At 37.4% G+C, this 144,179-nt stretch overlaps 1 long non-coding RNA gene across 1 annotated transcript; it reads right to left on the minus strand.

The window, feature by feature from the left end:
- Window positions 1-27,826: 27,826 nt before the first annotated feature.
- On the minus strand, window positions 27,827-99,164 carry LOC115909822. The gene is made up of 7 exons (XR_004061177.1): window positions 98,777-99,164; window positions 80,179-80,311; window positions 52,773-52,976; window positions 50,331-50,515; window positions 34,788-34,885; window positions 31,555-31,714; window positions 27,827-31,462 (listed from the first exon to the last, which is right to left on the minus strand). It is a non-coding gene; the product is annotated as an uncharacterized LOC115909822 (long non-coding RNA).
- Window positions 99,165-144,179: the final 45,015 nt, after the last annotated feature.

Genomic DNA, 144,179 nt, shown 5'->3' on the forward strand with positions numbered 1-144,179 from the left:
AAGTGTACCCTTGCCAAATGAAATGAGGTCATCTGAAAGAGAGAGGTTAAACCAGATTACCTTCCAGAAAAGAAACAGTCATCCAGGGAACATGAGTCAACATGAAATTTGGAAAATTAAAGTTTGTAATATTTATAAACAGAAGCTCAAGTGCCTCTCCTGCAGTAGTTTGAGGCAATGAGAGAAATTATTTCAGTGCAACAGCAGAAGGGCTATGGGGCTCTTCCCCCTTCCATCTTCAAAAGTGCAGCAGACACTGGTCAGTGGGAAAATGAAGGCTGGCACTAGGCTGAGAGCAGTTATTAACTCCAGATTTCAGCCAAAGCATTGCAGGTGGTCAGCACAGATACTTGTCCGCAATTGTAAATAAGCCTGGATTTGAAGCAATAGAGGGGAAAAAAGGTCCACTGGCCCACTAGCAGATTCAGTAGCCAATGGCCCAGGCTCTGAAAGCGCTTTAAAAGACGATGACATTTTTACCAAATGGTATGTCATCATTCACTAGCCCCTCAATAAGCATGAGGAAGCCACAAACCCCCTGCCCCCCGCCCCCACAAATTTCCAAAAGATATTTGGAAAAAAGAGACAGCAGTAAAGAGGGAATAACATTTGGCTTGACCCAAACTGCATATTTTAGCATTAGTACAGTAACTAAGACAGAAGCAGTTTTCAGAAATATTGTTTGCAAATGTCCAATCTTGAGGCTGTTTTGTACATTCAAACCATGTCTCACTCTCAACTACACTCATAATAGTAGACTGTAATAGCTGCACTTTTGCTGGTAATGGGAAAATTCCAGTTATTTTGGTAATGTTGTTTTCAGTTCATCATGGTTACAATCCCTATTTTCTTGCCAAAGACTGTATGAATGATGGGGAAAGTTGACACTTTTGCATTTACTATCATTGTGGTTGCTCTTTCTTGGCAATATAGGAACTTGCTGTAATAAAAGTAGCTAAATTGTATTGGATGTGTTTGTTCAGTACAGTTTAGTGGACTCCTGGCTCCTTGGAGAGGATCTGGAAAGCTGCACCTGGGCTGAACAAGTATATATTACCTCTCCTTGCTGATACTCTATGTTTTTCATGTATTAAAAAGTATGTTATGAAGAAAATGGTTTTATATTTTTCCGTCCCTAGTCACTGTTAGAAGTTACACAAAAAGGATCTCACCTGACCAGACCATGCAAATAGGTGCCTGACCACAGCCACATTGCTGGAATCAATGCTCAGGACTGAGAGAGAATGGCACTGCCAGCTCAGTGATGCTGCACCTGGGGACAGGGACAAGATTATAATTTTCAAAGACCCTCCAGTTAACCAGTGGCTGATTATAGTTAGTACTCATCCTCAGTGGTCTCATTTCCTCCTCCATACACATGTTAGGACTTGGCTGAGACAAGACAATTTTTAACACCATTTATCCTCTGAAGTTTGCTTTCTCATCCATTAAAAAAAATTAAAAATCCAGAGGTGCATTCCTCTTAATGAGATTCTTGTCTGGAAACAGCATCAGATTTTGGCCCTGCTATTTAATTACGGTGGTTCATCTTTGATTTATATTTAAAGTAAAAAATGCTGTAAAGTCTAAACACACTGATTCATGTTATTAACATCATATTATGCAGCAAATGGAAAGAAGTAGAAGATCCTCTGAAGGCAGACCTGTTGCCTGGACCTCCATTTGTGTGTTTACCATCAATAGCTCTTATGCCCTGAACGCCTGGTTGAGTCATCACTCTTGCAATATTAAGTAACAACTAAAATTTAAAAAGCAAGCCCTTAAATACTAAATCTATCATAGGCAGTAACTTTTCCCATGCCCAGTATATTTTGCAGAGTTTACATAACTTGTTGTCAGCCACTGATTATAAGCAACAGGCCTAATTAATTCCTATGATTTTTTGCTAAATGGTACCTGGGTCATCACAAAAACCCCCAAAAAACATACAATAAATGGTCTGGATCCTCAGTGAGCTCTATTGCTGCTTATCATTTCCAAAGACAGCCAGGCAGGCTTAAGCAGGCAATCCTTTCTTGAGGAAAGGATTGTAGGTGGAAAACACCATCTGCAACGTGTTCAGACCAAGCTGTTCTGTGCCCAGAGAGCCCACTGGGACCACTGACCACTGCAGCCTCCAAGCCAAATTATCTCGCTCTTCCACTTCGCACTGCACAGGCTGGGTGAGCAGGGATCTCTGCAGCACAGATCAGGCTGTGACAGAGCCAATGGCTGCTCCTGCCTCTTACTTATTCTGGTGAAGATAAAGGCATTTAGCTCTGGGCTGGGTCCCCATCCTCACAGGAAGATCTGCCAACTCCCCATGTGAGGAACCACCCATTGGTCCTAAAAATAGAATGCGTGTATGTGGGAAATAAACTGGCCAGTGAACTTGTATTGGGATATCCATGAAAGGTGATATGAAGAAACATAAATATCAAAATACCATAAAATGCATCAGCTTACAAACAATTAAAAATATTTTTAAGGACCTTCAAAAGACTTCAGTGCAAACAAGTGAAGAGTCACCAGTGTCTCACTAAACAACGTGTGGAGGATCTGACATAGATTTCTAGATGCTATTTTATCATAGCATATAAAGTTTGAATATACTGTTCCACTTAACTAGAATAACAGTCTTGTAGAGCCAATAATCTTCCCTGCTGATGGACAGCATAAGACATAACAGGATTACATTAATTCTTTCAAGAGTTACCCTATCTACTCAGTCCTCACTCCAATTTCTCCACTGGAAATAATTGCAAATATTCTAGTGCCAATATAGGTGCCATAAAATTGTCAAAAGAAAAAAAATTGTGCTGAAGTTCATTTTTAAAAAGATATTTTAGAGTTCTGTGAAGTCATTCCTTTAGTACTTCACTTCTTTATTTCTTGCCAAAACTTCTAAAATATTTTGCAACAAAATATGAGAAGAATCCCTCAGATTCTAATATTTAAGATTATTTTCATACATTTCTAAGAAGGTTGTTGACTGATTAAGTATGAAAAAATAAGAAACTTTTATTTCAGTTTTAGGATCAATCTTTTTCATTTCAGTGGCTGCTGCTGTTCTTTCTACTTTAAATATACTCCTGGGTGAACTTCTGGACCAGTGGTTACTGGATACTGTTTTCAAAATGACTGAAGTACACTAAATCTCATTGACTTTCAGTTTTGCCCAACATGGCATGCCCTCTGAGCAGTAAGTGACAGATGTGTCTGTTGTCCACAGTAGGACTTAAAAGGCATCAGTGCTTTTTTGACAGGATTCATTTTCCCACCTAAAATGTTCTGTCAGACAGAAGTTGGCTGAATTGCTATAAAAATTCCTTCTTCTTGGATCATAACCATTAAAAGAGAGCTTTTAGAAAGGCATCTGGAGGGCTTCTGGTTTGCTCTCCCATGTTCAATAAAGCTGATGCATCTTGCTTGATGATGGATTCAGGAAGAATCCAAAGGTTTGAACTCCTTCCTGTGAAAAAGAGAATTAACTTACTGTCAATTGTACTGTATTTTGGACATACAAGTCCACTTTGCTTTTAGGGTTTTTCGCATGAAACTATTAAAATTTATTCTGAAATAATGGCTGATTCTAGAAAAATTCCCATACCTATTGCTCACATAGCAGAGGCTTTGTCCTTTTCCATCAACAAAGAGCAAAAGGAACATGAGAAGTGATTTTTAAGATTTTCTTCAGATGAAAAATGATTGGCACCATTGTACAGGCACAGCAAAAGGAAGCAGCCAGGTGTGGTAGCTCCCCAAAATGTCCCAGGCAGAGGGCTGCAGCTGGGCTGCTCCCCTTTCTGATGCTGACAGCAGAGTAAAGTGTACTTCATCAAGATTCCTGGTGCTTCCTGGTACGAGCAGTAATTTGGCCATCATTGCCAGCTTTATGTTCATATTGAGATCTCCTATAGGGGTGGAAATCTGCTCAGGAAGTATCTGGCCAGTATAGTGCTCCTTAGCACATAGTAATCAATCCTAAAGAGTGAAGTTAATGAGTTTTTGTTGAAAACATAAATTTGTGCAACCATGTACTTTTACATTGCAAGTAGCCTGCCTCTGTTGCAACCCTCTAATCTTGTGCACTAGCCTCTGTATGTAAAAGAGCCAGATCTCCAAGGAAAACAGTCCACCCTGTGCAAAGATTTTAACAGCTGAGGCACAAAAGAAAATAATGGTACCTGGCAACTGCTTTCTCTATAAATGCCTTCTTTGAAGTTGGATCTGCTAGTAAAGCTCCCTTTTAAGTTTGATGAGCAAATGCTGATTGCACCATGGAGACAGTTTCTACAAGTAACCACAAAGTAGTGAGAAAGTAGACAAAAGTCTGTAATATTCAGGGAACGCCTCCCTCTGCTAATCAGAGAAAGCTGAAAGATCAAATGCTTTCTCAGTGGGCAGCTGTTACTGGGTTTGCTTTTTAGTTCAGTTCAATAAATTGACTTGCTCACTTGTTACTAAAGCAGATTATTGTTAATGGGCTTCTTGGTCAACAGCACCTCTTGATAACATTTTAATTAAAATGAATATGTGTCTCATTTACTTTTTGGGGTCTAATATGTGACACTTCAGAACACTGACATTGTCAGATGTCATTTTCTTCAATTAATTGGTGTGTAATTATTCTCGAATGGCTGGAAAGCATACAACTTTTTACTCTTGCCACATTTACCACTTTGATACTCAGTCCACCAGTAGTGCCCATTAAAAAAGTAATGCCTTCCTTCTGAAAGGAGACACCAAGTTGAATTTGCAGATCAGATTTCTGTTGCTTACAGTCATTCTTAACTCAGCATCAACACCTTTCCAGCTGGCTCTGCCAGGTAATCCTGTGTGGCCCTGGCTAAAGTAGGTGAAGGGATAATACCAGGAACCAAAAAACCCATCTCTGCTCCTGGCTTACCCCTGGAGGAGACTCATGGCACAGGCAGAGGTACTTCTGGCCAAGGTTATGCTGGCAGCTCGAAAATACTATTACCACGCTGTGCAGGATCAACATGAACTTGTGAGAAAGAAAATAAATTAAAATATAGTGCAAAGCAAATGCAGCCAGACTCACTAATCTTTTCTATCCTACGAGGTTTAACAGGAGCACTGCCTAACTGGAGCTCCTGCCAGGGCCATCTCTGTGAGGCACTTGTACACAAATCTAAATATACTTAACTCACCTGCTGCATCTAGGTACAGGAGTGATATCCTTCTTCTTCTGCATTTAGGACACAAAAGCACGGGAACTGGTTCAAACATACACAAAAAGGCTCTCAGAACAAAAGCAGCAAAAGGACATGGGACTCCCATGTTTCTGGCTACCACATGAACCCCTGCACCAAGTCTCCCCAGCATTAATGGTAGCTAATCAGAATTATAGGTTTAGATCTTGTACCATGTGTCCTTCTGGCAAATATAGATCTAATTCCAATCAATGATAGATTTCCTCCTCTGTTTTCATCTTCAGAAAGGGCACTATTTTTTCTCTTTTCTACCAGTTCCACTATGCTAAGAAATAATGATTAAAAAACATAGACATCATCCTGCTTCTTTAGCTCTGGCATCCTTATCATTATAAATGTTTTCCTACACTGTTACCATTACACGAGTTCTATGATGAACTATTTGTTCATCAGGGAGCTAACTTGTAAGCTGTAAAGATCAGAGCTTTATTTCAAAGGGAGGGAAAACATTATAGCATTTCATCTTATGCGCATTTGTCGTGGTTGGTTTACTCCAGACAGACACGAAGCACCACACAGTCACTCCCTTCCTCCCCACCCCCTCCATAGGATAGGGAAAAGAATCCATTTAATGGGTTTAATAGGTAAAGGAAAAGCTGTGCATGCAGGCAAAGCAAAACAAGGAATTCATTCACCGCGTCTCATGGACAGGCCTGTGTTCTCAGCCATCTTCAGGACAGCAGGGCTCTATCAAGCACAAGGATTACTTGAGAACACTCATCAAATATCGTCATTCCAAGCATCCCCCTTCTTGTCTCTTCTTTCCCCAGCTGTGTATGCTGAGCATGACTCCATATGGTACAGGATGTCTCTTTGGTCAGTGGGGTCAGCTGTCCTAGCTGGGTCCTTTCCAGCCTCTTGTACACCCCCAGCCCCCTCACTGGCAGGCTGGTGTGAGAAGCAGGAAAGGCTTTGACACTGTGTGAGCACTACTCAGAAGTAATCATAGAATGGTTTTGGCTGGAAAAGACTTTTAAGATCATCAAGTCCAACCAGATGATGCAATGCAACACTGGAGGCAAGGCACCAAAAACTTTTGGCCATATACTACAGCTGTGACCAGCCACAACCAGTAACTATCTCCCAAAATTTCGCATTCAGCTAAGCCTTGTCACCATACAGACAAACCTTTAAAGTCAGCTGCACTTGCCTGTCCAGGTCTCCAACTGCTTTGGAGACGTGAATGTGGCTAGGTAAGTCCACTACCCAACAGTAAAAACATCTACTAACACTGTTTTCAGCACAAATACAAAATGTCCTCTCATACTACTATTACTACTAAGAAGAAAATTAACTCTATTCCAGCCAAAACCAGGGCTGAATTTACAATATAGAATAGAATCATAGAATAGAAACATAAAATCACTGAGATCACATAGCTCTGAGATCGAGTCCAATTGTTAATCCAGCCGTGCTGTGTTCAACCCTAAATGATTTCTCTAAGTGCCACATACACATATTTTTTAACACTTCCAGGGATGGTGCCGTTCCCTGGAGGGCCTGTTCCAATGCCTCACCAGCCCCTTCAGGGAAGAAATATTTCCTAATATCCAATCTAAACCTCCCCTGGCACAATCTGGGGCCATTTCCTCTTGTCCTGTCATTTTTTATTGGGGAGAAAAGACCAACCCTCACCTGGCTGCAGCCTTTCTACAGGTACTTGTAGAGAGCAACTGAGCGTTATTTGTTCCAAGTCAAATAACCCCAGCTCCCTCAGCCTCTCCTCATCAGAGTTGGGTTCCAGACCCTTTACCAGCTTCCTTGCCCTTCTCTAGACTTGCTCCAGCACCTCAATATCCTTCTGGTAGTGAGGTGCCCAGAAGTGGACACGGGAATAGGGGTAGGGCTGTACCAGTACCAAGTACAGGAGGACAATCCTTGCCCTGGTCCTGCTGGCCACCCTATTGCTGATCCAGGCCAGGATTCCATTGGCCTTCTCAGCCACCTGGACACAGCTGGCTTGTATTCAGCTGCTGTTGACCAGCACTTCATGAAAGACATTACAGGACCTTACTCACAGCTATGGGTGCAACAAAGGGGTACAGCAGGATTTAGACATTTTGGGTATTTCCAGAAAGAGCTGTGGACTCCCTTTTTCACCACATTTTATCCAATGATCAGAGAAGTTAATCTGCTTCCAGTGCCCATAAACTCTCTTCTGCTGCAACCTTCTTTTTGTGCAGGTGGTTTTTTTTTCTGTGGTGGACACCCATCCATTTGGAAATATCCAAGCCACAAAACAGCTGTTAGACAGTAGCAAGTTTTGGTTACTCAGAACTAAGGCTGGATTCAACCCAACAGTGACTGAGAAGTGAGAGATTTGGTATCATGTTATCAATTTTCTGAGCCATCTGGTTCAAATTTGTGCAACACTGAAGGGTTAAGTTTTAAAACCAGATTATTTATTACCACAAATAATCTAGCAGCATTTATGAAGTATAAGACTAGAATGAACCTCCAAAAGGATAATCCTATCAACTTCAGCATACTACATGTTTAAAATATACCTACCATTCACAGTGAAGCAAAGATATCTATATATCATTAAATCTAATGGAACAGAAAAATGATGCCCTTATAGAAATATCTCACCAAAGTGTTTGATCTATGTCAAAGTAACACGTGTTAATCAAGACAAAGACAGCAACACAAGATAAAGAATTTAGTTCGAACAACTGTACAAATCTCCATCAGAGTACTTCACTTTTCACACACAAGGTAGAAAACATCTTCTCATGTACTACACTATCTGTATGCAGTGCCATGAACCGTGGCAGGGTGTGACTGTCTTCAAAGCTTGAAGAAAGTAATTTAATAGCTTGCTTCTATCAAACCCACTGCTCTAACTTCTGAGTGTCCCAAGAATTCCAGTTTAGACAGACCAATTCCTGATAGGATATACTTTTCAGCCTTCCTTCCTCCACTCCTCCTTATGCCCATTTTCCAGGTGGGAACATGAAGCTCAGGCACCTACCAAGACCTGCTGAAAATCATATGAAAAGTCTCTAGCACAAGACTAAGCTGACAGGCTTTCCTCCAGCTTCAGGTTTGCATCCTTGCTGGATAGCTGCATGACTTTTTATTCTCCTCCTCCAATGTACATGTTACTTTTATGACATATACTTCCTAAGGTGTTTGGAAGTGTGGACGTCAGCCTGAGTGAACAGTCCTTGCAGCCATTTGGAAGCTTTATTAAAGTTAGTACACATCTAGGAAAAGGAGGGCTATGATCCCTTCTACTGAAATAGTACTTCAATATTATTTAAGATTTTATTTGAACTTTTAGTAAAATATTAATTCCTATCCTGGTCCTAATATAAAATTCTTTATTATGTACTGATACCAATTTTCAGAATCTTGCACTTTTAAAGTAGGCCAAATGTCAGGTTTAAATATCCTGAAAATGTATTTCTAGAAGATAATAATCAGTCAAATGCAAAACTGAGTTTGAAAGGTAACGTGTCTATATGGATCGTTGCAATTTTGAAGACTAAATCATGTCTAATTAACTAGGCTGAGATAGTAGCTTTTTTTTCCCATCTCGAATTTAATTTAATTGTTAAAAAACAAAATCTATATATTAACCAGCTCTCCACCTGAAATGTGGGGGAGTGCTGCTTGCAGAAATTTCTAAAACCAGACCTAAGGTATCAGGCTGTGCAGTTCCTTGCAGCTAGGAAATATGTCAAATGCTGCTCTCTGTGTATCACATCCCTGACATTGGCTTTTAAAGAAGGATTCAGCCTGAAAACCCCTTTGAAGGGGAGCAGAAACTTTGAAGGCATCATCAGAGCAAAATCATGTTACACTCTTCACATCAGTCTGTGCACTTGGCAGATGCCACACACCAATAATTTAAATTTTCATTTTCACTTTTCATTTTCAGGCATTGTGATAATTCCGGGGCATTTCCTCCATCATATTTGTAACCTATTCATTATACCATTTTACTGCATAATGAAGACAAATGCCAACACTTTAGCAACAGATTTGGGTAATGACAAGATGTACAATAACACAGAGTAATGTGACCAGGCCTTCAAGTTCTAATTGAATATTTTTCTGATCCTGCTTTCATTAATCTTCCCTCCTGTTTCATTTTTCTAGCCATTTTACTGCTGCCTGCCCCTTTTCCCCTTTTCCCTCTCAAACCACTCTCTGAAAGCTTTTTTGCGATATAGATTCTGCCTCCATTGTGGGTTCAGGTTTTCTCCTTTTCTCCTCAAAGTACACGGCTCACTTGCTGATGAACCATCGAGCCTCTGATGGAGGCAGCAGCGTGCATCCCAGGCACGGTGCTTAATTGGTATGCTGGCCCATGCAAAGCTATCTGATTGCATTCAGTAACTGGCAGGGACAGAAAGCATTTCCAAGGGAAATAATATCTAGCTGTGAATGTGGAATATGTGTGTAAGAACTGAACAGTAAACACCAGCCTTAATTTTAATATCTCACATTATGCAAAACTAAAAAAAGATGAGTGCTCCGATATTCAAGCAGACCCCTGCGGGATAGGAATGTTATCACAAGAATATTATAGAAACCAATGCAAAATATCCAGCTGCTGTGAGAATTTAAGGGGCATCGAGTGATTTTGAATCACCATTTTCCTTCCACAAATGGAAGTATTTACCTATTAACAGCAGCAAAACTATATTATTTTGCTGGGCAGTACGACCGCAAGCAACATTGCCTTTCAGTTTAAGCTCTGATATGTTAGCACTTAATGTCCCAAACAGCCCTTAAAAGCTCCAAGGTAAAAATGTAAAACCATAATCCAGTCCTAAATGGTCATTTAAAAAATGATCATCCCAAAGCTCAAGAGTGCCTTTATCTGTTTATGAGGCATTCCAGTTAAAATAGTTACACTAGGAATGCAGGGAGGATGATACCTATTTAATTTTATGGTGTTTTTCTCTCTCTCCAATGATAAAAGGTGGCTGGGACTGCAGCAAAAGCCAAATCCTGTTTGCTTTATTCACACAACTAGTCACACTGACTGCAGCAGGGCTGTGGAAGAGATTTGCCCTCACCTCTTACTGTCTAAATTCTCTTTCTTTGTAAGCCACTTCCTGTTTGTGTCCTACTCTCTAGTGAAACTGTTACTCATGCACTTCCAAAAGGAATGTGGGACAGATAAAACCTAAGAATGAAAGCAGAAAAAAGAAACATCAATTCAGATCAAAAATAAAATCTTGACAAAACAAACTGTCTTGCTGACACAATTTTTTGGGAGTTGGTCAAGGAAGATTTGCACAGAACTGCTCAGACAATACCTGTATTGTTTATCCCTTAGGACTTACATTACCTTTCCCAGAAATGAGAGGGCAGGAAAGAATTTGTGATATTCAGAGAAAATTTTTGTGCAATTTATAGATCATAAAGATCTACAAATGTTCTCAAGCTGATTCTATTTCTTTTTTTTTTTTTTTTGTTTGTTTGTTTGTTTGTTTTCCTAAAGTAATGTGTGACATAAAGAGAATTCAGTGCTGATCTTCCTGGGCAGTCATTTAGGCCAGGGTGATAAGTAAACAATCTGGCAGCACCACACAGCTCTGTGTTTGAATCTTGCCCTCTGAGGAGCCCAATGAGCTCATGCTGATGGCTTTTCACACCTCAAAGCTAGCTCTCAGCAGCCTGGGTCAGTTCCTGGGTCAGACACATCCAGAAGCACCTCAGCAACATGGTGCTGAGAGACAGTGGCTGCCCTGGTGTTGCTAGAACTGCTTGCTGCTGTCCAGAAGGACCTTTGCCACTTTGGTTGTGTGTCCCCACTTCCTCAGCCTGATTCCAGCTCTGCTTGCCAACTTTCTCCAGGGCTGCTCCTGAAAATAAAATAAAAAAAAGTCTGTTCTCTGATGATGTCCCCTCTGGGTGAGGAGGAAGAACTGGAATTTTGTGGCCAACTTTCCAGGCTCCCCTTGAACTCTCTGCTCTTGAGGGATAGGGAGAGGGTTGCTCCGTAAACTTTTTTTTGTTCTTCAGGTGGCAGAAGAAACCTCAGCAACTTGGGCAGACTAGCTCCTTGTAGAGGTCCAGCCCTGTGAGAGGAGGGGATCTTAGTATCACTGTTCTCTGGGGTATGCCTCAGGAAGGAGGAAGAAATTTCTCTGCAAGAGCCCAGACATTCATCCTGAGAGACTGAAAAGCATGGCATGTACTGGGTCCTTTCTGCAAGCCTGGAAGAAGCACTGAGAGGCCTTGGGAAACTAGCATACCTACTGAACAGAAAAACTTGCTCTGCTTAAAATCAGCAATTTTAATAATGCAAACACACCCCAATGAAAAAACTCTTGGGAAAACACCATTGTTATTTCCAGAGTATAAATGCAATATTTTAAACACCATCCATTACTTTTTGTTCCAGAAAAAGATGTGGATCATATATTTATTTGAGACCAAGACCAAATCATCCTCAGTCCTTGCAGATGCCTTCCTTCTTGTAAAATAATAGCAGGGAAAGGTGAGAACTTAAAAAAATATTTTAGCACTGGAGATAATAGCAACAAATCTCCACAATGGCATAAACCTTCAATTCCCTCTATTTAGGATTCAGGTTTTTTCAATTAATGGGCATTAGGGACAAAGATTTGATAAACTGGTCTGTGCAGGTTGTGCTCTATTCTGGGTGTGTGTCCTACCCTGCAGCAACTGGAGATGTCAAGTCTAGCTGTCAAGGCAAAAAGAAGAGAGATAAATGGTCACCCTGCCTCACAGCTGTAATTACTGCAAACTAAGCACAAACACCGTATTTAGAGCCCTAACATTTGAATAGGTTACAATGCACCTCCAAATGAAAGTTTTCGTAATTAAAGAAAAAAGGGATAGAATTTCTTTGCCTACTTGTATAACACTTTTCTAAAAGACAGAATTTGAGAGAGATTGGATTCACCTCAGCAAGGCATGCTGCACAGTGAATTGTCTGATGCTTCCTTGGAATATTTTGCCAATTTGGTCACCAGTAGTAAAGTGGGTGAACTTTTGGATTTCAATGCATGAGACTCCTCATGCGTCAGGATGAGACAATTCTGTGGCTCGGATGATTACTTCTGAAGGCAAAAGGCCAAAGTTTTCTCCTTGAACTTTACATATGAATTGATCAGCTCAATGCCTTTACATAGTTTTAGGTACCTCCCAGCTTTGCCTAGCCACATCAAGGGAATACAGTGGTAAAAAGCCATTTTCTTTCTGCTTGCAGAACACATTAGCATTTGAGAGGGAAAAATGGTAAAAGACTATAAAAATACTCAGAGAATGCATTAATCCCAGATATTTTGTCCATAGTTCCTTGCAGAGCTATCAGAGTGTCTAGGTTATTGACCTATAATCCATTAATAGGATTTTTAAGAGTTCTGTTATGGTTACTCTTCAGGAGATGAGTGAACAGATGGATTGGATGGTCACCCCCTTGCTGTAACCTTTGCCTAAGAAAGCTGATTAATTCAGTCGTTCTAGTTGATAAGGCATCAACTGTGGCTTTGTCTACAGATAATTAACTAAGATCCAAGCCAGAGAAGTCAGAGGAGGTGAACAGCAATGTGAACTCTCTAGGCTAAATCCAAGAGATTGAGGTCTAGAAGCAGGGGTGAGGTAAATGATGCTGTAAAGTATATGTCAGTAAGCACGACTGTGCCAGCCCAAGCTTTTGTGAGCAGAGGCAAGACAGAACCCAGCAGATGAGCAGGTGGTGAGTGATGTCAGGCACCAGGAGCGCATGCTGGAGCTTTCACAGTGTACCACACCTGCAGCCCAGCACCTCATTCACTGCTTATTACACTTACCTGCCCAAAACCTTTAAGCCACCTGAAGACAGTCCGCCTGCGTTAGGCAGCACTGGAGGTGACAGAGAGCAACCCCCCTGCCCTGCACAGGGGCACTTCCAGAGCAGGCAGAGAGGCAGAGGGAACAGTGCTCTAGCTGCAGATGCCCTGCAAACCCGTGGCAACATGCTTCTCTCCCTTCCTGTTTACTTTTGTTTGGCTCTTTGGAGCATTTCCACAGGCCTGTGCTGGACCAGAGGCTAGCAGGTCTCTGCCTTGCCTCATTAGACATGAGCAGTAGGGGTTGCAGCCATCTACCACACTTAAGACATTCAAAAGCACCCAGACACATAATTGACTCCAGCTCCTTTCAACCCCAAAGCAAGCTAGCTACAGTCAACAATGACGAATAAAGAAAGAATTCAGGCCTGGTAAATAACCTGAAGTAGAGCAGCTGCAATGGGAAGGGAAGCAGCCAAGTGAATTAAGCCTCCCATATTCCTTGCTTAGCCTTTCTTTTCTCTCTCTGACCTGCAGCTGAATACAGCCTTTTACTACTGCTCCTCATGGCTTGCAGCTGCAGCACTCCAAGGCTGTCAGGAGCCCTGTAACACTCCTCTGGGCAGGAGTAGGGAATTTGGATTACCAAGGCAGGTACACCACAGTGCTGCCCCTTTCACTTGTGCCTCTAAAGGCACATCTGCCTTCCTTGGCATCTTCCCAGCTCACCCCTGAGACCACTCCAGCACACACCACTGATTTCATGTTTGCAAAGCAGGTGTCCTAATAAAGTACCTTAGGAGTCAGCCTCAGCCATCAATTTGCAGCAAGGGGGTTGACATAGATATAGGTTAGCTGGTCCACTGCCTCACTTTGCAGTGGGGAGCAGAAGGAACACACAATCCAGACCTTGTTGGGAAAGTGGTCGACAAACTGTTTTTCACATCCTCAGTTCAGAATTAACACTTTCAAATGTTGCATCTTGTGAGCAGCTGTGTAGAGGTTTTAATTCTATTTCTGAATGGAAAAAAATTAAATTCACTGAGCCAGAGTCCCCCTTTTTTTTTTTTTTTTTCCCAAGAACACAAGCTGAAATACTAACACTAAAATAGGAGGTTGTGCAAAAGCTTAGGGAGATTTTCACACTTGGACACCAAATTCTGATTTACTAACTGCTGATCCAGCTGTGGAATAGTACCATAGCTTCCCAAACTTCTGCTTTGGGATTGCAAAATTTTGCACTGTGCTACTCCCAGAAATATCTGAGTGTTGCTAAGACAATCCAGCTCTAACTGTATCTCATGCTCATGCCTCATCAGAGGGCACAAATAGGCAGCCCTCTTCTTACAGGCTAATTACCAAATTGAAAGCTCCTCTGGGGTGCTGTCATGTTGAGGCTGGCTCACTGGAAACAATGAATTTTGGTTCAGTTTCTGTCCCAGGATCTATCTAATATATTTTATCCTCTTCTTATTTAAGGTTAACTACATATGCAGCCCATAGGAGAGAACAGAAACCAAAATGAGATTTGCTGTGAGCCATAGTCAAACTGACACATTGCTCCCATAAGAAGCTATGATTTACCCTCTTTATTAGCTTGCTTTTTAGATCATTTTCTTAGAATCTGTAAGACTTAACTTTAGTGCCATGCAGGCAGAGAAGAACCTGAGCTCAGGTTTATCTTGTCCTAGCAGGTTTATCTTGTCCTAGATGAGCACTTTGAGCACCTAAATAATGTATTAAAAGGTGACAGTGACACTGGTACACACAATGCATAATGCTTTACAGTAAGGTACAGATAGGAATGAAATCCTGTCTTAGCCAAATTTTAAAATTCTATACATCTATATACAAACTTACACTCAGGATTGTATATATACCAAATTTCAATAGATAGAATTGGAAGGAACATGCACAGTTAAGCATTTTAACCAGCACATGAACATTTATGAATGTTTCATGCATTTTTGTCTAGCACGGGTGCTTTTGCTCTCTTTACTCAAATGAGCAGTGCCACCAGAGAGGCTATTCATGTGAGCACAACAGCATGATTTAGCTCTGTCTGATTTTTAAAACTCATAGTAATCAGGATACAAAAATCAGGGGCTGACTTATATATTTATTAGCACAATTACGTCTGCAACCCCTCCTAGACTGAACACAAATTTGGTAGTAATTTTCAAATCATTAGCACACTCTTTTAGTAACATCTTATCTCAGCTATTAGACAGGCTTTACTTAAATTGAAGTCATTAGCAAACACTCCATTACTGTATTGTTTTGCAGTATGCATTTAGTATATTGGATTATTTTGTAAAGTAAATATCCTCTTAATATGAAACAAATCAACATATATCTATAAAACATAATTATAAGACTACTTAATTCTGCAATGTATAAAAAGTATTTTCAACTTTTATATGAAGTAGCTTCTAAATAATAGAATTCATGGTACATGATTAATTACAGCAATCATCTATCTGTGCTAAAATATGACAGTTTAATCTTCTAAATCACATCGGGAATGAAACAATTCTGAATCCAAGATATCCCTTTATAGGTTCTAAGTACGGCTCATAAATTACTGTGTCTTTTAAATCTCATCTATATTTCTGCAGCAGAGAGGCAGGACAATACTATGTTCAAGTCTGCAGTCTTCTTTAAGTAAAATTCTTGTTCATTAAAATAGTTTAGAGGTGTCTTCCTAACAGTGCCATATAGCTAACTTCCTCTGGAAGAACTTCAAATTCAGTGTTTGATAGGACAGATAATTTTTACCTTTGGGGTTTTTTGAGAAAGAATCCCTTGGGTAGCAGCTTTGCTGCATGCCACAGGTGAAATCTCCGAGAAACCCCTGTGAGATAAACCTCAGGTTTTTAGTTCCTTCCTTTTTCTGGTAGCGTTGAAAGCTTATATAAGAATCAAGAGTCTCTTGCCTCATAAAAGGCATGAACTGTGACTTTCTCTGTGGTTCACAGCTCCTTAGAGCTGCCCTGATCCAAACTGGGGGAGCCCACACTGTGGCTGAGGTAGATCTGCAGATAAGTTTGGGGCCCCCCTGTTCCTGTGCTCAGGACACTGTGCCAGAACCTGCTCTCTAAATTACCTGCAGGCCACTTTGGTCATCAGTGGGAATCAGGGAAGCTTGTAGAGAAGACTGTTGCTCAGTGAGCACAAGACAATTTGAGACTTTCATTTGGAAAGAATATTAGCTCAAACCTACCCCACTGGCATGTAGGTCAAGCTTTAACAAAACATTGCTGAACAATGTCCAGATTAGTTTAATCCAATGGCACAAGGCAGAGCAGCATCATAATGTAGCTGAGGTGCATAGAACCAACCACAGCTCAATGGGAATAGAGACCTGGGGTTTCTCAGTAACTCACAGGCAAAAGAGGAGAAGAGACAAGAAGCTGTATCATTGTGTGTGCAACTCTTGGGCTTTTCTGTTCTACAAGGCAGGTGGGAAGGGAGCAAGTTCAGGTGGTATATCTGGGTGTCTATGCTGCCATTTTAATTTGTAAATCTTTGCCAATGTTAACTGCTCCTGAGAAAAAGACTGGTTTAAAGGCAAGGCTGGGAAAGGTCAGGCTATGGCAAATCTACTTTCCTTTTATTAGCCTTTTCCTTGGACTTGTCTGCAATAATCACCAAAACAGCCACACTATCCCATGGTGGTGGGAGCAGAGGGAAAGGTCTCAGTAAAAAAAACGAGTGAAGTTCCAATACAAATAGCACAAAGAGTAAAAATTATGGACAAGTTCTAGCAACATTTACAGAAGGTGTTTAACCAAGTGAGCCACCGGCTTTTTTCTCCACCTGTACTATAAATATATAACACCAGAGTGAAAAAAAAATCTTCACTGCACAAGTATTTGGTTATAAAAGTGATCCAAAAATATGTTGTTGCATCAGAAGCTCTTATCAGGATGATGCAAAGGAAGTGCTCAGTAAAACCGTGGTTTATATCTCCTGGAGGCCTAAGAGCACTACTGTGCCTCATGCAATGAGACAAGCAATGACTTTGCAGCTGCCTTTCAGAAGAACATCTTTCTACCATCACACTGACCCTTTTCCAAAATATTTTAATGCACATGTCAGGCTCAGCAAGACATTTGACTGAAAGTTGTGATTTGATGTAAATTTTCACAATATAAATAAAATAAAGTTTCCTTTCAGCTTTCTAAGCTGAAATGGTGCTTAGATGCCATACATGTATTTCCAGTTCTCTTCTCCAAGGTCAGAAGAATTAATAGCTTAGTGGGTAAATTGGCCAACAAGCAAATCCTCTCCTGAGTTTTCAGTAAAAGAATTCCTCTTCTGTTTATCAGACTGCCTGAAGGTAATTTGCCAAACATGAGAGAAAAAGGGGATTTTTATTTTGTTCAAAAATGCTCTTTAAAGAAATCTGATTTTTCTTCCTGAGAGGCTTTCAATGAGAATTACATATTCAAAAACAACACTCACTTTAGAGTTTTCATTTGGCTGTGTACTTTTTACTTCTTTCAGCAATCTCCTCCAAGTTGTCCCTGATTTGAAAGCAAATGCAGAGGAAAAGGAGACTGTGAAATGTAAGAGAGACAAAGTGAAGCCTTGAGATGAAAAACAGCTGCAAAAAGCTTTTATTTTCTGGTTTTTTTTTCAATCCAACTGCATTGTTATTGCCTAAGAACTTCATGAGAAAATAGCATAGTTCACTAATGCAATACACTATAACGTTAGGCGCCCAAACACGTAATCCAACATTGCTGCATATATGGATGTCCTCTGAGAAGGTGTTGGTTATAATGCTTTCCAAGCTACTTTTAAGATTTGTTTTCTCTGTAGTCCTATATATCAGCTCTTCAATTAGTTTCACTTTTTGTGTTATCTGCTTTGACATAAGTTCATGACAATCTTTATTTATTCCTCATTTCAATATATCCATTATATCTATATCCATTTGTCCCTGTTGAGGGCACCTTCACAAACTCTCAACAGCAGCAGGGGAGGGCAACTAGTGGACCACAGGGAAACATAATCTAGAAGAAGGTCATCCTCTGGACAACCTCTGCTTCCTGCTCCCATGTTGACAGCTCCCAGCATGTTCCCACAAGCAAGACCTTGTACTGAAATACAGTAAAAATTCCATTTTACTTTTTTCCTCTGTTTTAGGAATAGGGTCAATTCAGGAATTGATTCAGGAATTCAAACTCTGTGAATTAATACCAATACATTTCTGCCTATTTTTAGCAGCTCTAGGCAATGGATTTGGGAAATCTCTGCAAGCAAGATCTGGAAACCTGTCACAACTTCCATCCCTTTGGGTATTTTCTGATTTTTCATTGCTGTTCTCAGCTGTCATCACTTTGAGTGATCAATATTGTTCTGCAGGTTATGATGTCTGAACATTTATGCATGGCTAGATAGGCTTCCTTTATATAATGCCCTAAAGATAAACTACCAGCTATCAGAACTTTTCCTAGCTTAATCAGATACACATCTCTTTAGTGTATTAGATACAATAACAGCATGATAAATATCCACTATTTATATGGATATTTATATATGGATAAACTATATGACGGATTTAATCATTAATGAGCCATCATGAAAAAACATACTAAGGTTTTTTAATAACATCAGTACATTCTCAGTTTAGCACATTTTGAATACCAATGAATGGTGATCTATAGATTTACTAAATAAATGGCATACTCTATATTGCTCATGCTGCTACTTCATGGGACATCATTTTTCTTGCTGCACTTTTTGAAATATCTTCTAATATATCTGTAATCCCCTCATTTTTGGTACAGTATGCTAAATATTACTTATTACTGTGTAAAAATTCACAATTAGACATTTTAGAAATAATACAATGTATATTGCTTTTAAGAACTGCATATTTTTTTATCTGGAGAATCTGGTATTTCCACTAAAGTGAAACCTGGGACCAGACAATCCTGTATTATGACCAGGGAAAAAGCATGTTTTCTCAAGTGGGTTGGATGCCTCTGGGCATTGATGTCTTTGGCATTATAGGTCTAAGCATAGTGAATGCAAAGTAAAATTCCTCTCTAATGGAAAGAGGAGTCTTCCTCAAATGCACCTATTGTCCTATCAATTTTAAGGTCAGGACACATTTCAGAATAATCGAAACCATTTAAACAACAAGTTGTTACCTATAACTTTGTCTAAAAAGAGATCACTGGGATTTGCAGATATGACAGGACTGAGGTGGCAAAATTACCAGTAGGTTTTCTGCTGTGCATAACTGCAGTTTCAATACCTATTTCTAATAAATCATTCAATTTTCCCTCCCTCCACCTACATTCAAATGTACACAGTTCAGGTGGGTGGAATATGACGTGGCAGAACCTACTACTGCTGACAAATGACTCCCCTGGAGAATTGTCTGAAGCACAGGTTGCACAGATGATCAATAGCAACCATTCAGTGTTTTGGGGTTGTTTAGTTTCCCATTTACATGAAGTAGAATCACTGAGAACCTGAATTTGCACAGGCTTCAGGACTCATCCCTGCTCAGTAATAACTCTCCAGGAAGCCTGCAGCAATGCCTCTGTCACATCTGTGACAGCCAAGCCTGGGCAGCTCCCCTCCCTGCTGCACAGAAAAGATCCGGGAGTTCCGATATCCTGGGGTGACAAGGGGCGCCCAGCTGCCTGGCATGAAGCTGGTACTCAAACCACCACATCAAAACGAGGATTACAACAGCTCCAGCACACACGGACTGTCCAGGGATGACAAATCTTCCAGCTGTTCCACCTCTTACCAGCCATTAGGAATGAGTAAAGTTTTCCCAAAGTTCTACCTTAGAGCAATCAGAGATTTTTCAAACCGAAACCAAAACCAAAACAAACCCAAGAAAACAAACAAAGAAATCATGAAAAACAAACCACCAAAACACAACCCCTAAAGAAACCAAAAAGTAAAAAAAACCACCAAACCTTTTCATTTACAGGTTTTTGTCTGACAGCAATAGTTCCAATGACACAGGGGTTGATGTTTCCACACCTGAGGATTAGATGCATTATATTACTTTCAGAGAACAAGTGCTTGCAAGGCTTTTGTGTTCTGTATTTGCAAAAGACATCTTTGAGGTATCAGTGGAAAAGATGCTATCACAGACTGAAGCAGAGGTACATATATTAGCATTATTGACTAGCAACACTGAGTGATCTATTTTATTTAATACCAAATTTATCTCCCTGGTGTCTGCAACTGTAAGAGCTGTAAGATTAGCAATTTACAGGAATCGTCATGGGGAAGGACAGGATGAAATGATGTGGTGGGTTTTCATAAAAAAATCAAATTCAAATTCAAAATCAACCAATCCAAAAAAACCAACACAAACCCACTTCACAATGTAGGGCGGTTTTTGTTTTTGTTGAGTTTTTTATCTTTAATTGCCAATGTTGCATATTGGCTGAAGGTTTGAACCATTCTGTAGGTGCTATTCCAAAAAAGCAATGTCCCTGGAGAATTAATAGCATATGATCACTAGAATAACTCTTCATAAGTCCTTTGAGTCTCTGTAATTAACATGTTAAACTGCTCTTAGAGGGAATAAAGTATCATTATACACAGAATAAATCATTTCAAATTACTGAATTATTTGTCTGTACAATTACCCAGATAATTATCTAAACTTTATTAATAAAAGGTTTCATTAGCTACCACTTACTCTGGATAGAACTAACCCATTGAGCTTTTACTCTCTAATACATGAACAATGCAAAATACAACATAAATGTTATGGACATTTTTAAAAAACAGAACTAAATTATATGCTGAGCTAATCTCATTTTGAGACCATATTTTTGTTATATAGGGTGCTTTCCTGAGCTGAGCTAACTAGAGGCAGATACTGCAACATAAAGCATAAGAAAGGAGCTGAATATTTGCAAAAGCATAATCAGCCAAGGTGAATCTTAGGCTTAAGATACAGGGCTGAAATGGAGGAAAAGTGATCTGTGACATACTGAAGCAGAATTTCACGCACCAGCTTGCCTACATTTAAAGGCAAAACCTTCCTTCAGCAAATTTAGAGCTTATCTAAGCTATTTGCGTGGTGGTAGATAGTTTGAGTCTAATACAGGGGTAAGATAACAAAGCAAGAACTAAAACTGACAACAAGGTGGCATCACTGAAAAGACTAAGACCAGTGCTTAAGCAAGGTCTTCCTTAGTAGCATGGCTGATCATGCACATGCCACTGCTCTGAGGGCAATGAAGTCTGAAGGTCTTGCTCTTTCTAGAGCTGAGGCATGCCAGATGCAGATATGTGACCCAAAGGGGATGACTTTATCCCTGGAGCCACGGCTTAAACAGTCTTACACTAAATAAAACTGTGGTATGATCTCATTATTGGTAAGATGTAACACCTTTGGGAATTTTGCTTTCTTTCATTTTAAATCAAGTCAGTAATGACTTTGTCACTGTTATAACCTGCTGCACATGCAGGATTCATGCATGCACTTGGTATCCTGCTGTGGCCCCAGGTTCAACTCCATAATCCAGCCGCCACATCAGCTGAACTCCAGTATCTGCTACCAGCCCTCAGCAAATGCAAATTGAAATGACTGAGGTACAAAGTCATATTTCCTTTAATTTGCAGCAGACTAAAAGCATGCACATGGACAGCTATAATGCTATAAACACCCGTTCTGCAGCTACCTCAGGCATAATTCAAGCACATGTCTAAAACCTTAACCATTATGGTACATGAAGAGACATGTAATGTTTCATACACAGACTCCCTTGCCATTTATAAGTTGCACAATCACATTTTTCTTCCCACAAATCTCACTTTTGATCATATGGCTTTCCAGGAATCAGGCACAGAAATACCTTTGTTTTCTGGCTCTGGGAGCCTACCAATTCCTAAACTTCACATATTAACTGTTTCCTTCTGATACATCCCAACCTCAGCTGCACAACTGATAAATGTACTCTAGAGCTGTACTCTAAATCCTTTGACTTCAAAAAACACCCCATTCCAGATGTGATACTGGTGCTGCTCATACTTATCCAGCTGATGAGTTATTAGGATGCTTAAGGCTTTACCTGAAAGCTCTTGAACTCGTATCGGATATGTGGGTTGGGATATCTGGAGTGAAAATTCCTCACCCTTTCCAACTGAAGTTGTTCAACTTCAGGTGAAATCCTACCTGTCTTTGTAGCCATAAAGAAGGTTAGGTCCCAAGTGTCCTTTCCACTGGCTTTGGTACACAGTGTGGGACCTTCTGTTAACTCACCTTACTGTAAGTAACAGAAGACTTTACCAAAATGCATGTAAAAGATTGCTTCTTTCTTCTTTTGAGATTTGTATGTGCCTACACTTCCAAACAGAGACCAGGGCATCTTTTTTGTTCTTCGGTTTTGTGTATGTTGCTTCATAAGTCTTTATGTTGTTTCATAATTCTATCATACGAACATAGATAATATTGAGGAACTAATGCAGAAACACAGTTCATTAATAGTGTAGGAAAGGTTATAGTCACTTCAAACTATTCCAGCAATGTTGATACTTTTTTTCCTAAGTAGCTTGTGGTTCCAAGGTTTTGGTTTGAATATTTTTTGTAATCTGCTGAGGAAAACAACAGGCATAGTAAATTTCAGCCTGATCAAGGTATTGACAATTGAAAGCAACATATTATAACAAAGCACTGTGCAACTTTGACTTCAAAAATCACTGCTTCACATAAACAAAGGTATATATAGACTTTCACAGTGTCTTCCAACCTTAGATTTGAAACTGCCTTATAGTAGAAAAATATCAGAAACACTGGTTTTCCCTCAGCTAGAAAAATAGTCAAAGGCAGGACAGACTTGGCTACCATACAAATTCCAATTCAAGATATAACCTCAGAAAAAGATTGCTAATTACTGGGATCCTGCTCCCACTCTCGGGAAGGGAATCATGGCAGGTATGAGCATCCCCTCTGAAGCAGCTGTAATGACTGGAAACAAATGTGGGTTCTTAGACACATACAAGCAGAACTTCATACCTTGCAGACACATCTGTGTGTGCCTGGTGACTAACAGGAGACTAGCATTTCTGCTTCCCATGGTATGGGAAAAGGAAAGAATTCCACCTGAATTTTTATGAGTCTATAACTCCACTTTTCCATATTCAAAGGTATTTCTCTGTCTTGAAAAGCACAAGAGGTGATGATGGATTATAGAAAGTCGTGCTTAGCAAGAAGTTTTGTGAATAGCAAGCAGTGTGCAAAATCCTAACTGTTCATGAACTCATCACAGCTCAGAAAGCATGTCTGGCAGTCACAGAAGACCATGTAAATAATTGCTGTATGTTAGAAACTGCATTACTGATGCAGGCTCATGGAAGGAATTTTTTGGAACAGAAATTATACCATGGCAGTGGAATTCTTACAGCTATGTCCCCAGGATTGTGCAGCCCCAGTCTGCTGTCCACAGCTGTGAGGGAGGACACACAGACCCCTCTGAGGGCAACTATCAAAGCAATTTGACCTAACTGTATTTGCAGTATTGGAAAAGACAGGCTTAAAACCAGGAGTGCCTCACTCAGCATGCCCAAGGATTTCTGCCATTAAAATGCATGAGTAGAAGTCACTGAAGGTCTCACTTCACCTATGTGCTTGCTATCCAGCTCCACCAAACTGTGGTTGAGAATCAGCATGGTGACATCAGAAATGCTTATAAGCCTGTAGGTACCCTTACGAGCTGCTTTTCAGTGGAGAGAACTGTGCAGTTATGTTGAAAGTAAGATTATTTTGTCTAACTGTTGCTCATTACTGACATGAAGTGAAATTAGGCAGTGCATTTGCTCACTGCTACGAAGGTGACAATGTCAATTGGCCTCCAACCTATCTGGTTGTCTCTGAACTGTCCCCCAAAGCTGCTGCATGATGTTGTCTTCTTGCCCCTAGGTCAGCAGAGAGCTGAACATTGTCACAGCCTGAACAAAAACACCCACCACTTTGCCCAGCTTCCCACACTCCAGAAAATGCTGGTGGTGGAAGGGTTAAGAGACTCTCTGATAGCAGACAGGTCGTGTTGAATTCTTCATTGTGAGATATATAAAAGTGGTTTTCAAGATTACATATCTCCATAGGTTATACTGTCATTATAAGGAACTGCATTTACACAGTAGGGAATTTAAGTTGGAAATGTGACACTCCTAGCAAAAATGTGAACTGGAACAAAAATTACCCAGGGAAGAAGCACCTTAAACCTTTCATTTCAAAGAATCTGCACTAAGCCTGAAAAGAGCAAATAATGAGTGATGAAAGGCGTCTTTGTTATGCTGTGATTTCAAAGCTCTGCCAAAATGTCAAACAATCCATTTAATCAATCAGAAAATTAAAGAATGTGGTAGATTCCCAAGGTAGCTTGACGTTTTAGCTCTGCCAAGTAATTCAGCTACTGCACAAAGCTTATGTCACAATAGCAATTACTTAATAAGGCATTTTTGTCTAACTGTGTTGATGTAAAAACACAGTTTAGTTTTCAAATTATTTGCAGCTGTGTTCCTTGGATCAAGCATGCAATACCTTTGATGTTTACATTTGGTGCTTTAAGCACTGATTTAATTCAATTTTTATCACAATGTATCCTTCAAAAGTTTCCTATTATCTCAAAACAGAAAGAAATTTATTTCTTAAAATAGGCGTTCATGAGGTCACGTAAGAAAAAGGAGACACTGTCTGTTGTTTCACATACAAGACTCATTACACACTTCAGACACCACTGGCAGAACTCCTGTGATTTCAAATACATATTCTTTATGATGTTTACATTTCAGATTTGGTCATTTATGTCAGGACAAAGTTAAACAATCTTGGGAATCCTGGATTAATATAAATTAAATTTTGGGAATGTGAAACAGTCTACACTGAACATTTTCTATATTACAGGTAATTTGTTCTGTATTTCTCCCAAAGGAAAAATGTGACAGACTTGTTACAAATGTAGATTGTTTTTTCCTTCTGACAAGCCAAATAAAATTAAATATCCATTTTGTTAATGTGAAATTAAATGCAAAAGTTTTAAGGTAAAAAGTTCAATGAGCACTTAAATACATTGTTACTTTAGAAAACTTGAGTATACTAATATTGTCTGCCAAAATAATAATCCTCAATAAAAATGAAATAAAATTTCATTTTATTTATAAAAATAAAAAGACATTAAATGTAATGCCTTAGTTTTAAATCAAATTGTTTGCGATATGATGTTATTATCTACACTTTTGCACATTCCAGAAATTTCTTATGAGCTCTACCTTGTGTCAGTGGCAAGAAATACATCCCATATCTACCTGCAACTATATGGACAGTATCTGTTTTTCTTTTGTGTGTTTTAAAATCTGAAATACTGATATGAAAGAATCATAAACTCCACCAAATATATACCTACACTGCAGTTTTTAAAGAAAAAAAGCATTCAGCACAGCAAACAAAGCCTGACCTGCACTCCTGACAGCAGGTGGTGAGTGTCTTTGTGATCCTGGAGCCTATTAGTATGATCTCCTTCAGTGGCCGGATGAATAGGGACCTTCCTTTCAGAAGCCACAGTGAGTTTCACAAAAGCTTCTCTGCAGAGGAGGGCTGGAATGAATCCAGTCATGCAGCTTTCACTAACCCCCTGATCCTTTCTTTGGCTCCCCATCTCCACTGCCTACCCACCTCTCCCTGTCCCCCTACATTTCATTTCCTAGTCTGGCCTTATTGGCAATGGAAAAAGAGTACAATGAAGACAGCAAAAATATCCTGCATAAATGCACTGAAATGGATCATAAGTGGGGAGCTCCTCAGCATGACCAGACCTGCGCTCACAGAAAATTCTGCAGAAAATGCAAGAACTTTGGCCAGAGATGAAGCGCCAAATTTGTATCACCTCTGAGTACTGTCAGCCTCTAGATTTTATCAGAACAGGGCATCCCCACATACCTCCTCTAACAATTTTCAGATGCACAAGTGCTTCCAGGGCTGAAATATCAAGGAGACACCCTCCCCACCATATTTTCTTGCGGAAGTAGGAAAAATTACTAAGATAAACACTAAGAAACATAAGTGAAATAAAAAACCAAAACCTACTTGTCCCAAATAGGGATTGAACATTTTTTTTCTGTAATGATTCTTGAAATTTCCCTACTTGCTGATGTTCTAAAAGTAACCAAGTTAACTCATTCAAAACAACACATAGGATTGACCAAATCTATTGAAAACTCAGGTCAAGACAAAGTGTTTAATTTCAAAGTTGAAAAAAAATCTTCTCAAAACATTTAGCTGCTCAAGTAGCTAATTAGGAACAGGTGACTCTCAAGTTGTTTGCATTATCCAAGAAAGACTTAGGAAATCCTCCTTGGATCTGAGATTACCAAGATGCTGCTTCTACTGAGAGCTGGTATGTCCACTACCTCAAGACAGTATTTTGGAGGCATAAGTAGAACATTTTCTTGCTCTTGACTAAGGCTGTTAATTCGTTATAAACACACGTAATATGGACATTTACAATATATTAAACAAAGAGGTAACTTTAACATTTCATCTTTGTGACAAGACCTTGCTTTTTTTCTGACAACTGACTACGTTTTACACATATACACTTTTTACTCAATTTGACACTGACAAGAAAAATACTCTCTTTGCCATCATGGCAAGGTGTCACTTAAAACCTGATTGTCACAGTCTTACAATGCATAATTCAAAGTATATCTGAATATATCATATTTCAGGATATATAAGAAAGCATATTTCTTGCTCAGAAAAAAAAAAAAAAGAGATCTGCTCCACCCTGGAGGCAGAAGGAAAGGAAAATAATTAGGATATAAACACTAATTTTTTTCCAGAAAAGAATAGACTAAAGAAGGTTATCTGCAACATCTACAGATGAACTACTACTAGAAAGAAAATACAATCCCAAAGTAACACTCTGTCCTTCACTAACACCTTAAGGGGTGACCACTCCAAGTCATTGCTCATTAACTCCAGGGTTGAACTCTCATGGGCGCTTGCAGCTGCCTCTGAAGTAGTCAGCGGAGACATGTCATGAAGAGAGTTATTGGAGCACATTTGGGCCATCATAGTGCCCTGTTTCCAAGGATGAACTCACCTCTGGTGTTATTTCAGAGCGCTGTAACTTTTGACTCTTGAAATAATTTGGAAACAAAATACAGTACTGAAAATATGCTCTACAGGTGGGATTGTAGACTACTTTTCAAAGTATAGTTTGCAGTAAAGATGAATTAAATTTACCAAAAGAATAGTTTAATTGCAATTCATCATTAAATTGGTAGAAATGGAGGAAAAGAGTACAGGGGCCCATGTTTAAAGGACTTTGTCTCAGGTCTCTGAAAAGTTACAACCAAAGAAGGTATTGAAAAAACGAAGACCATTTTTAACTTAGCCAAATAAAAAGTTGAAAAATAAACATAGTTTATTCTCTTGGCTGTATACCCTGGATACTATTGGAAAGATTTCTGTTAACACATGAGGAGGAAAATAGTTTTACTTTTAATAGAAGTCTGAAGATAATGTGTTTTATAGGTTTTTACACTTTTCTTTCAAATGGCACCATTGAAGCAAACCTGTGTCTACCTTTTTTAAGCCCAAGCAAGACTGAAATAATTGCCACACAACATCTGGGAATTTAACCATGGTTAATTTCTCCACATGCTGTTTGATTTAAAGAAGAAATTAAAATTTATAATAAAATGGGAAATATACATTCTGCCTAATTATTGCTGGGGATTTTCACCAGAAGATGACCTTAGTTACAATAAAGTCAGCATTTTTAGCAGAGAGAGAAAAAAAAATCATACCTAAGAGAAATAATAAAGGAGTCAAAGTACCAATAAATCAATAATGTTTTATTAACATATGCTTCAGAGAAATATTACAACAGAAAAATTGGAAATAGTTGCATCAGAATAAATAACATTCCCCAAAATATTCTCAAAGGAAACTGGTATACAAAAGCAAAGGTGATAGAGCAGTAAGGCAATATGTGGAATAGCAGCACTGTAAGGAATTTGTCAGAATTTTTTTTTCTGAGCCCAACACTATCAGCCTTCATTCCAGTTCCAGAGAGGAAAAGAACAAAGCACTTTCAGAAAGACATGCAAGCAGAGAAAATAATTATTTTTAAATCCCTGGTTACATCTCAGATTTGCTCTTAAACATGGAAATAAAGAGTCTGGACCAGTTGCTGACAGGGTAGACCTTGCTTTGTTTCCTTCCTTATTTCCAAGCATTTAGAATTTCTTTGGCATTTCTTTGTATTCATTTTGGCATGTGTTTATTAGCTATATTAAATTCTTAGCTAAGTGTTTCATATACAGTGTTATCTTTGGCAGAAAATGAAAGATGTATGAACAATTTAAATACTGAACACCAATGTAAAGATGGATCATCTCGTTACAAACTGATTTCCTCTCATCAAACTACATGGGTGAAGCATGAAGAAACAAAACGCAAAAACATGGTAGTCAAAGTGATGACACACTAAACCATCTTCCAATCATTCTCCATAACTCTACAGCTACAGCATGCTATCCTGATGGCCCCATCTGAGTTGATGATTTTTCACAATGTATTTCATGGCTTCCATCCCTACATGAGACTTTATTACTATCACATAGGAATAAAAAGCCATAAAACACTAGAGTGAATTTATCTTGATCAGATGCAATACTTATTTTCTTCACATGATTTCATCACCATTCCAAAACTAACCAATGATTTCATGCTACATTACTGAACATTTTAAACTACATTTCAATGACAAGAAAGACACTGAAATGGTTACATCACAAATTAACAAAGCTTTAGCCTTTAAACACATTCCTACCTACGAGAATCAAGAAACAATCACAAGACACAACCATTTAATTCACTGATAAAAGACAGGACGCCACAGAAAAATATCACTTCCACATACATCTTTCAAGACATAAGGAAAGACAAGAGACACAAAAGAAACTGGTATAGATAAACGCTATGAAAGCACCACTACCAGCATCTTTTTCCTAATTTTCCTTAGTAACTTCCTGGCATGCACTATTAAAAAATCGCACTCCAACACTAAGACATCTTTAAGACATCTGAGCTTAATTGCAGAAGCAGAACAAGATTCCCTACTTATGACACTGAAACAGCCACTGTCACAGGGCTCCTGTCAAATATGACCCTGTCATCCCTAGGACTTTTACCTTCTAGGCTATGACAAATTTACTTTACAGCTTCAAAGTCCATATTTCTCCTGATGAAAGACCAAATGAGACATATTATAAAATATCCTTATTTTCTAACCCAGACTATAATACTGAGGTCCTGGTCTGAACACAGTTATTTATTAGTGTAATTACTATTCATCTTCTTATTACTACTAATTGGCCAAGTAGAAACACAAGTCTCTAGGGTCATTGAAAAGTCAATACAATAATTTAACTTCCATTTGAAAATAATTTTGCTTGTGCACTTGCAAGCAAACTAGGCTACATCAGAAATGTCTCAAGCTAAAATCTCTGCTTTATGAAAAATATTTTACATTTCCCCAGCCATGTAAACCCACTAGCATGGGACCAATATTAATTCTGATCTAGTGGTGACACTAGAACTCAAAATTAACTCGGGTTTGATTTATATACTGCTATCCTTTCTTGCCTACCAAATCCAACTTCTTGCATAATATAATGTTGATAGCATAGAAAAGAGTGAGAAATCATTAAATGAAAGGAAGTGCATAAATAAATTCAATTATCATGCATAAAACATGCAAATGACTTAAAGACTGCATATGAAACTCTAGTTTATATTCATTAATCTCAGGTTGCACTTTTGAGGGAGAAAGAGACACTAATCTGATCCAGATTAACGCACTCCCAAACCTTCCCATTTGTTTTTAGGCAAGGGTTAAAATAGATGTATTAAACACAGCTGCTCACCTCCCTCAACCCTGTTTCATATGTGGAAGAAAGTGAAAACTAAAAATTACATCACAGGCTTGTGAATCTGGGTTTCTCCTCAGGACAGCTACTTTTCCACTGTCCTTTTTTTTTTTTTTTTTAATGGAAGACAACTTTGTCTGCAAACTAGTCCAAAACCAAGCTAGTGGCTTGACACAGAGAGCAGGGTGGGAAGAGTTTGGGCTTGCCTAAATCATCCCCTTCTCTTCTCCCTTCCCTATCCTGAATAATGATGCAGATGGATAATTTTAAACTGCATGCAGTCACTCCCTAAAGGGCCTCCATCCAAGGCTGGCACATTGCTGCTTCATTGTGTAGAAAAAGGGGATTCACAAATGGGCTTTTGCAGCCTGGCTTTGCTCGCCCAGCCAATAGGAACACGATACATAATAGGGCCAAACACCTTTAACCTGCCACCTGCTCCAGGTTTCACTGCCCAGGGATTCTACTTGTCTCTGCCCAATCATCTGGCTATACAAATAGGAATCCCCCAGCCTCCCCTCACTTCTCCTGCTGGAGCTGGGTGCTGGTCCCTGTCATTTACCCTTGCCTAGGGAGCACCCAGGGACAAGCCCCTGAGGACGAGACCAGTACCTGCAACAGTGAACAGAGGGGAAGTGGAATTCCTGGGGCTGATCCTGCCCCAGGAAAAAGGTAAGCACATGGAAGAAATACGCCCAGAAAGAAAAAAAGAATGGAAGGTCCCATTCCCATCCACTGGGAGAGGAAGGTTAAACAAAGCAAACAAAAAAGGTCACCAAACTAATTTCGTACTGAAACCAATGAATTTAGATTAGAGGCCCAAAGGGGAAAGGTTAGGATGTTATCAGTGACATAATTTCTCTTCCCTTTTGTTAAAATGATTGGATATTAAACCCCTCCAACACAATGGGACACACTTTTTGCAGGCTGGAGGGAAGCATTTAAAATCTTACATTTCTTTGATTATTTTTTACATATTATCCTCCTGAACTACAGACATTACACCATGAAAGCACAAAAACACATACATGTAGACTCAAACATATATTCACACATATGGTTTCAGACACAGACCAACTTCTGCTGACAGCCTGATTCAAGAGAGCTTTTTATTAGAATTAATTTCTGCACATTTGCAGATGCTAAATTAGTTACAATAAATAACAACAATAAGGCTGAAATCTGTCAACATCTTGACAAATATTCAGAGAGCTATTTAGTATACACTTATAATATTCATTGCTCCTAAAAGAGAAAATGATCATACAGTAACCAAACCCTAGGTAAGAGCTAAAGATATTCACCTCATGAAGCCATTTCTCAACTAGCCCCTTGGCACTTGCTGGAATTATTCGCAGCACGAGCTCTACTTTTTCATTTTCTGCTGACTCCATGTGGGTAATTTCTCTCTTGTGATTAAAAGTGAGCTTGTCAATTCCTTCAAAGCATTTCCTTAGGTTGGAGGTAGAGTGGATCCTTTGTCTCAAAAAGGATTCTTAATAGATCATTGCAGAATCTAGGGAAAAAAACCTGAAAAATGATAAAAAATGAAGTTTAGAGGTATTTATATAAACATATTTTACACCAACACCAACAGCAGACAGATGAAATGGACTGTTTACCTTGAAAAGAATAGTCTTTTCTCCACCAGATAATCATTCAAGGCCTTCCTGAATGTCATCCAAAAGCGATTCTGCCTCCTTCAACTTATCCAGCATCTGGGGCTGTGAGATAACCCTTGTGGCATTGGTCTCCTTCACTGACTCCCTCGTTATTAGCCTCCTGGTGGGTGAGATAGAATACAGTGAATGTAATAACCATACTTCACACAACAGGCTCTCTCTCTCTTTTAAATTGAAAATCCCCTTATTACAAAACAAGGGGTGTTCTTTTTCTTCTACCTTTAAGTAGGACTGCCACATTCATTGCTTTTTACAAAAACGCAGCTGCTTTTTAAGCTACAGATAAATAGAATCTGCTAGGCAGTAATTCTGCTCAGTCTGAATGTATTATTTTCTAAGTCACTTTGGTGAGGCACTTTTTATTATGAACTGCAATGAACAGGGAAAGTCCTTTTCTAGACTAATTATGACTATGCTTTGTTCTATACTATTAACTTACAATGCCAGATTGGTCAGCTTTTTTTTTTCCTTCCTTCAATCAGTTCAACAAATTACCATGCTTTTTCTGGGAAATTAGAGAGTTAATTAATAAGACTTTATGTACTAATGATGAAAATATAAATAGCACTGAACAATAGTGTATCAGTAACAGTCACACAATCCCTTTGATATGCACAAGGCAAATGCCTATTTTAACACCACTGATGTGTGGACAGGAGTTACTTTAACACACACTTGACAGTATTTTCTTCTCAAAAAGATTTGTTAAACTAGATATTTTCTAACTGAGGAAAAAGCGAAGCTGAAACACCATTTTTCATATACCTTTCCCTAGCATACTATTATTGTACTCCCTATTTATGAAAATCAGAAAAGACAGAATAGAAAGGAAAGCTGTAAAGACATTAAACCAGGAAAACATCAGGACATCTGTTGTTTCCCACTAAAGACATAATGCCGTATGTTTGATTTGAAAGACACTTGTGGTTTGTTTGTTTTTAATTAACTACTTTAAGGAATGGATTAGTTTGCAGAGAAGATTTCAATATTCCCCAGTAATAATAAAAGCTAGAATATCGTTCTGAGTTGTTGAGGCCTTCAGCAATCCATAATGCCTGGCTTTGACCAGGTAAATAAAACATAAAGTAAAACATAGCTACATACCAAGTGGAAAACAACACCTTTAGCTTCATGGCTGTCCACACAGACACTCCAAGAAATGAAATGTAAGCATTTGGATACCACAACACAGATCCTTTTATATACTATATACACTGTGCTGAATGGAATTCAAATAAATAAATAAGAAAAATATTCTCTCCTTAAAATTAATTTTTAATACTTTTGAGCTGAAAACCATCAGTAAGGTAGAAAAACCTGTCAGCAGAAGTGCTGCTACCCAGTATTCAGGTTTGCAAATTAGAAAGAATTTTGGAAGTAAGAACTTTTTCATTGAAAGAAAATTCACATCGCCACCACCCTAATATCCCACTTGCCTTCAAAATTATCCCATTCCTATCTATTTCTGCCTGAAATATTAGGGGGGATATTTATTGTATGGTTTTCGAACACCTACTGAAAAAAAATATATATATAGATATAGCAACAGTGGCATTGCTTTGAGAAGCTAAAACTTGTTTCTTCCATGGGGCATTTCTCAGACTTCTGACACTTGGTAAACTATGGACCCTTTTGGGTTGCTTGTCTCCATATTTATAGACCAACCTGAATGCTGGAGAATCAAGAGAATCCTAATTCATGCAGACTGAAAAACAGTTGGTTCTACTAAAACAATAACTCTATATCAGCAGAGCTTCCAAGATGTGAAAGTTAATGAACACATCCCCACAAACATTTATTTAACTTTTTTTTAATATCAAACTGAGTGTTTGTGTACACTCTAATATGTCCCTCCATATTATCTCTGAAACAAGGACATGATCTAGCATATTGCAAATTTAGGTATGTTATCTTTTGCACTAATAAACTAATAAAAGAATTTTGAAATGCTTATTCCTGCTTGATTAAAAATATAACTGGATCTGTCGATTTAGCAACATTTCTTTTCAGGAAGTGACAGTAAGGACATTAAAAAAAATACCTGTGAATGTAAGAAGCCTTACCAATGTGGGGTACTGTTTTTCACAAATTAATTTCAGAATTAAAGATATTCTCAGTAATTTTGTTGAGAATGCCATTCTTTCAGGCATGAAAGGACTTCAGATTACTGATTATCCCACTTTCAACATGGCTAGTATCAATGGAGCACAATATATTTTGATTAAAAATGAACCTATTTCATTTTAGCTGAATCAATTAAACAGAGTGAAATAGTCAGATTCTAGCCTGTGCTCATCCTCTGCTGAGCACTCCCTGAGAGCTTTTCACAATAGCCAGGGTTATGGTACAAAGTGATTGGGTGACTTGACAGATATTACAGCCCTAGTAGGGGCCCATTTACATACAGGGGCAACATCTAGAAACTTCCAGTTTTGTACTTTACCCATCTGACCATGTTTCCCTTCACTTCAGAAGAGAGAATCAAAATGAAGACTAATTCAGGAAAAAAACAAAACAAAACAAAAGAAAACAAACCTCCTATCTTTACCAAACTATTTTGTAGCTACTCCTTTTCCTTGCAACTCTATTAAGATAGCTAACATGGAAGACATTTGCCTTCCAATGTATTACTTGCATGATTAAAAGCAAGTGTTTTACAGGTGCTTTTAGATATATATGCATGCATTTTGAATATTCTGCAGATCATTCATTAGCAGATCACATATATATCTAAACACTGACTCAATATTTCAAGGAAGAGACAGCAGTAAAACCCAGTTTTTTATAAATTTAAAAATAATTTAAGAAATATTTTGCTAAAAACATTCTTTACCTGTTAATAGTGGAGTACTTCATGGAGTACAATGAGAAACAGGACAGGAGGAAATGGTTGCTTGTCTTTGTCACTTGAATCCTAACTTACTGAGAGGCTGTGTCTCTATTGTTTCTGAGCTCATATCATAAAAACTAATTAGAAATCAATTTAAGACAATGAACTTTAAACTTTACTTTTCCCTCATTATTCTAAAGTGGCACAGCTAAGTTGGAAAAGTTTTAAATAATGGAAGTCAGTGAAGCCTAAATCACACACAATGGTGAAAGCTGAGACGCGAGATGGAGATGAAATCTAAAAGCTAATTAAATTCAACAAGAGCCTCTCAAAGGCAACATACCAGCTTAGCCTCCCATGCTAACATTTCGTTTTGAAGGGTGCACTAAATGGAGGGCCTTTCATGGCTGCAGTTTTCACAATGTGATCCACCAGCTAAACCTGAGTGGGGAGAGAAAAAAAAGATTAGATGCATGGATTACTGTACTGAATAGATGCCAAGGCCAAGATAAAAAGAATAGATAAGTTAGGGCTTCTGAGGAGCTAAATTTGAAGCCGACCGGCAAAACGGATTGAACTTTATTACCTCTAGTCACTGAGAAATTCCCTAGACAGTTGGATGTAATTTGAAAAGGTCAGAAAAAAAAAATTCCTTCTTCCTTCACAGTATTATTGCTTCATGCTTTAAGGGTGTACGATTGTGAGGTGCCAGCTCTAATCATTTTTATTGACTTGCTCTAGAGAGACAGACAGATGCACGGGGAGTCACGACAGACAGATAAGACATATCCTACCTTTGTTTCCAGTTTTAAAACATATCACACAGTATTAGGTATGTTTTAATGTCACTTATTTCATTTTATCCTTTGCCATATCTGAGAAGAATTTCCATGTTTCTCTAAGACAGCACAGAAAGGGGGAGGAAGGGAAACCCTTTGCATAACACTGGAAACTTGCTACAAATGTTCATATTTGATCTGAGCACTCATTGAATTCTATGTGAATCTGAAATACATAACCGGAATTCAGTAAGTGTAATAGGATTTTCTAGACATTTTTAGGTATGCTCAGTTGATTTTTTTTTTCACCTAAAGGGGAGCAGATCTTACTGAATAGATTATAGGAATGACCTTCAGCATACTGACAGTACAAGCTTTATTACCAGTGTGGATGTCTTGGGGAAAAAAATCCCCAATATACAAAAAGCTCATGAAGAAACAGAAAACAAACCCACCCCAATTAAAGTAATTCAATTCTTTGTCTTAGTATTCACAGATGCTTGTAATCAAATATAAACATTTGCTAACCTTGCACTTACAGTCAATTTTTTGTCATGCAATTAAAATCAAAAGAGACTTAAGAACACAAAAGAAGAATTATCCAACCCAACCCCTGGAAAATTTTAATTAACACAGATTTTCTTTTGCTCAGAAGATATTTTTTCCTTCCATTCATAATATAAGCATATGTATTCCACGTATCCTGACCCTGAATGCACAGCAGAGGCAATTAATGGCCATTAAAATACAGCTCTGTGAGTTTCTCTACTGTATTATTTAAGAAATATTTTGAGGGGTTTATGACCCCTCCTGCAAGCTGACTAAACTGTTTCCAGTTGGATAAGAAAGCCATTTCCATATGGTCATGTTCCCTCCCTTCAAGCCCTCTACATCAGAGGGTAACATGAAATTGCAGAAGAGTTGCATATATATATTCACTCCTCCACAACTTTATGCCTCTGAAAGGAAGACAGAAACACACTGTTTTTCCCATCAGAAGGAGTGACAGAGAAATTAAGTTCTGTTGTAGGTTCTGACATAAGCTCAAAGTCGGACTCATGTACTCTATCAATCTTTTTGCCAAAAAAACCCTTATTCATCATGAAAAAATATTTGTTCAAGACACAAACATTTAATGTCCAAACTCAATTTTCCAAAAATATTCCCCCATCAATATATTTTGATGCCATTTGCAACAAATTAGCATGATATAATTCCCTGTTTACAAGACACTCACTACCTTTTTTTGCTATTCCTTTTTTCCCGTCTCCTCAAGAGCAGCATACGTAACAGAAGATTCATTATACCACATATGGAAGACCTTAAAATGTTCCATATTACATCCCTCTCACTCTAAGACAAAAAACATGTGAGAAGCTGATCCTATTATCCCTTACACATAGGGGACAGCACCCTTCACCTTTTTATAATAATTTCTACGGTACTGTTTGCCTCCGATATGACTATTAGCCATGCTGATGGTAAAACTGCACAAAATTCAAAATATTGCTAAATTGCACTGTAACAATAGGTTTAATTAACCACCAAAACAGTTTGCTCAGAAAGGTGAGAAATGTTCAGTTACTTCTAATCAGGGTTTCATTTTAAACAATATTCTTACAGTTTTACAACAAATTTTTTGGTTAGGTGCAGGAATCATACTTCTTTCCTTTCCAGCCTTTAAGACTAAAGTGTTGTGATCCAAGTGGAACACCAGTTGGTGTAACAGCATCCCACCAGTAGGATGTCTTACTTTCTGTTTTTCTTTGTGTGACCACGAGACTGTGGCATTTATATATATTCAATTTGAAAATTAAGACCTTGCAATTCTGTGTCCTGACAATGAAAGAACTGTAGATGCCTTTGTCTTGTGAACACTAGATTACTGAAACCCATCCAGCATGTGATTTTAGCCAATTGAAAAAACATGAATCCACACAATATTTTTTTTTCTGTTGGAAGCACGTAACCATGAGGGCCAGAAGACAGGTATTCCCTATAAGGTCTTTCACTTGAATGAATCCTGTCCTTCATTTCTGATGCAAAACTCCTTCTTCCCAAACACCTGATAACAAAGGAAAATGCCATTTGTCTGTCCTGACCAACAACCAGAGTCCTCACAGGACTTGAGGGAGCGCTGCATTCTCATATTTGTTTTACCAAAATGAGATATCTACCATGTATTCTTCAGTTTTGTTCTGACCAGCTGACATGCCTAAGCTGTATCTCTCTTCTTAAGAGGAAAAAGTCCAATTAAACAAAAAACCCCAGAAAAACTAGAGCAACAAAAAGCTGGCTTCAGAGCATGCTCCAGACGCAATCCTAGGTTTAGATGAGCTCCAGCATCACTTCAACCTGCAGCAGACTGTGTTGCTCACATACATAGCTCATGCAAAAGAATTAGGTAACTATTTTACAGAAGAGGAAGAAATGTTTAAGAGATGGATATAATTACTAAGATTAACTCCAGAAAGTAGTGTTAGGTGCTGGCTACCAGTTTTGCTACTTCCAAATACTCCAACAGGTCTTCTTTCTGAACAGACTAGCTACTGGAAAAGGCTGATGAGCTTGTTTGTTTGTTTGTTTGTGTGCTTTTGGTTTTGCCTTTTTTGTCATGCTCAATATAAAAAGTTTCTCAATGAAGACGTAGGAAACATTTCAGCATCTTACATCATACTGGGCCAGTTAAACCTGTTTTGTATCCTTCAGAATAGGTCCCAAAGATTGATGGTCTTAAAGGTCTTTTCCAGCTTAATGACTCTATGATTCTTTGTCAGTTAATCACTTAGCAAACATTTGCTTTCTCTTAAAAGACACTCTATGATGTGTGTAATTTGAACCTGTAATTTTTTGCTATACAGAAGAAATAAAGCACTCTCAAAAAAGGCTGCAATACACTTACTAGATATAACATTTATATCTTGAATGGCAATTCATTCTTAAAATAAATCAGACCTTCTTCAAGACATAGGAAAAAAACCCACTTTTGGATTTACTATGCATAATAGTATATTTTGCCAAATTCTGTCATGTGAGCACTGATTCAGCTCCCAGCTCTAATATAATTAAACTTAATATGCAACAAATTGGGTCTGAGAACAATGAAATGCAATTAAAATACCATATGTACTGCAGCAGAGATAACATTTTATGTAGGTTTAGTGGGAAGAAAGAGAAAATCCCTTCTTGTCATTAAAGTTATAATGAAGGGACCTCAAAAAATATACATAGGTAAATGAGGAATTTATAACTGATTTTTCCTCTCAGCACTTCAGCTAGCAATTCACTGTTAGTTGATCATAATGAACATCTAAACATTTGATAAACAACAGTTGCTATCATTTGAATTCTCCTGTGTTTCTAAGAAGAAAAGTGATTATACATTTCCAATCAGCAGTTGTTTAAAAGGATTCTCTGATAAGTTCTTAATGATTTGGGCATTACACATTGAACTTTAAGCCCTTCACCATTTTTTCTGGAGAAAACCTAAATCAACTGTCAGAAAACATCTTTATTCAGCATATTGTTGAATCCTCTCCAAGTTGTACTCACTATAAATAAATATTTAATAAAACTGAATGCCAATTTTTGTACATTTTTTCCTTGGTATTAGAACTGGTTTTGGAACCCAGAACATATAGGTGAGTAAAGTGTTTGGCTGTCCTACAAAAGTATAATGGAGATGCAGCCAAGGCTCTTCTCATGCTGTTTTTCATATCATCAAGAAAACTAGAATTTATATAATGCAATACAGGTACCATAGGTTTCTTTTTCAAATTTTGTGTTCCTAATAGATGAATGTCTTTTTTTTTAGGCCTCAGATTTCACTATGAGTGAAGCTGACTCTCTGTGCTTTCTACTCCAAAACTTAAACTCTGAAATCATTTAAACCTAGTAGCTGTGGTAAGGAAAGCTCTTTTTAAGGGCAGACTTTCTTTAACATCTACCATTTACCATTGAATTTAGGTATTCAATCATTTCTTTAGAAGAGTTTTGGAGGACTCTTTTCGGCTTTCTGTCCTGACACAGCACTGATCCATCTCCAGCTACACAAAAGGTAGAAGGCACTTACTTTTTGCTGAATTTCCTTGTTTGTCAAGTGAAATTAACTTTTCAATTACATGATACATACATATAAATAGGTATACATCTATAAATGAATAATTTATTACAAATAAAGCTATTGGTGAATGGTCAGGACCATCAAGAAGTCATTTTACTTTGTACTATAGAAGCTAGAATGGATGCACCTGTTGCCCTGAAGAGTCTTCATTGAGTTAAGAAATACAATGTTTTCATTATTTTGTAGCTGTCCACTGCAGCCTTGTAACATTTCAGTATTTGATCAGTTACAGCATGTTTGTCTTTGACAAACAAGACCAAGAGTTAAAATGGTACCATTCATATTTATGCCTCCCTTCTGTGTCATGCTATTTATAAGAATGGGATTTTTTTTCCTTTACTTGTATCCAATTAGTACCTGGAGTCCCCAGCTCCTTCCAGCACAGACCACAACCCAACAAAATCTCTACTTTTTTTCCCTCAGAGGCCTTATAGCTGAAGTAGAAATGAAAGAAAAACATAGTGACTTGCCTAAAATCTTTCTTTTATCTCTCCTTCACACATGCGTGGACTTACAGAGTCTAAAGAGGATACCTTATAAAGAAATACACGGAACAAGTAAGGAATCAAAGTTCATACTATAATGAGGAAATGGGGAGAGAGTTAATATTGTGCATAACATTTTAGAGCACACTAGCATTGTTGAAGGCAGATTTAAACTGTATAGGTACAAAAGGAAAAGGACAATCAAAGCAAAAAGATTTAAAAGTTACACAATCTAACAAAAGAAAAAAAAAAGCTGGGTAAAATATTACCAAGATTTGATTTTACACATCTGAGAGCTCATGTGCTTGGAAAGAAGTGTTTTGTTGCACTGGGAATTTGTCCGAGTTTTCTTTCTTCTTTCCAAAAGTAAAATTTCCATTCTCATATCCAGAGAGAAAATGAACATAAAAATAGTCTCTGATTTAAATACAGTCTAATACTACTCTGGGGACTAATAAGCATACAGATAATTTTCGTCTAAGGGAAAAAGCACTTTTTAGGCTGTTTGGAAAAAGACACTGGCAATTGCTGGAATATGCTCCAAATGCCCCCAAAATGGTCAATCAAAGTGGAATTGTCAAGAAAATGGAGAGAGATGGTGAGAGTTTTGATAAATTTTCTGTGTGATCTTCATAGCCATTTTGATGGGCTATGCATTTGTACATGCATACACGAGTATGCCAAATACAGATAGAAACACGTTTGCTACATTATGCAACCACAACTTTCAGACAGCCCTTTTCACTGCTTTAAATGCAGTTAGGCATATTTTTATCTGGTCTTGCAATTTTCCTTCTGAGAACCTATAGGCTTGGAAAAGCCATTATACAAAAATCATGTCTCTTGCAGTAGATACTCACTCAACTTAAATGCTCTGTGTTAATGGCAACATAAAAATGCCACACACAGACTGGTTCATAACTGCTGTGCAAGCATCAGTCAGTGCATACATACACACTCAGGAAAAATCAAACTAAATTCAAATACTCATAATGTTTGTTCTACTTCTCAGTAGGCACAGCTGACAATTGAAACCTGAAATGGTTCAATAATAGACTTTCTAACATAAGAAAACTTACTAACTTGTGTTGAGGCTTTACTCATTTCATGCCAGTTCTGTCTGAAACAGGAAGTGGCCCAAAGTATGAACTTCTTAAGTTCACACAAGTGCACACTCACACAAACACATATACAATATCTGCCAGAAGAAAGGGTTGCATCCTTGTCATTGATGATGAGGAATGTAGATGGGGGAAACACAATAATAAATGAGGGACTGTTGAGGAGAGATAGCGAGAACAAAGCTATGTGAGGTTGAAAAGAAGACAACTCTAATGTCATTGACAAAGGAGCTAAAGAAGTTATCTAAGAAAGGAATTTTTTCACATAGATTGAGTCTTCCTTTCTGAGCATATTTCTGCACAGACATGGACAACAACACAAAAAGCAGACTATCTTTAATGTGGCAGAAAATGTGGTACTGACCTACTCTGCTTTTCCTTCTATCTTGTGTAGTTTTAGATGAAAGTAATTTTAGATTAAAAGTAGATTGTTTCTAATTAGTGTAGAGACTAACAATTTCGGCTGTGCTGAACAATAGAGAAAAATTTAGGAAATTTAATTTTAAAGTAGAATTAACAAAGACCAGTGATGTGAAAAAGAAATTTTTAGTGTTCAGCCTCGATTTGATGGAAGTCTGCAGATAAGATACAGTTATTACACTTGCCCTTTTGACATACATATGGTGGCTTTAAATATAGACATGAAGTAAATTAATGAATGAATAAATGAAGGTTGAAGCTGAATCTGAGAAGAGGCATAAGAACATCTAGCAGAGAAAAGCGCATGGAAAAGTTCACATACAAAGTGAGTGTGATTCTGTGATAGCACAGAAATAGTTGATCAAATAGGAGTTTGCCAGACTTTTTGAAATCCAAGACACTTAGAAAAAAATTCACCTGTAGTGACAGCACTCCCAGATGTCTAGAGTAGCCTAGTAAAATAACACACTTTGGTTTTGCCTTTCAAAGGTAAAAGAACTTTTTTTCAGGTGTATAGCATTACTCAGACACTATTAGAAAGACAGAGCAATTGCAGTACAATGAAGACCAAATTAAAACTCATGGTCAGCCTTAAGAGCTTTAAGTAGAAGAGAAATATGATCAACTAGAAAAATCAAAATTACCCAAATTGTGTACCAAGCACAAGGAGAAAGGGACAGACATGAAAGAAGATCAGGGAAAAAGATGGAGTGAGATACAGTGATAACACAGAAACAGAGTGAACGTAAAATAGAAACTGGACTATAAAAGAAAAGGAGTCTGGAGAAGGGGGGACAAAGAATCTGGAAGAGACTAAAGGACTTCACTTCTGGGAGGGTCTTGAAGGCATTCTTAAACAGGGATTCTTCCTACCAATGGATACTTTGAGATGCAACGTGAAAGAGAAAGGATATGTAATATGTGCTTCCCTTTTCCTAGGGGAATGTTAATTGCTTAATTTTGTACAATGAACTTGAAAAATAGCGAACATTTAATTGTGAAATAGATTTATACTAAAACTGACTTTAAAAAAGCTCATGTGAGTAACTGAGATGTAAGTTATTTTTTGTAAGTGCACTGTGAGGTGTTTTAGTAAACTTAGAACAAAACAACTACTTCAGAATGCATCAGATTTCAAAAATTACATGCTGGAAATTAGAATAGATATGAAAAATGTCAAAAATTATCCATAAAAGCAGAAGATACTTTTTGACTTGGCCTCTATAAAAGATTCCCCAAAGCAGCAAGAGCAATCTCCTTGTTTTGAGAAATATCTTAAAAAGTCAAAGAGGTAGCCCACAGAGCCAAAACTGACATATTAATTGCTTGGAAGACCAGAAACATTGCCCTGATTTTGGAACAAAAAAATCCCTAGAATCCACTGGAAATACCCAAACAAAGGGGATAAATATATATAGTCACTCAACTCATCCACAGAGGAGAGCACAGTGTCTCATCTTTCCTTCCAAATCAACCCTGTATGACAAGAATTCCAGTAATGTGGACTGCCAAATAAAAACCCAAAGGCATTTAAGGTGGAGATGAAGAGAAAATTTCTGCATTAGCAGCAGGTTGGTCTTTCTGTTGCAGGAAAAAAAAAATGCAAAATTCAACATGAATGGTTAAGCAAGTAGCAAGACAGACGATTTCAAATCAAATATATAAATAAATTGTGCTAGAAACCATTTCCATTCTTAGATGGGCTTGTCCCCAACCAGAGATGTAATGTCACTACACGATATGGGAATGTAAAACTGGTAAAGGTGATGCTGAGTGAGGAGAAGGAATCTTCTTTTCTATTATTCCTCCTTGGTTCATGTCTGCTGTTCAGGTTAAGTACATTTCATAAGAACCAAGCCTCCTGGATACTTCAGATCTTTTTATGAGGGTGCTTATATCCATGAATTTCATATGGGCTTTAAAATGTTTCAGTTCTAGTTGACCAAAAGAGATCTATTTTCCATAGGAATTTGACAACCGCTCACTTTTATTGATGCAGAATTTTTTGAAAAATAAAAGAAAAACGGGCAATTGGTCATGACACTATGTTCTTTTTCCTGCATGATTTTGTGTCCTTATTTAAGGGTTGACTGCAGAGCTCATAAGTATTTATTTATTGTTATTTGGTTAGTCTGTGCTTAAACCAGCTAATTTAGGGACTAAAGAAAGATAAAATCTTTAAAAATGTTATTGTATCTCTTCAGTAAATGATTTTATACAAATTCTGTAGAATGCATAGCAGTGTCAGGAGATAGCACACGCACCTTTACACTGTTGACTGGAAACAAGAACCAGTTGCAAGGCTAAATCAGCTTTTGCAGCTGTATCATACAGATGCCCTGAGAAACAGCCGACTGCTGCCACCAAGATTCTTGCCTGAACTTCTATTTTAAAGGCCAAAAGCAAATGCTGCACACTTCTTTCCCACTGATTTTGCTCTCAAACAATGGTTGAGTAAAGGTCAAAGTTTGGAGAGATTTTCTATATCAAGTGTTGTCTTTCTTTAAACATTTATGTGGAAGTTGCTGCTTTATTTTCTATGGGAAAAAAGGCCTTGGTAGATTCTTTTAAGCTATGGGTTAATCCATTCTTTCTTTCATCTACCAGTTTATTTGAAGATCATCAACTGCCCAAAAGATCTTGTCTATGAATCATTTATTCCAGAACTTTGCTAGTGAGAGCAATGTCTGGATGCAAATTTTCATGATTTTTTTCAAGCTCCATCTTAAAACTAAATTTTAAACTTTGGATTTGTGTGTCTCCCTCTTTCTGTTTCTGTGTTTCAGAAGTTGATGCTTCTCTCTCTTTTCCTCTTTCAACTACTCCTTGCATAAAGAAGTCAAGCTCTATTGAGGGTGGTGAAGTACTTGACATTAAATGGTCTAGTATAACATTTTATGACTCAGAGCTCCTGATAAATGTGATTTATTAGGGATAAAAGCTTTTTCCTAGGTCAGATGTCTGGACTGAAGAGACAGTTCATTATAGAGGATCACTCATATTTGGAGATGTAATAGGAATGAAGCAATTTTTTTTATCAGTGGTCCAAATCTGACTTGTACCACTACTGTTCTCCTCTTCAGCCAGAGTTAATTGTCAGCTGAACAATGAAGGTACCTGGAACTAATTTATTTAGGAATATGTTCCATCTGTAAAGCCTCTGCTAATGGAGTACAAGAGGCCATGACTAAAGGATTCAGGTATAAAGTTTAAGACCTTAGATAATTACTTGCAGAAAGTGTCATCAGCTCTACGTGTCAACTTACACAAAAACAGAACTATTGAACCTTTTAAAAAGGAGTACTGTGTCAACAAAACTAAACTAGCCAGGACAATTTCTATTCACCATAATGGTGGAATAACAGAGTCAAAAGAGTTCTCTCTCTCATTGCAACACACAGAAGAAAGTAGATTCCAACCAGCTGAGATCAAAAGATCTGACACTCTTTTATAACCATAACCATAGCTACCTACATTGAACCAGGACCACTACAAATATCTTGAGAACATTTGTGAAATAACTGTCCAAAAAGGAAAATTAGAACATTACACGTCCAATTATTATTTTGGTACAAATAGGTGCAGTACTTACAACCCCAGCTTTTCATTTTGTCAAGACGTTGTGCGTAAAGCTTCTGATGGAATTACTGAATTTCACATGGGAGCTGACCCCTGAATATTTAAGCTTTGAAGCAAAAGAATAAATGCATTGAAAACTGGACATATGCTGTGTGGCAGCTGATCTATATTAAGAGCACTTATGCTCTAGATATTATTCTGTACTACTTTAAGACTTATTTACAGGTTTGCATCCAACTGAACTATGAAGAGGGATTAAGTGCAATAATGGAATACCTTAATCTGTGCTGCTCTAAATAAAATTAGGAAAATAGATTGTATTTGTCAGATTAGTGCAATTAAAAGCCTTTCCACGGCAATCTGAAACATGTAGCCCAATTGTCCTGTCATATTAAAAAAATGGATTTTTTTTTTTATTCTTGCAAAAGGAGAAATCTCTGCTGTTGCAGAAGTTCTTTTAATGAGATCTGTTTAATCTTTCTGTTATTTGGTTTTATTTCATTTACTATCTAGCCTTATTACATTTGCAAAATAGCTTGTTTATCTTCATTCTGGGAAAGTAGGTGCCTATAATTTGTAAATATGTCAGTCAAAAATACACCAGTTAGATGTTCCTGGTTGGCACATTGTCAAGGCACACAATGAGGGAGGCTCCCTCCTCTCTCTCACACACACTCCTTTCTCTCTCACATACACACACTCAAAAATGTATCCAGTAGAGTAAAATATTCACATTAATACTGGAAGCGATGGAGAAGAACCCTGGTCGACATCCCATCTGTTCCCTTGAATTAAATTTAGAATTCATATGTAATATAGACATTTCTGTCTGAATATCATAAAGCCCTGACACATTCAGGGTTTCATTAAAAAGCTCTGAGATGTGACTTGAATAACAATCTGTCTTAGCTAATTAGTATTTTCAGTTTAGCATATTCACTTTCAAACGTATTGCTGTTTGCACATGGTAATTTAGGTAAACAGAGCCCATCCACAGCTGCATCAATTAACACTGCTAATCAAAACTGAATTCAGGTAATTAGGCACATTTATGCAAAAAATGTGTAATTTGTGGGGAAAGCTAGATTCTTCAGTAATATTTCAATAAGTAGGAGTCTCTTTTTGCAAATAAGGCAAGAATATAGTGATAAATCAGCTCTAACATACACTTGATACATAGTCAGTCACAAATATCTAAATTAAATCTCACTAATTGGTCTGTATTTTCAGAAATTTGACAATATTTTTTCACATAAACGCTTTCCTTAGTGTTTCTACACGAAAGAGTGGATTTGTTTCTGACAGAAGTTTTAGTGCTTTTAAAAGTTAATGTTTTCTCAAGCGGATTTTAACTGTTGAACATGATGGTCTGAGTCGTTCTCATTTTCAGACAGGAAAATTTTAATGAGAAAGCCCTCAACTCAATTAAAATTTTAATTTCTTCAAAGAAGGCCCATTTTGGTTTACTTGAAAGAAAAGCTAGAAATTTCTACCACCATCCATTTCAAGAATGTCAAGCGGTACGTACCTCAAAAATATCCTGCCTTGACCTACAAAGTTTCACATCTTTTCCTTCCCTTTCTCTCACTTAATCCAAAATTTGAAACCCTCCAAAAACTACAAAAAAAAAACCCAAACCCAAGCAGTGTAAGAAACGGCATATTCATAAGAGAATTTTAATTTCTATTGAAATGGAATGAAGAAATGTTCATTGAAACATTATACTCCAAGAGTTTTCATATGCAGTTTTCATAACTATTCAAGTTATTCAAATTCAATTCTCTGTTATGCACACTTTCAGAAAGCTACACAGGTCTGATGAACAAGGAATGCAATTATCAACTTGCAGCTAATTTTCCATGATGAAAAGAAATACCTAGGCAATTGCTGATTTTTAACAGAAGCCTAAAATTAATCTGCAGTTTTTGTATTTTCTCTCTGATTTGAGGCTCAGTCTGGGGGAAAATATGCAATACATTTTGTGCAGATTTGCAACATGGAATGTATAGCTTCTGCTAAATACATCATTGTGAAGAAAAAGAATTCTTTACAACTTTAAGGTCTAAGCCTAAGTAGCTACTGAAACTGCAGTGTTTTCCGATTATATGTAACACAGTGCATATCCCACTACTCAGAAACTTTTCTCTATATAGAAGATTGTAGTTTGTTCCATTATAAAAATATTTTTTAATGCTTCAGTTAAAATGGCTTTAAACCTGCAATTTTCATTTAGCTATTGGCTGAGAAACATATTGAAAGAATACTTAAATGAGATGGAAGAGGAAAAATGCAGCCTGTGGCAGGAGTAAAATTTTGAGGTGTTTTCAAGTAATCGTAATGACTACTGCTAATGTTAGAAATGCTGAACAAGATAATTTCTGAACAATTATCCTACCAACATAAAAATATATGTAGTTCCCTGTGCCATTCGCACTGGGAGCAGTAGTGGGGGCAAACAAGGTTTTAACTGCATTTTTTTGGTTTTTTTTTCAAGAGAGAAACATCACCTATATGAATCACATGCTAAGCACCTCACCGATCTCTCACGTGACTTGTTAACATTGACACACAGTGAAGATCATCAAAACAATCTTATGTGACCTTTGTCAATCTTATGTCTTTGAATGAACCTACTTGATGAATGCCTTTTCAAAAGAGCAAAGCAAAAGGCACAATGACTAACAGTGTTTATTTTAGGTGTTATGATCTGTAGGAAGTGAGGACAGTGACAACATCCTTGTTGAGGGAGGAGGTCCCTCCTCCACCAGCCACACTGTTAGCCCTTTTTTTTTTGCCTAAAGGAATCAGGTATAGTATTCCAACAAACTTCCCAGAAATACTTTACTACACTGGCCTCCCTCTTCAGCCTGACTGCCTCAGAAAGTGTAAGTAGACAGAGTTAGGAGAATCTCTTCACTAAACACATAAGTATTTAGCATACATTATTACCTCCTCATGAATTTCCCTGTTGCACCTCCCATTTGAAAATTTAATATCATGCTAGAGCATTATTATTTCATGCGATTTGGAGGGGGTTTTCCCACAGAGGTTTAAGAAATTTATGGCAGTATTAGCTGATAACAGACAAGGAAATAATGCCCATCTCAAAAGAGAAAATGCTATATATGAAAGTTGGCTGGTAAATAGATGTTTCTGACAGATGTAGCTCCATTTTTTTTTCTGTCTTGCATTGCTCTTCTGTAAAAATATGGAAAATAATTGAGGCATCTTTCTACTAAAAAAAAATTTAAAATATGATTTTACATTCCAATTACCATTAACTAAAATATGATGGATATGTATGACTACAAAGGATCTATAAATACTCTTTTCCTCAATTTAAAGAAAAGTTTCATCCTATTACTAGCACTCAAGAGCATTCCAGAATTATAAGCAAAACAATAAATATTTGAAGTTACTTATTTTTTTCACAGAGCATGCAACTCATTATTCATAACATAAAAACTGTTGAAATGCTTCATGTTCCAGGTATTCATATGGTTAATTCAAGAAGATGCAAAAATTTTTAATTTGAGAAAAGCAAAAGCAAGAGCCAAAAGCCAACAATTAGTACTCTACACTTTACATGAGGAAAAAAAGCTCAATAATTTGCAAATGTTGAAGGAAGTGCTAGTTCCATAATTAAAAATCAGCCAGAGATCCTTTTGGCAAATGGATCTCTTTGTTAAACATCCCACTAATCCAAGCCTGAAGGTATAATTCAGTACCCTGGAGGATCCCCTCTATACTTTTGCCAGCTGTTCCATTTAGGTCACTCCACCACAAGTTTAGCTTTTATCTATTCCTCACTTTCTTTGCTGGGTCCCAGAAGCAGCAACCCATCTCTCTGAAGGCTGTTTAAAGTGTAAATGAAAAGACGAGACAGAAGTGAGCTGCTACCTCAGGGTCCTTAATTTCTGAACTGCAATTCCTTGGACTTCCCTACCTTGACAGATGCAATATGAAATCTTCCTTGATAAAAAGTGAGGAGATAAACTGAATATGGAATGCAGATGGCACATTCATTATCATTTTAATGCTTTACAGCTGCATGAAAGAATAGGAAATTTTACTAGGCAGAAAGTCCACTCAAGACCAAACAGTTGTAGAAGCCCTTCTGCCCTTCAGCCCAATTCCCAGCACTACTGCTGTTGGCATGCAAGCAAAAGCCTTCAAAGAGCCATTTTATCTCTTCTCAGGTGGTCAGGGAGAGGTGGCTTCAAGCATAGGAAATAAAAAGAAAAAAAAAAAAGGAAAAAATCCTGCATAGTCTGATCCAGTACAGTGTATGCCAAAGACCATGAAGATTCCTGGGTGCAGACCTGACTCTCTTGCCTCTCTTTTCTGGACTGGCAGGTGAAGGAAGGAGACAGTAATCCTTGAAGGACTTATTCATGCAAGTTAAACCAACCCCAAATAACAAAACTACTTCTAGTTTACCATTATTTTGGTGCTTTTAACAAAAATATAATTTCCTAACAAAGCAACAAAAATATGTGAACTGGATCCATTTATAACGGCTGTAGTCAGTTAAATTTAAGTCCTCAGAGAGTCATTATAGTCCTCCAGAAGGACTTTTTGACAGTGTGCTGCTTTATAACAACACCCTGATCTCTTACCCTGCAGAAGTTAAGTGTAATTCATTATAAAACAAATCACTGCTCTGACATTAATTTTTTCTGCTAAACAAAAATAAAGAGTCAGGCCGATACTCTGGGAGGAATTCCTGAGTGTTTAACTTTTAATGAAAGATTTATAAAAAATTCAACAAGCATATTACTGAGGTCTTTCCAATTCAATATTAAGTAATAAAGTTTTCACACCCAGATACAAACCGTAATGTGAAGCAGTATAAGATCTATTGGAAATTAACTTTCTAGACTTTCTTAAATGCTGTTCAGTAGCATAGCCACAGCAACTCCGACAACCATCTGCAAGACTTTACACATACAAAGTAATCCCACAGGCTTTAGACAGCTACTAAGATCATGCCCTGATCCTACCCATCCAGTACGATGTACTGGCTACAGCCTAAGAAGCCACTTGTTCACCCTTGCAGGAAGGATGGGAATCACATCCCTGAAGCAGCGCAGCAATTCACACACCTGCACTCAGCCTGTGCTTGAGGAAGTGCTCTGTCAGTCAAAAGTACAGTTCTGCAAGCTTGTACATCTGACGTTTAAGGATCGGGGAGAAGGAAAAAGCAGCTCAAAGAACATGGATGCAACTTAATTTCTAATTCTGCCATGGCTCGCACAGGTGAGCAACCCATCTCCGGCACGCCGCCCCGCGAGGCTGGGCAGGGAGCTCACCTGTGTCACCCGGCCCGGGGTCTCCGCTCGCAGATCAAGCACATCCACAGTGACTTGCACCGCTTACCTCGCTGGCGGCTCCACGCTCTCCTGCCGGCATTCCTGCACGCGAAGGCTCCTTGCAGGCAGCTGCTCCCAAGCTCAGCATCCCCGTGGCACGGCTGCTCCGGCGGGAGCCAGCAGAGCAAAGGCAGGGCGCCACTGGCCAGTTCCACCACAGCCCGGCCGTGCGCTGTCTGCAATCACATCTCACTGAGTGCAAAACGAAAATTAAAACGTTTTTTTTCTCTTACACTTAGAACAGTATGCTATATCATTCGTGTTTGCATTTAAATTGGACAGAATAATTTACTACTGGCTTTTAATTTCAGAAGGGTTAATCACCTCAGCAAAGGTCAATCAAACTTTAATCTCCAATAAAATTGCCGCAGCTTCAGTCACCTGCAGGACATTTATTATATTCCTATTTCCATGCAAAAGGATGCATCACTAATCTTCTAATTCTTTACATTAGCACATTTGCCATTAACATTTTACTAAAATTATTAATTCCTCCAAAACTATTACAAGGGCTCATTTCTACACATCTCAGAAGATAATCCTGTTAAAAACCAGCCACATCTACTGTGACATTGCTTTAGTTGTCTGCTCTAATCCTCACAACCATTTGATACTCCAACTGAGTTCTAACAATGCACGAAGTCTCAATTACAGAAAATATTACAGGCTTTAGTTTAGAACAACAATATACTGTTTTAGTAACTTAATCTTCCCTATTGTCTGCAATCACAATACTAATCTATTTTGTCACTGTTCACAGCATTTTCTATTCAAAACAAAATATAGATTTTTAATTTTCCTTAGCAGCTCTTGAAAAGCAATAGATTTACAAGGATAACTTAAAATCCATTACCGAGGATAGGAATAATAGTGATGATAAGAATATATTTCTGGCCTGCAGAGAAGTATTTCCTCACAAACAAAAGACTCTTTTGGGGTATAACCCATTGAAAAAAATAAAGAAATAATAAAAAAGAGTAGCTTGTTCTTTAAATTTGAACTACCAGTTAAGAAAAATTTATCTGCTATTAAATTGACTGAGAACTGCAAAGTCTCTCTGAAAAATTCACATCAGCATTAGTTTTAAACTACCATTGCAATAATATCAGCTCAAAATGAGAAAATTGTTTAACTCAAAACAGAAAATTATCCAATATAAAAGAGCACATCCCCTCAAAAATGTTGGCTTTAGATAAACATCTGCTATGCTAGCTACAAAACAATACATTCCTTCAAAAGTCTACTGTAACAATTCCACCTGAATGCCCAGAACTAGTTTACCTGTAAAGACATAGAGAAAAGCAACAGAAAACTCAGGAAGAGCTTGTTACAGAACTGAAAAAAACCGCAAACAATTCATTTCCCAAATTTTAAAAGCTGGTACCAAAAGTCAGAATTTATTGGGCAGAAAAATACTAATACCACCAAAATAAATGGGTCTCCCTTATCCTCCTACCATGGTCATATTAGCTCCTGCAAGAAAGAAATCTTGTGTCTATTTAAAATGGATTTTTTAGCCATAATAACATTTTGACGTACCGTAATGTAAACAAACTGTTCTTTCCCATCCCAATATTTCCTTCTCTGTCTCTCTGTCTCTCTCTGTCTCTGTCTCTCTCCTCTTTTTGTTTTAATATATGGCACACAGACAGACACACGCCCCCGTCACTGTCAATATGCACACTCATTAGCAATATGTCAGGCTGGCATTTTCAACACACTCCAGAGCATAACTGAACTACCACACAGTGCACACACACACACGTTAAAATACAATTGCAGAGAAAAAGAGCTCAGTGGAATAATGTTTAACTTGGAAAGCTAGGTAAACATACAAAAGGAGTAAGTGAAATTCTCAGGCAGTATTTTACAAAGGGGCTGTGAATTCCCAGTTAACATCATCAATGCTCCTCTCTTTTCACACACACAAACAGACACAAACACACATACACAAAAGAGAGCATTTTAGCAAGACAGTCTAACGCTGAGTTACGGATGCAAGAACACAGGTTTCCCCTTGGTTTACTCTTCTAACTTTTTAATGCCTTTAAGTTACATTCTAACTTGAAGTAATGCATGAAAATAGATGCTGAAAAACATAAACCCAAGCTGCATGATGAGTTCCTAGAACATAGACTGTCAACAGCATTTCTCAGCTTCCAGCTGAGAAAATCAGCTACGAAACAACTGCATCCACATTTTTTGCAAAAAGCATCCAGCAAGACACCGAAGACCACTTAGAAAGGGTGAGTATCACTGAACTACAGTGTTGATTATTCACCTCTTGACGCATTGATAAAACATATTCTAGATTGCTATTACAACTGCTTTAAAATACGACAGAATAGCTTCACATGGGACCCTGAAATGAAAGGTATCCTCAAAGAACCATGCCTTTTATTTTTCAAAAGAATGAACAGTGGAGAAATGCACAGGGAAAGAAACATACCTTCAGTTATCCCAGCGAACGACTTTTCAGCACATCTACATAGTCCTGCGGCTCCACCAGTGCAAAAGTCAACACTGCTGTGCTTGTGATCTCTGTGACAATGGCATCATACTGCCGGCAATTTTTTCGATTAAACTTCTCAGACATGGTAGCAACTTTGTTAATTATGATATTAGCCAGCTGGCGGGTACAATCAATCATCCACTGTAAGAAAGCCAGACAAAGAGACATCTAATCATTGCAACCAGAGCAGATAAATTTTGTTCCTTTCTTATACGTGTCACAGATTCTATCCCTTCTGACCCTCTACACAGCCATCGACTGTCAAATTTAGATTCAGCAAGCTCCCAGCTTTTCTTTATCCCTGCCTTAGATCTGAAACTCCTGGTTATCAGGAAGACAAGCGTCACCAGCTGTCTCAGAACAGGAAGGCAATCAGGTGAATAGTACTTATTATCTCTCATTGCCTTCTTAGGAGCAACAAGATTGATTTTGGATCAGCAACGCATCAAGATCTCAGGCACAGCTACTACAGTGTCAAGTCTAGAATGCAGTGCATACATAAAGCTGACCTCAACCTTTATTAGTACTGCATACCGAAAGTGTGAGGGCTGCTCTTTTTTTAGTTTTGCTTTGTGTTGAGTTTGTTGGGGGTTTTTTTCACTTTTTTCCCCCTAAGAAAACTCTTACATTTTTTTTTCTCCAAAGCTGTGTTGGATATTCTCTTATTCCAGGCCTCCATCCCCCCACCTCAGCAAACCCAGGCATGCAGACCGCACCGTTACTCCGGGGACTCTGTTTCACAGTTGGATAGTCTTAATTGGGCCCACAGAAGCAGTTAGCTACCATTAAAGGCTTCTCTGTATACATCTTCCTCTCAACTAGTCTGATCGTACAGAAAACCCCACAAGTGAAGCCTATGCTTTGGGAAGGTTAAACACGCAAATATGTTATAAACCCAGAATAAAAAAGCACCCTAACAGAATCTGAGCTGTTGGTGAATTTCAGCGTTGGTCTAGAAACAGGAATATATTTGGGCTTTTCATTTAGAGCAGCATTAAACAATCATGCACTCTTACTGTAAGACCTTTTTTAACACACCAAATGCACTGCCAAGTAGTGGAAGATGGCTCTTATGAAGTAGAAACAAAACTTTTGTTACAATAGAACAAAAGCTCTCAGAATAATGCATTCTGGTACAAAAAGCCCCACCAACTAACTTCATACAATTTGAAATGCCGGCCGACAGTTCCATTTAACTAAATAGAGTATAATAATCAATGAATACAAATTTATAAGGACATGAAAAAATTTTCAGCATCAGTTTTGGATTCTTGATACATTGGCTGCCCTGGCACTTGGACCAAAGAATGCCTTTCCAAAACTATTTATTTTCAGAAAGGTGATCTTGTGTTTACTTCACCTTAAGTGAAAGCTAGTTTCCATTTAAAGTGGTATCCAGCAAGACCATCTCAGTCATGAAGATTTTGTGGACTTTACAGCATAAAATTACCTCTTTTTTCAATAAATTCACTAAAAACAACACATTTTTTCTTGAAAGTTTTCACATGCAGTTCAGCTGAAATTTTCATGCTTTCTTGACATGCAAACAGAAAATATCAACAGTTAGAAAATAGCAGCTAGTGGGAGCAACAATTACATCCTGACCTTGCTCCCTCGAAATTAAAGTGTTGCAGAACCTTCTATACCTTTCAGAAGTCAAATTTTTGTCCTATGTGACTTCCTCATTTGGAAAGCTGAGGCTGAATAGAGGAATAGCAATAGTGTTCATAATTCATTATTAAACACAGCTAATTGCTTTCTGATTATTTGTTTGAAAGGATGAAGACAAGAAAATAAAGTACATTCTCAAATGTGATGTCATTGTTTCATTCATTTTGGATGACTGAGGTATTCAGCCAGCTTCTCAGGCAGATATTGAAGGCTACACCAGTTCTGCTTTGCATTCTATATCCAAATTGTTAACAAATTGAGATCTAGCTCAAGTACTTCCGCAACACATGGTCACCAATCCAATGGCAGACACTGTTAGAAACTCCTGATTAATTCACTTAAAATATCTACCAATGAGAGGATTTTACTCAGAAGGAAGACCTTAATGAATTATTTGCTCTCATTTGTAGTGCTTTACTCAAACCAGATCTTGTTTTATTTAGGCAGCAGCTAAATATGAAGAAATAGTCTTGGTTATAACACAGAAGTTTAAGGCAAAAAGTAATAACTGAGCATAGCAAATGAATGAGGGACTTGAGAAGCACGCAAAAACAGAAGGTTGACATAACTACCGATTCATTTTTCTGGAAGGTTAACCAAAATCATCAGATACATAAGCCTAACCCTAGCAGTATCTCCTGTCAGCCACCAGCATAGACCTGACTAGGTTCCTAAGCTATCAAAACAGATCTGAGCTGGCAAAACTGGAAAACAAACAGGATGGTGTCTGACAGATACAGATTGACCTGACCAATTATTTTAAAGATGCAGGAATGAACGATCAAACTTGGGACCCCAGAAGAACATGCTTTTGTCTATTTTCAACAATTACATCTGGTTTTCCTCTTATTCACACTTTTTTTCCTTTTCATTACTTCAAAGTTCACTGGGGGAAAATATGGAATTAACTTCATGAACCCTCAGCTATAATAAACAAGGCAACTGGGCTTGTCACAATGCTCTCCTCTATCATCACTAGGATAGACAGCATGACAGGAATCTGCTGAGAATGAATTATTATACCTATTTACATACTTGAATGTAAACTGGTGGAACAACATACACTGGATGGATGTACTAGCTCTCTCTATTAGCTCTCATGGAGACTGCAAAACTGGTCTGATTCAGTTTTAACCCTGCTTGAAGGAGGAGGCTGAACCAGTTGACCTCTGGATGTGTCTTCCAAATTGAATTACTCTATTTATCTATGAACTGTCTAAAGCAAAAACAACATAAATAGTAAAAATCATGAGATTATACAAATTAAAGGAATTAGAGATGTAATTTTCACAGGAGGGCAGGGCACCTCCTCTGTGTACTTTGGCCCTCAATTTCTTAAGCTATTTGAAAAATCAGTGATATTTGGCTGGGGGGTTGTTTCCCCTATCCATTGAGACATAAATATTAGAATTACCAAATCCTCCATACAATAAGGATTTCAGAGAAAAGGAAACATATCAAGAGGAATACACAAATGAAGTGAACAGACCTCAATGGAAGCAACTAGAAAACATACTTGCTATAGGAGAAGTAAACTCAGGCTCTAGTAAAAGAAAAATTTCATCAGAATAGAGGGAGATAAAGGATAGGCCATGGTTAACTAAAAGTATATTCAGTTTAAAAAAAGAAAATGCAAGCCATGGCCATAACAATGGTGGTACAGGCTCAAAAGAGAGGTTTATTTTGATAAAGACAGGATTACTCCAGGATTTCCACAATATTTGCTACATTCTTTGCATTCTTACAGGGGGAGGCGGGGGGAACACCAAAACACCAAAAGAAACAAAAAAACTCCTCAAATCCCAAAGATCCAATGTAGAAAAAATATAGTAAAGAGTAGGAGCCATTATCTAAAGAAAAAAAAAACAAAATAAAACAACTTATTTGTAAGCTTAACTTAAAAAATGTCCATCTAATAATCCTTCCATTGTACTCTCATAAATCCTGTAAATCTTCCATTCAGTACCTCATTACAAAAAATTAAGTGAAATTAAGCAATAATATATGTAAATTATACATTTAAAATAATGAACAATGTAATGAAAGGAGTACTCTTCACATTGCAATCCACTGGGCTTTTAAATTAACTTTTAATGCTCAGCGGCTGCCAATTAATAAGGAGCCAACATGCTTGATTCTGCTAGAAAACACAAACTAGGAGAAGGAAAAGTGTAGCACAAGGGCACAAAGCCAGTGCGGGAGGGTACACTAACACCAGTGCAGAGCTCTAAGGGAACACACATAGCAAAGCCTGGGTCCAAGGACCAAAACCTGTCTGCAACGAAGCTCTTCCTGAAAACAGGAGCTTTTAAGGTTTTGGGACACACTGACCCTCTTACACACTGATTCCCCCCTCAATCCAAGAAAAAGCATATGCAAGTACAGACAGAGACCTTATGGTATGGTTTCTCATTTTGGCGTGTCATATGCACCTGAAATAGCTACAGATATTTTTTCTTTCTAATTTTATTTTAGGCAGCTGGCCTGCAGTTTAAACGGCACACATATTCCACTGAAAAGAATGAAATAATAAAGTCTCACAGTGCAGAACAATGTCTGCAAAGGTCACACGTAGCTTCTCAAGGGGGAAGCGCCATGAGGCAGATGTGAAGAGGCCACATGTTGTGTCAATCCTTAGCACAGAATGAGCAGAGGTGAAATATTAATGCACTGCAAGGAAAACAATCTTGCCTATATTCTAGGAACTGGTAAAGAAAGAAAAAGGAGGGAAAGACCATTCCTCCACCTGCAGTGTGACGAACAGGTCCAGCTTTATCCCACTTTAATATTGTCAGGACAGGTGAACTAAAGGACTTTTGTTCTGTCCTGCTATGGCCAGATGCCGACAAGACTGAAAGCTGCAAATGTTTTTTCTTTTGGTGAAACTCCGTTTCACCAATGCTCTGCTGTTTTGTTACCTGCACTAGTAGTCTGACATACCTTTTCTTAAACTGACCATTAAGAATATAGACACTACATATACACGCTCCAGCATCCTGCCTTTGACAACCTCCAGTAGCAGGTGTCCAGGAAAAAATGTAAGGGCAGTAATCGCAACGAGCGATTTTCATTCCTGATGTCCGCTCCCAGCTTCTACCCACTCATGGCACGGAAGCTAACTTATCACAAAGCCAGGACAGCTTAATGCAACACATTCGACAAGAATTTCAATTCTGTTACCTATATAACAGAACGACCCCAAAAAATCAGTAATTGACAATATACCTGTGAAACAGAAACGCTTGTGGGAATAAGAAAGACTGAGCTGAAATCAACAAAAAATTAGTCTGTCCTGAACTATTTGTTTGCCTATTTTTTAAAAAAGACAAGCTGTTCATTAACATTCAGACTAAAAATTCTGGATTTGAAATGGGGTTGTATCATTCTGTAAAGATGAGGCAATAAAAAAACTTGCATTGTCTTAATGGAATGACAGCATATAAAAGCCCTTTCCCAGAGAGCCTCTTGCTGGGTCAAGTGAGACATCTGAGCACCACAATTCCAGGAGCAAGTAATAGTTCTTCCCTAAAGGCAGTGTTTGCACTGTTTTACAGGAAACTCATTCCCAGCGTTGTGGTTAAAATGCCTTTTTCTACAGCCTAAAGGCATCTCCTATGCAAAAGTTCTCACCTGCAGTAAACTGGAACTGGGATGGCAGACACACACACATTGAACAAAATAACAACTGAATTAAACAAATTCTTGTTCTGGAGACAACAAACACAAAACACATTGGAGAAAACATATTGCCATGCTACAGCAACACAATCTCTTTAGATTATATGGTACTTATGTTTAATGTGTCATTTTATATTTTTCTCCAAAATAAAAAAATGCACTTACAGCTGAAGTAGTCTCATAAAATTATCCATTTTGTCTGAATAAAGTTGAAACATGTAAAACACCAATAATGTGGCAGAAACAAACTCTGGTGCATGACCTATTAGAAAGGTTGTAACTTCAATGATCCAATCAAAATGACATAATCCAAACACCCAACAGACAGGGAAAAAAAGGTTAAATCCAACAACATAAACCACTAAAATTATCTGATAAAACTTCATTAAAAATAGAGTATAGAGTTAATGTAGTTACATTTTGAGACTGGATTCTACAAAGACAGGTCTCAAATTGTGAAAGTGCCTGACACGGGCATCCAGGATATTAATAATTTTCTAGATTCACTTAATGAGCTTCTTTCAATACAAACAGTTAATTTCCTGACAGATAATACTCTACAACTGATTCCTTCCAGAGAGGTAAAAAGGCAACAGCTCCAAAGGCAAACTAAAAAAAACAAAAAGATAAGAAGGAGGCCAAGTCAGTTATCATTTTTTCCCCAAATTCTCAACTTCTTCCTTATATATCTTTAAACTGGTTTTGCCATCAATGTCAGTTATCTATTATTTTCAATATTAGAGGACAGAGAGCTCTTACAGAGTGTTACATCAAAAGTAGCTGAAAGAAGATGATCTAACAGCAAGAGAAGCATAGTTTAGGGTTGGAGGAGGGAGGCGGGGGGTTTAGTTTTCTTGTTTGGGGGAAAGATATTTATTATACCAGGCAAATATTATCAAATTTTTTGATTTGCAACAACAGCAGATGTCATTGTATTATATCAGATTCAGGTCTCTTTTTACTTCTTATTTGCAGAAATTATCACTAGTAACTGTCATCTACTTATGTCACAGTGAAATCAAGCCTAAAATAAATAATTTTGTGAGGCTATGGTTCCTTTTAAATAAAGCCTAACAAATTCAAAATTAAAAATGTTGTTGTTTCCCAAAACTTACTGGTTTGTGCTTTTTTTTCCTCACTTATAGACATGGTATTTGCACAAGGATGCTAAAAGATTCTCCTGTAATGTGACTGAATGGGTCATATGTCATTGACCAAAGAAGCAGCTCTGGAGGATCTGTCTCCATTTTTAAATGCAGATTTCCCCATCACGTAACAATCAACTGCCCCAGGTTTTACCACACTAAACAGGGAAGTGGAAGTTCTGCACAAGGAGCCTTCTCCAGAGAAAGAGCATTAAAATAAACCCACAAAAACTTTAGTGTTCAAATGCTGGCTATTCCCAAAGGGACAAAATATGTTCCATATATGCAGCAAAATGGGGAATGGCTCTGAATATGCCAGACATGTAAGATGCTAGACTGGAGTGAAATATATCAAACATCTTATGAGCAAAGACTCAGGAGTTTTGCTGCTGTAGATTTTTTTGCTCATTTGAAAATGCTCTCTCCACTCCAGCATTATTGATCATGAGAAAAATTAAATTTCTACTCTCACTTAAAGCTGAACACTGATTTAAATCTTTTTAAGAACAGAATTTAAACTCTATTGTACGAGTAGAGGAATCAATCATACCATTAAAAAAATGCTCTGTTGGTGGTGCTAGTTTCAACAGAAAAGTATAATGAAAATTGTTAATTTGCTGGGTTCATTTGAAAAAGAGTAATCCCTTGCTGGTTGTCATACTTAAATTTAAGATTGGGGGTGGAGGGGGGAGGGGGGTGTGAAGATAACCAAAATGTAACTGCAGCTCAGCATATGACTGAATTAGAACATGGAATTTTGAATGCCTTTAAACTTCCTGGAGTCGGATAAACCCACAACTAAGAAAAAGTGTAACTTCTTATCAGTTCTTAAGGAGCTGATTAAACTCAAGTTCTGCATTCTACAGCTCTGCCCACTACTGCTCAATGCCACTGTAGTTCAGGTGTCAATACCCAGTAGCAGGCTGTTCCAAATGTGTGTACTGTCCCAACCTATTTCTTTGGCATGTCCACTATTCATCACCACTATCACCATGTGCACTAATCTGTAAATTTGTAAAAATTACACTAATCCCTTTTAAGGATTCTGATCAAGGCTCTAAAATGTAAAGTACCAACCCTGAAAATGGCATGGCTCTTCAAGTCTTTGCCTGCGTTTTAAATGCCCATACCAGCTTAATTATCATAATGTTAAAGTTGTGCAATCAAGTTCCTTGACAATAAAAAGTCGTGCTGAAAGAACAAAATAAAATTGATGCATTCAAGTGGAAAAGGTAAAATAAACAAAATAAAGCATTAGCTAGAAGTTAGGAAGATCATGCATTAGGATGAAAGATGAAACAGATGCAATACACAGCAAAGATCAAAGAGCTCCATCAATTCATTCTGAGAGTCAAAATCCAGCTGAGCATGGGAGCCCTGTCCGCATAATAAGAAAGGTTGACTAAAACATAAGGATTAAACAGATGAGCTGTCTCCAGTGAATGTATGGCACAGGAAGCCCTGCTGAGCCACTTGTAAAGACACTTTGGAATTGTACACCTGCTACTCCATAGTGAAACCTACAGGAAGCCAGCATGCAAGGAGAAAGAAAACCACTAATGGACTAAACAGCTATCTTTAAGAGGGAAAAAAAAGAGTTGATACAAGAAAACAGCAGCTAACAGATTTCCTCTTTCCCCTCCATTTCATTTATTTACCAAATATTTCCACCACAAATGGCTATAAATAAATTGTTATCACCACCCTCTCGCTCCTTCAAAACAAAAGAAAAAAGCTTACCACTTAAACATCAGCACAACCATCCTTACAGAATCAACCTAGTATTCTCAATGATACTGTCTGTCACAATATTACTGGTTTGGAAGCTCTTTTTATACTCCAGCACTTGAGCTAACTGGCCAAATCTCTAATAACTTCAGCGCTGTGGGATTAATTTTAAGGGTCGCTAAAATTTGTATTATTTCTAATGCTGATGGCATTTGAAATAAGGTTATATTAAAATCTTAATTTTTCTCATCCACTTTATGGATAGGTATGGAGACATTTCAATCAAAATTTATAGCTTACTACTAGTTTCTCCTCTCTTATGATCGGTAACAAGAAATAAAACTAGAAAAAGTTAACAGGTAAGAAATTCTATTCAATTTAATTAATTCATTCATTAACTCATATTAAAGTAAAATCCCTATGACATGCATGTAGCTAAAAATCACAGCCTTCTCACAAAAAAAAGGGGAAAACATACGGCTAGCAGCTACTCCATGACTCAAAGAATCTGAACTGCAGGGGTTTCCAACACCTCTGATAGGATCAGTGCTATCCATTACACCTCCTCACAAAGAGTGGGTCAGGGATGCCCTCACATCATAAGATGGCAAAGCATAACTTAAAACAATCAGGAAGCAAAGCCCACAAGTTTCTTAAGGTTTTGTTTTCTGACAGATGTACAATTAATGTCCGCTGTGGGCTACAGGTGGTTCCATATTTATTTTTCAAATGAATGCTACTAGCCTGCTTGTCCCACAAATGTTATTTACAATCACATCTTTTATTCTTGTTTTAGCTGACAGGACAATCTCCTCAAGGATCTCTGCAGAGCTGATATATTTGATTTTCAGGTTATCTACTGCCTGCAGATACAAGCACTTTGATTGTTTACAATGCAGGAGTAATTGGTAACCGTTAAATAACTCCAGAGACTGATTTAAGAGTTCACCTACTGCACGAAAGTAGGGCTTCACCCCACAGTCCCTAATCTGGCTAAATACTTTAAGATTTCACTATAAAAACAGGATATTAAAAAATTAGCAAATGCAATGATAATTTAATCATCAATTACATACAAGCATTATATTCAGTTGTAATTATTTCAAATCAATTCATATTTCAAAGTAGAAATTAAAATAAGAAACAAGCATGTTCCCTCATTATACTTCCAAAATCAGTTAAAAATATTAATTTGTGTAGCTCAGGTTAAAGCAGAATTCTAGCGCTGCTTTCAGCATCTCAAGCCAAAGTGAGGACACTAAAACACATTCAACCAGTGTTCCTATGAGGAATGTTGTTTAATTGGTGATACATTACTTGTGCTTACATAGGTTCAAGTTGCTGACAATATTTAAAATAACCTTCAGAAGCATTTGCCTGGTCTTGCACAGTCAAATAGAATTACTTAGCTGTAAATAAATCTGACAAAAACTCACAGAGGACATTTTAACTATTTTCTGACACCATTTAATTGTCACTGAACTTTCCTGCCTCACAAAATGGCGTGGAAGCACAATACTGCTATGAACACACAGTTTGTTGGCAGAGCTCCTCTGAACTCAGCGTTTTGTACCAGGAAAGAGCAGTGAAATGCATCATTGCAGACAGTACACATTACCAGGCAGCACCATCATAGATGTAGCCTAAATCAGATGCTAAAGCACACTGTGGGAGGCCATCCAGTTAGCACTGCAGTGAGCTCACCATGGCCGCGTTTCACCGCAGAGCCCGCATCCACCATGCTTGGAGGAGCAGCAGGAGATAGGGGTGTCTCTTTCCTGTCATTCTCTGCCTCTCTGGCTTCTTTGGGGAGTGCAGCACCAAGGCTTCTCCCCTGCTTCCATGTGAAAGCAATGTGGGTGCCTAAGGGCTGATAGCAGCAGCTTCCCACAAGAGCAGCTCCACCTGTTTGTGGATGGAAGGAGACACCAGTGGCAGAGCATCCACACCTGTGCAGCACTACAGCCAACCTAAGGAGTCACAGGATCCTCTTCTCCTCCACATAACTCCAATGCAACCCCTCAATCTCATGCAGACAGAGCTTTCTTTCCAAGCAGAAAATTTAAGGAAAACTGAGATTGTTCCTAAATAATTAACAATGCCAATTGTCTGACTTCTTGGAGAACAAACATACATGCTAGCACACTGTAAATTAGTCAAGTGGAAGACCAACGTTTTACAATTTACAGCCAGCATCAAATGACACCTGGACTCCTGCAAATCCCAGGTGCACATCCTGCAAAAATCACATAAGATATACAGAGACTGAGCCAAGTGCTCTTCCAAGTAAGCTGGTGGATATACTATCACAAATTTTACCACCCATGGGCAAACCACAATACGTTCAGACCCAACCACAACCAGTCTCATAAAGACATTTCAAACACTTTTCTCCAAAGAGAGAACTGCCACTTAGAAAAAGTTCAACCTGTTTACCCAGCTGTTTTGGCCCTACAGCTGTCATTTAAAAGGTCATAAACATTCATTTTTATAATGAGGTAATGATTTTACCTTCTCCTGCTCAACAGTTTTCCCTAAAATATTGAAATCACTTTTGTGCTGAAAGTTTACCATGAAAAATTTTACAACAGTATATGAAGAGTACAGAAGGTCATGATAAGTCAAATACAGAAATTGTCTCTATTGTTAATTTAACCACTAGGCTCCTATGCAAATTCCACAGTGGGATGTATGTACTCATTTATTTGTTCTGCTTTTACATTTGAACACTACATCTGCAGCTCTGTTGCTCTGCATTTTTTTACACATATATGTATATAGAATTAATAGATGACAAACAATACATTATCTTGCTCTTTCAAGTAAAAAAAAATCTGGCAACAAAAATCCTTTATAAGCTTTATAGTTAATGTGGAACGGTAAGAAAAAATCCAAACATTTGGACATACCTGTAGGTATGCTAAATGAGGCAAAAGGTGTGTCCTCACACCTAATTCTGAAACATTTCTTCTTTGTGTCTCCCTCAGAAAGGGCTTATGTTTGGTTCAACACTAAATAAGAACTGTGATAATTTACAACTTTTTATGTGGAGGTACGAGCAAAATTTTCAAAGTTGTACTCACATGTCCACGTGTGAAAGAGGCGCAGAATTAATTAGTTTAGCATACTACTCTGGCTTACCTAGGTAAGCTTACTTTTCGGAATTTCATTTCCTAGACTAAAATTGTAGCTCTTCGTATTTCTCGATGGAGAAAATCACAGAATAAATTAATTGCAAAAGAAAGTGTCATTTCAGAGACTAAAGTAATTTGCAAAACATTTTTCCTTCTCAATTCTACCTTGCAGTTTGTTAAAAAGTCTTACATGCATTGTACTATAACCTTGGTTTAAAAAAAAAAGAATAAAAATTGATACCAGATTGTTGAATGTGAAGTGAATTTTAGTCACATCACACACAGAAAACTCTGCCTTATATGAAAGTATCTATTAACAGGTTTTGTCTTGTTTAAATATAAGATAGCACATAACAGCACAAGTAAACTGTATATGTTGTTATACCCTGCATGAATTCTGTTATTATACTTTGACACCATGTCATGAATAAACAACCTCTTAAATATGCAAGTCTCATCTTGATCCCTCACTGTCTCTTGGTCCAGCTTCTTTTAGAGTAGATAAGGTGTGAGAGAAGAGCAAAGGAGCTCGGCCTGCAGTTTATATCTCCAGTAAAGAATATAATGTGAGACGTAAATGAAATTAATAGTGAAAAAACCCAAAAAACCAAAAAAAACCCACCAAAATAAATATATTTCCTTTTAGGTTTTCAATGGATGCCCCTATAAAAAAGCCCAACAATATTTCCTCAGTCTTCTAGGTTCAGCTTCCACTGATCAAGATAACACAGCATGACCATACATACGTCATCATCCATAGCTACATGCATAGGAAAATCTATTACAGTTTTATAGAGTTCATAGTCTGAACCCTTCAAAATGGATTACTAGCATTTCTTCAAGTGATTTCAGGCAGCAAATGCTACAAACACATTTAAATCTGCCTGACTTCAGCAATGATCATGCATTTACTGTAGTTTTCATTATATCAAAAATACTTCAGCTTCATTAGCAACAGATGAATTAATTTTTTTTATTAATTCAAACGATCTTTTTTCCAATTTTTATAAGCCCCAAGCTTCTTTCAGCAATATTGGCTCCTTCTCTCTTCCATAAAATTGTAATCAATCTCTATTATTGTCATGAAAATGGTAGTTGTCACTTTGCTGAGAAAAAAACAATCAATACATCTTGCAGAGTAGAATAGGAGTTTAATGCAGTGAATTGATGTCTGTTAGAGAAATTTAGCTTGCCAGCAGTTTGGGACAAGCTAATAGAAAACCAGAAAATTCACTGAAGGTTGACAGATGAATACACAGACGTGCCACAAAAATTAATATTTGGGCACTTTGTATAGCCTGTCATTTCATATGCTGGAGGGAAAATAGATGTAGACAAGCATATCCCTCAGGAAATCCTTTTGGTTTTAAAAGGCTAAAGCCAAAAGCATGTAAAAGTGAATTCTTCACTATATTGTTTTTAGGTTTATGTAAGTTTCTGAAAAATAAGTATTCTGAAACAATCTTCCATTTAAATATTTTTCATCAGACACGATACTGAATATGAAACACTGCTGAGTGATTAAATAACACAAAGTTTGTGAGGCAATACTGAATTCATGATCCTTCTGGATAACACCGCATTGCAATACTGAATTCATGATCCTTCTGGATAACACCGCATTGCAAAACTAAATCAGAGCATTACTTCAAAAATTAGTACAGAAACTGAACAATAGGACCACTCACAAAATGTTCTGGATCATGAAGAGAAAAAAAAAAAAAGTAAAATTTTCATAACCAATACCTAGAAAGAAATGCAGTCATACATTTCATGACAAATACAATACCCTCAAAAGAGCTGATAGAATTATTTGAGCATTATTTTTTAAAAAGTTACATTTTAGGAACATAATCCTCCTTTCTGTCTATTGCCATCTGCAGAAGCTGTCAAAACACTCCACCTTCCAATTACATGCTTTCTGTCTTTCACTTGCTCCAACATAAGCCTATAATCTGTTTAATTCCCTTGTTTGGTTGGTTTAATAAACAATACTTTTAAGTAGCAGGGCTTGATAAACCCAGCATCCACAACAAGCAAGCCGCAGCTATCCCTCCCTCCAGGAGAGCATCAGCACCACTGACTGCAGAGACAACACGCTGGCCACAGCACAGGGCACCCAGCTTTGGAATTCTGGGGCACCACTTTCTGAATTCCATTCTTCCTGTGAAATCTGCTGATTCTACACTGGATGTAAATGGGACACAGTCTTCAGGGTCCTGCCTCTGTTTCCCAGAAAGCTGTAAAAGGATGAATTTTAAGACCTCAGGTACCCACCAGATCAAAGAGAAGCAAACGGGTCTCTAAAGCCTAAGGCAACCACCTGATTGTTTGTGGTAAAAAAGTTCATGCTGTCATTACAGAGACTTCAAGTAAGCCTGGCATATGAGCTCTGTTTCAGTAAGAGGAACAGCTTTTTATCATGTGCAAAAGAGCATTCTTGGGCAAAAGGATGAGATGCTAGAGATGCCAGTAATTTTACATGAAATCACCCATGTTTAAACGTAACAGAACAGAAGGGACAAAATTTAACAACTCCTTAACTGTAAAACTGAAATATGACCAGACAACAGAGGGCTACAATAAGGTGGATATTGAAGAAAATCTGCATCTTCTACTGCCTTCACCATTCTGTCATAGATTTAAAGATACCCATGTGAATTAGAGGTCACCCCTGCCACTCCTGCACTCCTTTCTGATGACAAGGTTGCTAACCCTCCTTTCTGATGACATCAGAAATTTGATAGAGGAAGTGAAAAAATGCTAATGTTACTGAGGTTCTCCAAAAATAGGGAACTTAATCTAATTTTGCCCTAATTTGTAAAAGAATTTGACCTTCAACCTGATGAAAGATCAGGTCAAGTTTCCACCACTGCAAAATTTAAGTTAAACGATAAAAGGAAAATAAGCTTCTACTGAGACTGTGCCAGTCACAATTTTGCAACCCTAATAGAAAGTAAACACTAACACTACTTGTAAGAAAGTTATGTATTCTTTAAAAAAAGGATGTCATACTCCATAGGAATTTCACAAAACTAATGTAGGAGGTCCCAAAAGCCAACTGTGTGGTCTTTATTTCACAACTGAGTTCCAGCTGCTATTGTACATTACAGGATCATGCAGCTGATGGTAATGACAAGAAATCAGTGTTGCATGGCACTGTCAACTTTTCATGACTGCAAACATTTGTGGTTCACCCTAGGAAAGGTAAAGGGTTATTACAGAAGATGACAGAGTATTAGCAGAGCTACTTCAAAATAGGAAATGTTCTGTTGTACACTGTCAAGTCTGATGCATCAGATTTGCATGTGTGGTGTGAAAATGAACACACATGTTATGCCCTGGGAGTTACATATGTATTTTTGTCAGAAGTGCAAAGCAGAGTTTGGTGTAAATGCAAGCTGTTAAAAAATTTATCAGAGCTGTAAGCATTTGCAAAGTCACTGGCTCCACATGAATGTATACACTGAATCTCTTTCAGTAAAATTTTGTGAAAATATAAACATAAATTCAGTATTAAGCATGGATATTTTTTGTAATCAGTATGGTGGATCGTGAGGGAAATATTCCCATTGAATTTTCCTTGGGCTTTCTAAGATAATTTGTACAAGACTGATGATGAATTTGAACACGTTTGAAAGCTCAATCCCACTGAGGAAAAGGGTAATAGGTATTTCCCAATTAAACCCTTTCAGATTAGTTTACTGACAAAGGGACATAAATTTGAACCCACAGCATACATTAAAATTAGATGAGCTTCTACTAAAGATGGCAAATTTTCAGATTTTTTTCTTAATTTCACAAATAGTTTTCAGTCATTTCCACAGAAACAGCCAGAAATTTTGCTGTACTCATAGAACAGACTAACAAGTAACAGCAATGGCTTGGAAATGCCTTCCATCTTTATTATACTCCCCAGTCATCAAGTGAGAATTAGACCATGCAAACCTTTCTAGCACTTGCCATTAATGTAAATACCATCAATTTGAATCTCCTCTACTTTAAAGTCTTCTTCCTCATTTTCTAAACATAATTGTAATGTAGTCTGTTTTCTCTGAAACATAAAACATTTCCAGTCTATGTGAACACTTTTTCCAATAAGACTCAATAAAATTATGATGCAAGGGCATGCTCCTCCATCCACTGAAGTTAATGAAAAGTGTACTGTGGTTTAAACAGTACAGAAAGAATGTCTTCAAAAAAAAAAATTTAAATGCAGCCAAAATAGTGGACTTTCTATCTAATATTTGGCCTCATTTACCACAAGTGTCAGTCATGAGCATTAGATAAATACTAATCAAATGCCTTACAAAATTCCTGCAGCTTCATTTCCCATGCAACTCCAGTGTTCATTAATATCAGCAAATACGTTTGCTTCAGGTGGAAAAGAGTTTTTCAAAAATACCAAGTAGGTATCATCTCAATTTCTCATTTTGCCATCGACCAAGCAATAACAGTTGACTGCTAACTACTGAATCATTACTAGTTGAATTTGGATCTGATTTCTCTTATGAAATAGAAGGCTTTATACCATACAGATTTTCTTCTGAATAATCTCTTCCCCTCACTTCATATTTGCAAATGAACTTAACTGATCAGCAGACAAGGGTTCATATGGTGTTGAAGAAAACCTCATGACAAATAAAAAACTTTCTAACTTCTTCGCAAAATCTTACCTTCATTTTCAAGAACAACCATCATAGGCACTTTGCATAACATGCCCTTTAAAAACTATATTTAGTTTTAAGAGCAATTTTTGAATGGATTCTCATTCAGGATTCATTCTATTCTGGTTTTTGTAGGAGGCATTACCTTAAACCTGTTTACATAATAACAGCAAAGAAAGGTGGTCATATACTCCCACAGCTATGAGCAATTAAAGACAGCAGTGATGCCTTCTAGCAAAGAACAAGTTGTCCTAGTTCTGTTTTGCTTCCCCTGTGAAGTGTGCTAACACTTCTCATTTGGTTAAAAGATTTGAAGTCAAAGGATCCCCAAACTTGTCTGTTTGCATATTCATTGACATACACCAGAATGTTTCCTATTTTGATTTTCAAGAAAACTGCCTGCACTGACTAGTTAGAAATACAGAAAGGCATTTGACAGCAGACAAAATGGGCTAGACAACACTCACACCTCCTCCATAAGCTTCTCTTTTTGTCTTCTCATAAAGGATGTTTGCTGCCTAGCCCAGTCCTGTCTTTTCTGTGGCTCTCCCCTGCTCAAAGGTAAGTCAAGGAAAGCCTCCACAGACATCAGCAAGAGGAACCATGACTGAGCAGGAGGGACCAACTTCACAGGGCTCACCAGCTGCCTCCCTGTATCCATCCAGAGGGATCCATGAGTCGGACCTCAGCTCCTCCCAGAGAAGAGATGGGTGGAGGAGATGGCCACTGGTGATCAGATATATGCACTTCACCATGTCTTTCACTTTCCCAGGGAAGTGATTTCAGATCTTAATTCCTTAAACGCTGGCATGGTCAGATAAACCCACAACTTAGTAAACTTCTTTGACAAAATCTTTGCTCTGTATATTACTGAGAAAATGATGATGAAAATAATTTTGGTGTTGTACAGTACAAGCTGTTATAAGCCATTTAGTCAACTGAAATACGTGAAAAACTCACCATAACCTTGAACTGCAGATTGGCATTTATTTTAAAAACAGTTTTGTGCAGGTATAATTAGTAAATAAACTATTTTCAACGGCTAAGGGATCTAGCAGTCAGGTTTAGATTTAATCCTGAGTGACCAGAATTAAAATTCAATTGTTCATATTTTAAAAAATTTTCAACCTAAATATTTTGTGAATTTAATTTTGAAAAAGCTGAAATTAAACCAAGTTGCCAATTAATTTCAATCTACATACTTTGGGAATTATTTTTATCTATAGGTATCCATACAAGACATGTACAACATACATGAAGTCAGGTCAAAAAGAAGTAAATGAAACCGCTCTGTTGATGCTTTCCACTGATTTTTATGAGTCAACAGGATAAGGGAGAATGGATCCAAGAGTCAATATTAAAATTAATTGAATGTTTAGCTAGAAGTTCAACAACTTTGGTGGCCATCTGCCATTGTGCAGCTGCATTGGCTTAAGTACCTGCTGTGGATTTTAGGTAGATGTCCACAGATGAAAGAAGCTGGTGTACAAGGAAAATCCTTAATGTCCAGAGACACTGGCACTGATCTTGCTAACCACATCCTCCAACAAGTCAATTGCAGAACCTGTAGCAGCTCGAGGCCAGTTTATACGGCACTTGTACAACTGTGTCACTCTAAGAGAGGTGTTTGGGATATTATCAATGTTATCCTGCTGCAACTTAAAGTTTGAGTTTACTTAAAGTGGAAAGTTTTATTTCATACAAGATTTAATCATGGCACTCCAGATCATTAGGAATATGCCCTAGCAAAGAATGACCTAATCCCAAAATTATCAAAATACCTTGCCATGGAATTAAGGCTGTCTTTATATGAGAAATAAAAAATACATATATAAGTTTTATATAGACTGTTCGTCCAGAACCATAGACCAAAGAAAAACAGAAGCAAACAAAGAGCTGTTAGCAGGTTAAACAGGGAAATACACAATAAAGATGCCACAAAAGCGTTAACTTTGGACCATATATCTTCTTAAAACAAATGAAAATATGTGCAAAATCAGAGTCAATTTACTATTCAACACTGAAATTTTTCAAACACATTCATGTTATACCTCCAGGACTTTTTGATTGGATGGAATCAAGACAGGTTAGATGCTGAAGTTGTAAATTCCTGTATTCTGTCCAGTACACTTTTTAAAGTAGAACTTCAAGAATGAACACATCAAGCGTTATGTTTAAATTCCCAACTTGAAATACACATTAAAAAGCTGCCTGTTCTGCTCTATGATGGCATCAATTTACCAGTAAATTGTTGTTCAAATGATGTCATGAAATGCCATGAATAGAATTCTTTTCTATAATTTTCAAACTTAATTAAAATTCTAGTGAAGAAGGTAAATAAAATATTAAACCACTTTAAGCATTAACTTCCTTCACCTTTCTGAACCCTGGTAAAGGTATCCATTTTTATATGGGTTTATTCAATTTGAAGAGCAGGAGGATGCTCAAAGTTTATATATAGTGTGTGAGAATGGAGTTCTATACTTATATTATACTTACCTCATGATTCAGTTCTTAAATCCATTACCTTACTAAATGTGACATGCTATGATTACTTCTCCTCAAAGGACAAAACAAACCCTGTATCAAAAACTTAACAGTCTCTTTGGTGTTCTGAAAAAGCCAGCTGATCTGTGCCTCAAACATCACCAATATGTTTCTTTCCTAGCTGCAAAGGAGGGGAAAGATTTTTAATTCACAGTTTGACTCCCCACTGCTTGCAGGAAGCCCACACGAGGACTTTTGCTTTTGTTTCGCTAATAACAGCACCGAATACGAGGTGGTTGTCAGAAGCTCAGGGAGAATGCTTTCTGTGGGCTGTTCTCAGTGAGGCTCTGCTCCAGCTGGGGTACAGAGGGAAAGGAGAGAAAGACAGAGAAAATGGCAGAGACCAATTAGTCAACACAGCCTGTCAAGCAACTCAGCCCTGGGAACCAGGAAGCTGCCTCACTGCACACCCCGCCACAGAAACAGCAGGTGGAAAAAATGTATAATTGGTCAAAGTAAAGTAGAACCTAAATGGCATTTCTCATACAAAGAAAATAAGATAAGGAAACTATCTTTTTAATGCTGTTGGGAAAAAAACCCCAAACATATAAAAACAGAAGCGATAACCACAAAGCTGCAATCTGATTAAGACCCCGAACCTGTGAACCTGTGATGCTGACATTATATAGAATATGAAAAAGACAACTAAGAAAACAGAGTATTTGGAAAAGTATCAGTGCCAAGGACAGCACTGATCTATTTGTCTAACTTTCCTACATAGAAATCTTATCACTTTGCTCAAAATAAACTGTAAAAACAGTACTCTAAACGTGGAAAGTGGCTGCAGCAAAGCCCTGCACATAATGCCTTCTCACAGAAAACTACAATAGGGAGAAAAACATTTACATGTTGTGAAAATTACAGTGAGAGGTAGTGGTTGAGGAAACAATCTTAAAAAAAAAAAAAGAAAAAAAGCCTAAAACATAATAGTGTGTGTGTGTCTACCACAGCAGCAGCTGCAGAAAGGACAAGAAAAAACTCAAATCCCCCCTCTGAACCAATGTTTCAGGGAGAGAACCCCAATAAAGTGGGGTAAAGGTAGTCAGATATTTAAGGGCTCCGCAAGAGAATACTTTACTTTTATGTGTAACATTCATTCTGGCAAAATAAAAGAATGAGTCAAATACACCTGATTTAATTTGTTTTATTTTACTACTGAGGGCAGAAAAGACAAAACTGATATGGGTTCACCCATAGTTCTTTCATTTAAGCAGCTAACTTCCATGAAACAGTTCTTGGAAGCTCAGCAATTAATTCCAAAGAGAATTAATTTTTCTTTGCCAAATCAGATCACAAGCTGTTCTTTCTCTGAAAGGTTATTAAAACTTACTGGACTTAAAATATCCTTCCTTGATCTCTTTACAAAGTCAGTTACAATCTTGCTTTAACTGCATGAAACTCCAGTTTACTGTTATTAGTCAGATAGTAATGATACATGGCAGGGAAGACACAACAGTGTTCTCCCTCTATTTGCCTAGTTCTGATCTGCGAAGTATCAATTAAAGTGTCACTGTGGATGAACAATAAATGCTAAAATTATGCTCATTTCTGCAGTTATAAAAATAGAGTATAAACATAGAACACACAAACATCCATTATAAATAAATCCCTTTTTAAAATGCTCCCTCTATGCATTTCTCTACCTATATATTCCCTATTCCCCATAGGGATATTTTCCATTTCCAATTCCATTCAATGGATATAATTCAAATAGGGACTGACTCTGAGTTCTTCCAGATTTAGAATAAGATAGTAAAACAGTTTTCAAGTATTTTGACTCATTCAAGCAACAATAATATTTGCAGGCAATGGGTGAAGGAAAATTATGTCAAAGCTGGGGAAAAAAATTCACTTCAGAAGCCTGAACCTGTTAAGTCATGCTAAGTACATAATGTGACAGTAAATGTTTTTATACAGTTTCAAAGTCTTGGCTTTATTTGGTACTTTGGTGATTATAAAGTTAGTCTTTTAGGGAACTAAATGGCTTGGAAAATATGCTATAGTATATCACAGAAGTATGGACTGAGGCAGTGAAAGAAAAAGAGCATCTTACATCATGGCTGTCTCTAAAATTAATTTTAACATCAAATAGATGCAAAAAACCATACACATACATATTTAAACCACTCAAAATATCAGGACATCTGTCTTGTAGGAGTTATTGCTCTTGGTGAAAATACTCACAGCAGAACAGGGGCTTCTGATAATTAGTTGAGTCAAAACAGGCCTACTTACTACAAACAGAAAATAAGATTATTTCTTCTCCCTTCTACATTTTGAATTTTTTTTTGCTCTTGAACAACAAGGCATTCCCATTGTGATACCCTGAAAAGCTGAAATCTCTCCTGTGACTTTCAATCATAATATCACAAGCTCATAAACAACACTATTTTTGACCCAAAAATTTACCTATAATAAGTGTAAAAGTGATATCTCTCATGATTACTACAAAACTAAAAGACACAAGCAGGCTACAAGCATGCAATAGAAGCCCTACTACCCGTGATTAACCGAGTAGAAATTAGTATTCTCACATGGTGCTTCATTGTGCACTTGCAAGAAATAATACCAAATAATTCAATAAAGCGGTAATTAAAAACCTGTCTCAATTCTCCTGGTACCGTGGCAATCAGGCTCCCACAACCTCGCAGCTGAGCACGGAGCACTCAGCTGCCTGCACTGCACTGCAAAGAAACAATCCACCCACCACTGACTCCTGTTGTTTCATAGGGGATCCAATTACTGATATCGTTCTGACACCAGAGATTAGCTGATTGCCAGTTCAGTGTGCTTACAAAATCTTATGTGTCACAGGAGGCCCTTTACTTGTTTCTGTAAGACAAACAGTGTTTTTTTTTAAATCTATTAAAAACCCACTAGAATATATTCCCTCTCATGTGTAGTTCTTCAGCCCCTTCCTGTTGGACTCAAAGCAAATTCCTCCTCTAAAATTGTCATAGAACTACAGTGTGGTGACAGTAGCAGCAAAAATACACTTTTAATTGTGCTTTTCAAAGAAGAGATTCAAGAGAGGCAGAAGCTATATATGCCACTATTTTAGCACTCAGAAAGACTGCAGATCTTTCCAAAGTCTGAGAGCACAATTAAAATTTCTTCTAATTAAAAAATGCTAATGGAACTTTGCACTGCTCTTTTTCCAAATCTAAGAGCACATTGGAACAAGCACTTGTGTGGAAAACAATGGTTTGGTTTTTGTTAGAAAGTGTGTTTCTAATCCCCAATGCTTTAAATAAAATTCATTAGGACTGTATCATATCAGTCAGTCAAATTCTATTACCATTCAAAGGAAATATATCAGTGGGGCTCCAATACAATTTTCCTGTTACAGCTCTTGAACTGAAACAAGAAGAAGAAATGGAAAGGCAAACTACAGCTTGGACAAATTAATATGAAGGCAAGAAAGGCCAGATACTAAGAAAAAATAAAGAAGAAAGACAGCAATGAGCAAAAAATACTCTATTTTCTCACCACCAACACCAGTATTTTTTACAGGGAGACACCCTAATGACTCTGCTGGTTATTCAAGTACTTAGGCTGTATCTACATATGAGAAACCAAGAATACCCTTTTTAATGCTCCAACGAACTTTACCATGCATTCTAGGAAACAGTGTCTTCATCAGTTGTGACAAGACATATTTTATTACTTTGAACACCATAGGATTTTACTGTAAATAACACCATCTCTAGAGAACAGAAGCTTAAATTGATGTGGGAAATGATGTAATGCTACATAGATTTAGAATGTAAAGGACTTTATTTATTTATGCTACGATATGAAAAAAACAAACAGAAGGGCATTTTACAATCTCCAATTTAATTAATTTCCACAAATCTTCTTTAAATAAAAATGGAAGTTAACCTATAAATGTCTGGGATTTAATTTTACCTAATGACAATATGCAAATTTTGTTTCAAACTATTAGAAAAATATTTCATTCACAACATCCAAACAAAGAATACTGCCAAATAACACAAAACAAAGGCTAAGATAGTATTAAACAGACATGCTGCATTTTCTTTTAATACCCTTCCTGGGAAAAAAAAAAAGCTGTGGAAACTTGCTGGTCAAAAGTATATTTAGGTTTTATCTTACACCCTAATAAGAGCTAAGCAAAAGACACAACCATAAAAGAGATCAGGGTAATGAAGCCACTGCAATTCGAAGTTTTTAATCTCACTGCCTCCCAAGGACAATGTAAAAACAGGGCTGACCTAGACAGGGTGGGTAGGGATGCCACGAGCCATCTTTGCCACCCCTCTGCTCACAACAAGGATCACTCAACTGCCTCTGAGAGAAGTTTGCCTAACTTGTTCCCAGAATCTTCAATAGGGATGCAGCAGCATCTCTAATCCATCAGCTGCTGTGCTTCACTAATTTTACACTTACAATGGTTTCCTCAATGTCTAACTTAAATCTCCCTCACTAGAATGTGAAAACATTACTATCCTTCTCCTGTTCCCCATAGACAATAGGACAGTTTAGTACTTTCCTCTTTGCAACAACCTCTCATGTATTTGAATCTCAATCCGAAACCTTTTCTTCAATTGACTAATTCCTTCAGATTGCAGATTTGGGGAAAGTTTTCTAGAATGCTGAACATCCAAATCCCGGTTGATTTTCTTCAGATTTGCATGGAAATCATAGATCAGCTAAAGTATGATAAAGAACTACAAGCACACTGTTAACTTCCACAGCACTGTACTGTCCTTTCCACGCCAACATACACAAATGGTACCAGCCTACTGCACTTGGAGCTTGCTGAGTGCTGCTGTTCTTCAACTAAAACTGTACCTCAGCACTTTTAACTAATAAAACTGCTGAATGTGCAATAAAGACAAACATATGCCTACCTTAAAATCAATTTAACTATAAAAAGCCCTAAACCAGACCTCACTGATTTAAATTTTGCACTCTGTTTTGTGGTGTGATTTACCCTTGCCACATCACATCACTTAGCCAAGGCACATTGTTTCTAAACAGTATTACTTCATTAGGTAAGTACTTATTAGGTGGACAGACATTTCACATACACCCATTGCAAGTTGCTGTGCAAAGTCAGGAGCACAAAAATAAACACCATGTGTTCATACACCTAAAGAAAGTTAAATCCTTTAACTTTCTTATTAAATAAGAAATTTATTAAGAAATTTAAATTTTTATTAAATAAGAAATATAAGGAAGTACATTATTTTGTGAAGATAATTAATTCCTTTTGAAAGAGGTGACAACAACAGTGAGCTATGAACAATAGGAATGTTCTAGATCGGAGGGAATCTCTTGCTTCTTTAAATCTCATATGGATTAGGTGTCATTGCTCCCCTGGCTCTTGTTCAACATTATCAGCTAAACTTGCTAGACAGTGTTCCCAAGGCAAGCCTCCTGGAGCACTGAACCTAAATCATCAAAATAAAAGTGAAGTTACTATAAATTAACCATAGGTGAGTCCTTACTAAATGTTAATTTTAAACTACATCATTGAATTACATCATCCATCATTAATGAAACACCAAGCCTCTGACTACATATCCTTCACAAATTCAATGTGTATGTGATTAGGAAGAGTGATGATTTTTTCCCACTGAAGCAATTGCTCTATTTTGATGCTTGCTGCGTGTTTTACCATCCCATATCACCATTGTTGTGACTTCAGCAGAGCATTCTTGCTCGTCAAGGTTACCCAGGAACCCCGAGCAGATGTACTACAAACTAGAAATGTATATATGAGATAACACATTCCAAGTAGGTTTGCCATTCTGTGGCATGAAGCACTTCCAACCACTTATCAACTGTAGAGTTGCTATTTGCATTTTGTACTCTGTACATGAAAGCGCTACAGCTGCCTGTGGCAACAAAGGAAATGCAAAACTTGCTGGAAGAAAATAAATAAAATAAAACCATTTCCTGTGGGACAATTCAAAGTCTCACCTCATCATCCTGAGACATCAGGGATTCTGTGTTGCCTCTGTTTTTTATTAATAATGCAGCAACAGTCTTTCAACCACTCTTTCCTAAGAGAAACCTTTCCTTTGGAGGTGATATGAGTCATGTGATTACCTCAGTCATCTGGAGTCAAAGGCTAAAAACTGATAGAGGTTCTCACTATCAACTAGCCTATAATTTGGCACCCAGAGAATCAGTAATAAATGAGTGTTTATCTACTCAATGGGGAATTTCATTTCACTCTCTGCCCCCAAAGTCATTACCTGCACAATAGGCATGAGCAATGGAAATTCACTACATAACAAACTATTACAGGCTTACTGCTTAAACAGCATCACAAAATCATTTTCTGGACCGGAACCTATAAAAAAAACTGTGCTCCACAACATAAGAAAAATTTGTTTATATGATGAAACAAAAGGTATTTGCATCTCCAAGAAGAGAGAAGAATTTTGTTCTTCAGATAAACAGTTTCTTCTGTTCTTAGTATTGTTTTCCTTGGTGAAGAGAAACATTAAATAGTCCTAATTTTCTTTTTTAGAAACCATTTCAATAAAAGTGTCGCTAAGCAATATTTGTGTCTTTTTATCTAACTGAAAGTTGAAAGACTTTTTCTATCTTCTTGAAAAAAACAACTTATGTGATCAAAAGGATAAGTAACAAGAAAATATTGTACAATTAACTTGGTATACCATTTATACTTAAGTATATTGCCAGTAAGTAAAAAACCAATACTTTTGGTGTAATATCTACTCAAAATACTACACAAAAACTTACTCTGAATATTATTTTTTTTTTTCTAAAATTGGCATCTTACTATGGAAGAAATTAAAATATTTGTAAATATAACAGCACTTAAAATGGTCAAAATTCATATTTTTATTCAGTATTTTTGTGGAATGTATTGGTGTATCATTTTAAAAATAAGCTATTAAAAGATAGTTTCAAGCAATACCTCTCCACTGCCTTAATCTTAAAAAACTAGTTTCTCATCACTGTCATATTTGTTCAAGCATGAAAAGCATAATATTTTTCCCCTTTTTTTCACATTCTGTTGAGATATTTCAGTCTAGAAATCTAAGATTATCTAGTCCAGTACTGATATGACTGAAGTAACTGTGTAGTCATCCTGCGATTCTATGTGAGGAAACACAGCAAGAAAATTATGTAGTCATTAAGGGAGCAACAGAAGCCACTTACATAAATTACTGTACAGTAATTCAAAAGAATATGAGGAGAAGAGATGCTTGAGGCTTATGCTTCTTTATTCTGTAAGCCTTGAATGAATTATCTGCCCAAACCATGGGTAAGAGACCACCTGGTATCTCCTTTTTAAGCTTAAGTGAACAAATCAGTTTTTCTGTTTTTTCTAAAAATAATTTTTTTAAAGCAGATAATATGGTATCTACAGTTTCTTACTACTGTAAAGTGACTGAAGTAATATCCCTTAATATTAAAATAAGCAAAAATCCTAGCTCACCATGGGGATTTTCTGTGTGTTTTCTTAAGTCAGAGGGGAAACCAGAAGTGAGGATACCATCCTTTCTCCGACCAAAGGAAAGTAATTTCTTCTAAGAACATATTTGGTTTAATGAAAATTGTATATTTCCTTTCCTAAAGCCTACTGGCATGATAACTTACTCATTTTAATTTTTCCCTGTCTATAGGAAAATAAAGACTACAGAAAGGAACAGACAGCTCCAGAAAATTTGCAGTGAGAATCAAGTCCTGATCACAGAAGGTACCAGCTACATGCACAAGTCATACAAGTCCCCCCAGTCTGGTTAAATTCAGCCACCATGGAAAATGCCCACCCTGGATTTTCAGTCTTGCCTTCCGGTTCAGAATAGAGACAATTAAATTATTTCACATTATTCAAATTATTTCTCAGGCAATAAAATTAAGTTGATCAGACGTTTCTCTCCAAGCATCAGTGAATAGTGTTCCCACCATGATGTTTACGGATGTCATTCTCAGCAGAGGAGAACACAACTCTCTGCAAGTTTCAGGGCATTCCCACATCATCAGCCTTTGTTCTCTGACAGTATAGAGTGTGGAAATATTTTTGTGCACATTTTTTGACTAAAGGAATAGTGGATTTCAGTCTCTAGCTATGAAGTGTGCACCTTTCATTGACCATAAAATTGCATAAGCTTCACATTGCACCTGATTGTAATTGTAATAGCCTAGAACCTGGCATATACATTAAAAGTATCAGAATTGCTTATGAGGCCTGGCTTGTGTTATACAGAACTTGACTCATTTTTTTATCAAAACTTCACTTTTACCAATCACTGACTTGTGATTTATCAGAATATATTCACGCTTAGAATCAGCATTCTATCTCTGTGCTCTGATACTGACTATCTGAAATGGGACTTTCACTAAGAAGTCATCAGAAAGGCTGAGGGAGATACAGGAAGGTGCAGCAGAAAGCAGAACAGGATGGATCAGAGCTCAGCATTTATTTTTTTGGTGAGCCTGAACATTTAATGTTGCTCAAAGTCTCTGAGGAAGAGCAAAAGGAGTAGAAAAAAATACCTGATACTATTTTCTTAACGTTTATTTCAGGACACACTAGTTAATTTTTCTCTGCTAAGAAAGAGGAGTGGACAACCTAAATTTCAAAATCTTCAAATTATCTGCGTGAATCAGAAGGCTGCATGCATGGAGGGCAAACACTGACATTTATTTTGTATAATAGTGCATGTCTTGAGATGAATTGCCACTGGAACATTATTCCCACTCTGCATGTCAAACATTAATATAAAATCAATATGGAGCCACGTTCCCAACATTTTTCACGCACCTGTGTTACCCCCCCAGAGGGTTTTGCTACACTTGGAATTTGGCTCCCCCAGGACATGGGAAGAGGTTCACTGCAATCTTCCTGCTCGGCACAGCCTCTGAACATCAGCAAGGGCTCAGCAAGACCCCAGCATCTGTGGAGGGAAAGTGCAAGGTGAGACAAAGGTGCTTGGTGGTAAATTTGCTGCTCTGTCAGCAAGTCCTGAAAAATAGAAGTAGAAAGGGGGTCTTCCACATTACAGATGACATCCTCATTTGAAATTATACAGCTGGAGTTGCTTTGTGACAGATATGTTCCTTTCTGTCTTTAGACATGATAGGAATTAATCCACAAGAACAGCTAACCTGCAAAATACACTTAGGCGCACATAAAAGCTTGACTTCATAGATCGCAATTTTTTTCCCTGAAAACATAATTTCCTTTTGAACTCATAGTAAATTAGCCTTCATTGCATAGCTGAACTAGTTCTCAAACATGCTGTACACTTCAGTTTACCTCATGATCAGACATTGTCAAAAACATTAGTTAATCAAAAGCATCACAGTTTTGAGGAAAGAAAACCACAGAAAACCACACCACACTATTGTTTTCTTCAAATAGGATGTAGCAGATCTCCCTCCATGTTTAAACTCTCCTGGAACACAGATAGAGAGTTGTTTTTGAGCTCAACTTTCCAAAACTGCCAGTCTCAGAGGAGCTTCATTTTTTCCCAGACAATGTGCATCTCTGTGAATCAGTGGCACCTTTCAAACCTGGATTTTAAAAGATTCCTAAGTCAAAAGGTATTTAAGGGTGCAGTTCTAACACGTTTCTTCTAGATCTGGTTTAGGTATGCCAACCTGTTCTAATGTATGTTGTCAGAAAGCTACAATAGTCTATTATCCTCAATTGAAATGACACCAGCTAAGGCCACTGCTTACTCCTTGTTGCTGATATACTAGATCATTGTTCCTAAATATGGTGACCTAGTGCTCAAAAATACACTCAAATTCCCATCTGGATTTTGTTCCTGGGTATTTTGCTTTATGCAATGGAGTTCAGTTTCCTTTCCCTTTTCTCCACCTCAAGCTTCCAAAGCTCAAGGCCAACGTTTTTCTGAGGCCTGTGGGAGAAAACTACAGCTAATTTCCATGACACAGATGGGAAAAAGATCTTAACCATAGCTCCTTATCTTCACTGGCTGCAAAAGGTACTACACTCAGTTATCACTGGCAGGATGTTAGATACATTCTAGTCCAATGAGATTAGGGAGGGGACTATTCAGAGAAGCAGCTCCTGCACACCTCCTTAATGAAGGTGAAGAGTCAAACATGATCTCAATATCATAGGAAAAGAATGTGGCAATTTCTATTGTGGCTTCTACTGCTAAGAGTCAAAATGAAAACTCATTATCGTGGACCAAAATTTTTGTCTATTTTTTAAAACAATATTTTCAGAAGAAAAGGGGTCTCTCTGGAAAGATGACAACATGTTTGGTCTCATCTGTGGATGCATACTGGCAGCAGATCCAGTATGGCGATGCCAGATGAACTCACAAACTTACATGGGGGCCCATGTAATTTATTGCCTTCAGTTTCATAACACAACAGCTTTTAGAACCAGTAACCTATAGACTAAGACTCTATAAACTAAGGAAGCCAAGGGCAAGTTTAAAACCTACTCCATTTGTGTTGTTGGGTAATAGCACACGATACAAAGTCATGGTGCCACACACCCATTTCCTTAATGCATGAGATCTTTTGTTTTAATTGACACATGCGATGCTTCTGAAAACAATTTGAAACTTTTAAAAAATTTGAGATCTTATGAATCAGTGCATAGACTAGTCTTTTCACCAGCCACTGACATGTGACTTTGTTCAGGATGGCTGGTAGAAGAGGGGAGTGTATGCTATGGACCAATGACTAGACAGAAGTTTGGCCAAAAGAGCTTATGGTTATACAAAGAGCCACATCTTTCATAATCAAGAGAATCCTGTATTTTAAGTGCTTATAAGAACAGCCTCCACAGAAAAAAATCTCATCAGAGCCCATTTTATAGGCCTTATAAAAGTTAAGGACCAAACAATCCCACTCTGGAATGAAACCCATGATTTTAGACAAAAAAGCATTTCAAAACTCATTGTTTAGACACAATTCTCCCTCAAACTTAAGCTGAAACTTCAGCTTCTCCCATTATTTCTAAAAAACCACAGAGAATGAAACATCTCAAGCAAAAATTACTGTATAATGTAGGGAATTTATAGGGGTATACTTAGCATTTAATTAAGTAAAATAATCACCACATCTTTTATTAGTCAAATTTTCTGAGTCCTCAAAGCCCCCAACCTAAACCCCACTTATCATCAGCTGAGAAGTTAGCTGGTTCTTATTCCTAAGAGGCGTGGGAATTCCTCTACAATCTATTGAAAATATCATTTGTCTGTGTACTGGTACTTACTTAACAAAAAGAAAGCTTTTGAAAGAACCAATTCTGTTAGTATTAATTTGCTACAACTTTTTTTTCATGCATGAACAAAAAAATTATACTTCTATCCCAGTAAAACAGAAATACAAACTGCAGAAAACAATTCCTTCAGTCCTCGTGGAATAGACATTAAAAGGTTCAACAAAAGTTATTATCTCAGACTATACATTTACTATTAAATTATTGATGACCTGCTTCCATCATCATTTTTACTTCTGTTACCAGAAATTAGAGCAATTTTTAAATTTCTAAATACACCATGACTAGGAAAAAAAAATCATGTTCATAGGCACCAGGATTCTCTGCAGTCTGAAAGGAATTTTCATAATCTCACAGGTATCTTCAAGTCCTAGAATTTGCATTCTGCTTCTCGGCTCAGCGTGCAGATGTTTAAAAATACATGCAACAAGACAATTGGCTTTTGGCTACACATCTAAGAGGCTCAAACATTTGAATTATTCTGTCTGAGGTCAAATACAATTTATGTGCCAAATTAGGTTGAAATCAAGCTAGGAAGAGCTAAGAAATACTCAGATCATTTGTGCTTGGGAACTTGAGGCTATTTCTGCCCAATGTGAATAATCTCCAATCTTCCAGGAAAAGGAGGCATTTTCAGGAACCAGATATGAAATATAAGCTTACAACTTCTGAATCTCTAGGCTTCAGTGATTTAAATTTTGCTGTGCAAACATATATAAAATGTGGACTAGAATAGCAAAATTCTCTAAGAGTGTTCCTTGGATTTTGGAATTCTAGGAAACAAAGGATGCACGTGCTGTCATATGCACTTGAATGCCAACAAGATTTGCAACAAAGACAAAAAGACAAGTTTCCCTGGGCTTTAACAATCCATATTGCTGTACTATTTATATTAAACAGAAAATATTTTCCAGGAGCCCAGGTTCAAGGCTTAAAAGAGGTATACATTTAATTGGTATAATTCCACCAAAATGTTGGATGCAGTACTAATTATATATATATGTATATATATATATTTCAATGTCATGTAGTCAGTTACTGAGAAAATCAATGTTCATCCCAAAATATATGAGCTATTTTTCAAATAATTCAAAATTTTGAACTACTAACTCAAGTAAACTTACTATTTTTACTCTAAAATAATTTTCCATAAATGTCTAAATGATGGAGGATATTTCATATAACTATCTCCTGAAACTTTTCAAAGTAATTAAGGTAGAGCTAAAGAGAACTCAAGTGATTTTCCTCCTCGGGGATTCATGTTTAAGTAAATTCCCAACCCACAACCTAAAGCAATCTTTGCATTCTATTTTCTTGGAACGGATAACACCAATATTAAAACTAGTCTTGGGAGGGGACAACTTGAAACAGAATTATCCATAAATGAAAATGCTAATTAAATTAGCATTTTTTTCCTTTACTAAATATACTAAACTTCAAAGTCCAAGAAGGGATTTTAAAAATCTGAAGTAGCTATCAGCCTTCAGTACTGTTAATGTCTCCCACTCACCAAAACCCATCCCCACCAGCTTCCGAGTCTTATCTTACTTCTTCCAGGAACTGAGAATAGAATAATGAAAGAACAGTGAGGAATGGACTGAGATGTACTGGTAGATATTTGTTTTAAGACTGAAGAACTCAATAGCATAATTCACTATGTGCCAGCCACATTTTTCAGAAATAACCAGCACACTATCATAAACCTGGAATTAAGCTTCAAATATATTTAAATGGGCTGATTCCAAAAACATTGAAGATTGCCATCGATCAAGAAGCTACAGGAAAAAGAATTACTAACAAGTAGTAATTTTTTTTGGTATTTTTTGTTTCCTAATTATAAAATTTCTAATAGAAAATCAAACTTTAAATAGATCGTATTCAATCAAAGCCCTCTTTCTGTATCAGTACAAAATTAAAAAGAAAAAAAAATCATCTTTATCGGGGAGAGAAAGAGTCAGAATCTATTAAATCTATCTTGTCTGACACAAAATTACAAGTGTGATGTAAAAATCTAGCTAGCCTGACACAAAATTAAGGTGCTCCTGGTTTAACTTTAAAGAACACAAACCATCCCAAATGCAACAAAGGAAACCACAGGATGCAGTTTCTAGAAGCACAAAAGTGGGATCGAAGATGCCAGTTGAATTCATTAAGTAAGCAGGAAGTGCGGTGATAACGATGTAACTGGATTCCTACAAGACATGGAGCTGCACAAAGAGAAGACAACTCTGGTAAAAGATCCAAGTTGCCTGATCACTACAGGTTCCTAATGAACACCTCCTTATGCAAATGCATAAGTGCATTGCCTCCTTATGCAAATCAGAGCAAAGGCTGAATACTATAATTTAAGAATTCATTTTCAGTGCAACTTTAAAAAATACGGAACTAAACACTCAGAATACCTACGGAAATAATCATCTCATTTCTGGAGAAAAAAGTCCAAGCCCCCTGACCTGCAAAAATAGTCATGCCAGTGCTGTATATGCTTGTCCTCGACCATGGCTCAGAGCAGGCAGTCAAGGAAGATTATAAAATTAGGACATATTCCTTCCATTTTCTGGTTAAACTGGAGATTTGAACTTAACTTGAATGAACAGGGTACATGATCACAGTTACATTTTACAGCCACTGTGATGTTTACCATCTAAGAACCCCACTAATTCCATTTTTACACTTTTTTCCTCCTTAACTCCCTCTGGCACTGAGTTCCACAACTCAGCTTCACTGCCAGGAAGGGTTTTAAAACTTGTTCTTCCTGCGCAGCAGAACTGGCTCTTCTCTGGTCACCTTCTCCTCACAATGTCCTCGTGTAAGGAAAGCCAAATCGGAGCTAACTGTGTCATAGGACAGAGGGACTTCTCTTCCTTCCCCTCTCCCCTCCCCCCACCCCAACGCTGTTGTTTCAACCCATTCATCCTGTGAACACAGCAGTAAATTCCTTTCTAAGAAACTCTCTCCTCCCAGCACACTCCTGCCAGGAGGCTTATGACTGCTCTAGCAGTCAACCCTGCTATGTTATTTTGGTCCACAAGTCTTTCCTGAGCTGACTCTATTGAAATTAAAGTTATGGCTGTATTTAAATTAATCATAGCACCTGTGAACATTAAAATCAACATGCAGGAAAGCCCTCTGACCTGCTAGTTGATTCCTATACCCTAACAAATATTCAACCTGGCCAAAACTGCCACTTTATATACAATCCCAAGAAAGCTGAAGGCTCAGCAACCTGCTCAGAAGAGGTAAAAAACTCTCATGAGACACAGTGCATTCATCCTGAGCCCAACCAAAAATAATAAAATGAAGGGAAAGGAAATTGATGGAGAATGATCAAGTTCAAAAATAAGACACAATTTCTTTCAATTAGAAAGAACTGATGATAACTGAACCAATGGCCAAGGGAACACATTTGTCTGTATTTCATCAGATTCACTGAATCACTTAGTGTGACATGGAAGATATGATAGTTATAATGAGATGGCTTTAAGAAGGAAAAAAATAAGATTGAACAGTAGAAAACAGCATCAGTTAGTGAGATTTGCTAAACTAAGAAATGGTCCTCTCTGTCAATGCACTTTACATTTCTGAGAATATTTAAAGAAAAAGGATAGCGGAAAAAAAACATTTAAAGAGAGAATTCCACATGGAGGGAGGAAAAAAAAACCTAAATAGATTTTACAACAATTCCCTCTATTGTAAGAAAAGCTGCACAAATCTGACCTCTGCCTGAAACAACCTCTACAGAGTTGCAAATGCTGATGGATGGCTATCATATACTCACCAGGCAGACAGTCCTGTGGAACATGGATAATTTGAGGGATGAATCAGATTAGCTCAAGTTGCTTCAAAGCCCCCTCCTCTCTCTCTGATTCTCTCCCTCCAAGGGCACTATCTCACATGAGCGTGACATTCCAGAACAATCAAATTGGTAAAGCAACAAAAGAAAAACTCATAAGGACGGATTAAAAAAAACCAACCAAACAAACAAAAAAAACTACACAGAAGCAGAACCAAGGATGCAAAATTGCTTCCTAAATATCTCTTCCGAAAGAAACATTCAGAGAAAAAGTTAACATTTGCTCCCCACATCCTGAAAGTGTCCTGCAGGAATACTACCATAAATTAACACTTCCATTTCTACAGACATGTGTTAGGACCTATCACATGAGTATCTAAGTGAATGATATCAAAACTGTTATATTTTTTCCCTTAGTGTGACTCATGCCAGCTGGACTAATCTAAATATTATTAAACATCATTAAATATATTAAGTTTGAGCTTAAATTGTGCCAGCAGGGCTAGTTCAGAAAAAGAATATAAAAATAATATTTTAATTAATTATGTTCCCAGGCTGTGGTGATGGGTGCTACCCTCACTACTTACATACAGTCTCAATTATTTTCCACAAATGGATAGGTATGCCTACCAATCCTTCTGGCAGCATTTCCACTGCTGTTGCATGGTGCAAGACTTAAAAGGCCATCCAGGAAATTCTATAATGTGCTATAAAACTTAGGAAGTACTTAAGTGCCTAGATCACCTTCCCAGGGGACTTTCCACACTTACCTGAGTAAATTTCATTGACTGTCCCTGGAAAGTGACCTGCTTTCTCTACTGACATCAGTATAACCCTACTTTTATTCTGGCATCTCTAAGAGATACTCAAAATAGCACTTACCAGGCACGGTGCTGGGGAAGACCAATTCTAGGACCAGAGGGATTGTTTTACAGCTGTAAAAATCTACTGGAAATGGCTTTTGCACAATATAGTTCCTACACTGTTGCAACATTCAATATTTTTATGAATATTCTAAACATATCTGTGTATATGTAAAAATATATGTATATGTGTATGTACAGCAAGCTGTAGCATTTGATGTGTTTTGCAGTTGGTTTTGCTGTTGTTGTTTTTTATGAAATAATGATGTTTATAGTCTTAGAAGCTTTTCAACAGTGACAAATACAGTATTTTAGAAAGTCAAATTGTGTATTGCATGTCAAATGTAGCATGCCTCTGGGAGGACAAATCAGCATGTGTTACACTTTCAAGTCTGCAAGCACAACTGTTAAGTACATTATGATCAACAGGAGGAATGCAGAGTACATCAAAGGGAAAAATAAAATTCCTGGTAGACAGTAACCATTTTCTTCTTTTCTGTAGGTAATACTAAGATGCTGGAAATTGCTCATACTTAAATCACTATTAATTAAAATAAGCCTTAGCTACTCCTTCCTCAACACCTTACTCCTTTTCCTCTCTCTACTTCCAAATCAAGACTGAGAAAAAATGAAATGTCTGTGTAATGGAGACCTATATAACCTCCAAAAATTTGCATTTACAGGTAAATCCAATTTATTTGGTTTATACTATAGTGGTACTTCAGTTTTGGTAACTTTTTCTAAAGGTTATAGAATTTTTGTATGACACTTTAGAAAAAATTTTTGCTAAATGCTCAGAGCTCAAATGCCCTCTTTGTGCATATGCCCTTTTCCAGCAAAATAACTTTTCTCATTCAAATTAAACAGACACTTTGTTCTCTGCTCCCACTTGTCCAAAGAGATTTTTTTCTCTAAAATTTCAGAAGTGCCTCTCATCTTCAGTATGAAGTGAAGGAATTGACTCCAGCTGAACTTTACCTAAATCAACCAACAGTGTTCTTAGTTTCCACAAACAGCTGATTTCTGATCTTTGCCACTACTTTGTTTCTCTGGAGAGTTTTCTCAGCAGCATCACACAGCCACATGCTCACAGACATGCCCATCAGATGCACAAGTGGCCTTGGGGAACAAATCAGACTCTGGGTACAATATGGAACATAGGAATATTCCTGTGCACATGTGATAGGACAGAGAAAGCAGAGACCACACTACTTCTGCCCTAGGATGTCAACAAGGTGGTCTTCTCATTCTGGTTTAGCATCTGCATGGCTCATTATATTAAGTTGTGGACTTCTCACCTCTTTTGAGCGTACTATTTTTTTTTGTTTTTAATTTCTCAATAGATTTTTAAAAATTGATTAAGAAGCTGAGTTGCAATCTCATCTAGTTTCTGTATTCTAAAGGTTAATACAAGCATCCAAGCATCACAGTAACATAACAGCAGCAAAAATCAATCCAGTGTGAGACTGAAAGCACAAAATTCACCCTTAATTGCAATTATGGCCTGTTGTATAAGTTTTAAATTTTATGTAAAGAATTGATACAATCATAATTTCCCACCTCCTAAATCCTTTGAGGAGAAAGAAAGAAAAAAGTAAAATGGAGACTTGGCAAAGAATTCCCTTTTTCACTGATACATGATGACCATCTTCTAAGATCTTTCTTGGGAAAAACCTCATAAATTTTTTCCTGAAATATTCTAATATCTACATTAGAAGTTGTCAGTGTAGGGACAATGCTGTGAAGGATAAAGAGAAACAACAGATTAAAGGGAATAGCAACCTAAATCTTGCTTGCCATAGGGGTAAAACACACCAAAAATATTTTGAATGCAGTAAAACATAGATATATTTTGCCACAGTTAATATCTAGTGCGAGTTCATGGCTTAGCAAGAGCCTTTGTGCCATCCTTGAAACTACTGCATTCAAAAGGACAAAAATAGGGGTGAAAAACACCTTTAAAATGCATTTCACGTTTTCTTCTAGTCTAAAATTACAATTACTACACACTTCATAAGCCTGCAGCCAGGTTTAGTAAACTGCTACTTACAGGTCTTGCATGACAGCCAACAGATGAAAGTGGTGTGAGTGAGAGCTCTCATCCACTGCTGCCGGCAACCCACTGCCTTTGTGATTTCTTTCTTCAGAAACAAAGATTAGGTGGAGGAAAATAAGGTAAAGGGTTATTTTTAAAAGTCCTTATTTTCAAATCACTATCCAGGAGCTGTCTGAGTTGGCCTCTTATTAGTTGTCTCTCATCTTCCACCTCTGTCTCCATAGAAACCTTGCAGCAGCATCTCCTGCCTCTCTAGCCTGAAGTCTTCAGATTTGGCTGGTGCCAAGCCTGGCTGGGCAAGCTGGGGGAGGATCATGGCAGCACTCCTCCAGTGCTGAGGTTCACCATGCTGGCCCCTGTCACATGGAGACCTTGTGCCCAAAACAGAGAAGTCACCTCTAACCCATTGCACCGACTGCACAGATGGCTCATCCCAATCCCAGCTGCTTCCCTTTGCAGAGATGGATATACATGGATTGGAATGAAGGAAACACCTCAGACCTCATAAACTAAAACCCCAAAAGCTGGAAAATGAGTGAGGTGGAGGGATACTGAGCTATGTAATCAGCACAGGGAAAGCCAGCTGGCTGCAAAGTGGGGCACTTCTCAAACTCTTGCCCAACTTTCCCCGCTTCTAGAAAAGTGCAGGGGACACTATCAGGAAATGGATTTAAAAAACAAAAAAAAAAGATCACTCTGAATATTCATAGGTACATTGTAATACCACCTCTACTGTGGAAAAACAGACTCGGAAAGTCTTTTTTCCATGATGTTTTTCTGTTTAAATGGATTCTATATAAAAAAGCCCACTTTATTGCTAATGTCAATCACTTGTTTTAGGGAGCGACGAACTGAGAATTAACTTTTTTTTTTTTAATTTATATGAATGGCCGGCACACGAATAAAATAGTACTTTTTTTTTTATCTGCTTCAACTTTTCCACCATTATTACCCCAACTGGAATATACAAAAAAGTATAAATTTTGAGGTGACAGCAATGAGTCACCAGGTGGCCAAAACTGACCAGTCAAATGCAAAAGAAGTTACTAGTCTCTACAGACTGCCCAAGGGGACTACTAAAAACTCTAAGCTGGAGAATTGCTCTCTTCCAAAGGAGAGGGCATGTTTAGGCAGACACTCCCTCAGAATGGTTTTCCCTGCCAGCCCAGTTAACCTCATTTCAATTTGAGTAAATTGTTCTTAAAATAAAAAAATCTCTGCTCTCAGGCACACAAACAGGAAGAAGTGGGTTATGGAAACAAAAACACAATAACAACTTCTAACAGCTTGCTAACAACAAGGGAGCCTACAAAACACTTGGTATTGAGTAAGAGGTAACAAAATGTGTCCTGTGAAAATCCAGAGAAAAGAGGGACTATCCTCCTGTGTTTGAGAACTACTGCAACAGTACATGAACACAATTTCTCCTCTTTGTAGTTATTAGGCCCTCCAGACAGTTTCTCTTTAGGAGATTGTGCATGGTGTGCCAGAACTCTGAACAATCTAGAAGAAAGAAAACTGATTTTTTATTTTTTCAATGTATTAAGCCTTAACCTCTGTATGAAATATGTACTTACTGAAAAATCAAACTTTGCTTTACAGAACAGATTTGGAGCTTTGGTGTGTGTGGGTAAGTTTAGAGGTTGCACAATAAACTAATGTGAATATATATATTAATATATACATGCAAAGGGTAGGTAGTACATAACCTTTTTTTATTGTTTTTAATCAAATGCTTAAGCAAATTGACAATCCAAATGTTTATCATTGTGCAAAGAATATATCTGCATATTGGTTTTTATTATATCTAGAGTTGTGAAGAATTTCTAAATATAAAGAATGTGTAAGGACAAATATTACCTTTAAAGTGCATTTCATGGACATGGAAGATGGTGAACAGAAAGAAAAACCCCAGATTTGTGCAATAAGTTTCAACCAATGTGCTGAATGCAGACAGCAGTGATCACAAGTTACTTGCCATGATGATGGTTATTTTCTTCAATATCAGTACACATTTACTCACATAGGCAAAATTTTTTATAAGAACCACTTAGTAGTTCCTTCTTCCAGAAAGTAATTTTCTATAACCACGCACTTCAACCTACTAGCAAACAATTTGTTTTCTAATAAAATTTTCAAAGGCATAATTCATGGGGAAACAATACTCTGTATTATGCTCTTTTTTAGTGTCTGTTGCACTTCACTGAATGTAAGGTGTGAATTTGTATTCCTCTCATAGAAAGAAGAGCAGTCTGCTCAAATCAGCATTCCTGGTATGGGACAGTACAGTTGCCATCTGTGTCAATGCAACAACCCTGCCAAGACATGCCAAGCTCATAGTTTAATTTGACAGAGAATCTTACAGTGCCCCCATCACATTCACTCACTTTCAATTTACCATACTTCCTCAGTGACGGAAACCAAATGTTAAACAGCAAAATGAAGGCTGGTTCAGTTTCCAACAATGAGATCATTTTTCAAATCTATGGTTTCCAGCTGATGGCCAAGCGAAGGTCTTGGATGCCTCAGCTCTCCATTCTTAGATGCAAAGGCCCTGTCACAACAACAGGAATACAGATTTTTGAGAAGAAGATATTAAACAGTAATGAACATAAGATAGCTACTCTAGTTATTTGCAGAGATCATGTTGCTGCCTATATAGAATAGTTGCTGTAGCAAATTTTAAAAATCTAATGTTGAAAGCTGAGAATAACACTATAAAAATTAATTTCTCCATTTAAGTCAATGCCATCAGCCAGGAGTACGCTGCCACCATTTTCTGATGCCACAGGCCCAGAGGAAGACGACAGCTGTTATTGAAGATAAAGATGATTTTGTAGAAGTGCTTGAGGATTTACCAGCAAGAAATGAAAGAGCAAACTTCTCCTATCTCTTTAAAGCAGAGGGCTGGAACCCATGCAATCAATAACAGTAGACTGAACAAAAGCAGAAGAAGCTAAAGGTATTTCCTGACAGACTAAAAAAAAACCAAAAAGACCACAGAGGTAAAAGACACCTCTGGAAAATGTAACCTATCAATTTTAGTAACACACCTGCAATTTAATCACAGCATGGCACATTTAGAGCATTGAGAATTGAAAATAGAATTCAAGGGGGTCTACATTCTCATTCAGGTTTAAGGGAACAATATCATTGTCAAACATATTGACCTACAGACTGTTCCAAAAGGCTTTTTTTTGCAAGAAATTACACTAACAGTGTGGAGCAAGAAACACTGGATCAGATCTCTTTCAAGATGCAAGTGCAGAGAAGAGAAGAATCCTAATCACACATCATTTGACACTCAAAATTACCAAGGCAGACAGCTTTTGCTCCAGAAAGTGCAGAAACAAGAGGGGCAGGAGTGTAACAGAGCTGCCTGTCCACAAACACTGCTTTAGCTCCTGCTGAGGGCTCAGGATAGACCCAGCCCAAAGGGCTGACCTGCCCTCTCCAGCCTCATGCCCTGGTAGAGCTGCCTCTCCAATGCAGGCACCAGGATGCGAGCAGCCATGCAGTCAGCTGGATCAAGTGGTTGATCCAGCTGAAAACTAACCCTACCAGAGAAAGAAAAGGGAGATTAGTTTTCAGTTGATCAGCAAAGCTTTACAAGTCCCTTCTTCAACAAAGAGGAGACAGGACCAGCAGTTTCTCTGGCATTGCTGGCCCAGGTCAGCAAAGCTGCTGCAATGAAATGCTCCTGCTCACTCCTCTATGCACACAATCACAGCGCTGCCAGCCAGGTGACCCTTCCTCAGGTGCTTCACATCACAAAAGGTATTTAGTTTAGTGGAGGACAACTTGGCCTGCAGTTCAAGCAGACCCAAGTTAGAGAGCAAGTGGCCCAAAATATCTCCAGCCAAAGAGGTGGTAACTACTTCTTTCTTGCATTCTAAAGAGAGAACAACAGGTCACCCTGTACTCGAGGCCTGAAATTTTTTTATATAATTGGTCAATAGTACCATCAAGATGATTGAAGATGATGAAATTGATGAGAGAGACAAAGCAAAGTGTTCTCACTCAGCCAGGCTCTGGTAGAATCTATTGATTTACAGCAAACCAAACAATGTGGGAAATCATATTCAGACAACCTTGTGGGTGTATTTTGGTTGCCAGTTCATTTGAACAAAATGGATGCTATTCTCACAAAGCTGCAATTCTCACAAACTTTAAGCTAACCACATACACGCTCTCTCTATATAAAAACACAGAAATTAATATTAAAGATTATGATAGAGGGTACAGAATTTTCAAATAAACAATAAGAGAGGAACCAAAATTAAGGTTGATGATTAAATCAGAACTTGACCTCATTATAACATGTTTAATTACACAACCAGCTTTTTCCTGTTTTGGATAGGACCTCTGTCTCATTAAGTGCACAGGAAGACTCTTACTGAATGCTGGATTATTTAATCCAAATTACTCTGTTCTCAAGTATCTCTGGTCTGCAGAGTGATACACAGACAATAGACACAATGAGAAGGAGAACAGGGATGGCACATTGATACCTGGATCAACCATCAGATATTAAAGGGATTTGTGCTGCTCATCATCAAATTTGAAAGTCCTCCTCTGAAGGCAAAAAATAACAACATGAGCCACCAAGAAACTGCTTCAATCCTCCACAAAACTTGAATCAATAAGACATCTCAAAAGAGAGGTAAGAACTGTGAAGAGTCAGACACTGAGCTATGGCAAATTACACCAAAAAATTAAGAATAAAAATACATTAGTAGCCTTATACAAATGCATGTGTGACAACAAATGTGGACCATGATAGAGACAAATATGTAGTGTGAGAGCAAGAGGATTGTTCCCAGCCTCAGGTGGGTGACTCTGTTGTCCCAGTTGAAGGGAAGAGGAACCAAGGGCTTTTACCAGTAAACCAAATACTTTGCTCAATATTTATGGCCAGGGGCAAGAGCAGGATGGGTACGACAGACCTTATCTGGTCAATTATCAAATGAGGAAGCAGCCTCATTTGGTGTTCCCCACATGTGTACTGTGCCAAAGGAAAGGGGAAAAAAAAACCCCAACACATTTAGTTTATAATTCCTCTCCATTATTTTACTAGTGTATGACCTAGTGTAGCCTAGTAGGTGTAGAAAAAACCTTAGTTTACCTTTCAGAAATTTATTCTTGCACAGTTTTGGCTTTATCCAAAATTCAAAAAATCATGGGAAGTGGTTTTACATGTCACAGCTTCTTCACTCTGGGTACATGTGAGAGAATATGTGTACTTCTCGTGGAGAATATGAAGGGCAGAAAAAGACACCAGCAAGATTGTGATGGTGTACTTATTTATACATAATATTGTTATGCAATCCCTTATTTTTCTTACAAAGTAGACTATTAGTTCACTATTAGTGAACTATTCACTATTAGGGGACTACTATAGTTCACAGTGAACTAATATAGACCATAATGAATATATCCAAAATACGTATGTGTTACTGGCATGATTACATGCAAAACCATGCATTTAATAGAGCAAAAATACAGGGATTTTTCACTGCTTTACCTTTACTTCAAAACCAGGACTATAAATCAGCTAAAAAGGCAGCTGTTGACAAGAAATGATAATGACTTTATTCACATATGACCACTGATTAAAAAAAGCTTATAAATTTTCCTGTTTTCTTGCAACAATTTGCAATTTGATGGATCTTACCTATATATTTTCATAAATGGAAAGTCTGGTACAAAAACTGAAATTGTACTACCAGTAAAGGGAACTAGTTTCATAAACTGAAAGAACTCCCAAAAACAGTAAGAATTTTTCCCTCTCACTTAGGTATTGCATAGAGGGGGCAGTGACATTTTTGCCAGCTAATCCACACTCTTTTATTATGCTCTACTGGAATACAAAGACAGAACGTCTGCATTTGCTTCTCTTAAGTGGAATTCTGTAGCTTTGAAGAGAGTATTTCATATTACACTTGCATTTTAGATGACCAAATCCTAACAAGAAGAATGTGTCCTGATCTTACAAACATTTATTCCAAAAGCCATTTATGCCTAAGCATGCAGAAACCAGTTAACTTAAATACAAGAGTGCAAAAGACAAAAGACACAAACCCTTCAAAAAAGCTTCTTTAGATGTTATCCTACTAAATGAAAAATTTTCATAAGATCAGCAAACTAGCTATTCTTTCCTTACATTTGCAGAAACAATTAATAAACACTGAAACATTATAGTAACAACAACGTACTCTTGATTAGTATTTTTAAATGTTTTTTTCTAAGACATTTCCCTTCCAAAAACATGGTCTTTTTGTTTGGCAGTGCTTATATTAAATCTCATAAATCCACTTCCAAGTGTGGAGGACTGATTTAAGAGTGTCTTATTGTATAAAGCAGTCAGTAGGAGAACATTGGACTATTACAAAGCACCTTTATAGAAAGAAAATCCAGGTTAGTTCTGTAACTAACATCCCAGACCATTTTTAGGAATAGCTGCTAATAACTCTTAAAAGCCCTGAAGCAGTAGCACTATTTGAACTAACCCCAAGGTTCTGCCTCTGAAAATTCTGCTATCAATCTGATGCTGCAAAGCAGCTCAGTAGCTCCAGAAGCCTTTGTAAATTCCATCTCTGAGAATTGATTTCAACAACAATAATCTACTGAGTATACGGGGAAAATTTGTCACCACTGTAGATTCAAATGTTAAAAATCCACCTCAGGAGGACTAAAAACTGCTCAATTAAAATACTAACCTTCACTGTAGCCTAATATTAAAAATAAGCTATGAAAAGAAATCAGGCTTCAGGAAATACTACTTTTTCTTCTAATACACTACTTTTAAAAGGCATAAAAATGAAGAATGATTTCTGTCCAAAGCTATGCTGAACTCTATTATATCCAGGTATTATTTATATTTTTAAAAAGAAGAAGTTTTGGGTTTTTAAGCAATATATTTATAATACTGTCAAGTACTAAGATCAGCAATTTATCTGACTTTCCTCTATGGATAAGTAAAGCTACAGTAGCAAATTTTGCAGGAGCCATTTTAACATCCAGCTTTGTATAGTTTTATATATTTATTACTACTATATCTGAAAATAAATCCCTAACAAAAAACTAAATAATAACAATAATAATGACCAAAAAAACCAGCAAAATATGTTGTTTTTGCTACTGTCTATTCCGTATCACATCTGTTCAATGTACATCTTGAATGGCTACAAGTAATTTCAATGCAAAAAAATTTACTACTCATATCATGAAAACCACTCTGTATTCTCAATTACCTCTTAGAACAGCTCCTACTGAAAGAAGTTCTAATATAGATGAAAGACTAAGCACCACTAATAACTGCACAAGTAGTACACGTCTGGAAGTTTCATATATCTGCTATTACTTGAAAACAAGGAACTTGCCTAGGAAACTGGGAATTTCCTGCAGCTAGGACACAGTTTATTTGAATGCAATTTCTTTTGCAGTTAGCAATAAGAAAGTGGCAGGCAAACAGCATAAGACATCATATTTGTGACTTTTTAATATCTGTTCAGAATAAATAAATTCATAATTGATCAATTATATATTCAGGCGGGGAAACACAATGCTAGCCTTTCATTGTCCATGGACACACAGTCTCATCACCAGAGAGCACAAATGAAATGCTAATGGCAGAGAAGATGAATGCCAATTTCCTTCACTTTGCTCCAACTTTCAGTGGCTCTCTACAATAAAAGATAGCTATTTGTGGAGACTGGCTTGTTCCATACCATTAACTCAGAACAAAACATATTTTTAGTGGGACAGCAGTGTTTACTTGTAAGAACTGATGAATTGTACATCACCATTTATCACTTGTAGACAAAGACATTCAGGCACAATTTTGGACATAAATCAAGGTACATGCTCCTAAATAAAAAAGGGATTGCTTAAGTCCCTAAAACTGCATAGATTGAGGTCAGATTGGCCATAGCAACCAAGAATGGTACTTAGGCCTTCAGTAAGACTTAGCAACCAATAAATGAGCTCAGATCTCTTTTCATCTCCACTGGTGTGAAAGCCAAAATTAAAAAGATTAGATCACGCTGCACCCATCACAATAGACTTCACAGTGAAAAAGTCATTTCTAGCCTTTGATTCACATCCAATAAATAACATTCATCCCTTCCATAATGAACAACTTTCAAAGTAAATTGAATCTCCATAGTGCTGCTTTCCCTTGCTGCACCGTATTTACATAACAATATATCACAGGAAGCTCAGAGTGGGTCTTGCAAATGGAAGACATGTCTTTAGCACTGATTATGCTATACTCAGCTTTAAAATGCTTGCCATTTAAACATAATGCACAGTAGATTATAATAAATAATAACCAACACTTTAAATCTTGCCATATGAAACTTTGACAATTTCAATATGGAAATTTCATAGTAAACAGCTCCCTCCCCCTTTCTTTTGAGTCCTTCCATTTGAGAATATTCAGCAAATTCTACTTTCCAAGAGCACTGATGATACAATCTGTCTCGTGTTTCCAGGAAAAGGGATAGTACGTAATTTCATTTTTACTGCCTCTTTTTGCACTGCTCCTCTTCTCTTTTATATATCTTTTCAAGTACTTGAACAATTCTTTTTAATGTTCCAAACAAATCAGTAACCTATTACTCCAATCTCACACAAAGCACTAAGTATTGCTCATTTTCCTCCCCCTAGAGCAGTAGTTATTTGTAAATAGGTGAAGCTGATCACAGCTGCAGGAATCTAACACAGATCTAACACATGAAATAAAAAATGCATCCAGCAAATGTTTGTGTTGTATTGCTACTGTATGCCCTGTATTTCCCATGCTCAGTTTGTCATTATTACAAATAGATTGTCATTCCCTTCTTACTGCAGGTTGCATAAATTGATGTTTAAAGGAGTGTTTGACAGAAATATATCGAAACAAAAATTCTACACCTAATTAAAAACATGCAGGAATAATTTCAGCCCTCTGCAGCAACAACTCATGTAGATTATACTATGTGAACTCAGCAGGGAACCTCATTAATTTTTAAAACTCTCTGACCCTAGTGCAGTTAAGGGTGTAAAAATAATTACAAATTAGGGTTGAGGGAGCACTGTTTCATTATTGCGTGTGTGCTATCAGCTACACAACATTTTATCAGATATGGATATTTATGATAGCTAAGCATAATTTTTACACAGCCAAAATAAATTTTAAAAATGCAAATATTAGAGATCTTATGTTTTTAAGAACATAACTATAGTAGCCACCACTTCCACAAAAAGAAAGCCTGTCAGCTCTCTGCAAACATTCTCATAGCATAAAGCACGTCAGTTACAGATTAAACGCTAGTAACAGCCTGGATACGACAGTAAACTAAGATATTTCTATAACAAGGCATGTTTGCAATCTACCAATTTCTAACTTATTCAGAAGGCTATAAATACTTGGCAGAGGGTATAAATAGTCTCTCTTACCGAAAACTTGTCAGAAGAAAGATCCTTCTCCATTGTTGTCACCTCCAGTGCCCCCTCTTGCCACCATGGAGATTGGTTCTGCTATGTTTATTGCTCTGTGCCTCAGTTACAGCCGTGACACTAATCTGCTGCACAGACCAGCACAGGGGTGTGTGTGGGTGTGCGGGTGTGTGTGCGTGTGAGAAAAGAGAGCCTGCTGACTTCAGGACTGGGAACCTAAACCTCAGGCCAAGTCAAGGCTGAATGAAAATGATCAAAGCTCTGTCCCTCATCAACAGAGTAGACAAGATTTCTCTCCCCCCTCCCAATGAGAAGCAGGGCTGTCATTAGGGATTCCCACTAAAAAGCCTCTAACGGAGGCAGACCTTCTCCAGACTGCTAGTGCCTGCCCAGCAGCCCGTGCAGAATACAGGTAGCTATTGTTCCTGAGACAGATATGTAGCCAGCCACTCAGACTCTGACAGATCTCAACAAACCAGTGAGCCTGCCTTCAGTTTAACTCTTTATTTACTAGCCGTTCACTTTTTACAAAGATCTCCTTTTGCCCTGGAGAGGGAGGGACAGGGAAGGTAAAAAAAGAAAATCAGTAAATTGTTCTGGCTTTGTTAAGCAAAATGTTTCCTGTATATAGGCAGTAATCCTATATAAATTCAGGAGTATTGACTTTCATTTTGAAATCTCATCTAGTCTGGTGCTGGACAATGCAGCAATAGCACACTTCAGCAGTAAAACAGGATTCCAGTCCTGTAAGGGAAATAAGTCCTGCTCTGCCTTCCTCTGAATTTTCATCATTCATGGGGAAATAAAACAGTTGGAATAGATAACACACATCCTTGCTCAAATAATCTAGGTACTAAGAAACAGAGAAATTTGGTGCAAAAGCTTCAGTAGTTTTTCCAACAGATGTACATTTTAAGCATTTACTGAAAATGAAGTTAGCATCTCCAGCAGCAAATTGTGCTAGAGCAAGTAGATAGTAATTAGCTGGCATAAAAAGTAGAGATACTAATTTCAGTCTCATAGTAGTTATATATTTCTATAGGGAGATTTTATTTGCACAAAAAGTTCTGGATTTTTAAAAATTTTCTATGACATGCAGCTTAATCATTTACTTGCAGACAGAGTCAATGAAAATGTTGGAGGAAATATTCTGACACACTCTGTGCTTGACTTTTAGGAAGTAATGCATTTTTACATGAAAAGCTGCGTGCTTCATTCTGTATAGCTATTGTATAAATTCAAGCCAGGTGCAGACTTCAGCTTGAAAACACTTTTTTCCCTTTTTCTGTGTCAGTCAGTCTTAATTTCATTTCAGGCATATTATAGTAGGATGTGTATATGCGTGGGTATACTTGCCTTAGGTTGGTTTGCTTGGATTGCTTTAAAACAAGTTTAAGGCATAAAGGTTGAACATTACCAGCAACATTTTCATGTGCCAATAAATTCAGATTTATAAAATGCAGAGTTAAAAAAAAAAATTAATTGAGACTGCTAACACAAGAGCATATTAGAGACATGACGTCAAAAGCAGTATTTTACCCTAACAGACCCTATCAAATCAGAGAAGCATTCCTACCCGTTACAAATAAATAGTCATTTCATCAGCAACTCAAATGACATGCTAAAAAAACTGCATGTGATTTAATTTGAAAGTTGCCAATGGTCACTTTGGAGTGTTTTAAAGCTACCTTTTCTGCATGTTTGAGAATTTAATTACATTCCTACTAAAATGCCAAGCATTCAGAGCCATTCATAATTCTTCCAGTGCAGTAAGGAAACAGACAAACAGGAAAGCAAACCAGTGTTATTCAGTGTAACACACCCTGTGGGGCAGACTACCTCTAGCCCACTCCATGCATTTTAAAGAATCAGGACTTTGCATTCAAAAACCTGGTTGCTGTTTAATTCCAGAGTATCTCTTTCATATCAATTGGAATATCAGTCTTTCATGATGGACTTATTTTTTGGACTGCGCTTTCCATCATCAGTTTATGTAAATGCCTGGCTCTATAGGAAAGCTATTTTCTGTAGGAAAATAGCTTTCAGTTATAAAGGTGTTCGCTATTTACTTGTGTTCTTAGACAAAAAATATTAATTTACTATGAATTCTTAATAATTGTGCACCAGTTTTCCTTTTATTTGAGTAAACTAGTAAACTTCTGCCACTAAATGGAATTTAAAATTTCTGAAGAAATCTACGCCAGGAAGATCCTCTGCATCTTGTGTACAGCATGGAAAAACTGGTGAGAATGTGGCCATGGAGCTGCAACAACAGGAGCCTGTGGGAGTACATGTCACTGTCTGGAAACACCTACCCTGCCCAGCACGTGCACTCTGCTGCCAAACAGAGACCACCAGTACCACACTTTGGAAAGCCTGTTTTGAAGCCCTGCTAAGGACCAGGTGATAAGCTCCTGAGCACAGTCACATGTGATTCCAACCTCTGGCAAGGCCTTGCTGAGTGTAATAACCCTGGGGTATTTCACCCGGAGTGCAGGATCCCTCACATCTTCCAGCGCTGGTACATGCTCATCTGCTGCTGGCTCGGTATCTCCATGAGCACACAGGCCATTCAAAAGCATTGGTAAATACCCCTGTAGGGGAGGAGGAGAATGAAAACTTTCTGGAGGGAGCCCATGTTGGAGCTGGGCATTTTGTGGGAAGACAGAGAAGTTGCTGCTTGCTATGAAGGTGTGATTTCCTCCTCCTCCTGCTCAGAAATCCTCCCCATTTTTACTGGAGCAATCCCCAGGCCGCATTCATGAGGAAAATGTCTTTCTTCATCTCTGGAGAGAAGTATTCTGCCCAAAGATTTTCACATCTCTGGAGGTAACCTTTGAGAGAGGCAATGGCACTCTTCCCAGTCAAGTCTACCCCAAGTCACCAGTAAGAGATTTCTGACTATAAAGTATAAGAGTATAAGTTACGGGATTTATGTAAAGGATAATGTGTGTTTACAGTGACTGGCCCTAATTCTTATTCTCTCACCCCCTCTATTTTTTTTTTTTAATTCTAAACAGCAAAAAACACACAAGCACTAAGTGGAAGGGAAAAAGGGGCCACTTAAGGGGGAGTAAAAGCAAGGCTTTTTTCCTTTTTTTTAAAGTCGTGTAAGTCATCTACTAGAAGCAGGCGTTATAGGCACGACACCGGGTAACTAATCTCACATACCGTCAGATATTTGAACAGTTTGAATTTTATTCCCACAAAGAGAGCATAAAGAAAGCCAGGTATGTCTTGCATAACAATTCTGCATCTGAGAAATTTGCTTGAGAACAGACTGCTGGAGTCATTTCTTTCAGCTAACCCACACAGCCCCACTCTGGCAAACAAAGGCACACACCAGTATCACATAACCATTTTCCTTTGGAGATTCCATTTTAATAATTCTGTAGTAAATACTTTTGTATTTAGAAATTATTCACACCAGATATGAAAGAAATAGTGTTTCAGTAACTCTCTTACAGAGGTGAAATGCACATAATGTATTCAAATATGCAACCTCAATTAACCTTTTGCCTCACTTTGTGGACAAACCTACCCATAAAAAGTGAGCCCCCTCCATGATCAAAAGTCAGTTTTACAACTTCAGATTGTTTGTGCCTAGTTCCCTATACAAAAGAACATAACAGAAGGTAATCTTCATGAAGTGCAATTTAAATTTAGCTCATTGTTATTCTTGATCTTAATTTCCTTAATACAAAAGCTACTGTAAAACACCATATAAGAAAGCACTAACTTTTTTTAATCAAAATATCTTTATTTACTATGTGGTAATTAGACTTAATTTATCTCAGAAAATACTGAAAAATGTAAGATAGCAAACATAAAGATATAAAAATAGTTAGACTGAAGCCAGTACTTATTTTGTTTGGATGTAGGCAACTGAAGCACGTAGTTTAGGAAAGAACTTGCAATTAACATACATTCAACTATGTTTGTATACAGCACCATAAAACAACCTGGAATTACAGTCAATAAAGAAACATTAACATACCCAAAATTTGGTATGCACATTATTAAAAAATCGATTTTCTTTAAAATGCTCTTCTAAAGAGCACAACTTTTTTCCCCCCCTTTACTCTTTCACAGAACCATCATTAGAGTATTGCATTCTCCACTAGATGCTTTGTTAGGGATTACAACTCAGCAAGATAATTACAAACATTCTACATAAAGGCATAGGAAACCAAGATCAGAGGTAGATTTCTCCAGTTCACATTCTTCCTACAGATTACATTTTTGATATATGATCTGTTGGAGAAAATTAGTAGAAGGTGACAGTATCTTTTTTTTTCTACTCTGATTAGAGCTAACATCAGCAGACCAAAGCACTGTTCAAATAAATCATTTTCTTTCTGTAAAGTTTCAGATTCTGAGTCCCAAATACAACCCCCTCCATTCAACACTGAGCCCAAACACTTTCCTAGCTCACTAGTAGTGCATGAATTACAGCAACAGGGCATATTCACACATTTAGAGTGAATTAAACCATCTCTTTTGAAAAAGTTTACTTTTTAAGTCAATCTTGTACCCAGTTCAAGATCAAGACAAGAGATAAATAGAACAAATAGAATAAGATATTGTCTTTAAAAAAATCCCCAAACAAATAAAAAACCCACAAAACATACCCCAATTCCCCTAAAAATATCAACACCACCCCAAATGTGTTGAACATTAAGAAGAATTTTCTCCTTGCTTCCTTAAGAACAGTAATTTAAGTAGGCACACTATGCTACAGATATTCCAGTTTGCCAATTTACTTGTTAGCAGGAATTAATATTTATCACTTGTTTTCATCACCTTAGATGGATTTGGACCTACCGTTTTAAGCACTGATCCCTGGGAGTTGCTGTTTTTCGAAGGGACACTTTTTGAAGTAAAGTAGTTGGATGGAGAAAGGCAATTCAGAACAGCCCCTGTGGCTTCAACCTGCCATGGATAGTTTTCTTCCTTGGAATCTTTTGATAAAAGCCAGAACACAACCTGATTTATTAATGTAGCAAAGTCATTACAATTCAGAGCTAAAAATGTTATTGGACTTCCCTCCAGCTAGTGCTGTTTAAGCAAGCCTTTAAAAAGCAATTTAATTCCATTCCACAAAGTCAAATTTCCTCCACAGATAATTGGTTTTCATTGTATGTATAAAAAGCTGCAATGAAGTCAATAAGTCAAACTATATATTTTCTTAGAGTTATATTTATTACTGAAAGACTGACCTGCTCCTGACAGAATTGTATTGTCTCTATTTCTCTATTGTTAACCTGGAATCTTTCTGTTAATAACACAAGCACACTCTATAGTAGCATTCACCAATGTGCCATGAAATCTGAACATAATCAAGAATTCTTCTGGCTTCTTACATTTATCGCCAAGTAACTTTATGCTGTCAGCTGTCAAAGATTAAATCTTCATATATAAACTTATTCAATAAGAGTTAAAGCATTCACACAGTTTTGAGAGCTTTAAACAGTCAGAAAATACTTGCCTGGCTTGGGTCATTATCAGTATATTTGAAAACTGCCATACTAAAAGAAATATTAAAGCCTGGGTTTGTGTATGTATAGATAAATAATATAAAATAATATGTATTACTCATGGGCATGTTCATATTCCAAGAGCCTGGGAACAACAGTGTTCTTTTGAGCATCTTGAAACATCAGACTTGGAAAGCTTGCACACTAATAACAGCACAACAGCAAAACAAAGAAATCCAAAAACTATCAAAGCTGGAGATGCAAAAATAGGCATAAAATATTTATATAACTAAAAAACTTCACAAAAGCCCCACACTCATTCAAATCCTGTTTATAGCAGATACTTATGACTAAAAGCAATCTTCCATCTCAAGCAGCCAAATACAATAAAAATACTTACCAGATATCTTTCCTTGCTTGGAATTAATGTATTTCTCTTTATTTTTCTTTTTTTTTTCTTAATAGGACAAGGAGATTCATATTTAAAAGCTGTATTAGTTACTGTCCTCCTGCTCCCGCAGCTCTTCAGTTGTAGGAACGGAGGAGCTTGGCTGGTATTGTTTTGAGATAAAGATAACGGCCTGTGTGAGCCAAGATATTCTGTACTGTCTGATGATCTCTGCAGTGTTCTTAAACTCCTCCACCAAGACAGGTATTTTTTTTTTTGCTGTCTGTTGTCCAAACAGGTTCATCAGAGCTCTTCATCAGCCACCTTCATTTTCCGGTTGTGGAGGCCCTATGTGCTGAGAAGAGAGAGGTTTCTTTCTCTCAGTATTTATTTGCTTTTGGATTGGAGGAAGAGACTGAGAGATTTTCAATTTGAGATCAAAGACAAGCACATGCAATGGGACGAAACATAGTTTTCTCAATTGTGATCAGAATAGTAGTCCCTGAGTTCCCACACTCAGTGCTCTCAACTCTGTAAGCTTTGCAGGGTAAAAAAGATGGATAGTTATATATACACACACACACACACACAGACGCACGTAGACCCACACACACATATTTAAAATATATTAGTTTTCCCCCTTGCAGCACTGCAGTCTCTCTATTGTCAAATAATAACTGTATCTGAAAAGAAAGCACTTAATAAGGCTAAGGTCAGACTGCTTAGACTTGGCATTTGCTGCGATAACAAATCAGAGATGATAGCATCGTACAGATTTATGAATTTTTTGCCCCCGCAGTCACAAACATCAGACGTTTACTTTATAAAGAAAGCTTTTAGATTCTTCCTGCAGTTTCCATAGTGATTTCATTTTTTCTCTTTTATCACAGATTGGCTGAAGTACTGCTACCCTTTGTGCTTTAAAAGGCTTGTGCTACCAACTGTCGATATAAAGGCACTGTAGCTAAAGCACACATGCAACACAAACTGTCAAAAATAATTGAAACAGATAAATACTGGCTGGAAAAGGTTTTGGTATTTTCTCTGCCTGCCCTGAAGAGTACAGAAGGATAGTATTTCATTTGAATAAATGTAATTATAACTTGAGCCAACCACACTTCTGTTCCATTTCCCATAACCAATGATACTTCTATTAGAGCACTTGTACACAAAAAAATTACTTTCTTCAGAAAAAGTTTTAATACAGCCTAATCAAGCACAAATGCCTATGTTTGTTAGATATAAATGAAAATATATTCATTAATTTTTGGAATCTTCTGAAGACGCTGCTTTTGCCAATTATTTTCTTCCTCTAAGAAGTTTATTCTTTTAGAGAACAGGATGATTTAAGGAAGAATTACACTGTTTCAGGCAAAGCAAACAATACCCTCTCTTGCTGGAGAGATAAACACCTTTCAAAGTAAGCCTAAAGGATTAGTTTCTGTTTAACCCCTTGCTAAACAAATGAGACCACCATCTTCTCCACAAAACAGAATTCAGCTAAGTAAACACATCTATTCAGTTATCATTCCTTTAAAAATATAGTCTTTAGATTGCAGAATGCAAGCACAGTATTTCCCTACCCCTCTTTCAACCAGCTTAGTGGAAACTGGGTGTGTGGTTAACGCCAGTCATTTCCTTCACTCTCATGAGTTTCTAGACTTATGAGTCAGAAATGGTCTAACTTATTCAAAATACTGAATTCTTATCATGTAAAGATAAATCTTTTTATTTGGAGGTGATTGTAAAGATAATGAGTTTCCTTACTTTCATACAATAATGGAAAATTTAGTGTAAAATTCACATGGACAAATATCTTAAAACCGAACAGAAAACAGTAGAGTTTACAAGATATTTTAATTTAGGAAAAAAAAAAGAGAGAGGAAAAACCCAGACATTTTGGATGCATTTATGACAATTAACTATTTATTTCCAAACAGATTATCTACAGAAAACTACCATGCTCCCTATTTTATTGTCATCTATTTATACAGTGAATTATACAACTGACTTTTGCTTTTGGAATATTAAAATCGACAGGGATCCACAGCCACTAAATAGGCACTAACTGTGAGCATAAAGTATGTTAGTACTTACAATAAAATTTATTGGAAAAAAGAATTTGCAGCAAGGTGTAAGTGAAGAACTAAATGTAAACAAAAAGCTGAGAGTTACTAAGACTGTGCTGATTACTGAAATACTCCACAAGTGGTCCTGTTCAAAATTGGTACAGGGAGATGCAGCAGTTTTTGGAAAGATGCAGCGAGAGCTGTTGTTGCCCTGGGACACGAGGGTGGGCTGGATGAGCTCCCCAAAGTTCTCTTACCCCTTGGCAAGCAGACACTAAACTGCCCCTTATAGCAAACCTGACAGAATCTGAACCTACACTTCATATCTATTTTCCCCCAGAACCCTCTCAGGGACCATTTAATGAGTGTATTAAGCACTGTGTTCAAGCAATCAACATTATCTGACTCCCAATGACAAATACTGTCCTTGTGCAGATCTTTCCTGCATTGGAAAAAAAATAACCCATGCTAAACATTAGTGAGTAGAACCCTGACTTTCCAATAAGATTATGACTTTTCACACTCCATATTTTAAACACTATAGTTATTTTAAAATCCTGTATGCACACATACCTCAGCACAAACCTTGAATCACTGAGGAGAATTTCTATGCAACAAGGGGGAAATGCAGATCCTTAAAAATAACTCATCAAGAAAAAGAAATAGGAAAAGCTTTCTCTCTGAAGGGATAAGAAATCTGTCTTTTACAAAACAAAAATCTTTTAAGATGGTTTCATCCTACCTAAAAAACTAAACCATGGTCTCATAGTATTTTATTTCCTAACTTTACATATATAAGATGTTCAAATAATTTCTTGAAGATTCACAGGCAACTGACTTTCTGAGGATTGTATGAAACTGTTGAACTTATCCCTAGTCTTTCCCTAAGCCAAGTTACCCTCAGGAAATTACTTTTCTAGAAGGAAAACACAAAATAACTTGTTTTCTTTTAAACTGTTGGAGACTAAAGAGGGCATTTGAAATGAAGAGTTGACTAACAGTCTACATTAAAAAAAAGAATTTCATGCTTCTTTGCACACAGCTCTGCATATTCTCCTCAGAGAAAACTCTTAAATACAGCAGGAATGTGCTAACTAAAGTAAGTAAATATTTGTTGCTATACTCTTTTAGTTAAATCTCTTTTAATATAAATGATTCTTCAGTCATACAGCTCACAGGCATCCAGGGCATTCACTCATTCTCTTCATCAAATAAGGGAAATAGGTCAAGCTCAGAGTGTGACAATCCTTCCTCCTGTCACACTGCAGGTAGACCTCACACAGACACTGTCTGTCTTTTAGCTTAGGCAGTAGAGGCCAACACTTTTAGATCCCGCATTTATTAATAAAACTCATAGTTTAAAAAAAAATCTACAGAGAATTTTCCTTCCGCAAAAGTTCTTCAGCAATGAGACCCTTTTTCTCATCGTCCAGATTAGAGTGGGAAGGGGCAGGGGAACAGAGTACATAGCTAAAGAAACAGGCTATATAACTACTGGTTTATTAGTCTGAAAACTACCCACAAAAGAAATTGAAAATACTTTCCCTGGACATATAGGGAGGAATCATGTTCTTTAAAACAGCCTTTGTTTCGCTCATATAGAATTTTCTTAAATTTTCATTCTGGGGAAAGCAATTTGCTATTTTCTCTGATTTTCTAAAACCATGTTCCACACAAAATGTGCTTAATCAAATATGGAAAATCTGCAACCTACTGTGAGACATGAACTACAAAATATTTTAAAGTTTGCAGTCCTAGTTCAATCAGTCAAAAACTCTGCAATCCTTAATCATAGAATATCTCAAGTTGGAATAGACCCATAAGGATCCCCAAATTCAACTCACTGCTCCTCAGAGGATTACCTATAACTAAATCATATGACTAAAAGCTTCATCCAAATGTTCCTTGAACTCTGTCAGGCTTGGTGCTATGACAACTTCCCAGAGAACTCCATTCCAGGGATCAAACACCCTCTGGGTGAGGAACCTTTTCCTAGTGCTAACTCTGAACTTCTCCTGATGCATTTTCACTCCATTTGCTCTTGTCCAAATGAACTCCTGATTTATTTAGCCACCAGCATGAGCCAGTAGCGTATTTTCTATCTGTCAGAACCAATGCCAGTAGCATGAGGGATTCCTTGTCTAAGGTATCCATCATTTTCTGAGAAAGACAACCAAAAGTCTCCACTGAGATCTTTAAATATATATTTAGAAATAAAAACAAGGAAGACTTTTAGACTATCTTTAGGATCACAAAGATATTTCTCTTGTACAGTAAGTGGAATCTAAGAAGCCACTTGCTTCCTAATGAAAAAAGAAATAGCAAAGTACAGCGGGTGAAGCACAAAGTCAGGCAGAGCCAGTTTAAAGCTCCTAAAGTTAAACACTTCATTTGGGTCAGTGTTAGAGAATAGAGAAGTGCTTTGCAGCTTTGTTTTCAGTGACATCTCAACTTGATAAATATGCAGATATAAAAAATAGTTTGCCGGAAATCCTCCTTAATAAATGAAAGCATCAGATGCATCCAGAAGAGTGTCAGCTATAAATCAAGGACATAACTAACTGCTTATGACAGTTTAGCAGAAAATTTGCACACAGATTTTCCGTTTCAAATAGATGGAGAGACAGAGTTGTGCTACACAGAAAATCTTTGAACATACCTCATTCTTCATCATAAAAAGGCATTGCAAATTTTTGCTAGAGCACAACTACTCTGAATGCCATTACTGTTGTACCTAAAACTGCTCCAGTGTACAAGGGCACCTTCTTATCATTGGAAATCAACAACTAACCACCAAGAGATAAATCCTTTTTAAGCCATGTCTACTTGAACATTTGTGTGAGCTTATGCATGGCCACTTCTGTACATCATCTAGCACAGCTGTGAATACAACTATCTAAAGTTACTTCAATGCATGCATTGAAAACAACAACCACCATGATGAATTTCGGCACATCAGCAAGTACACATTAAACTGCTGTCTGAAGGATTAAAATGAAGGGAACTGCAGTGGATTTTATTTTATTGTTTCCTGTATACTGTTGTGTATTTACACTGGCAAGTTCAAAAATGTTCCTAACTATGAAAAAAGACATTGAAACAAGATTTCAAATATGGTTCTTAGCTTCTGGGAGAATCCCAAAGCCTTGATGTGAACCCTAAGGTTGAGATGACTTTTAACACTACCAAAGAAGCTTACATTGTAGAAAGAGAATGACATTTGCAACCACATTTTCATCCTGGAGCTTTAGACAACTTAGATTAAAAGAATTCATGGGAGGAACTTTCTCAAAATCCTTGATTAAAGTAAGGCTAATTTAATTAGATACCACAGTAGGAAAAAGTGGCCTCAAGAAAAAGTGTAAGAGCAGAAAAAGGAAAATCACATTCAAAACACACACAGAACTAACTTTACAATAGATAAAGTTTCTCTAGAATGCTCCTCTTACTGTTCTCTAAATTTTGCAGAATACATATTGCTCCTTGGGGTTATACTGCATATTTTAACTTTATTGATAGAATTTTCCAGAAATACCTCTGATATACATTTTAAAAAAAGAAAAGTACTTCCTCTTTGAGCAGGTTTGAAACAAGAAGAGAAAAGAAAAAAATGCAATGCTTATCTTCTAAGGAATGTTGTGAAAGGGATTAAACATGAGAAGGCACAAGTCCAGGCACCCCAAAACTCCAATATTTTACTCTTTGCTCTCCCAACTTAGAAAAACAGAATCCATTTCCACTGTGTAATTTGTTTTTACTTGTGAAATGTTGAAAGAATGCATGTGATTTTTAAATTATGTTCTTTCTGTATACTGGAGTCTGAAGAAAATAATTTAAGAAAATATCTGCAGAAAAACATTTTACATATGGTAATACAATAACAACCATATATTCTTCAGACAAGGAAGACCTGTACAACATTTGCATTTCAAAGACTGTTATTCAAGAAAACTCTGATAATGTGCACAGCTCTAAGAGTTTTATGCAAGTAAAAGTTAGCTTTTTATTAAGAAGAATTATAAGTGTTTCCAAGAGTTATTTTGTTAAATCCCTTATTAAATTCAGGACAGGCTTTGTGAAAATCTAAGGTAGTCAATACTGAACCCTAGCTCATAAAGCTGTGAATTAAGATCCAAACTTGATCATTTTAGAGAGCAATAGATCTTTTAAAATAAAACTTAGCATTTATTACTTATACTAATTAAGCTTCAACATGCCTGAGAGGCAGACAGGAACATTTACAGCAGACAGAAAGGTTATGTATATTGTCACTGATTAGAAAGAAAAATCTCTGACCCATAGTTGAAATTCTTTGAGCAAATTATGAGTACACATCCACACTGTCAAGTTCCTCTTTCAACAACTTACACAGTTTGCATTAAACACAGAACAAGGAAAAGTTAGACAAATACAGAAATGCATACATATTCTCAAACCAAAAAACACTCCAGACAAGTAATATTAAAAATGGTCAATATCATGTCTGTCTGACTCCCACTTCATCAAGTTAAAGGAAATACAAAAGTGGAAGGAAAATGGAGAGAAATATATACGGATTAACAATCATAAAAATGTTGAATCCTGTCTAGATCCATTCAAGGACTTGAGGATAATTTTTCTTATTAGAACACTGTGATTACCTGCCAAGGGTCAAAGACAGTAGAGATGAGCTCACAGAAGCAACATTGGATTCTACTGAGTAGAAAAATATCCTTCAGGGAACTAGTTTTCTCTTTTCTGAAACAAAACAGAAAGCATTTGTTGTTCTTTTGGACAGATAGAACAATCTATTTGTGGTGTTTGTTCCCATCTGAAAGAGTGACTTGATTACTAAGTCTTTCCAAAGTCAGCTGTACAAAGAGCCGCTCCTGTTGTTAACTTCATGGGAATGTGCCCTGTCTAGTGCATACACTGCTGCAGAAGTGATGGGCAGGTGAATGTGCCACTTTCAATGACAGATGGCCTCTGAGATGAAGGATCTGAAATACACTCCATTGTGGCAATTTATGTAACACACCCACAGTGGTGCTGTGTCAGAAAGAAAAGATTTAAATGTTAGTATGACAACTCAGTTTAAATTCTTTTACGTACAACCAGAACTCCACTTGCATGCAAAGCTAAACATGGCTAAGATTAATTAAATTCTTCAACATGTTTTGAAAACATTGTCTAGAAGGACTTCAAAAACTGGTGTTTAATAAAACATGGTCAATCACCTCCAATTCTATGTACAGCCCCTCCCATCTCCCAAAGAAGTCTTGTACTCAGCGTGACAAAACAGTACTATAGAATTGGAAACAAACACAAAAAAACTATGAAGCATCCCAAGTCCTACATGTCCAACAGTGTGTATCCAAATATCCTAAAACAGTGCCTTGAAAATTGGTATTGCAGCACCTGAGAAGTGCAGAGACCTGACAAAGTCTTGGGTCTTCATAGTGAGAGAGACTCAGCCCACAAAGAATCTGTAGACATTCTGTTTGTCTCCTCAACTTAAGTAAAGTGGTATTTGTGTCAATGTATTCACACACAGGATTTATAAGCAAGAAGAAAATTTCTGGTGTTTTTTCCTTAAAGAAAATGAATTTTTTAATAATCTACAATGCTTTCTTCTGTTACAGATATGGATTAATTTATGCCACAATCATGAAATACGTCAAGCAAAGTAAAGAGGTGAGATGGCGAAATCTTAAGCGGACTAATGAAACTCAAAGTGGAGACAGGTATTTCCATACTGATTTTGATTAGACCAAATCACAGAAAGCAAGTCTCATGCTAAAATATACTTGCCACCTCCTTGGGCTGTTGTCAGTGCACCTCTTGCCTCTGTTACTGTGTCAAGATAGCAAAATAACCACAGTAGACAATGTATAAAACCAAAACTGAACCAAGAGAACTTGAAAGTTTACAATTCTAGCATGCCAAAATGCAAACTAACATATTCAAGACCAAGATAATTTTACTTTTCTCATGTACTTGTTTGTTTAAATGACACCTGCTTCACATCCTCATTTGGTGGAAGAATGTTCAAAGAAGGCAGCAGTGTACTGAGAACATTATGACAGCCTTGGGTAAATTTGAAGTAACTGGTCTGCCTAGGCAACATGCATACATTTTGTTAAATGAACATCAAGTAGTTTGTTGATATCAACAGGTAGTGAGTTCTTCCACAGCTACAGAGAGGATGCTTCCTTAATTTGGTCAGAATTAATACAGAGTAGCAGTGAGCAGCACTGACCACGTGAAGGAGTGGAGGAATAGCATGATACACAGCCCAGTCCCTGTCTGTGTCATACAAAGACAGTCCTTCCTTGATACAAGGAATACTTCTTTCAGCCGAGGCTTTGAGATATTTCAAAGCTGGGATTTGAAACGTGGTTCAAGGGTAGCCTGAATCTGATACATCCTAACTCTCAAATTGTTGCTTATGCCTCTAAACCCACAGAGAGTCAAAATCTTCTCTCAACATTATTTGAAGAAAGCCTAAATGAGATTACTGCTCCTCTGTGCTGATACTTGTATATTCTGAAGAAGATTAATGTCTCAGCTTTATATTACATTTGCATTCTATGTACTCATTCCATGGAAATAATGCATTAAGTAGTTAGCATATAATTTGGGTGCATATCAGCCAAGCGTGCATCCTACTCTCAACATTGGCTTCCCACATTAACATTATTGCTAGACACTGAAAAGATTAACTACGTAAGTGAAATATTCTCAGTAGCCTTAAAATGATCATAACAGATCTACACCATATCTTCAAATTGCTTTTCAAAGCCTGGTTTCCATTTTTATAATCAGTTTCCTAACTAAACTACATTCGTCATTATGAAAACAAATCAAGTCATACACACATTTTTGTCTCCTTGTGACAGACACTGCTTGAGAAAGGAACAACTAGTTTCATCCTCCAGTAAACAGCTGGTATCCTTAGATAAGAAAATCTCTGCACATGGCCAGGCTTCCAATATTGTGAAAAAATGATGCACTAAAAAGAAAAAGACAACAGAAGTCCCAAGTGCTTACATGAGACAACGTAATTTATAACCAATATTCCTAGCATAACTTAATTATCACTTTGGGGGTTTTTTTGTATTCTGTCACCAAACTGCAACCACAGCTTCCTTTGGCATCATTGGATTTGTTCCTGGAAAAATAAAAGGTATCAGAACAGGAAATATTTTTCCTCTAGTATGAGCAAATCAGAGAATGATTGAAGGATAAACTTAAACAATAATTAAGCTTTGATATGTGACAGTTCACCCTTCATGACTCAGTCATAAGATCTGCATGTTCTGAAAAGTCAGAGCCAAGTTCAATCCCACTACCAATTTAGCAAGTATCTCAGGGTAGAACCAGACTGTCTGATTGTCATTTTAGCATAAATACTGTAAGAGTAATTCAAATTCCCTGCTTAGAAATCTTATTGCTGTATTGAATAATTTTAAAGACATGCCTTCTACAATGACTCATCCAGATATAAAATTGGGCAAATATACAAAGAACAATAAATAATAAAACTTTAATAGAGATAATTATCGTTCAAAGTCACATTCTGCCTGATTTATAGGAATGGTTTGAAGTGACCACACATACACTTTGAAAATAAATTAATGAGGAAAAATATCACTTACTAGGGGATTTCTTTGTGAATATAACCCCTTCCCCCTTTTAGTATGGGGAAAAAGAGAGAGACACAGGATATGTTAAGTGAACTCCTTAAAAAAAAAGTATTTTTCATATCTTCTACCAAGGTAAAAGAAAAGCTGAAGAACATTCTACACATGCTTAACATAGACTAGGCCATCACAATCCTTCATAAATAAGGGACAGAGTACCATAATCTCCTTATTGGCTCCCCCTTTTACTTCAGGATGCTAGTTAAAAAGAAATCACCAAAGAAGCTGTTGTTCCTTCTGTGCAGTGCACCATACTCTTGGCAAGCTAGGCAGGAACAAAAAAAGTAAGCATGGTCCCTCCTTCAATTAAGCACTCAGAGCAGACAAAGTGGCCTTCAGCTTCCATAATTAAAGAAGAAAAAGGCAATTGGCTCACAGGCCATAAACTCTTGCTGAAAGAGTAGCTAAGATATGAAAGGAGCAGGAAGAACTAAAGAGCCAGATAACAAAGCTTCTAAGTTAAAAATAGGAACAAAAACGAGGAACAAAGAAAAATCATGCATATAGAGAATTATCAAGAAGGGCATTTTACACTTATTTTCTTTTTTTGTTTGTTTGTTTGTTTTTCTGTCCCTTTCCATTAAATTCAATTTATTTGAATTTTTCAGAAGCATAATCACTTTTCAGGGATAATTTTCTTGTTTAAAGTAAAAATTTAAGTTTTGGAACTGTTCACATCAACAATAATGAATTACACTTTTAATATGCTCAGTCAATGGTACTCAGCCATAGTTTTGGCTATACTGTGCCTCGTGTCATTCTGGAGGTGCTTTTTTACTGTTCTGTACTGAAGTATGATAGATGACAGCTCATAATAAATGGTTGCATGATGTTTTCCCCACTCTTCAGGAAAAGGTCATTGTTGTCAGGGTCTGCTTGTGGGATAGAAACAGGGATCTGGGACTTTATGAGTTTGACTATTGATAAATATCTTACCACTAGAACTGTCCAGGAACACCCCCATGCACACAAGGCAGCAGGAAAAAGAGTAGGTTACTGCTTCTCCTAATTCTGAAGAAAAAAAAAAAAAAAAAAAAAAAAAAAACAAACAAACAAACAAACAAACAAAAAAAAACAAAAAAAATACTTCTTTTTCTTTGGGTTAGTTATGAAATAAGGTGTTGATTTCATATACTGTAAATCCCTAAAGGACCAGATGTTGCACTGACTGGCTGAAAAAATAATCAACAATTCTCAAAAAAACCAGACATTTTTTTAGGTGCCATGAGAAAATGGAAAGAACAAGAAAGATATTGAAGGCATAGAGTCATATTTGTTCTTTACCTATGCAGTAAGCAGAGATCTTTAAACAGAAGATGCCTTTACAGACTCCTTACAATGATACACCAGTAGGCTCATTTGGTCCAACACTTCATCTGGAAAACACCTAAAGCTCACTGCTACAAAAAGATTCAAAAGATTTTATCAGACGAAAAAGCCAGCACAAAGAAATTTATCCTGATCCAACCAGAAGCATCTGCTCACACTGTCTGCCAGTCTGTTCTGCAGACCTAGTAAAAATGTACAGCTGAAGAGACAGACTTAATTTCAAATGCATTAAATCATAGCCAGACTGCCATTTGGCATAATGAGAAAGACCTTCCCCACTCCTTTTCTGTTTATGTATAAAATGCATTTGTATTGCCTGTCATTATTTAGACTGACTGACCTTGAGCGTTCGTGGGTTTTTTGTTTTGTTTCTGTTCCTTTTTAATGTGTATGCTGGATAAAAAAACACTGCACAGTATGATACAAGTGAAGACTTGGACAGGATGAGTTCTTTGGTTTGGTAGAATAGTACATCATGACTGTGCTGCTGTCCATGATGGGATGAACTGCTGGCTTAGGCTGCTCCTTTTCATGTAAGGAGCATATATGTAAATATAACTAATTAATTTCTGTCGGTTAATGACACTTATATGTCCTGCTCATAAGCATTTTAACACACACTCCCCATAGTATTCAATTCCCTGGAAGCATTAGATGACTGCTGTGGCACTGCAGCTGGAAGGCTGAGCAAAGCTTCCCTCAGAAGGTCAGCTTTCTGAGAAACAGAAGCACATCACCTGTCAAGGTCATCTCCTGTCTGATCTCTAGCAGCAGCCAGTGCTGCACAAGTCCTTACACTGAGATGAACACAATGGACCCACAACCCAGTTGAAACCAGAAGGATAATGGATGCCTGTGAGGACATTGGATTATCATTCCTTCATGTTCAAGGAAGAACAGCCACGGTTCCAGAAACCTCTCATGTAGGAGAAAAGCTGCTGTGCCTGAATTAGGGCAGCCTGCACAGGGAAGACCATGGTGTGTGTGCACACACAGGCTGTAGCCAGGTCTGTGCACACACATCTACATTATAGAGAGATGTACAATCCTCGTGTTACAGCTCCTCAGCATGCTCACAGCCAACAAAACTGTCACACCACATCCAGCTGTGATGACTTGTCTGTGTTTTCAGAGATCTCCTCTTCCAAAACAGAAAAACAAGAATTTAAGAATTCTTAAGCAGACCAGCCAAAACAAAGGAAGCAAAGTTGGAGCAAAAGCGTTGTGTACCATGAAATCAAGTGACAGTTATGAGTAACTCAGTTAACAAGAGAGATGGAAACAAGCACCAGTCGTTGCCAAAGACTTGCAAGTTGATGCAGAGTGAAAAAGAACCAATGCAAGAGAAGGTAAACAAAAGGAGTTGTAAGTGTCTGCCTGGAATACTGAGGGTTCTTCTTTCACCTTACTCATAGTGTGTGTGGTGCTGGGTTGGGCAAGGCCTGGATTGAAAAGAATTTCTAGCTATATTGTATTACTTGCAAAATCTGTTGAGTAGAAAGCAGTCTCATTTGAGTTTGAAGTCCCTGGAGATATGCATTTAAATTCAAGGCAAAGGTTATTCCCATGGCTTCAAAATCTTCGGTTGCTATATCTGAAAAGAGAAAGTTTTGACAACTGAAATTTAGATCTTTGAGAAAAGATTCACTTTGAGACAGTGAATAAATGTCTCTGAATACAACACCACAGGGGTCCTTCTCACAGACAGAAAGATACCCAAATAACAGCTAGACTTGTTCTTATCTAATATCCTTTCTGCTATCTTCCTATAAAAAGGAAAATTCAACATATTTAATTCATTTTTAGGAAATAAAATGGATCACCTTATTAATATTGAGAAGAAGCAAAAGCTACCATTCCATGTGATGAATGGCAGGGACAAAAAGAGTCCTGAGGGCACATTTTTTAACTGTTTGGTCTTCAATTAGCCATTCTTTAATGAAGCTGTGGAATTCAACTGCTGTAATATATCCTTTTCTTTGACCAGTATTAGTAATACTACATTGCAGCCTATTTGCTATTCTTTTCCAGTGGAAACAAAAGAGGAAAACAATTTTTCTCTCCTTTCTTTCTCACATTTCTTAACAAAAATCAACGAATTCAAGTCTCCTCCTCATTATTAGCTACCCTTGGCATTCACATCCATTAAGGAAGGAATTGAGGTCTCTTAATTATTCACTTTTCATACGTTAAACAATTCAGCTTCCCAACTCCTACAGAAACAAAATGACAAAAAAGGTGAAATATTTAGGCTGCTATTGAAGTTCATGAACCTTGACACAGGAGGGGAAAATTTACAACTTCAGAGAGCAGCAGAAGTGTCAAATACTGAATGGAAGCTTATTTTCTGAAACCCAAGCTGAAGTTCTGGAGTTGCCATAGCTCTATTACAAGACTTGAGAATGTTAAAGCATTCTCATAGCTGACTTTTCTCCAGCTCAATTTTCATTCACTTCTATTTTCCCACACAAGGCATTACCTCCTCCCTTTCTCCTGACAGTCACTAAGATCAGAATTGTCATCAGATCTGCAATGTTCAGACCCACATTTTCTTTTCTGATGATGGTAAATCTCATTGCATGGGTTTCAGAATAGGCCAACAAGAGACAAATGCTACTTGGGATAATTTCCCAGCAGTGCCAAATCCATATGTGCTGTTTCCATTTCTCAAGAGGGAATGAAGAGACAGTAATTAACTCTATTTAGATTGGTACATTCCTCTCTAGAGAGAAGGGCTATGACAGAGCCCTGCCTGAGGCACAGAGCCATCCTGCAGCCTTTCTCCTGGCCCGTCCTGGGCTTTAGCTGCTCACAGCTCACTCCAGTAACACTGCTGGATAACCTGGGATTGGCTGCTGGGAAAGTGCTGTTGCTGGGCCCCTCAGCTTAGGGCTGCATTTAGGCTCCAGCCCATGGCCTGTTCCCGTGCTATGCTGCAGGCAGATCTGCATCTTACTGCTGCTGGCTGGCCTCATCTCCATCAGCCCTGGCCTTGCAAAGAGGCTCCTGGACCAGGTCTCCCTGAGCAGAGGCTACAGCGAGCAGGGAGGCAGCAGCAGAGGGCAGCACACTCAATGCTGAGGCCACCTCTTCTGTCCTCACAAGTGCAGAAAAGCCCCGAGGAGAACTTTAAAAAGCCCTTCTACACGGTCCCATTGCAGAGCTTGCACCGGTCAGCACAACTCATGAGCACAAACATGCAGAGCGTAGTTGAACTGCATGGCAGTTTTAATTTATAAATTTCAGTCCTCTAATTTCTATTCAGTGTGTTGGCAAATAATAATTGTGGCTGATAACAAAATTGCTTGGAGGGAGGGGGGAATGATATGTGAGCTGTGTGTGATGAAAGGGAGGAAGATAAGGCTGCAATGCAGACCTGAGCGAAGTGCAGGGTATCGAGTGACTTAGCTGCTTATTTCTCTGCTGTTTGCTCCTGCAAACACAGTCTAGCTCATCCCACTCGTGCCTGATGACATTTTCTGGATGTATTGTTTTATATTTACATTTCAAAACATATACACAGTTAAAATTAAGGTTACATCAATACCATCCCCAATCAAGACTCAGGAAATTAAAACCCACTTCTGCTAATTGAACTGTACATCTGATCCTTTAATCATTGCTATTAGAGCTGTTTAGCTATTGACAGTGTACAGAAGGCAGTGTATACCTTGCAAGGAAGGGAATTTCTTCCATGCAGAGCAAAACAAATGGTAATATAATAAGCTTTAGAAATCTACTGGGGAAAAATTCTATTTGTGCAAAGAGGCTGAGCTAGTGTTACCCTGAGAACATTCCTTTTTCCATTTCATGACGTGACATTAAAAAAAATTACTTTTATTATAAAAAATTAATCCAAAATTAAGAGCCCTTTCAATTCTGTTTCTCTTCCAAGATGCAGACAAGCACAACCACAGATGAGACTGCTAATCTCCAACTTGTGGTTCAAAAAATGTACAAACCCAAACAGCTCCTCAGTTTCTCTAATTAATTAAGATGGAGACTGCAAACAGAGGGACATCTGCCTTTTTATACCTCTATAAGATGTTAGAGTCAAATGTTGTGTTCCTTCCAAGTGAATTTGAAGGAGAAAAGAAGGAGACTTCTTATTTTAGATTCAGCTTCTACTGTATCACTAAGAGAAAGAGATGCTTTAAAAACAAGCTTTGCTACCAGTTTTCAAGTTCCACCAGAATTATGCTCATTCATTACAAGAAATTATCTATAAATCACTACAGTACAGCCAGTCGGGGGCAGGACAATGACTTAGTAAAAGGCTGCAGTGAAAGCCAGCCTATCTACCTATTTATATCACATTTATCATAATGGCATACATTTTCTTTGGAACTATAATTTACTGTGAGTGATTCTCACTTCCTATACCACATGACAAGGAAGCATTAGAGGTTACATTTAATTTTTATGGGTTTTTTTACCCAGTTCCCTAGTTAAACAGGTTAATGAAGTCAATACTATCTGCCTTGTCAGCCTGCTTACCACCCTCATTAATCACTTTCTGAACTGTTAGTTTTGCTGAAATTAAACTTTGGGGTGGAGAGGTTAAACACAGTGTTCCCCCAGGTACTGTCAAAAGAGACTTCTGGTGAAAGGGAGAGACCTCAAACACACACCCCTGAAGAGGGACAGGCTGTGGCCTGAGTGTATGCACCAGAGAACACAACATGGGAAAGAGCTCAGGAACAAAACCTATGGAAATTACAATCAATGTTTATATCATTCCAAGGCTCCAAAGTAAAATTAACCACAAGATAAATCAGTAGAAGAGATTTCATTAGTACCAGCAGAACTGGCACCAAGGAACTAATGGCTGTTATTACTTCACAGGGTATATGAGGAAGAGAAATGGTTTTCTTACACAAGAAATAGTGTGTTTATCATTAAGTGCAAAAAGGGAAATAAATGGTAAAATGGTGTTACTGTAAACAAATTTGTATTTCTGTTGCATCTGCTGGAAGGACATAAATTCTGTCATACTAATGATTTTTAACAGCATTTCATTAAACACCAAGAAAGGGCATTGCCAACCTATTCTCTCTCTTTCCAATACATGTTTGCCAACAAAAGGGAAAATTTAAAAAGCAAAGACACTATTCTTACCCTTACAACTTCAGAAAAGCCTTCTGCATTGAATGGGGACTGCTGCATGCATTAGTATAGATGACTAAGGGAAATCCACAGCTAAATGAAAATAAATTTTAAGAAGTTGCTATGAAGTATACAGCTAAAACTATTTTAAAACATAAGAATCCCATGTTCTATATAGGAATATATATATTTTTATCTTCTATTATTTTAGTCTTTTATATTTCTTAAAAATTGTGTTAATTTTATAAAGAAATGCTGTTGCTTCAACACCCAGGTGGTAGCATGTGGATCATACAGATCTTTAAGGTTATCATAGAGGCAATGAAACAGTCCAGGTGGCATTTTTTTAAGCTTAAGTCATAACTAAACTTCTACTATATACCAAGAAATCTCATAGGAAGCAAATAAAACTTTCAAAGGAAGACCAATATTGCCTGTCAACAAAAACAGACTTGGCAATTTTATAGATGCACAAAACTGCAGAAAACAGCTAAATAAGCTAAAAACCAACCTTTTAAGAAATTATTGCTAATTTCATTTGGTTAGACAGTTTTAAATGGTTCTGTGAAACACAATTCTCTATTTAGCAGCTAGCATTACTTCTATTTTAAGTCATTGATATAAATTTAGTTAATGTGTGATCCAAATAGAATCACCCAGCATTGTTTTGTCCTCAGGTAGCAAGAGAATAAATGGAGCAGACAGGCTCTGGAGCAGACACTATGACTCCTTCAAGCTTATTAAAGAAGGGGTGAAGAACACCCCTAAAGCACACAGCAGAGCAATCTTACCAAGCATCTCTTCTGAAGTGTGTTATTGCTCTGTAAAACTGTGAGTGTTCTCTGGAAAGTGCACACCAGGCTGCTCCTGCTGCTGCTGCCCTTGTCCAGCTCCTGCTCAGGGCTCACATCCAGAACTGCTCAGTTCAGGTCTGTTTGCTGTAAGACAGGGTGCCCTTATAGCTCTGTGGTCACCAACCAACGGGATGCCTGGAGTGCTGCAGGTGAGTCACAACCCAGATACATCTCACAAGCCCCTGAGAAAGGAGCTTTTGGGACTGCTGTTTGGGTCATAAAAATGAGAGTATAGTTAGGATGGACGTGGGCACAAAGCCCCATAAGCAGGTTGGTATGCAGTTCCTTGACACAAAAGGCAAAGAAACTGAGGAGAGAAAATAGAGTATGTCTTGTCTCCTCAGAAGACCCACTTTTATTTTCCTCAAAATGTGTGTCTAAAAATTCAAATATTTATGTTTGCAGCAATCCTGCAAACATAAATGGGCAGTTAAATATGAAATTAAATGCAGTTTCCCTCTCTTCACTTTTCCCTTTACTGGCTTGATTGATGAAGACTGATTTTCCCTACTCATATGGGACCACCAGAGTGCAAATCTTGTCTTCCCTGGAAAGGAAAACCAATCTCTCTGTAACAGTGTTACAGTTCAACAGGTGATTAAAAGTACTGAGCAAAGCACCTGCATGCCACAGCCCTTCTAAACTCTACACCATCACTTAACATTGTAGTACTTCAGTTTTTCATTAAAAATCAGCCCAAATGGCATAGTGGTCTAGAAAAACAACAAGGAGGTTTCCAGAGCTGTCCCTTACCGTACCAGGCAGAACCACACTATGGACAGCTAAGGACAGACCTTCAAATGCCTGGGAACAGCCATAACTGAACTTCAAACGCTGCTGAGATGACAGTTCAGAGAAAGGGAAGAAAAGTCATCCCAAAATGTACCTAGCTTTAGACTTTGGAAGCAATATCAAGACAATCTTCAGATTGTTTCAAGACTGACTCACCCACAACAGAAGGATGTAGTAGGAGTGCAATATGCTAACAGAGCATCCCTTTTATTTGTATGCATTTGCACAGAATTACAGGCATAAAGATTTGGGATGTACCTGAAATAATATATTTTCTCCCTATAAAATATTTATGGCTAATCTAATCTTACATTAAATGTTTCTTAATAATGGCAAACATTTGAGACAGTATAATTGTTGAATTGCTAGGAAATATCATGAAACTAAATGCTTAAAATGTACAAATTACCTTTAAGTCATCTCATTTGAATGAAATTATAAAAAAATCATGTTCTATTCATTATTTTATGTATGTTTCATTATAAAAATATGGTTTAGTTTATGTAACAAAAGGATCCTAATTAGATCTTTCCTAAATAGATACAAGTTTATCAGTTAGCGTACCCTGGGTAAACCATTCCAACTAATGCAGCTTTTGCTCCTAATGCTGTGTTTTAATTCCTTCCAGTTGCTAGAGGAGTTATTTATACGCACAGCATGGAGGCTTATACTCATGCCTCTTTGACTGCACATGAAAATAAAGGACATTTAAGTAGAGCGAGAGGGTAGAAAATTAACAATTTTAGATCTCAAACCAACCCATATTTTCAATAAAGGAAAAGACAAATAGATGAACACACCATGATAAATAAAACATGTGCTTTGACATCTCCTGGATTTAGTACACAAATTGATTTATATCTCTCAAGTAAGAGACAAAAAGGAATACTTGCTTTTTGAAAACTGGCACGCTACTAAGAAACCAGAATGTTTTTATTTAATTATGGTAATTGTCTATTAACATTCTAATGCATGCTAAAACATTAGAAGTTCTTCTTTGCCTTTCTTCTCCCATCATGACGATAAATTCATCCAAATTCCCTTCCTTCCAACTCCTTTCTGTCAACACAGATGAAGTTAAAGAAAATCAGTGAGAAAAAGAAGAGGAGGAGAATAATTCTGTTTTGAAGTGTCATTGCCTACGTTACAAATTCACAAGTATCAAAATACATGAGGACAACTGACAAATTTTATATGCGATTCACCAGCAAACAATCTTCACTCCCGGCCCAAAAAAATCTTTAGTTCTCTTTGAAAACCCAAAATGATAAACACATTTCCGCAGTTCCTTCTTAACAGCACTGCATCTTTTTGTCTTAACACTTTGGCCTGATTTCTTAGGAAATTAGGCTTAATGAGATCATGGTTTTTTTCAAGGTACAGTGATTTTTTAACTTGTTGGCCAACTATAGTCAAATCCAAGAATGGGATAGTGATCTTATAGTAGTATTAGAGACAATTTATGATATAATTAGCTTATGGTGGTAAGGTCAGCACACTTTGGAATACAAGCCAACACTTCCTCAAATGCACATGCCTTCTGAAATCCAACAGTATGCCCTGTCAAAAAAATCCCAAAAAGAAGGGTTTGTGTACTTTTATTTACCCCTTATTCTTACTTTTAATGAAAGACAACTTTCTTGAATTTGTAACAGTAAAGAAAATTGTAAAATAATACCTTTTCCGCCAGAATTTTAAGCACAAAGTGTCACCTGGTTATTCTGGAATTTCTGTTTGAGCTTTAGCACATTATTATCACAGTCCACGAGGTAAGTTTTATATTTCTCACTTACTCATGTTATAAGTATTATATACATAAGACTGTGTTTTACATATATGAATATGTATATATACACACATTTGCACATCAATATGTGCCAGTTGAAACATTTCATCTTTACTTAACTAAAAGATTTTCTGTTTGTACTATAACATAACAGTTTAGCATTTCTAGAAACAATCAGATTATTGAAAGGAAGCTCTTCTATAGCACTTCTTACAAGCAGCCAAGGAAACTACAAGGTGTACCGGGTACAAGTTACTCTTGGGGAGATTCTGATTGCTCACACAATGAAAATTGTTCACAACAAGAACAATTAGGCATTGAAATATCTTCCCCAGGAAAGTGGTGATTTCCCCAACACTGGTCACTTTGGCAGGACATGGTGCTGGGTCATTTTGTTGAGACAAGAATGGTTTGACCAGGTGACCCTTGAGAATCCTTCCAACATGGTACTCTTTGTTATCTGGAAAATGTTCTTCACTGAGAATGTGATTAGGAACTGAAACAAGCTCACCAGTGAAGTCATGGATCCAAGCCTGCCTATGTTCAAGAAGTGTTCGAACAACACTCTTAGACAATAGCTTTAACTGTTAGGTTGCCCCATCTGGAGTCAGGAATTGATCCATGAGTCCCTTCCAAATCAGGATAGTCTATGATCCTATGATTCACTATCATGGCTTCTGGGACAAATGGCCATCAAAACCACACACCAAATAGATTTTCCTGGTGAAAACATCAGTTTGATACACACAAAAACCAGTAACTTGGATAGCTCACAACACAAAATAGGAAAGAGTATTACATGGAAAGGAAATGTAATACATGTATTCCCTTGTATTACATTACAAGGAAATGTAATACATGTAAAAAAATATAAGCCAAAGACCCAAATAAGGGGAGTAGTCCTATTTCTCATCACACAGTGCCTTTAAATTGTCACTTACCAGTTTCAGAAGCAAGCTCTTTATTCCACTTTAAGGAATAGTTGCTTTCCTGTATTGTCTTCAGATATAACACGGTACTGTTCAGCTCTCTCAAGCCATTCAACTCCTTTCTTTGCCTCCTGGTGTATTATAATCCCACTGTTTCCTCTCCATTTAATTGCAGTCTACATAAAAAACGGACTCTCGCAGATATTACAACATGTGGAAATCTAGGAATATTTTGCACCAAAACCAATTTTTTAAAAAAATCTACACAATCTTAAGGACTGGTGTCAGAATTATCTTACATGAGTAATATAAAATGCAAATTTCTGTAGATTAAGGAAAGCAACATTAGTAACTTGAGATTCAGGGCCCATTTTTGAAGAGATATGGTGTTTTAGAAAATTGATAAAGAATAATAGAGAACATGCTAAAATAGAAGCATTTTCTCAGTATGTAATTTCCTCATCAGCTTTGTCCTCCTTACAATTAAGTAGTGGAACATACTTAAATAAGGAAAGAAGGTAGTATCACTTTAAGTATGAGGAGGTTATAATTTAGCAGCATTACTACACTTTTGAAAGTCAAGAAATTGAATTCATGATACACCTAAATAAAAATCTCTGCTTATGAAAATAACATTAGCAAGTGTACTATCCAATAATGAATCCTGGGTTGCACACTTTAAACAGATTCCCAAGAATAGCAGAGTCAGTTCCCTAAAAAAGGATAAATTCAGAAAACTATAGCATTAATTCTGTTAAAGCAAAATGAATAGACAGCATGAGTACATTTACCCTCCCTTGGACAATCCATTTCTTCACATGGACAAGTCTAAAGCACCTTGATCCCTCTGTCTCTTTTAATCACTTTTTCCTAGACAGAAAAATAGCAGAAGTAATGAACCGGAAAAAAAATTACAGATCTCAAATTAAACAACAGAGACCTATTTAAAATAAAAAAAAGTTATCCATTTATCACTACAAATTTGACACTACTGTGCCAATATGAACTAGAATTTCAAACCCTGTGGTCAATGAAGCATAAAATAGATTGTCAGAAATACTGCCTGAAATATGAATCCACTGAAGAAAAATGCTTGAAAATACCTAAGATAATATAAGAGAATCAAAATTGGCTGAATACACCTCTAAAAAGTCTCTACCTCCCTTTTGCAATTCATAAATGGTTTTCTCCTAGTGACTGTTTCATAGAAGTAGTAAAAATATGCTTCTGATTTTTACATTTGAAAACACTGTGCATTTCTGTGGTAAGCTAAATCACTTTTTATCTGGAAATTATTTATTCTCTAATAGAAACTAATCACAAAATAATAAGCTTTCCCCTACACTGAAGCAATCTTCTTGGAAAATTCAGGAGGCTGTGTTATGAAGCCCATGGTGTGCTAACGATGACTTTGTAGGAAGTAGAGCATTACCACAAAAATTACAAATTAAGAGGCAGATTGAAATTATTTTTTTCTAGCTTTAACGCAAACCAGAACTTGAAAAAAGAGCTTTAGGAAAAAGTCATGCTTTTTACATGCCAGTTGAAAACAATTATCCCTGAATTTTGGTTAGGCTGAATCCTACTGCACCACGTTAAAGCTCACTAAAGATAAAGATGGCTACAGTAAACTGCAGTGGTTCTCTTTCCAGGTTGGTTGCCTCAGCTAAATATCCTCCATAGGAATACTTCCAAGGTTTCTGGACTAAACCAGGGTAATGAAATGCTGTGTGCCCCGCTTAGCTCACATTTTGGCCAAGGTGGTTTTGGCTCTGCCGATACAGTTCTGCTGGGCTGCTACTCTGTTTTGATCATCCTTTTTCTATTTAATGAGAATGCTACAGAACCAAAGTAATCCAATCCTAAAATAAGAGCAATTATGTTAAGAAGGTAAATGATAACAAATATCCCTTTATATATTCCCTAATAAAAAAACAATAATTAACAACAACAGTTAAACCCAAAGAGCATTTAGCAAGCTTGGAGCTTTTCCTTATCCTTAGAGCTCAATAAAAATTATCACAAGCTAATCTGTGGTATAGTAAATAATGGTGGGGAGGGGAGTCTGTACATTCTAACTATATTTTTCCCTCTAAGAATAAACAGAATAGAGTAGAATATGAAAAATAAATATTTAAATTTGTTTGGGATTTTTTATAAATAAGACAAAATTAATAAGGAATGAAACAGGAGCTGCACTCACAGTGAAAAAGTTAGAATCATCTCAGAACACCCAACTGTGGCTTCATTCAAAACACTGACAGTCTCCAACAGAGAATTCCTGAATTTGTAAACAACCTCTCACCTTTTTTTGGCCAGCAGACAACAGTGGCTGGTGAGGGAAGCATTCAAACAAATTGCAAAGAAATAAGAATCACTGCCTCTGAAAGATGGCAAGACTTGAGGATTGAAACAACCCTGTTTCTTGGTATCAGTTCATGCAGAGATGTATTACTTGCAGCTGGAATTGTGGACTGTCTGACCACTGACAGAAAAAGAGCTAATGGCCCAGTAAAAGAACAGGAATGAAAAAACTGCCCTTTCATTGTGCAGATACTAGAAGGCACTCCAACCCTCCAGGTGGTTTTTTGACATTTTTCCCTCCGTCTCCCCCACTACATTTAGTCCCTGTAATCAAACAATACTAAGACTTTGGTCCAAAACATTTTCCCAATATGGAATCAGGAAAGGATGAGTTTGGGCTTTTGTTCCCTCACTGACTCCATCTGACAAAGTTTGAAACACTTTTGCAATATTTACAGTGACTTAGAGGCAGGGCTTGAAGAAGTACGATTAACCTTGATTTGAAAATCTGAGAGGCAAGCTAGGAAAGAGTATCCCACTGCAGCTTTCAGCCCACATTCTGAGGTAAAGACATCCAATAATTCTTAGCAGTAAGCCTCAGGACTGTAAATATAATGGCAATCTGAAATCTTCATGAGTTTCCATTTAGTATTCTTACATCGTAAGTAGGAACACGATATTTACCAGTGATTGATATCCAAGGAACATAATCTGTCTTACACGAGGTTATTTATTTATGAAGAGTCCTGCAGCTGTGCCTGGAGACAGAGTGGATGCTCTGTGAAATGGAATGGATGTGTATATATACGCCCTGTATTTGATATCAAACTGTGACATTTTATCTAAAATTCCTTAGGTGGTGCATCTTCATACAATCTTATGGCAATAGCTTAATGATGTTAGCAAAAGAGTGCAGCCAAGAACTCCTGTCTTGTCCTCATAGCTCAGATTCCTTCATGGATGGGATTCTTCTTACACATGAAAACAACTGGCAGTATTTTAAACATATCTTCTTGGTTTAGCCATATCTACAAACAAATCAAGCAGTGAACTCAGGAACACCACACATGAGCAGGCTTATAGTCAACTCTTACTCTTTTGCTTGAACAAAAGACAAAAGCATATTTGCAGTAAAATTCAAGTTTCATTATTTCTATGAAAGGAAAATGAGGGAAGATATGGGTATCTGAGGCTAACAGCATTTCAAAGTTATCAGCTGCTTAGAGGGTAATTGGGTCCATTCTGAATATTAAAAGCATGTTATTTAAAATGTTATGACCTTTAGATTAAGGGATAAATCCTCCGTAAATTCCTAAGTAAACTGCACTAGTGACAAGGATTCATCTTCAGTTTTTCATTCCTTTGATGAAAGCACCTAACACAGAACTCCTACACAACCTTACTCAACATATTAAAGGACAATATCTAAAGTTCAGAAAGTCACAAATCTGAAAGTCAGGTAAGTCCTTTGTTTTGGCATCACAATTATTCCTGGGAGAATCATAGGAATAATTAAAATAAATAAATAAATAGAAGGTTTTATCTTGAAATACCTCAGACTTCAGAAACATGCCAGTCTACCTGAACTCACATTAATATATTTGGCACTTATGAAATTACCATCAAGCTCCTTCAAGGCATGCTATTGTATGGGGTATCTTTATATGCACATCTTCAGACAAGGACTTGATCTCCCTGTGATTGATAGAGGCACTTACCACAACAGAATCCTAATCAAGACACAGATCCTCTGGAGAAATAAGAACAAATAATAATGTCAGTAGTGCTTTAATATCCAACTAAGCGAGAATCATCCCTGCTTTCCTGAAGTGAACATTTTTTCCCCTGTCATTTACATACATGAAATGTTGGGGCTAACTGGTATCCCTATGAGCACACTGGTCTTCTGCAGAATACCAGACAGAACCAGACAGCAGTGTGATGAAATAGCATACACATTAGTGAGTCTGGGGCTTTTCATATAAATACTTTTGCAGTAGAATGACTTGCCTACAGAGCAGAAGGCAGAAGCTTGAAAAAGCAAAGGATTATTTTATCATTCCAAAAAATCAAGAGCCCCAGCATTTTTGACCACAACTGTATGGGCTTTCTGAAAATAGATGCAACTGTGAATTCTGGGGGGATGAGGGACTATAAGAACACAAAAAGATTTTTACGTTTGGAGGTATATCAAATGTGTTGCTTTAGGCCAGTGGGGAATGGCAAATGAAAAGCTAACGGAGAAAGGCTGGGTAAAGGGCTGGATTTAGGATAACAATCCTACCAAATACTTGAGACTATTTGCTGTCCCCCTTCTCCTATGAAGTACATAAGACACCAGCATTCCCTGTTAACCCCTGCAAAATGCAGATAAGACACAATGTTTGATGCAGATAAACTCCAGATATTTCAAATAAAAACACAACTAAAAAGATAAATATTAGATGGAAGGAATATACCTATGATAAACAATTCTGCTGATGAAATGCAATTAGTAATCTTATTAGTTGATTCTGAAAAAACATGTTTGTTCAGAGCCTGCAATAAACAACCAAATGTTCCTTCATCAGAAAGTGCAAATCAGCCAACTTAGTTAAGAACTATTCTAAGAACACTTAATAGCATCCAGGTTCAGTGACTGATTTTCTATCTTAAGCAGGAAGAGAGGTACAGCACAAACAATCTGGAGGATAAAAGCCTGACAGCAAAATCTCCACACATACCAAAGAAAATAACGTGCCTATGACAGCTACAACAGCAGCAATTTTCAGCTTCTTACACTGCTCATGCGACGCACTCTGCAGTCATCCCTCTTGCATAAATCTGCACGTTATAATTTTGCGTTCCAATGGATCGGTTTGTGTGCTTCGTATCTGCAAATGAGCCAGATAATAGGAGTGTGAGAAGTGATTTGTGCTATCAGTGACATCAGGAGTTTTGCAGCTGTAGTTATTAACAGATTTTTTTTTCATCCAGCAGCATTGACTAAAATCAATCACTCTGATAACCAGGCATGGCATGAGCTGTCCGCCCTGTCATTTCAATCTGATTAATCACACATACACAGACCTTTACCTTAAAGGAGCAATTGTTCACATTTAATCACAAAGATACATTCAAGCATACCATCATAGATTACTAAATTTAAGTGCAATTTATGTCTTATAGTTTGGCAAATATGTTTATGATAATACGGTTTTGGCATATAGATGTATTGTTTCATTCATTTTACAAACATTAAAATCTAATCTAATGTGTTGCACTTTGAATCATTTATCACATCAGATTTGCAGCTTTTGAAACTTCCATTATACACAAAACCTTATCTGCAGATTTATCCTAATAACCCAGGTACAAATAAGTTATTAGTTATTATGGCTTCTTCACACTGTGCTCGCTTGACAGTAAGCACCTCCTTCATCATGGATGAAATGACTTTATTTTACCTAAACACCCTACATTCTATTAAGTGGGCATTCTTTTGTTTCAATTTTCCTTTTTAACCTCAGAACAAAGCACAACTCTTCCATTAAGAGTTACGCAAAACCTTCAGTCTCTTTTGGGTTTTGGGGTATATGTATTTTTGTTTGTTTGTTTGTTTTTTCTCTTCAACAGGAAAGGCATACAAGAGAGTCCTTACAAAATTATAACATTCTTCAAGTAAAAAGCAGGCCACTCAGCAAAAGCCCACTCTTATGCCATAAAAGGTTGAATTTAAGATCTGTTAAACCAGTAACATATCTGACTTTGCCAGATACATCATACATTCCAGATACTTCTTGATCAGGCCTGAGCACACAAAAGCATTCAAGCGTCCTGGGGTCCACCACCATTGAGGAGTGTAAGTGGGCATAGGTTCCACTTTCAGTCCAGAAGATTATGCTGAAAATTTGAGTATAAGTCTAAATGTTGTGCTGATAAGATTGCACAAAATCATAATCTTTGGCTCCGTTGCTGAAGTCATATGCAGCAGACAGGTTATTACTTGCTATGCATATTAAGTAGGTGACTCTTTAAGGTTTCAGCTTCTTCAGAAGTATTAATTCACCAACATGTCAGAATTGGGTGTATTTTCTGAAAAGCCAGATCCATATGTTAGAAATCAGTTTTTATTTACTGTTTCTAAACTAGATAATACTTACATTTTAAAATAAATACGTTTTCAAAGACTGTTGTCTAGATCTATATATTAATTGACTGAATAACATTTTTATGTTTTACATTTAAACAAATAATTTTTTAAATATTTTAATCAAATAAGGCAAAAAACCTTTCATTTAAATATATAACATGATGAATATAAAGTGAACCTTCCTTTTACTTGTAGCACACTGTGCAGGAGGTACCCAGAAGCAGGCTCCTGCTCTGAGTGCTCCCCAACTGTATTCTCAGGAAATGACAAGTTGAATAGGTTGACAAGCAAGTAACCTCCTGAAGGAAGAGAGGAAGTATTACTTGTGCCAAAGAACTTTAAAAGAAAAGCCAAAGTCTTGGAGGCAACCAGAGACATGCTTATGCTTAAATAAATGGCAGAGACACAGATTCATGAGCAGACTACACGTAATTACTCAAAATGGCACAGTGCATTTATTTCTTTAGTCCAAAACTGGGATGCAGAAGGATATTGCTTTCCACCACATGTCATGCACCAATAGTATATACATTATAAAGCACCCAGAGGTTCAATTGTCATTTTGTAATGCAATCAACAGGAGCCAGGCAGAACGTAACTGGGGTGTAATCACCACCAGAAGTTTCAATATAAATACCCCTTTTACAGAAAAGGCTGACTTTTAAAAACATTCCTCTCATCACATCCTAGAGTATTTTCCAGTGCAAGAACAGCTGTTAACCTTATTGTGCCCACACAGTTTAGCAAAACTCTATCACCTTTATCAAGCAGAACACAGGCAATGAACCACAGAGCAACCCAGACTTCATGCAGAGTGTTTTACAGGGATACACTGCAGCAAGTCATTTTTGGATCTTTCTTAGGCTCTGAAAAAATATTAAAGTATTGATTTTTGTACATATATTCATATTCAAATTGGAAATCTAGAAAAATGCAACTGCAGATCAGAACATTAGTCCATCTAGTACACAGTCCATCTTCATAGCTGCTACCGTCAAAGAATGTGCAAAATACCTGTCAGTAATTAATGAGGATAGTATCTCACAAGTCACAGGTTGTGTCCACGTAATTGCCTTCAACAACTATTCATTAGCCAGTTCTCTCTTGTTTTTCCAGTCCTTTTTAAAATCAGTTTCTACTTTAGACCATCCAAAATAGTAGAGGTGCATTCCACAGTTTAAATTTGTGCAACAGAGGAAAAAAAGAAATGCTGTGGGTTAGGGGTTTTTTCTTCCCCGTCTAAGCCTACCAGCCCATAGGACCATGTTGCCTCCTCTGCAGCAACCATCTCTGTATTCACCTCCACCAGAGTACTTCCCACATATGTACCCCTTCCGTTCTTCCAAGTTCCAATCTGCTCAGCCTGCCCTTATAGAACAAGCCATTTAAGTACACTAACTTCACTTTTTTTCTGAAGACCATTTTGGTAAAAAATTTGACAAACAGTCTGAAGTTCAAAGTAAATTAGATTTAATAGCCAAAGACCTGTTAACTATTTCCTACTATACCACATTTGACTAACTTGAGGGGTTTTTTAGTACTATGCACCAGAAGCCTTCTGGAAGAACTCTTTCAAACATTTGGAATTTACCACCACACCTTCCTGTTTTACTGAATAATCTGCAATTAATAAAAAAATGCTAACCATAACTACTAAATTCATCTATTTGATGATAAGAAATTCCAGCCTTTTTTGCTTTTGCCTTTTAAAAACGTCTTTAATGCTCAGGTTTTTCTGTATTCTCTCCAACATTTTTGTATTCTTGATACAATATTGCACCAAGCATTTTAAATGCAATTCCTATTGGTGATGTAGAAAGGCATATTAACAGGATTTCACTTATTCTCATTACTTATGTCTTATATTCTATTTATTACTTTCCACCCTGTAATTAGAAAACTGACTTGCTCTGACTGATGAAAAAAAGGAAACAATACAAGACATGGTGTCTTTCCCTCTGTCTGCTTGAGACCTCACACTTGGTCAGGAGTCTCTTAAGGTAGGGCATCCATCAGCAAAAATAAGTAAATAAATATGCACATAGTACAGAGTAAAAACGAGTGGCTAATTCTTCTCAAAAAACAAGCAAAAAATAATTTTTGAATGTAGTAACGTATTTTCAGCCTCTTGAAAAGAAATGCTTGCTTTTACTATACAAATTTATTTCAAAGAGTTGAATGCCACAAGACATCACAAAAGCCATGTATTGCACTGAGCCTTTCTTTTTCTTCCCAGAGAGGACCCAAGTAGGTATCCATTAACAGGGTAGGATGAATTTCTCTCAACTAACAGATTGCTTTATTGTCATATACTCTTCCAAAAGTGCCCAAAGTCAGATTTTTAACTTATCTATAACTGTCATATTTTTAACTCCTTTCCTAAATGGATACACATTTAGGAAATAAGGAAAGCTGCATTTATCAGAACTGAATATGATACATTAATATGGTGTAAGACATTAATTGAGGAATAATAAATATTGACTATTGCTACAATCCTACTCCAGTCTAATGCAGCTCACATAGACAACATGCATTTCTAAAAGTGTAAAAATCTTTTTTCCTATTTAACATATATCAGGAAGTCAATATTTTATCCATCTTCTAAAAAAAAATCCTAGGGGAGGAGATGTCTAATATTTTTTCAAATGCACTGGTTTTCTCTAGAGTCTGTTAAAGATTTGTCACAAGAAAAACAATAAAGCAAGAAGATGATGCACTGAACTCTCTCACCATGCCCTCATGTGCCAAGCCCTTAGACACAAAGACATTACAAAGGAAAGTTCTTACATTGAATACAATGACTAGATGGAGAAAAAAAATGAAAATAGGTTAGAAAAATACTCTCAGAATCTGTAAACAATATTATTAATTGGGGGGGGAATATCCAAAACAGTACTTTAAAATAAGGTCACTAGACACTTTTTGTGCATATTATATCATTAATTGATGTAAATATAGACCAAGAAAACCTTTACTAATAATGAAGAAAAAATACTTTAAAAATTGCACGATATGTTCTAACTGCTTTGAACTGTCAAGTGAGATGTCGATGGTGAGATAGGTCTGAAAGAGCACGTATAAACTTTTCATTTTTTCTTTCTTTTTAATGTATTTGTAATTATGACATTAAATTCAACTTCAATAACATAACAGAAATCAAGATATTGCTATATATATATATCAAGAGCTGAGCGGGCCTTTCCTTTTAGTTCCATAGCAGTGAAATGGTCATAATTGACATTTTTGTCACGTTGCTGTGTTAAGTCCTGGCTTGTGCTGCATAAATGCACAGAAATTCAGCTGCATTACACTCCTCTCTTTACCCTACCTACCATTTCACTTTTTGCCTTCTTCCTCTCTCTCTTTTCCTTCCAGTGTTCCATCATATGTGAGAATTATATATTTTTTTCTCTGTTTGTTGACAGGGAGAAAGAGGCTATGTCTGCACACTACCTGGTCCTGAATAAAAATCAGCAAAACTGTAATCAACATCCAGATAAGGTCCTCTAATTTCATTCTGAATATGAGAAGGATAATTTAAATCACAACACTGCTAATGCTGAAGGTAAAAACAAGCAACACACATGCCTCAAAAGAAAAATCAAATTCTAAACCCAAAAATACATGATTTCTTATGAAATGACAGAATCAGAGGTGATTGATGCTTTACACCTAATTCCAATTTGAACAGAATAGACTGACGATAGGAGACATCAACCATATTAATATTCAAGCCTATCCCTTTAAGTATCACGCAGCCACTAATCAGAGCTGAAGGGGACTGAGCTTTTCTCACAGTTTTCATTCTCATTTTTAAATGACTTAATTTTGTACTATTTTATATTCAAAACACTTTTCTTTAGCTGGCATGCAACCCCTACAGTTCAAGTACTTAAACAAACAGCACCTAATTTGATATTCTGTAAAATTAATTTCAATAGAGAAGCTGATGAAAAAGAGAAAGGGTTTAGTATTTTATAGGTATTATTAAAGCTTGTCCCTCCAGAATTAAATCTTCACAGCAGTCACTTCATAAACAAGATTCAGGGGTTTTGAGGTGCTACTTACATATGCAGGAGTATATACGTCACAAAACACATTGTTATGCTTTTGACATATAAGCATATCTTAAAGAAACTAAACTAACAGTTATTGAAAAGAGAAGATTTCATCAGAGAATTACAGAGCAATTGTGGTACCTGAGGCCAAACAGTGCTCCTGTCCCCACAACATTCACACATGTGCTCTATACAGTGGCAATGCTCCCTTCACAGAGTTGTCAGCTGTCATCCATCTGATACTATCAGCTAAGCTTTTGCTTTTATAATAGGCCCACTGAAGCTGTATCTAGTGTTTGGGGTTTTTTTTTAATCACCATTTACTGATTCCCTGTATTTTAGTCTTCTTGTTGTTGAATTTCTGATAATAAGATTCAGCTTGCCTTGTCTCACTTGAATTGCCCAAGATAACCCTTGCTTTCCCAGGCTAACATTGGTCACAAACCAGAATTATCAGAGTGCAAAGGGGGATTTTTTCCAAGTGCCACTCAAACATCTGGACTAATAGGATTTTTACATTTGAAAACCATGCAGAAATCTTAAGCATGTAAGAAGAGAAACAAAACTTAGATTCTACCAATGTAGAAAGAGACAATATTAATATCCTAGTTATTTTCAAAATATCCTAGTTACTTTTCAAAAATCAATTATTTAGTCTTTTATGTGTAATGGGTCCAGCTTAAGGACACATCTTCCCATCAGTTTCAGAGAGCTTTGCACAGAGTTGCCAGGAGTGTACGAGTTCCTCCCTCTGTCTCAACTCCAACAGCAGTCTAAAAATGTGGTTGCAAAAGTGTGCAAGACACAGCTCTTAGTCATCAGCACTTGTTTTGGTCACTCAGGTGACTGAGCCATGCTCTGCTGTATTCAAAACAGCATGAGCCCAGAAGGAGAGACGCCTCAGCTGACGTTATCAGAGAACACAGCCTCTGAGGATGGAGATGGCCACGACAGCAGTTCAGAATTAACCTCTTCCCCACTCCAGCAATGCCAAAGTAAAATCCCTCCTGCCAGCTCCAAGACACTCCAGGAAATCTGTTGAGACATTGGGAACTCAGAATTGTCTGCATTTTGAAAAATTGTCTTATGGGTGCTTTTGATTGTTTTTGTCACTTTGTGTTGATTCAGTTGATCCTTCAGAGAAGCTTTCTTAATCATACAAAAAACGGGGAATTGTGGAGACCCTGGGGGGGCATTCCCTAGTCTAGGGAGACACAAGAAGCTTCACTCAAAAAGCTGTTAGACTGCATTGGCTCCTTCCCCGGTTCCCGTGTCTGTTCCTATGTCCCTGAGCCACTCCTCCCTATTCCCTGATTGGCCCTCATCTTTGTACTGCCCGAGACCAGGGTCAGCCCCTGCCCCTCGGTCGAGAGAAAGCCGGAGTCTCCCTGTGTGAGTGCTGCGACCTGATCATCTCACCGTGCAGCTGAATTAAACATCTGTGGATATTATGCAAAGGCCCTTCTTGCTTCCTTACCCTGGATTATGCTAGCAGCAATTCAGCTTGCTACAAATGGGATCCAGTTCAGAAAAAGGAGCATAAACTCATTATACTAAGCTAGCAGAAGACTGATGGAAGTGTTTTCCCAGGCAAATAATACATACAGCACCCACACTAAGATCTCTAAGAGACCCTCAGAGCAAGTACCAATGTACACAGAAGGAGAACAGCCAGCTTGCCTCTGAACTGCCCTTTCACACATATTGAAATCTAATTGAATGCATCAGTCCCACCACACCATATTTATTTCTGGTTCCACTTGCACAAAAAGACAAGGAGTCTTCTTGGCAGGAGACTCTCCCTGCCTGCTTTTCCACATTGCTTGTCAAATCACAACAGGCTTCACCATGGCAGAAGGAAATGGGCAGTGAGATCCTTCCAAATCTGGACAAGACAAACAGACCCTTCTAGAACTTCCTAGTTTCTCCGTATCATCTACAACGCTGGCATTTTGACATCAGCCTCTGACGTATACATCTTCTCTTTTGAAACCCACACATTTCACCCACCTTCTCTCTCTTTTTGCTGTGTCTGCTTGGCCAGAGAGCACAGCACTCCATGAAGCTCCTTACACCGTAGGAGGACAGCAGCAACCACTGAACATATTGCAAAGATTAAATGAAACTTGAATAAATCTTTTCTCTGTGAGCTTTCAGAATAAGTAAGAATTCAGAAGGGAGGAAAACAGTGATATGGATAAGAACAGTTACTGTTTTTTGAGCATGTCTTCTATCACATTCCCACCTTAGAGTAATCCAATCACTATTCTACTTTTCACTGAAGATATGTAAATCTCACATCCTTATTCTCTGATCAAAGGTTTGTGCCTGCATTGATACATTGGCTGTACTCTCTTTGTCACTTGAATTTGGACACTGGTACCTCTCCCTTCAAAAGCATGCTATCAGCACTAGGTAGAGCCTTCCTTGCAGCAATGGCAATAAATCATTTTAGAGGCTATAAACAATTTGAAGGAGAAAGAGACTTTCCTAACGGGCCATGCAGATGCCCAACTGCAGTACATTCCTTTGATTCCACCCACAAAAACAAACCAAAATGTTAAGCCACACTTTTTTTCTTCCTCAGGGACTCCCCCTCTCCTATGGAGCAAACCTTGCTTTTTTAAGAAACAGCATCTTCAACCTCTAGTTCCTTCATGCCTTTGCTGTACCAGCACTGTCTCCTCATGAATGAGAAGTGTCTCCCTTTGAGTCCTTTTTTCCATTTCATTTTTTTTCATTGGATTGCCAGCTCAGTCACAGAGAAGCAACTCTCTGTACAGGTGTAATAACAAAGTCACGCCAGTGGCAGTGTTCTCTCCACATGCATACCAGTGTAGTTTATGTTATGCTCATAAAAATTGTTGCATCTTTCTTGTTTTTTTCCACAGAATCTGGGAGAAGTTACACATCATTTAATACAATAACAGAAAAAGGGATTCTCTAAAAACTGCCCCTTTACCTATTTCACTATTGGACTGGTTTCTTACTGATGCTGCTTTATACTTATCAAGGTGGTCTAATCCTGTCTGTGCCACTGGGCTGGTGCCAGATACCTCAATGAGCCCCACACAGAAGCACATCACAGCAACCTCCCCTCAAGTGTGTGCTGCTCTGAGTAGCAGAGATCAGTGCCCAAACATGCATACGAGTACTGAGCAGCATGTGACAGCTGTTAGATTTCGGAAAGTTTAGGTGACGACGCTTCCCACCCACCTTGCTCACCTGTGTGAGACCAGAGCAGTGAAGCGAGGCTGGCTGGTTAGACCACATTGACAAGATAAATGCATGCCCTTGAAAAAGCCCCACTCCTATTGACGTCAAAAAGCAATGGATTGGGTCCCCTGTCAGACACAGAAAGCAGACATCTGCTTCACTGCAAATGCGAAGAGGAATTCATTAAGTCAAGCATAGCCTTATTCCAAACCAAACACCATTAACATTTGAAGTCCTTAAAATTTTGAACTGATGTAAATTCTCTTCTTGATTTCCTGTGTTAAATAATGATAAGTATTCAAATCAAGAAATTTGTTATTTCTTATTCTTTTATTTTTAAATTTTGTCAAGGCTTTTTGATGCTTCCCCTGTGCTGCCCCCCTCCTCATTCTATGCATTTCTCCCCCCTGCTGTGTGCATCTGCTGTGTCTCTCTCTCACTTGCTCTCTCCCTGCTGTGTACATCCACTATTTCTCCCCACCACTCCTCTGTGTATGTTTGCCATCTATCTCTCTCCCCCTCCTGCTGAGAATATTCACTGCCTCTCCCCCTCCCCCCCATTACGTGCATCCATCCTGCATCTTCCTCTGCCACTGCAGTGCACATGAGCCTTTTCTCAGCAAGTCCTACTGGCATTCATACACACCCTTCCTCGGCCTGCCTTCCCTCATGCCCTAGCCTCTATTTTTCATCCCCTCCTTCATGCACCCCTTATCCTTGCTCATCTTTATACTATTTTCCCTTCCATCTTTTTGATATTCTGGTTCCTTCTGTTTCCTTATCTGCACCACTCTTCTCTCAGGCTCCCCTTTGTACCATTTCTCTCCAGTTCTCTCTGATCTGTTCTCACAAATTGATTCTACAGGAAAAATGTTCTTGTTTGCAGGGGCGTGCAAGCCCGCATTGCAAACCATTCAGCACTGTGTCAAATCTGAGGTAGCTTAATTTGCAGAAGAATCCTTGCTTCCTGCCATCATATACACAGGGTAAAGTCTCCCAAAACACTTTCCTGTGCTTTCTTTTTTTTTCTCATATGAATGCCCTGCACATTCATTTACACGTAATGCAAAGTATTCAAAATATGTCTTTGCATACCTGCAAGGTTCCTATTGGCAAAAGAAAAGGATATGACACTAATCCTAACTGTTGCAGTTTAGGTCACAAAAAACTAAACATGTGCCTTAATTGGTATAAAATAGCGGGGCAGAATCAAATCCAAATGCATCCTATGATTCTCCAGCTCCCTTTCAACAGATGTAGTATAATAACAGTGACTTAGTCATTCAGTGATCAACTAATTGAGTCAGGTCTCTTCCTTCTCATGAGAAAATTTCATCAACTTGCTCTCATTTTCAGTGTCCAAATCACTTGAAAAATTTAAGACTGTTCACAAAACTCATCCTCCAAGAACTCCAATAGGGATACCTACACAACCCTGTACCTTCCCATTCAGTGCTAACCAGTGCCATCTTTCATTTAGCTAATCACTTATATTACTTATGCAGATCCCCAGTTTTCCACTTCTGATTATTAATACCTAGCTATTAATTACCAGATACCCAGTACAGTCAGATGATGTAAACCAGAACTTCTTGGTCTAGAAATTCATTAATTTTAGCAAAGAGAATGTCTCTGCCTGGCACAATGAACCTTTAGTAAACCCTTCTAGCATTTACCCCCTTTGAATTACTTTCAAGCCTTAAATATTTATATTCTCTGTAAAATGTGTCCTATTGTCTTACTTAGGCCTTGTTTAGATTTTCTTTTTAGAACATACACAATAGATTTGCTATATGCTCAAATCTACCTATTTTATTGGTCCTACAATAACATACTAGCTCTTTTCCAAAGTCAAAGATGAAAATTCTGCAACATTTAGGGGGAAAAGCAGATAATTTCAATTTTGCTTCTGCTAACTTCTACTTATATGTCTAATCTGCTGACTCCCACTTATTTAAGTGGAAGCCTAGTCTAGTCACACTTCCTTTGTCACTTTTGTTGATCACTGTCACCTCCACAGGTGCCTATTTTATTTGAGATTACAGTCCTAGGCATCTTGCTAACTGTCCCAGGCCTCCTCTAGTGCATCTTCCCCTTCCACCCCCTGCAGGTGGCTGCCTCTAGCTAGAGAAGCACCATGGCACAAGCAGGATTACTGGGGCTCCTGATCACTTGGTGCTTTCAACCCCTGAAATACATCAGAGTTATTTCACAGGCAAACAAGCTGCTCTTGGTTGTGTTACTCCCATGTGCCTGTGGCGTGTCAAACCTAGAAGCACTAACAATGCCTGCCAGAGGCTGGCATTTGAGAAGGCATATACTCATGATCCTGGCATCCACACATCTAAGTCTTGCTCAGGTTTTCTAGATCATCAGCTGCCTTAAAACAGATGCTCTCACCTGTCACTTCTGACCCTGAACTTGACGAAATAGTTTCTGCTCCAATCTTTGTCAAAGTCTTTTGTAATTGTGGTACTTTACGTGACAAATTGGAAATACTTCCACAGCAACTGACAAATTTTATTGAACTGTGTGTTGAAAAGACTTTCAGTAAAATATTCCCTGGTATGAAATTCAATTTACTTTCATCACAGAGGTCACTGCTAATCACCTTTTTTTTTAAAGCAAAAAGAAATTAGGCAGAACTTCATAGTCAAACGCATAAACATATCTGCTTTACATTTTGTATAAATAAGCGAATTGAGTTTTAAGAGTGACTTGTCAACATCATTGTAGCAAGAGGAAATTTTGGCAGTTGAACAGAAAAAATGGATGAAGGCTTTAGTGCTTCAAATATGACCTGGGCTTGAGAAATAGGCTCAGTTGGTGAATACTTCTGTGAAAGTGATCAACACAAAAATGGATAACATTGCCACTGACATTTTTATCACACAGTTTGAGTGTTGACACTCCAAAGAGATAATAAGAATGGTCCAAAAGATCAAAGTTCCTATTGCAGGCTTTCTGCACTTTCAAGGAAATGATGGCACATCCATTTATACATGTTTCAATGTTTGGAAATGTTCTTTTTCTTTCTTTATCCAAAGAACTTTAAGACTCATCTACATGACACTGTGCTAATGAATAGATTCTACAGAGAATGACAAAATAGGCAGGTCCATACCTATACATAAAAGCTTAAAAAGAAAACTAGGATATTTCTAGTGAAAAGCACCTTAGAAACATGAAAGAACAGTGGGAAAATATTATGGATGTTCTTTTCCGCATAAAAACACCTGCAATATTTTTGTTACCTTACTAAAGTTAAAAGCTCCATTTGTATTTTAAAGGATAAGTTGCCACCATATCCCAACTAGACTAAAAGTAATTTTATCTTGGTCATCTAGAAACAGGTCAAACCAGTTTGAATTTCCTGTTTCTTTTGCCAAACAAACGCTCTTCATTTGAGAATAAATTTCCATGCCCTGATGGAATAAGCAGCTCACAGGAGAGTGATCTAACAAAAATGACTGAGGCTCAGGATATGAATGTAAAACTGATTGCTTGACCTGCTCTGTAACACAGCTTGTATCATGCATATGCACCTGAGAAGCTATTATGATTTGCACATCTTCTGTCTGAATGACTGCCATCCTATCTGTAATAACTTTACCAGTTAAATCACCATCTGTTTCACAGGCTTTCTAATGTTTATATCTCCCTTTTCTGTCCTAGGAAAAGAACAAAATTGTTTTCCTCTACTGCATGAGAAGAAATATCCCTGCACTCAGCTGGGGAGCTAAGCTAACATATCCTAACTATCTCTATCAAACCAAGACATAGATTTTAGCATTAAAATGAACCTGAATGAAATCCATGATCTGCTACCCCTATAGAGGGCAAGATAGAAAAAGAAACACATTACATGTTTTCCTTTGTCCTTCCATCCCATCTGGCAAACTTGCTGAAATGCTAATGTAACTGGTGATAATGAACGTACAAAAACCAGAACCCTGACACACAGCAACAGAGACGAGACAGCATTTACAAGGATCCCAAATAGATCCCAGCTCAACATAACCAGAGGAAATTTGGATACTCTCAGATAAGTTATAAGCTTTGGAAACTGTAGAATCTGTTCTTCCCTGAATTACAATAATAAACTGGAGTTTAAACAGCTTCCATGCTGCTACTCAATTCTTCATTATTTAAAAAAAACCCAAACAATAGAGCAAACTCAAACACCAAACAAAACCAAACCCAAAAAATCTAAACTCCAACAAAGCTACATTTGACCTAGCCTTGCCTGCAAAGCTCAAGGAAACAGGTAACATGCCCTCCACCATCGGGGAAGTCCATAATCACATTTCTTGCATTTTTACTACACAATAATAAATGGAGACAATGATGGCAACTGCTATAAGCAACTCAGAGATTAGAACTGTGCAAGTCAGAGACTTACAGAAGTCTGGCAGGAGGGGGCTCTAAGGGAACCTTTGCAAAAGATGTATCAATATGGATTTGCAGAAGCATTCTGGAACAGTGAGAATTGCTATTCACCTCTTAGGACCCCGGATTAAAAAGTCAGAGTAGAGATCATAGTGACTATATATAAAATCTTTCACAATGGACAAGATTAGGATTAATCCTTTATGCCTCTCCTGGACATCAACAGGGTCCTTTGGGTTTTGTTAATGCTGAAAAAAAGTGTTAATTAAAATAACAAATGCACATTAGAAACCAACCACTCACAAAAGGAGCTTCTACTATGTTTCTCTATTACTCAATTTTACTGACACAAAGAAAAATTGATTTCCACTAGTTGTTTGTCATAGTCTGCTCCCTTCCCTCCCCATACAAGCAGTTCAGTATTAGCAATATGGTGCCATCTATCAGAAAGCACAGAGGCAAAACACTTTTGAAACCACTTTCCTAATACACATACATGCTTAGTGATCCCCTCCTTCCAAGTCCCACACATGCTTTTTGTTGGTGAGATTTAAAATTTGCTGGGAACAGCCCCCATATCCAGGATGGATAAAACTTTCAAATAAAACAACAACTGAACAAAGAGTCCTTTCTCTCCATGCAACAGCTCTATCCTCCTCAAACTGATAAAGGGCCTTTAGAGCGTTCAGTTGACAACGCAGAGATGTAGGCTTAACACTCATTTGTTGTAACACTAAATTATGCCGGCAGAAAACAGCCTAGGAATCCCCTTGCCTGACCCCAAGCAAGATGGGACAAAAGCACAGAATGGCACAACAAACACAAAGAGCAGCCCTGGGAGCTCACATGGTGCTTCTCTTGCCCTGAGGCATGGTTACCTACACCTGCC

This window comes from Camarhynchus parvulus, chromosome 1A, assembly GCF_901933205.1.
Source record: "Camarhynchus parvulus chromosome 1A, STF_HiC, whole genome shotgun sequence".
Classification (NCBI taxonomy): Eukaryota; Metazoa; Chordata; class Aves; order Passeriformes; family Thraupidae; genus Camarhynchus; species Camarhynchus parvulus.